The 144,179-nt window shown below is 50.1% G+C and overlaps 2 protein-coding genes across 3 annotated transcripts; one reads left to right on the top strand and one right to left on the bottom strand.

Moving 5' to 3' along the window:
* Positions 1–51,636: 51,636 nt before the first annotated feature.
* On the top strand, positions 51,637–90,194 carry txlnba (taxilin beta a). 2 transcript variants are annotated; one of them, XM_041182260.1, is made up of 10 exons: positions 51,637–51,657; positions 66,112–66,629; positions 68,343–68,434; positions 76,739–76,909; positions 81,161–81,355; positions 82,024–82,143; positions 82,891–82,965; positions 85,427–85,519; positions 87,216–87,311; positions 89,463–90,194. In XM_041182260.1, exons 2-10 carry the CDS (start codon positions 66,128–66,130, stop codon positions 90,084–90,086), a joined length of 1,968 nt encoding a protein of 655 aa, XP_041038194.1. In that variant the 5' UTR covers positions 51,637–51,657; positions 66,112–66,127; the 3' UTR covers positions 90,087–90,194. The 2 variants fall into 2 exon arrangements, with proteins under 2 accessions (XP_041038194.1, XP_041038184.1); XM_041182250.1 differs by lacking the exon at positions 51,637–51,657 and adding an exon at positions 51,971–52,031.
* Positions 90,195–99,361: 9,167 nt separating this feature from the next.
* On the bottom strand, positions 99,362–140,219 carry heca (hdc homolog, cell cycle regulator). Its single transcript, XM_041182694.1, has 4 exons — positions 139,502–140,219; positions 134,941–135,999; positions 101,825–101,979; positions 99,362–100,097 (listed from the first exon to the last, which is right to left on the bottom strand). The coding sequence occupies exons 1-4, from the start codon at positions 139,668–139,670 to the stop codon at positions 99,933–99,935; spliced, it is 1,548 nt and encodes a 515-aa protein (XP_041038628.1). The 5' UTR covers positions 139,671–140,219; the 3' UTR covers positions 99,362–99,932.
* Positions 140,220–144,179: the final 3,960 nt, after the last annotated feature.

Genomic DNA, 144,179 nt, shown 5'->3' with positions numbered 1-144,179 from the left:
ACACTCACTCCCACACCCACACCCACAACCACACTCACTCCCACGCTCACTGCCACACTCACACTCACTCCCACACCCACACTCACACCCACACTCACTCCCACACTCACACTCTCACCCACACTCACTCAGACACTCACTCCCCACACTCACACTTACTCCCACACCCACACTCATACTCACTCTCGCTCCCACACTCATTCCCACTCCCCACACTCAAACTCACCACACACTCACACTCACAAACCCACTCACCTCCACATCCTACACTCACACTCACCCCTTCACTCACTCCCAGTTACTACACCCACACTCACACTCACACTCACACACACACTCACTCCTACACTCAATCCCACACCCACACTCACGCCCACACTCACTCCCACACCAACACTCACTCCCACACTCACAATCACTCCCACTGTCACTTCCATTCCCCACACTCACACCCACACCCACACTCATTCACACACACACTCCCACACACACACTCACTCCCACACTGACACTCACTCCCACACCCACACTCACACCCACGCTCACTCGCACGCCCCACACTCACACTCACACCCACACTCGCACCTACGCTCACTCCCATGCCCCACAATCACACTCATACCCACACTCACTCACACACTAACTCCCCACACTCACACTCACTCCCACACTCATTCCCACTCCCCACACTCACACTCACTAGCACACACAGTCACACCCACACTCACTCCCACGTCCTACACCCACACTCACACACACTCACTTCCACTCTCACTTCCACAACCACACCCACACTCACTCCCACACTCACACCCACACTCACTCCCACACTCTCACCCACACCCACAAACACTCCCCGTACTCACTCCCACACCCACACCCACATTCACTCACACACTCACACTCATTCCCACACCCACACCCACATTCACATTCACACTCACACTCAAACACACACACACTCACTCTCACATCAACACCCACTCCCACACCCACACCCACAACCACACCCACTCCCACTCCCACTCCCCACATCCGCACTCAATCCCACACTCAGAACCACACTTACACCCACTCCCCACACCCACACTCACTCCCACACCGACACCCAAACTCACACCCACACTCACACCCACATCCAGACCCACACACACTCCCACTCCCACACCCACATTCACACCCACACTCACACCGACACACACAACCACACTGACACTCACTCCCAAACTCACACTCATTCCCACTCTCACTCCCACTCCCCACACTCATACCCACACCGGCACTCATTCCCACACCCACTCCCACAAACACACTCACTCCCACAAACACACCCACACCCACACTCATTCCCACGCCCCACATTCACACTCACACCCACACTCGCACTCACACTCACTCCCACAACCACACTCAAACCCACGCTCACTCCCATGCCCACACTCACACTCACACCAACACTCACTCACACACTCACTCCCCACACTCACACTCCCTCCCTCACCCACACTCATACCCACACTCACTGCCACACTCTCTCCCACACTCACACTCACTCCCACACTCATTCCCTCTCCCCACACTCACACTCACTAGCACACTCACACTCACACCCACACTCACTCCCACGTCCTATACCCACACTCACACTCACAATCACTTCCACACTCACTCCCACAATCACACCCACACTCACACCCGCACTCACACCCTCACTCACTCCCACACTCACACACACACCCACAATCTCTCCCCATACTCACTCACATACCCACACCCACATTCGCTCCTGCACCCACACGCACAACAACACTCACACCCACACTCACTCCTACACTCACTCCCACACCCGCACTCACTCCCACTCCAACACTCACTCCCACACTCACACTCACTCCCACACCCACACTCACACTCACACACACACCCATACTCACACACTCACTCCCACACTGACACTCACTCCCACAAACACAACCACAACCACACTCACTCCCACACTCACTCCCACACTCACACTCACTCCCACACCCACACTCACACCCACACTCACACCCACAATCACTCCCACATCCACATTCACACCCACACTCACTCCCACACCCACACTCGCACTCACACCCAGGACTCACTCACACACTCACTGCCCACACTCACTCCCTCCCTCACCCACACTCATACCCACACTCACTCCCACACTCATTCCCACTCCCCACACTCACACTCACTAGCACGCTCACACTCACTCCCACACTCACTCCCACACTCACTCCCACACTCACACTCACTACCACATTCATTCCCACTCCCCACACTCACACTCACTAGCACACTCACACTCAGACCCACACTCACTCCCACGTCATTCACTCACACTCACACCCACTCTCACTCCCACTTCCTACACCCACACCCACACTCACACCCACACTCACACCCACACTCACTCCCACACTCACACTCACTCCCACTTTCACTCTCCACACTCACACACACCCACACTCACACGCTCACTCCCACACTGACACTCGCTCCCACACCAACACTCACACACACACTCACTCCCACACTCACACTCGCACCCACACTCATGCATACACTCACTCCCACACTCACACTCACTCCCACACCCACACTCATGCCCACACTCACTCCCACACTCATTCCCACTCCCCACTCACACACTCACTCCCACACCCACACTCACTCCCACACCCACACTCCCTCCCACATCCTACACTCACACTCACACCCACACTCACTCCCATGTCCTACACCCTCACTCACACCCACACTCACTCTCACACTCACTCCCACGCTCACACTCACTTCCACACTCACTCCCACAAGTCCCACACTCACTCCCACATTCACACCCACACCCACAAACACTCCACATACTCACTCCCACACTCACACCCACACTCGCTCCTACACTCACTCCCACACCCACACTCACTCCAACAAACACACTCACACCCACACTCACTCCTACACTCACTCCCACACCCGCACTCACTCCCACACCAACACTCACTCCCACAACCACAACCACAACCACACTCACGCCCACACTCACTCCCACACTCACAATCACTCCCACAACCACACTCACTCCCACACTCACTCCCACTCTCACACTCTCACCCACACTCACTCAGACACTCACTCCCCACACTCACACTCACTCCCACACACACTCATACTCACTCTCACTCCCACACTCACACTCACTCCCACACTCATTCCCACTCCCTACACTCAAACTCACTACACACTCACACTCACACCCACACTCACCTCCACGTCCTACACTCACACTCACCCCCTCACTCACTCCCACTTACTGCACCCACACTCACACTCACACTCACACTCACACCCACACTCACTCCTACACTCACTCCCACACCCACACTCACACCCACACTCACTCCCACACCAAATCTCACTCCCACACTCACAATCACTCCCACTCTCACTTCCATTCCCCACACTCACACCCACACCCACACTCATTCACACACACACTCCCACACACACACTCACTCCCAAACTGACACTCACTCCCACACCCACACTCACACTCACACCCACACTCGCACATACGCTCACTCCCACGCCCCACACTCACACTCATACCCACACTCACTCACACACTAACTCCCCACACTCACACTCACTCCCACACTCATTCCCACTCCCCACACTCACACTCACTAGCACACACAGTCACACCCACACTCACTCCCATGTCCTACACCCACACTCACACACACTCACTTCCACTCTCACTCTCAAAACCACACCCACACTCACACCCACACTCACTCCCACACTCACACCCACACTCACTCCCACACTCTCACCCACACCCACAAACACTCCCCATACTCACTACCACACCCACACCCACACCCACTCCCACACCCACACTCGCTCCCACACCCACACTCACACCCACACTCACTCCCACACCAACACTCACTCCCACACTCACAATCACTCCCATTCTCACTCACACTCCACACACTCACACCCACACCCACACTCATTCACACACACACTCCCTCACTGACACTCACTCCCACACTGACACTCACTCCCACACCCACACTCACACCCACGCTCACTCCCACGCACCACACTCACACACACACCCACACTCACACCCACAATCACTCCCACATCCACACACACACCCACACTCACTCCCACGCCCACACTCACACTCACACCCAGGACTCACCCACACACTCACTGCCCACACTCACACTCCCACCCTCACCCACACTCATACCCACACTCACTCCCACACTCATTCCCACTCCCCACACTCACACTCACTAGCACACTCACACTCATACCCATACTCACTCCCACACTCACTCCCACACTCACACTCACTACCACACTCATTCCCACTCCCCACACTCACACTCACTAGCACACTCACACTCAGACCCACACTCACTCCCACGTCATTCACTCACACTCACACCCACACTCACTCCCACTTCCTACACCCACACTCACACTCACACCCACGCTCACATCCACACTCACACCCACACTGACACTCACTCCCAAACTCACACTCATTCCCACTCTCACTCCCACTCCCCACACACACACCCACACCCGCACTCATTCACACACAAACTTCCACACTGACACTCACTGCCACACCCACACTCACACCCACACACACACCCACACTCACGCCCGCACTCACACTCACTCCCACACTCACACTCACTCCCACTCTCACTCTCCACCCTCACACACACCCACACTCACACACTCACTCCCACTCTGACACTCGCTCCCACGCCCACACTCACACACACACTCACTCCCACACTCACACTCGCACCCACACTCATTCATACAATCACTCCCACACCCACACTCATGCCCACACTCACTCCCACACTCATTCCCACTCCCCACTCACACACTCACTCCCACACCCACACTCACTCCCACACACACACTCACTTCCACTCTCACTCCCACAACCACACCCACACTCACACCCACACTCACACCCACACTCACTCCCACACTCACACCCACACCCACAAACACTCCCCATACTCACTCCCACACCCACACCCACATGCACTCACACACCCACACTCATCCCCACACCCACACCCACATTCACGTTCACACTCACACTCACACACACACACAAACTCACTCTCACATCAACGCCCACTCCCACACCCACACCCACACCCACACCCACTCCCACTCCCACTCCCACTCCCCACATCCGCGCTCACTCCCACACTCAGAACCACACTCACACCCACTCCCAACCCCCACACACACTCCCACACCGACACCCAAACTCACACCCACACTCACACCCACATCCAGACCCACACACACTCCCACTCCCACACCCACATTCACACCCACACTCACACCGACACACACACCCACTCTGACACTCACTCCCAAACTCACACTCATTCCCACTCTCGCCCCCATTCCCAACACTCATACCCACACCCGCACTCATTCACACACGCACTCCCACACTCACACCCACACCCACACTCACTCCCACACTCACTCCCACAACCACACTCACTCCCACACCCACACTCACACCCACACTCACTCCCACACCCACTCCCACACTCACACTCACTCCCACACCCACACTCACACCCAAACTCACTCCCACACCAACACTCACTCCCACACTCACAATCACTCCCACACCCACACTCACGCTCACACACACACCCATACTCACACACTCACTCCCACACTGACACTCACTCCCACACCCACACCCACAACCACACTCACTCCCACACTCAATCCCACACTCACACTCACTCCCACACTCACACTCACACCGACACTCACTCCCACACTCACACTCTCACCCACACTCACTCAGACACTCACTCCCCACACTCACACTCACTCCCACACCCACACTCATACTCACTCTCACTCCCACACTCACACTCACTCCCACACACATTCCCACTCCCCACACTCAAACTCACTACACACTCACACTCACACCCACACTCACCTCCACGTCCCACACTCACACTCACCCCCTCACTCACTCCCACTTACTACACCCACACTCACACTCACACTCACACCCACACTCACTCCTACACTCACTCCCACACCCACACTCACACCCACACTCACTCCCACACCAACACTCACTCCCACACTCACAATCACTCCCACTCTCACTCCCACTCCCCACACTCATTCCCACACCCACACTCATTCACACACACACTCCCACACTCACACTCACTCCCAAACTGACAATCACTCCCACACCCACACTCACACCCACGCTCACTCCCACGCCCCACACTCACACTCACACCCACACTCGCACATACGCTCACTCCCATGCCCCACACTCACACTCATACCCACACTCACTCACACACTAACTCCCCACACTCACACTCACTCCCACACTCATTCCCACTCCCCACACTCACACTCACTAGCACACACAGTCACACCCACACTCACTCCCACGTCCTACACCCACACTCACACACACTCACTTCCACTCTCACTCCCACAACCACACCCACACTCACTCCCACACTCACACCCACACTCACTCCCACACTCACACCCACACCCACAAACACTCCCCATACTCACTCCCACACCCACACCCACATTCACTCACACACCCACACTCATTCCCACACCCACACCCACATTCACATTCACACTCACACTCAAACACACACACACTCACTCTCACATCAACACCCACTCCCACACCCACACTCACACCCATACCCACTCCCACTCCTACTCCCCACATCCGCACTCACTCCCACACTCAGAACCACACTCACACCCACTCCCCACACTCTACCCACACCCGCAGTCATTCCCGCACCCACTCCCACAAACACACTCACTCCCACTCCCACACCCACTCCCACACTCACACTCACTCCCACACCCTCATTCACACCCACACTCACTCCCACACCAACACTCACTCCCACACTCACAATCACTCCCACTCTCACTCCCACTCCACACACTCACACCCACACCCACACTCATTCACACACACACACCCACACTCACACCCACACCCACACTCACTCCCACACCCACTCCCACACTTACACTCACTCCCACACCCACACTCACACCCACACTCACTACCACACCCACTCCCACACTCACACTCACTCCCACACCCACATTCACACCCACACTCACTCCCACGCCAACACTCACTCCCACACTCACAATCACTCCCACTCTCACTCCTACTCCACACACTCACACCCACACCCACACTCATTCACACACACACTCCCACACTGACACTCACTCCCACACTGACACTCACTCCCACACCCACACTCACACCCATGCTCACTCCCACGCCCCACACTCACACTCACACCCACACTCACACCCATACTCACTCCCACATCCACACTCACACCCACGCTCACTCCCACACCCACACTCACACTCACACCCATGACTCACTCACACACTCACTCCCCACACTCACACTCCCTCCCTCACCCACACTCATACCCACACTCACTCCCACACTCATTCCCACTCCCCACACTCACACTCACTAGCACACTCACACTCATACCCACACTCACTCCCACACTCACACTCACTCCCACACTCATTCTCACTCCCCACACTCACACTCACTAGCACACTCACACTCAGACCCACACTCACTCCCACGTCATGCACTCACACTCACACCCACACTCTCTCCCACTTCCTACACCCACACTCACACACACATCCACACTCACACCCACACTTACACCCACACTGACATTCACTCCCAAACTCACACTCATTCCCACTCTCACTCCCACTCCCCACACACACACCCACACCCACACTCATTCACACACACACTCCCACACTGACACTCACTCCCACACCCACACTCACACCCACACTCACACCCACACTCACTCCCGCACTCACACTCACTCCCACTCTCACTCTCCACACTCACACACTCACTCCCACACTGACACTCACTCCCACACCCACACTCACACACACACTCACTCCCGCACTCACACTCACTCCCACACCCACACTCATGCCCACACTCATTCCCACACTCACTCCCACACTCACACTCACACTCACTCCCACACTCATTCCCACTCCCCACTCACACACTCACTCCCAACACCCACACTCACTCCCACACCCACACTCACTCCCATGTCCTACACCCTCACTCACACCCACACTCACTCCCACACTCACTCCCACTCCCACACCCACATTCACACCCACACTCACACTCACTGCCAAACTCACACTCATTCCCACTCTCACTCCCACTCCCGACACTCATACTCACACCCGCACTCATTCACACACACACTCCAACACTCACACCCACACCCACACTCACTCCCACACTCACACTCACTCCCACACCCAAACCCACACTCACTCCCACACTCACACTCACTCCCACACCCACACTCACACCCACACACACTCCCACACCAACACTCCCACACTCACAATCACACCCACTCTCACTCCCGCTCCCCACAGTCACACCCACACCCACACTCATTCACACGCACACTCCCACACTAACACTCACTCCCACACTCACTCCCACACCCACACGCACACCCACGCTCACTCCCACACCCACACTCACGCTCACACTCACACTCACTCGCACACTCACTCCCCACACTCACACTCCCTCCCTCACCCACACTCATACCCACACTCACTCCCACACTCTCTCCCACACTCACACTCACTCCCACACTCATTCCCACTCCCCACACTCACACTCACTAGCACACTCACACGCACACACACACTCACTCCCACGTCCTATACCCACACACAGACTCACACTCACTTCCACACTCACTCCCACAACCACACCCACTCTCACACCCACACTCACACCATCACTCACTCCCACACTCACACACACACCCACAATCTCTCCCCATACTCACTCACACACCCACACCCACACTCCCTCCTGCACCCACACTCACAACAACACTCACACCCACACTCACTCCTACCCTCACTCCCACACCCGCACTCACTCCCACACCAACACTCACTCCCACACTCACACTCACTCCCACACCCACACTCACACTCACACACACACCCATACTCACACACTCACTCCCACACTGACACTCACTCCCACACCCACACCCACAACAACACTCACTCCCACACCAACACTCCCACACTCACAATCACATCCACACTCACTCCCGCTCCCCACAGTCACACCCACACCCACACTCACACTCACACTCACTCCCAAACCCACACTCAAACCCACACTCACTCCCACACCCACACTCACACCCACGCTCACTCCCATGCCCACACTCATGCTCACACTCACACTCACTCGCACACTCATTCCCCACACTCCCTCCCTCACCCACACTCATACCCACACTCACTCCCACACTCACAGTCACTCCCACACTCATTCCCTCTCCCCACACTCACACTCACTAGCACACTCACACTCACACCCACACTCACTCCCTCACTCACTCCCACACTCACACACACACCCACAATCTCTCCCCATACTCACTCACACACCCACACCCACACTCGCTCCTGCACCCACACTCACAACAACACTCACACCCACACTCACTCCTACCCTCACTCCCACACCCGCACTCACTCCCACACCAACACTCACTCCCACACCCACACTCACACTCACACACACACCCATACTCACACACTCACTCCCACACTGACACTCACTCCCACACCCACACCCACAACCACACTCACTCCCACACTCACTCCCACACTCACACTCTCACCCACACTCACTCAGACACTCACTCCCCACACTCACACTTACTCCCACACCCACACTCATACTCACTCTCACTCCCACACTCATAATCACTCCCACACTCATTCCCACTCCCCACACTCAAACTCACTACAAACTCACACTCACACCCACACTCACCTCCACGTCCTACACTCACACTCACCCCCTCACTCACTCCCACTTACTACACCCACACTCACACTCACACTTACACCCACACTCACTCCTACAGTCACTCCCACACCCACACTCACACCCACACTCACTCCCACACCAACACTCACTCCCACACTCACAATCACTCCCACTCTCACTTCCATTCCCCACACTCACACCCACACCCACACTCATTCACACACACACTCCCACACTCACACTCACTCCCACACTGACACTCACTCCCACACCCACACTCACACCCACGCTCACTCCCACACCCCACACTCACACTCACACCCACACTCGCACCTACACTCACTCCCACACCCCACACTCACACTCTTACCCACAATCACTCACACACTAACTCCCCACACTCACACTCACTCCCACACTCATTTCCACTCCCCACACTCACACTCACTAGCACACACAGTCACACCCACACTCACTCCCACGTCCTAAACCCACACTCACACACACTCACTTCCACTCTCACTCCCACAACCACACCCACACTCACTCCCACACTCACACCCACACTCACTCCCACACTCTCACCCACACCCACAAACACTCCCCATACTCACTCCCACACCCACACCCACATTCACTCACACACCCACACTCATTCCCACACCCACACCCACATTCACATTCACACTCACACTCAAACACACACACACTCACTCTCACATCAACACCCACTCCCACACCCACACCCACACCCACTCCCACTCCCACTCCCCACATCCGCACACACTCCCACACTCAGAACCACACTCACACCCATTCCCCACACCCACACTCACTCCCACACCGACACTCACACTCACACCCACATCCAGACCCACACACACTCCCACTCCCACACCCACATTCACACCCACACTCACACCGACACACACACCCACACTGACACTCACTCCAAAACTCACACTCATTCCCACTCTCACTCCCACTCCCCACGCTCATACCCACACCTGCACTCATTCCCACACCCACTCCCACACTCACACTCACTCCCACACCCACACTCACACCCACACTCACTCTCACACCAACACTCACTCCCACACTCACAATCACACCCACTCTCACTCCCACTCCACAAACTCACAACCACACCCACACTCATTCACATACCCTCCCACACTGACACTCACTCCCACACTGACACTCACTCCTACTCTCACTCCCACTCCACACACTCACAACCACACCCACACTGATTCACATACCCTCCCACACTGACACTCACTCCCACACTGACATTCACTCCCACACCCACACTCACACCCACGCTCACTCCCACGCATCACACTCACACTCACACCCACACTCACACCCACACTCACTCCCACATCCACACTCACACCCACGCTCACTCCCACACTCACACTCACACCCAGGACTCACTCACACACTCACTCCCACACTGACACTCGCTCCCACACCCACACTCACACACACACTCACTCCCACACTCACACTCACTCCCACACCCACTCACACACTCACTCCCACACTCACTCCCACACTCACACACTCCCACACTCATTCCCACTCCCCACTCACACACTCACTCCCACACTCACACTCACTCCCACACCCACACTCACTCCCACGTCCTACACTCACACTCACACCCACACTCACTCCCATGTCCAACACCCTCACTCACACCCACACTCACTCCCACACTCACTCCCACGCTCACACTCACTTCCACAATCAGTCCCACAACAAGTCCCGCACTCACACTCACTCCCACACCCACACTCACACACACACTCACTCCCACACTCACACTCGCACCCACACTCACTCACACACTCACTCCCACACTCATACTCACTCCCACACCCACACTCATGCCCACACTCACTCACACACCCACTCCCCACAGTCAAACTCCCACCCTCACCCACACTCATACCCACTCCCCACACTCACACACTCTCACACTCACACTCATACCCACACTCACTCCCACACTCACTCCCACTTCCTACACCCACACTCACACTCACACCCACACTCATTCACACACACACTCCCACACTGACACTCACTCCCACACCCACACTCACACCCACACTCACACCCACACTCACTCCCACACTCACACTCACTCCCACTCTCACTCTCCACACTCACACACACCCACACTCACACACACACTCCCACACTGACACTCGCTCCCACACTCACACTCACACACACACTCACTCCCACACTCACACTCACTCCCACACCCACACTCATGCCCACACTCACTCCCACACTCATTCCCACTCCCCACTCACACACTCAATCCCACACCCACACTCAATCCCACACCCACACTCACTCCCACGTCCCACACTCACACTGACACCCACACTCACTCCCATGTCCTACACCCTCACTCACACCCACACTCACTCTCACACACTCCCACGCTCACACTCACTTCCACACTCACTCCCACAAGTCCCACACTCACTCCCACACTCACACCCACCCCCACAAGCACTCCACATACTCACTAGCACACTCACACCCACACTCACTCCTACACTCACTGCCACACCCACACTCACACCCACAACCACACTCACTCCCACACTCACTCCCACACTCACACTCTCACCCACGCTCACTCAGACACTCACTCCCCACTCTAACACTCACTCCCACACCCACACTCATACTCACTCTCACTCCCACACTCACACTCACTCCCACACTCATTCCCACTCCCCACACTCAAACTCACTACACACTCACACTCACACCCACACTCACCTCCATGTCCTACACTCACACTCACACTCACACACACTCCCACTTAATACACCCACACTCACACTCACACCCACACTCACTCCTACACTCACTCCCACACCCACAATCACACCCACACTCACTCCCACACCAACACTCACTCCCACACTCACAATCACTCCCACTCTCACTTCCATTCCCCACACTCACACCCACACCCACACTCGCACCCACGCTCACTCCCACGCCCCACACTCACACTCACACCCACACTCACTCACACACTCACTCCCCACACTCACACTCCCTCTCTCACCCACACTCATACCCACACTCACTCCCACACTCACTCCCACACACACTCACTCCCACACTCATTCCCACTCCCCACACTCACACTCACTAGCACACTCACACTCACACCCACACTCACTCCCACGTCCTACACCCACTCTCACACACACTCACTTCCACTCTCACTCCCACAACCACACCCACACTCACTCCCACACTCACACCCACACTCACTCCCACACTCACACCCACACCCACAAACACTCCCCATACTCACTCCCACACCCACACCCACATTCACTCACACACCCACACACTCACTCTCACATCAACACCCATTCCCACACCCACACCCACACCCACTCCCACTCCCACTCCCCACACCCGCACTCACTCCCACACTCAGAACCACACTCGAACCCACACCCCACACCCAAACACACTCCCACACTGACACCCAAACTCACACCCACACTCACACCTACATCCAGACCCACACACACTCCCACTCCCACACCCACATTCACACCCACACTCACACCAACATACACACCCACACTGACACTCACTCCCAAACTCACACTCATTCCCACTCTCGCTCCCATTCCCCACACTCATACCCACACCCGCACTCATTCACACGCACACTCACACACTCAAACCCACACCCACACTCACTCCCACACCCACTCCCACACTCACACTCACTCCCACACCCACACTCACACCCATACTCACTCCCACACCCACTCCCACACTCACACTCACTCCCACACCAACACTCACTCCCACACTCACAATCACTCCCACTCTCACTCACACTCCACACACTCACACCCACACCCACACTCATTCACACACACACTCCCACACTGACACTCACTCCCACACTCACACTCACTCCCACACCCACACTCATGCCCACACTCACTCCCACACTCATTCCCACTCCCCACTCACACACTCACTCCCACACCCACACTCAATCCCACACCCACACTTTCTCCCACATCCTACACTCACACTCACACCCACACTCACTCCCATGTCCTACACCCTCACTCACACCCACACTCACTCTCACACTCACTCCCACGCTCACACTCACTTCCACACTCACTCCCACAAGTCCCACACTCACTCCCACACTCACACCCACACCCACAAGCACTCCACATACTCACTAGCACACTCACACCCACACTCACTCCCACACTCACTCCCACACCCACACTCACACCCACAACCACACTCAGTCCCACACTCACTCCCACACTCACACTCACTCCCACACCCACACTCACACCCACACTCACTCCCACACTCACACTCTCACCCACGCTCACTCAGACACTCACTCCCCACTCTAACACTCACTCCCACACCCACACTCATACTCACTCTCACTCCCACACTCACACTCACTCCCACACTCATGCCCACTCCCCACACTCAAACTCACTACACACTCACACTCACACCCACACTCACCTCCACGTCCTACACTCACACTCACACTCACACACACTCCCACATAATACACCCACACTCACACTCACACCCACACTCACTCCTGCACTCACTCCCACACCCACAATCACACCCACACTCACTCCCACACCAACACTCACTCCCACACTCACAATCACTCCCACTCTCACTTCCATTCCCCACACTCACACCCACACCCACACCCATTCACACACACACTCCCATACTGACACTCACTTCCACACTGACACTCACTCCCACACCCACACTCACATCCACGCTCACTCCCACGCCCCACACTCACACCCACACCCACACTCGCACCCACGCTCACTCCCACGCCCCACACTCACACTCACACCCACACTCACTCACACACTCACTCCCCACACTCACACTCCCTCCCTCACCCACACGCATACCCACACTCACTCCCACACTCACTCCCACACACACTCACTCCCACACTCATTCCCACTCCCCACACTCACACTCACTAGCACACTCACACTCACACCCACACTACACCCACTCTCACACACACTCACTTCCACTCTCACTCCCACAACCACACCCACACTCACTCCCACACTCACACCCACACTCACTCCCACACTCACACCCACACACACAAACACTCCCCATACTCACTCCCACACCACACACACACTCACACACACACACACTCACTCTCACATCAACACCCACTCCCACACCCACACCCACTCCCACTCCCACTCCCCACACCCGCACTCACTCCCACACTCAGAACCACACTCGAACCCACACCCCACACCCACACACACTCCCACACTGACACCCAAACTCACACCCACACTCACACCCACATCCAGACCCACACACACTCCCACTCCCACACCCACATTCACACCCACACTCACACCGACACACACATCCACACTGACACTCACTCCCAAACTCACACTCATTCCCACTCTCGCTCCCATTCCCAACACTCATACCCACACCCGCACTCATTCACACGCACACTCACACACTCAAACCCACACCCACACTCACTCCCACACCCACTCCCACACTCACACTCACTCCCACACCCACACTCACACCCATACTCACTCCCACACCCACTCCCACACTCACACTCACTCCCACACCCACTCCCACACCCACACTCACACCCACACTCACTCCCACACCAACACTCACTCCCACACTCACAATCACTCCCACTCTCACTCCCACTCCACACACTCACAACCACACCCACACTCATTCACACACACAGTACCACACTGACACTCACTCCCACACTGACACTCACTCCCACGCTGACACTCACTCCCACACCCCACACTCACACCCACACTCACTCCCACATCCACACTCACACCCACACTCACTCCCACATCCACACTCACACCCACACTCACACCCACACTGACACTCACTCCCACACTGACACTCACTCCCACGCTGACACTCACTCCCACACCCCACACTCACACCCACACTCACACTCACACCCACACTCACACCCACACTCACTCCCACATCCACACTCACACCCACACTCACACCCACACTGACACTCACTCCCAAACTCACACTCATTCCCACTCTCACTCCCACTCCCCACACACACACCCACACCCACACTCATTCACACACACACTCCCACACTGACACTCACTCCCACACCCACACTCACACCCACACTCACTCCCACTTCCTACACCCACAATCACACTCACATCCACACTCACACCCACACTCACACCCACACTGACACTCACTCCCGCACTCACACTCACTCCCACTCTCACTCTCCACACTCACACACACACCCACACTCACACACTCACTCCCACACTGACACTCGCTCCCACACCCACACTCACACACACACTCACTCCCACACTCACACTCACTCCCACACCCACACTCATGCCCACACTCACTCCCACACTCACTCCCACACTCACACTCACTCCCACACTCATTCCCACTCCCCACTCACACACTCACTCCCACACCCACACTCACTCCCGCACCCACATTCACTCCCACGTCCTACACTCACACTCACACCCACACTCACTCCCATGTCCTACACCCTCACTCACACCCACACTCACTACCACACTCACCCCCACGCTCACACTCACTTCCACACTCAGTCCCACAACAAGTCCCACACTCACACTCACACCCAGGACTCACTCACACACTCACTCCCCACACTCACACTCCCACCCTCACCCACACTCATACCCACACTCACGCTCACACTCATTCCTACTCCCCACACTCACACCCACTCCCACACTCACACTCATACCCACACTCACTCCCACACTCACTCCCACACTCACACTCACTCCCACATTCATTCCAACTCCCCACACTCACACTCACTAGCACACTCACACTCAGACCCACACTCAATCCCACGTCATGCACTCACACTCACACCCACACTCACTCCCACTTCCTACACCCACACTCACACTCACACCCACGCTCACACCCACACTCACACCCACACTGACACTCACTCCCAAACTCACACTCATTCCCGCTCTCACTCCCACTCCCCACACACACACCCACACCCACACCCACACTCATTCACACAAACACTCCCACACTGACACACACTCCCACACCCACACTCACACCCACACTCACTCCCGCACTCACACTCACTCCCACTCTCACTCTGCACATTCACACACACCCACACTCACACACTCACTCCCACACTGACACTCGCTCCCACACTCACACTCACACACACACTCACTCCCACACTCACACTCACACCCACACTCACTCATACACTCACTCCCACACTCACACTCACTCCCACACCCACACTCATGCCCACACTCACTCCCACACTCATTCCCATTCCCCACTCACACACTCACTCCCACACCCACACTCACTCCCACACCCACACTCCCTCCCACGTCCTACACTCACACTCACACCCACACTCACTCCCATGTCCTACACCCTCGCTCACACCCACACTCACTCTCACACTCACTCCCACGCTCACACTCACTTCCACACTCACTCCCACAACAAGTCCCACACTCACTCCCACACTCACACCCACACCCACAAACACTCCACATACTCACTCCCACACTCACACCCACACTCACTCCTACACTCACTCCCACACCCACACTCACACCCACAACCACACTCACTCCCACACTCACTCCCACACTCACTCTCACTCCCACACCCACACTCACACCCACACTCACTCCCACACTCACAATCTCACCCACATTCACTCAGACACTCACTCCCCACACTCACACTCACTCCCACACCCACACTCATACTCACTCCCACTCCCACACCCACACTCACACCCACACTCATACCAACACTCACACTGACATCCGCAACAACACTCACTCCCATACCCACACCCACTCCCACACCAATACCCACACCAACTCCCACTCCCACAACCACTCCCCACACCCACACTCACACCCACACCCACACTTACTCCCACACTCACACCCACACCCACACCCACACCCACATCCACTCCCCACACACACAACCACTCCCACACTCACACCCACTCCCACACCCACACTCACACTCACACCCACACTCACAGTCACTCCCACACCCACACTCACTCCCACACCAACACCCACATCCACTCCCACTCCCACAACCACTCCCCACACCCACACCCACTCCCACACCCATGCCCAAACTCACACCCACACCCACAACCACACCCACACCCACACCCACTCCCACTCCCACCCCCACACTCACACCCACACTCACACCCAAACTCACACCAACACTGACACTCACTCCCACTCTCACACTTCCTCCCACTCTCACTTCCACTCCCACACTCACACTCACACCCACACTTACACAGTCACTCCCACACTGACACTCACTCCCACACCCACACTCACACCACACTCATTCCCACACTCAACACCACACTCACACTCACTCCCACACTCACTCCCACACCCACACCCACTCTCACACACACACCCACACTCACACTCGCTCCTACGCCCACACTCACTCCTGCACCCACACCCACACCCACTCCCAGTCCCACACCCACTCCCCACACCAACACTCATACCCACACCCACACTCAATTCCACTCCCACACTCACACTCACACCCACACTCACACTCGCTCCCACATCCACACTCACACCCACACCAACACCCACACCCACTCCCACTCCCAATACCACTCCCCACACCCACACTCACACCCACTCCCCACACCCACACCCACGCCCAAACTCACACCAACACTCACACCCACACTCACACCCACACTGACACTCACTCCCACTCTCACACTCACTCCCACTCTAACTCCCACTCCCACACTCACACTCACATCCACAATCACACACTCACTCCCACACCCACAAACACTCGCCATACTCACTCACACACCCACACTCGCTTCTGCACATACATTCACAACAACACTCACACCCACACTCATTCCTACACTCACTCCCACATCAACACTCACTCCCACACTCACAATCACTCCCACACTCACTGTCACGCTCACTCCCACACTCACACTCACTCCTGCAAGCAAACTCACTCCCACTCCCGCTCCCACACACACACCTACACACTACAACACCCAGACTCACACATCCACACCCACTTCCACACCAACAGCCACTCCCCACACTCACACCCACTCCACACACCCACACCTCACACCCAAACCCACACCCACACCCACACCGACTCCCAACACCCACACTCACATTCACTAGCACACTCACACTCACTTCCACACTCACTCCCACTCCCACACCCACATTCACACCCACACTCACACCGACACACACACCCACATTGACACTCACTCCCAAACTCACACTCATTCCCAATCTCACTCCCACTCCCGACACTCATACTCACACCCGCACTCATTCACACACACACTCCAACACTCACCCCCACACCCACACTCACTCCCACACTCACTCCCACACACACACTCACACCCACACTCACTCCCACACCAACACTCACTCCCACATTCACAATCACACCCACTCTCACTCCCACTCCCCACACTCACACCCACACCCACACTCATTCACACAAACACTCCCACACTGACACTCACTCCCACACCCACACTCACACCCACACTCACTCCCACACCCACACTCACTCCCACGCTCACTCCCACGCCCCACACTCACACTCACACCCAGACTCGCACTCACACTCACTCCCACAACCACACTCACACCCACGCTCACTCCCACGCCCACACTGACGCTCACACTCACGCTCACTCACACACTCACTCCCCACACTCACACTCCCTCCCTCACCCACACTCATACCCACACTCACTCCCACACGCTCTCCCACACTCACACTCACTCCCACACTCATTCCCACTCCCCACACTCACACTCACTAGCACACTCACACTCACACCCACACTCACTCCCACGTCCTATACCCACACTCACACTCACACTCACTTCCACACTCACTCCCACAACCACACCCACACTCACACCCACACTCACACCCTCACTCACTCCCACACTCACACACACACCCACAATCTCTCCCCATACTCACTCACACACCCACACCCACACTCGCTCCTGCACCCACACTCACAACAACACTCACACCCACACTCACTCCTACCCTCACTCCCACACCCACACTCACTCCCACACCAACACTCACTCCCACACTCACTCCCACACTCACACTCTCACCCACACTCACTCAGACACTCACTCCCGACACTCACACTCACTCCCACACCCACACTCATACTCACTCTCACTCCCACACTCACACTCACTCCCACACTCATTCCCACTCCCCACACTCAAACTCACTACACACTCACACTCACACACACCCATACTCACACACTCACTCCCACACTCACACTCACACCACACTCATTCCCACTCCCCACACTCAAACTCACTACACACTCACACTCACACCCACACTCACCTCCACGTCCTACACTCACACTCACCCCCACACTCACTCCCACTTACTACACCCACACTCACACTCACACCCACACTCACTCCTGCACTCACTCCCACACCCACACTCACACCCACACTCACTCCCACACCAACACTCACTCCCACACTCACAATCACTCCCACTCTCACTTCCATTCCCCACACTCACACCCACACCCACACTCATTCACACACACACTCCCACACTCACACTCACTCCCACACTGACACTCACTCCCACACCCACACTCACACCCACGCTCACTCCCACTCCTCACACTCACACTCACACCCACACTCACTCACACACTAACTCCCCACACTCACACTCCCTCCCTCACCCACACTCATACCCACACTCACTCCCACACTCACTCCCACACTCACGCTCACTCCCACACTCATTCCCACTCCCCACACTCACACTCACTAGCACACACAGTCACATCCACACTCACTCCCACGTCCTACACCCACACTCACACACACTCACTTCCACTCTCACTCCCACAGCCACACCCACACTCACTCCCACACTCACACCCACACCCAGAAACACTCCCGATACTCACTCCCACACCCACACCCACATTCATTAACACACCCACACTCATTCCAACACCCACACTCACACCCACTCCCACTCCCACACCCACACACACATTCACATTCACACTCACACTCACACACACACTCTCACTCTCACATCAACACCCACTCCCTCACCCACACCCACACCCACACTCACTCCCACTCCCACTCCCCACACCCGCACTCACTCCCACACTCAGAACCACACTCACAACCACTCAACACACCCGCACACACTCCCACACTGACACCCAAACTCACACCCACACTCACACCCACATCCAGACCCACACACACTCCCACTCCCACACCCTCATTCACACCCACACTCACACCGACACACACACCCACACTGACACTCACTCCCAAACTCACACTCATTCCCACTCTCACTCCCACTCCCCACACTCATACCCACACCCGCACTCATTCACACACAAACTTCCACACTCACACCCACACCCACACTCACTCCCACACCCACTCCCACACTCACACTCACTCCCACACCCACACTCTCAACCACACTCACTCCCACACCAACACTCACTCCCACACTCACACTCACTCCCACACCCACACTCTCACCCACACTCTCACCCACACTCACACCCACACCCACAATCACTCCCACACCCACTCCCACACTCACACTCACTTCCACACCCACACCCACACCCACACTCACTCCCACACTCACTCCCACACTCACACTCACTCCCACACCCACACTCTCACCCACACTCACTCCCACACCAACACTCACTCCCACACTCACAATCAATCCCACTCTCACTCCCACTCCCCACACTCACACCCACACCCACACTCATTCACACACACACTCCCACACTGACACTGACTCCCATACTGACACTCGCTCCCACACCCAAACACACTCCCACACTGACACCCAAACTCACGCCCACACTCACACCCTCATCCAGACCCACACACACTCCCACTCCCACACCCACATTCACACCCACACTCACACCGACAGACACACCCACACTGACACTCACTCCCAAACTCACACTCATTCCCACACTCATTCCCACTCCCCACACTCATACCCACACCCGCACTCATTCACACACACTCCCACACTCACACCCACACCCACACTCACTCCCACACCCACTCCCACACTCACACTCACTCCCACACCCACACCCACACCCACACTCACTCCCACACTCACTACCACACTCACACTCACTCCCACACCCACACTCACACCCACACTCACTCCCACACCAACACTCACTCCCACACTCACAATCACTCCCACTCTCACTCCCACTCCCACACTCACACTCACACCCACACTCATTCACACACACACTCCCACACTGACACTCACTCCCACACTGACACTCACTCCCATAGCAACACTCACACCCACGCTCACTCCCACGCCCCACACTCACACTCACACCCACACTCGCACCCACACTCACTCCCACATCCACACTCACACCCACACTCACTCCCACGCCAACACTCACACTCACACCCAGGACTCACTCACACACTCACTCCCCACACACACACTCCCTCCCTCACCCACACTCATACCCACACTCACTCCCACACTCACACTCACTCCCACACTCATTCCCACTCCCCACACTCACACTCACTAGCACACTCATACTCACACTCACACTCACTCAGACACTCATTCCCTACACTCACACTCACTCTCACACCCACACTCATACCCACACTCACTCCCACACTCACTCCCACACTCCCACTCACTCCCACACTCATTCCCACTCCCCACACTCACACTCACTAGCACACTCACACTCAGACCCACACTCACTCCCACGTCATGCACTCACACTCACACCCACAGTCACTCCCACTTCCTACACCCACACTCACACTCACACTCATTCCCACACTCACTCCCACACTCACTCCCACACTCACACTCTTTTCCACACTCAATCCCACAACCACAGCTACACTCACTCCCACACTCACTCCCAAAACCACACCCACACTCACTCCCACAACCACACCCACACTCACTTCCACTCTCACACCCTCACTCACTCCCACATTCACTCCCACACTCACTCCCACACACACACACTTCCACACTCACTCGAACACCCACACCCACATTCACTCCCACACCCACACTCATTCCCACACTCACACCCACACCCACTCCCACTCCCACACCCACACTCACATTCACACTCACACACACACACACTCGCTCCCACACCAACATTCACTCCCACACACGCACCCAAAGCCACTCCCACACCGACTCCCCACACCCACATTCAAACCCACACTCACACCGACACGCACACCCACACTGACACTCACTGCCAAACTCACCCTCATTCCCACTCTCACTCCCACTCCCCACACTCATACCCGCACCCACACTCATTCACACTCTCACTCCCACACTGACATTCACTCCCACACACACTCTCCCACACTGACATTCACTCCCACACCCACACTCAGACCCACACTCACTCCCACACTCACACTCATACCCACACTCACTCCCACACTCACTCCCACACCCACACTCACACCCACACTCACTCCCACACTCACTCCCACACCCACACTCACACCCACACTCACTCCCACATCCACACTCATACCCACACTCACTCCCACACTCACTCCCACACTCACACTCACTCCCACACTCATTCACATTCCCCACACTCACACTCACTAGCACACTCGCACTCGCTCCAACACTCACTCCCACATCCTACACTCACACACCCACCCACACCCGGACCCACACTCACCCCCACACTCACTCCCACACTCACTCCCACACTCACACTCACTTCCACACTTACTCCCACAACCACAACCACACTCACTCCCACACTCACACCCACAATCACTCCCACACTCACACCCACATCCACAAACACTCCCCATACTCACTCCCACACTCAAACACGCACTCGCTGCTGCACCTACACTCACAACAACACTCACACCCACACTCACTCCTACACTCACTCCCACACCCACACTCACACCCACACTCACTCCCACACCCACATTCACTCCCACACCAACACTCACTCCCACACTCACAACCACACCCACACTCACACCCACACTCACACTCATACCCACTCCCACTCCCAGATCCACACCCACGCCCCACACTCACACCAACTCCCCACACCCACACCACACACCCACACCCAAACCGACTCCACACACTCACACCTACTCCCCACACCCACACCACACACCCACACCCACAACCACTCCCACACTCACACCCACTCCCACTCCCACAACCACTCCCCACACTCACACCCACACCCACACTCACTCCCACTCCCAAAACCATTCCCCACACCCACACTCACTCCCACACCCGCACTGAAACTCACATCCACTCGCCACTCCCACACCCACGCCCAAACTCACTCCCACACTCACACCCACACTCACAGCCACACTCACACACACACTGACACTCACTCCCACTCTCACACTCACTCCCACTCTCACTCCCACTCCCACACTCACACTCACTCCCACACTGACACTCACTCCCACACCCACACACACCACACTCATTCCCACACTCCACGCCACAATCACACACATTCCCACACTCACTCCCACACCCACACTCACTCCCACACCCACACCCACACACACACACCCACACTCACACTCGCTCCTACACCCACACTCACTCCCACACCCACACCCACACCCACTCCCAAACCCACTCCCCACACCAACACTCATATCCACACCCACACTCACTCCCACACTCACACCCACACCCACAACCACTCCCACTCCCACACCCGCATTCATACCCACACTCACACCCACATTCACACCCACACTGACACTCACTCCCAAACTCACACTCATTCCCACTCTCACTCCCACTCCCCACACACACACCCACACCCACACCCACACTCATTCACATACACACTCCCACACTGACACCCACTCCCACACCCACCCTCACAACCACACTCACTCCCGCACTCACACTCACTCCCACTCTCACTCTCCACACTCACACACACACCCACACTCACACACTCACTCCCACACTGACACTCACTCCCACACCCACACTCACACCCACACTCACTCCCACACTCACACTCACACCCACACTCACTCACACACTCACTCCCACACTCACGCTCACTCCCACACCCACACTCATGCCCACACTCACTCCCACACTCACTCCCACACTCACACACTCCCACACTCATTCCCACTCCCCACTCACACAATCACTCCCACACCCACACTCACTCCCACACCCACACTCACTCCCACATCCTACACTCACACTCAAACCCACACTCACTCCCATGTCCTACACCCTCACTCACACCCACACTCACTCCCACTCCCACACCCACTCCCACACCCAGACCCAATCCCACACACACCCACACTCACACCCACACCCACACAAACACCCACACTCAAACCCACACTCACACTCACTCCCACACCCACACCCACAATCACACCCACACTCACACCCACACTCACACTCACAACCACACCCACACTCACACTCACTCTCACACCCACTCCCACTCCCTGACCCACACCCATGCCCCACACTCACACCTACTCCCCACACCCACACCTCACACCCACACCCACACCCACTCCCCACACTCACACCCGCTCCCCGCACTCACACCCACTCCCCACACTCACACCCTCACACACACCCACACCTCACACCCACACCCACACCCACTCCCCACACTCACACCCTCACACACACCCACACCCCACACCCATAACCACTCCCAAACTCACTTCCACTCCCACACCCACACCAACACTCACCCCCACACTCACACCCACACTCACACTCACATCCACGCTAACACTCGCTCCCACACCCACACTCACTCCCACACCAACACCCACACCCACTCCCACTCCCACAACCACTCCCCACACCCACACTCTCACCCACACCCACACTCACTCCCATATTCACGCCGACACTCACACCCACTCCCCACACCCACACCCAAACTCACTCCCACACTCACACCCACACCCACACCCACACCCACACTCACACCCACACTGACACTCACTCCCACTCCCCACACTCACACCACACACCCACACTCACACACTCACACCCACACTCACACACTCACTCCCACACTGACACTCACTCCCACACCCACACTCACACCACACTCACTCCCACACTCACTCCCACACTCACACTCATTCCCGCAAGCAAACTCACTCCCACACCCGCTCCCACACACACACCTACACACTACCACATCCAGACTCACACATCAACACCCACTCCTACACCAACACCCACTCCCCACACTCACACCCACTCCACACACCCTCACCTCACACGCAAACCCACACCCACACCCACTCCCACTCCCACACTCACACTCACTCCCACTCCCACACCCACACCCTATCCCAATCCCACACCCACACCCACACACACATCCACAGTCACTCCCATACTCACTCGCTCCTACACCCACACTCACTCCCACACCCACACCCACACTCACAGCAACACACACTCGATTCCACACCCACACTCACAATCACGCCCACACTCACATGCACACCCACACTTACTCCCACACCCACACTCACAATCGCTCCCACACCCACACTCACTCCCACACCAACACCCGCACCAACTCCCACTCCCACTCTCACTCCCCACGCCCACACCCAAACTCACACCCACACTCACACCCAAACCCACACCCACTCCCACTCCAACACTCACACCCACACTCACCCACACTGACACTCACTCCCACTCTCAGTCTCACTCCTACACTCAATCCCACTCCCCACACTCACGCTCACACCCACAATGACACTCACTCCCACACTCACACTCACACCCACACTCACTCCCACACTCACTCCCACACTCACACTCACATCCACATTCCCACCCACACTCACTCCCACACTCTCTCCCACACCCACACTCACACTTACTCCCACACTCACACCCACACTCATTCCCACTCCCCACTCACACACTCACTCCCACACCCACACTCACTCCCACACCCACACTCACTCCCACATCCTACACTCACACTCAAACCCACACCTACTCCCATGTCCTACACCCTCACTCACACCCACACTCACTCCCACACTCACTTCCACACTCACTCCCACAACAAGACCCACACTCACTCCCACACTCACACCCACACTCACAAACACTCCCTATACTCACTCCCACACTCACACCCACACTCACTCCTACACTCACTCCCACAACCACACTCACACCCACACACACTCCCACACCCACACTCACTCCCACCCCCACTCCCACACTCACACTCACACCCACACTCACACTGACTCCCTCACCCACACTCACAACCACACCCACACTCACAACCACACTTACACTCATACCCACTCCCACTCCTAGACCCACACCCCACACTCACACCCCACACTCACACCCACTCCCCACACCCACACTCACACCCACACCCACACAAACACCCACACTCAAACCCACACTCACACTCACTCCCACACCCACACCCACAATCACACCCACACTCACACCCACACCCACACCCCACACTCACACCCCACACTCACACCCACTCCCCACACCCACACTCACACCCACATCCCAAACCCACACCCACACCCACACCCCACACCCACACCCGCACTTACACCCACTCCTACACCCACACCCACAACTCACACCCGCACCCCACATCCACACCCACTCCCACTCCCACACACACACCCCACACCCACACCACAGACTCACACCCACACTCACACTCACACCAACTTCCCACACCCACACCCCACACTCACACCCCACACTCAGACCCACTCCCCACACCCACACTCACACCCACATCCCAAACCCACACCCACACCCACACCCACACCCCACACCCACACCCGCACTTACACCCACTCCTACACCCACACCCACAACTCACACCCACACCCCACATCCACACCCACTCCCACTCCCACACACACACCCCACACCCACACCACAGACTCACACCCACTCCCCTCACCCACACCCACAAGCACACTCGCTCCAACACCCTCACTCACACTTGCTCCCACACCCACACTCACTCCCACACCCACACCCACACCCACTCCCACTCCCACTCCCACACTCACACCCACACTCAGACACACACCCACACCCACACACACACCCACACTCACACCCACATTCACACCAACTCCCCACACTCACACCCACTCCCCACACTCACACCCACTCCCCACACCCATACCCTCACCCACACCCACTCCCCACACCCAGACTCTCACCCACACCCACTCCCCACACACACAACCACACTCACACCCACATTCACACCCACAGAGTTAAACAGAGTTGAACCCACACACACACTCACACCCAAACCCACACCCACACCCACGCTCACTCCCACACCCACACTCACACAGCCACACTCACTCCCACACCCACACTCACTCCCACTCCCACACCCACACTCACACCCAGATCCACACACACACTCACTCCCACACCCACACCCACACCCACACCCACACCCACACTCACTCCCACACCCACACGCACACCCACACTCCCTCCCACACCCACACCTACACTCACTTCCACACACCCACACCCAAACCCACACTCACTCCCACACCCACACTCAAACTTTCAGCCACATTCAATCCCACACCATCACCCACACCCACCCTCCCTTCCACAGCGACACCCACACTCACTGCCACACACTCACTCACACTCGCTCCCACACTCACACTCACAACGATATTCACTCCCACACTCAGTCCCACACCCACACCCACACTCGCTCGCACACCCACACCCACACTCACACCCACACCCACACTCACACCCACACCCACACTCACATTCACACCCACACTCACACCCACACCCACACTCACACCCACACCCACACTCACATTCACACCCACACTCACATTCACATCCACACTCACACCCACACCCACACTCACATTCACACCCACACACACACTCACACCCAAACCCACACCCACACCCACGCTCACTCCCACACCCACACTCACACCCACACCCACTCCCACTCCCACACCCACATTCACACCCACACTCACACGCACACCCACACTCACTCCCACACCCACACCCACACTCACTTCCACACACCCACACTCATACCCACACCCAAACCCACACTCACTCCCACACCCACACACACTCCCACACACACACCCACAAACACACCCACACCCATACCCACACCCACACTCAAACTCTCTGCCACATTCAATCCCACACCATCACCCACACCCACCCTCCCTCCCACAGCGACACCCACACTCACTGCCACACACTCACTCACTCACTCCCACACCCACACTCACTGCCACACCCTCACTCACTCCCAATCCCTTACCCACACTCACTCCCACACACACACCCACACTCACACCCACACCCACACCAGCACTCACACACACATCCACACTCACACCCACGCCCACATACACACTCACTCCCACACCCACACGCACACTCACAATGACATTCACTCCCACACTCAGTCCCACACCCACAGCCACACTCACTCCCACACCCACACACACACTCACACCCAAACCCACACCCACACCCACGCTCACTCCCACACCCACACTCACACCCACACCCACTCCCACTCCCACACCCACACTCACACCCACACTCACACGCACACCCACACTCACTCCCACACCACACCCACACTCACTTCCACACACCCACACTCATACCCACACCCAAACCCACACTCACTCCCACACCCACACACACTCCCACACACACACCCACAAACACACCCACACCCATACCCACACCCACACTCAAACTCTCTGCCACATTCAATCCCACACCATCACCCACACCCACCCTCCCTCCCACAGCGACACCCACACTCACTGCCACACACTCACTCACTCACTCCCACACCCACACTCACTGCCACACCCTCACTCACTCCCAATCCCTTACCCACACTCACTCCCACACACACACCCTCACCCACACCCACACCCACACCAGCACTCACACACACATCCACACTCACACCCACGCCCACATACACACTCACTCCCACACCCACACGCACACTCACAATGACATTCACTCCCACACTCAGTCCCACACCCACAGCCACACTCACTCCCACACCCACACACACACTCACACCCAAACCCACACCCACACCCACGCTCACTCCCACACCCACACTCACACCCACACCCACTCCCACTCCCACACCCACACTCACGCCCACACTCACACGCACACCCACACTCACTCCCACACCACACCCACACTCACTTCCACACACCCACACTCATACCCACACCCAAACCCACACTCACTCCCACACCCACACACACTCCCACACACACACCCACAAACACACCCACACCCATACCCACACCCACACTCAAACTCTCTGCCACATTCAATCCCACACCATCACCCACACCCACCCTCCCTCCCACAGCGACACCCACACTCACTGCCACACACTCACTCACTCACTCCCACACCCACACTCACTGCCACACCCTCACTCACTCCCAATCCCTTACCCACACTCACTCCCACACACACACCCTCACCCACACCCACACCCACACCAGCACTCACACACACATCCACACTCACACCCACGCCCACATACACACTCACTCCCACACCCACACGCACACTCACAATGACATTCACTCCCACACTCAGTCCCACACCCACAGCCACACTCACTCCCACACCCACACACACACTCACACCCAAACCCACACCCACACCCACGCTCACTCCCACACCCACACTCACACCCACACCCACTCCCACTCCCACACCCACACTCACGCCCACACTCACACGCACACCCACACTCACTCCCACACCACACCCACACTCACTTCCACACACCCACACTCATACCCACACCCAAACCCACACTCACTCCCACACCCACACACACTCCCACACACACACCCACAAACACACCCACACCCATACCCACACCCACACTCAAACTCTCTGCCACATTCAATCCCACACCATCACCCACACCCACCCTCCCTCCCACAGCGACACCCACACTCACTGCCACACACTCACTCACTCACTCCCACACCCACACTCACTGCCACACCCTCACTCACTCCCAATCCCTTACCCACACTCACTCCCACACACACACCCTCACCCACACCCACACCCACACCAGCACTCACACACACATCCACACTCACACCCACGCCCACATACACATTCACTCCCACACCCACACGCACACTCACAATGACATTCACTCCCACACTCAGTCCCACACCCACAGCCACACTCGCTCGCACACCCACACTCACACCCACAACCACACCAACACTCACACTCACACCCACACCCACACTCGCTCCCACACCCACATCCACACCAACACTCACACTCACAGCCACACTCACTCCCACACCCACACCCACACCCACACCCACACTCGCTCCCACACCCACATCCACACTCACACCCACACTCACACTCGCTCCCACACCCACATCCACACCAATACTCACACTCACAGCCACACTCGCTCCCACACCCACACCCACACTCACACCCACACTCACACTCACAGCCACACCCACACCCACACTCACACTCACACCCACACTCACACCCACACCCACACTCGCTCCCACACCCACACCCACACCCGCACCAACACTCACACCCATAGCCACACTCGCTCACGCACCCACACCCACACTCACACTCACAGCCACACCCACACCCACACTCACACTCACACCCACACTCACACCCACACCCACACTCGCTCCCACACCCACACCCACACCCACACCCACACTCACAACTACACCCACACCCACACTCACACTCACAGCCACACTCACACCTACACCCACACTCACTCCCACATCCAGACTCACAACCATATTCACACCCACACCCTCACTCACGTTCACACCCACACCAACACTCAGATCCACACTCACACCCTCACCCACACCCACACCCACACTCACTCCCACTCACATCCACACACACTCACTCCCACACCCAAATCACACTCACAACCACATTCACTCCAACACTCAGTCCCACACCCACACCGACACAAGCACCCACACTCACTCCCACACCCACACTCACACTCACTCCCTCACCCACACTCACACTCACACCCACACTCACTCCCACATGCACACCATCACCCACACAGACTACCACACACACACTCACGTTGACTCGCACACTCACACCCACATGCACTCCCACACTCACATTTGCACCCACACTCACACCCACACCCACACCCATACTCACTCCCATACTCACTCCCACACAAACAGCCACACTCAAACCCACCCACACCCACACCCACACTCACTCCCACATCCACACCCACACCCACACCAACACCCACACTCACTCCCACACCCACACTCACACCCACACTCACTGCCACTGACTACCACACACACACTCATGTTGACTCACACACTCGCACCCACATTCACTCCCAAACTCACACGGACACTCACTCCCACACCCACACTCACTCCCACACCCACACTCACACTCACTCCCACACACACTCACACTCATTCCCACAACCACACTCGCTCCCACACACACACACACTCCCTCACCCACACTCACACTCACTCCCACACCCACACCCACACTTACACTCACACCCACACTCACTCCCACAACCACACTCACTCCCACACCCACACTCACACCCACACTCACTCCCACACAGACTACCACACACACACCCATGTTGACTCCCACACTCACACCCACATTCACTTCCACACTCACACGCGCACCCACATTCACACCCACACGCACACTCACTCCCACACTCACTTTTGTACCCACACTCACTCCCACACCCAAACTCACACTCACACCCACACTCACACCCACACCCACACCCACACTCACTCCCACATCCACACCCACAATCACTCCCACACCCAAACTCACACTCACACCCACACTCACTCCCACACCCACACTCAATCCCACACCCACACTGACACACGCACCCACACTCACACCCACACTCACTCCCACACCCATACCCACACTCACTCCCACACACACACACTCACTCCCATACCCACACCCACACTCACACCCACACCCACACACACACTCACTCCCATACACACACCCTCACCCACACCCTCACAAACACACACACTCACTCCCACACCCATACCCACACTCACTCCAACACACACACTCACTCCCACAGCCACACCCACACTCCCTCCCTCACCCACACTCACACTCACTCCCACACCCACACTCACACTCACACCCACGCTCACTCCCACAACCACACTCACTCCCACACCCACACTCACACCCACACTCACTCCCACATGCACACCATCACCCACACTCACTCCCACACAGACTACCCCATACACACCCACGTTGACTCCCACACTCACACCCACATTCACTTCCACACTCACACTCGCGCCCACATTCACACCCACACCCACACCCATACTCACTCCCACACAAACAGCTACACTCAAACCCACTCACACCCACATCCACACTCCCTCCCACACACACACACTCACTCCCACACCCACACTCACACCCACACCCACACCCACACTCCCTCCCACACACACACACTCACTCCCACACCCACACTCACACCCACACCCACACCCACACTCACTCCCACACCCATACCCACATTCACTCCCACACCCACACTCAATCCCACACCCACATTCACTCCCACACCCACAACCACACCCACACCAACACTCACACTCATTCCCTACCCACACTCACACCCACATTCACTTCCACACTCACACTCGCGCCCACATTCACACCCACACGCACACTCACTCCCACACTCACATTCGCACCCACACTCACACCCACACCTACACCCACACTCCCTCCCACACACACACACTCACTCCCACACCCACACTCACACCCACACCCATACCCACACTCCCTCCGACACACACACTCACTCCCACACCCACACTCCCTCCCACACACACACTCACTCCCACACCCACACTCACACCCACACCCACACTCACTCCCACACCCATACCCACACTCACTCCCACACCCACACTCAATCCCATGCCCACATTCACTCCCACACCCACAACCACACCCACACCAACACTCACACTCACTCCCATACCCACACTCACACCCACACCCACACTCACACCCACACTCACTCCCACATGCACACCATCACCCACAATCACTCCCACTGACTACCACACACACACCCATGTTGACTTGCACACTCGCACCCACATTCACTTCCACACTCACACTGACACTCACTCCCACACCCACACTCCCTCCCACACCCACCCTCACACTCACTCCCATATCCTCACTGACACTCACAACCACACTCAATCCCACACCCACACTCACACTCGCACCCACATTCACACCCACACTCACACTCACTCCCACACCCACACTCACACCCACACCCGCACCCACACTCACTCCCATACCCACACCCACACTCACAGCCAAACTCACACCCACCCACACCCACACCCACACTCCCTCCCACACTGACACCCACACCCACATCCACATTCACACCCACACCCACACTCACTGCCACATCCAGACTCACACTCACATTCACAACCACATTCACTCCCACACTCAGTCCCACACCCACAGCCACACACACCCGCACCCACACTCGCACCCACACCCACCCTCACTCCCACACCCACATTCACTCCCACACCCTGTCCCACAAGAACCACTTACCTCAGAGTGGGGTTCACCTGCGAGCCTGAGGTTGGACAAGCCTGTTCTATATTATCTCATGCTAATCTTAAACCTATATTCAGGGTAAGAGAAGCATCAGTCATTAGGCTGTATTATCTTACAAAGCTCTCGGGTTTCTCACCCAGCCTGCCTTCTGGGGCCCTCGTGTTGTGTGGGGGTTCTGTGCTGTGGCACAGAACGTCTCATTGTAAAACCCACCTCTGCTTTTATCAGCTCATCTGGAACCCTAGCAGAGTTCCTCGTCATTGAGGACTGTCCCTCGATTCAAAGATGGCGTCTACTCAGGGATGCAATGACGCAGGAGTTGAAGCGAACAGGATCCTATGCTGTCAAAGTATTCTTAACCAGTCCAATTGACATCCATTAACCCACTTGACCCTTCCTATCGCTTTGCCTTTAGCTCTCCCTAAAGAACATCGACTTTTCTGAAACCACTCGCATGTCCGTACAGTCAGTGCCCTCATCTGTTCTGTGCATCTGGCTGTAGAAGTGGAGGGGACAATAATTTGGACAGCCCAGCGATACATGTTGGTGTTTCTCTGTCAGCGTCCTTTGTGACAGCACCACAGATCTGCTTGACCGTGTCCTCATTTCGTTTGCTTTAGATGCAGAAAGAGATTCCGCGCAGCCTCGATTCAGACGGATTCCCAATGACGTTGTGCTTTGCCTCGATATCCACAAGTTTCTGAGGAGAGGGAAGAAGGGAGCTTCTTCACGTTACCGACATAAAAAGGCGCAAAGTCCTCCAAAATGGCTGGCGGGTGCCCACATGTTCCAAGCTGTAAACGTGCTGCCCACCGTATTGGCATAGGCATGAAATTAGAAGGTGGCCCTTCAGCCCACCATGCCTGTGCTGGCTCTTTGGAGGAGATGTGGTGTTTATCCCACATCCCCTCTTTTTGTCCATAAACCTGGAAGTTCCTCATCTTCAAGTATTGGTACAACTTCCTTTGACAATTGTTTGTGGAATCAGCTTCCACCACCTTTTCAGGTGGAATGTTCCACATCCCCAGGGCTCCCTTGGTCAAAAGAGGAGTCCGGGGCCCACACCTGGAACAAGAGCTTTGTGTTTGCCAATCCGAGGGCCGAGGGCCTCCTTGAGGTGTCTTTGCCAAATTGTGTTGATTGACCCGACCAGCTGTGGTTGGGAAAGCCTGCAGCCCACATGTAGACTAACCAACAATCCGAACATGACCTCTAGAGATCACTACCAGAAGATTAAGTTTATCCAAAAAAAAAAAGATTATCCGAATGCATAAGTGAAAAGGACAGGTCAGGGGTCACGGCTCGCCTAAACCCCACCACCCCCCCAACCCCCCACCATTCCAATCCCTCTGAGTTGTCTCTTCCTTTCCCTGTCCCAGACACAGCTCTCCCCCTATCTCCCTCATCCCTTTCCTTTCTCCAGCTCCTCCATTTCCTGATCCTTCCTGGATGATGCCTAGTTCCTTCTCTCAGATGTTACTTCTCGATCACGTCCCCAGTTGCTTCCCTCAATCACCAACCCCCTCCCCCCACCCCAAAACACTTGTCCCCTCCCTTTCCTGATGGCAGCCAGAAACTGCCTCCCCCCTATCTCCTGGATGCCGCCTCATCTCCCTTCACCATCCTGGTATTCCCCCCCCCCCCCCGGTTCCTGATCACTTCACGTTGACCCATGATCCACATCCCACCTGTCCTCACCAGCGAGCTTCCTGGGGACACCCAGTCCACAATAAATAAGGCCCAATATTGGGTGCTCCTCAAGCCAACTGGAGCCAGTTTCTCAGGCTTGCACACAATAATGCAGCTAGTCCTGGAGCACAACTCTTCAGTACTACTGCTTGGGATGTTGTCAGGACCATAGTCCCCAGTGGACTCAGCAGCTTCTTTACTGAAACCACGTGGAGTGAATCTGCAGACTGGCATCTGTGGCGTTGGGGACCTCAAGTAAGCTGAGATAAGCTAACCATCTGGCATTTCAGGCTGCAGGTGGTTACAAATGCTTTAGCCTTGTCTTTTGCGCTCACACACTGGAGTCCAGTATCATTGAGGATGGGAATATTCAGATAGCCTTCTCCTCCAGTACATTGTTTGATTGTCCACCATTATTCATAATTGGATGTGGCAGGACTGCAGAGTTTTGATTTCATCCATTGGTTGTGGGATCACTTAGTTCTGTCTATAAAACTCTGCTCCCACTGCCTAGAATCCACATAGTCCTGTGTTGTAGCATCAGCAGGTTGGAACCTCATTTTTAGACCTGGCGTTGCTCTTGGCGTGCCCTACTGCTCTCCTCATCAAATCAGTGTCAGCCCCATGGTTTGATGGTAACGGTAGTGTCAGAGGTGTGCCGGGCCATGAGGCTACAGATTGTGGCTGAATACAATTCGGCTGCTGCTGATGGTCCACAGTCTTGAGCTACTGTGTCTATTCTGAATGGATCTCATTTAGCACAGTGGTAGTCCTCGGTGTGAAGGTGGGACTTGGCCTCCATATGGACTGCACAATGGTCACTCCTACCAATATTGTCATGAACAGCTGCACCGGCAGCACATAGATTGGTGAGGAGGAAATGAAACAGGCATTTCCCCCACTTTGGTTCCCTCCTCACTTGCCATAGGCCCAGTCCGATGGGTATGCCCTTCAGAACTCGTCCATCTAGGTTGGTAGTGATGCCACCTGTTATGATATGATGTGCATGTACCTTTAAAGGGGTATATCTTAAACTGCTGCCAATTACTGCCACCAACACAGGATGTGATGTATTAGTCCCACAACTCTGAACTCAGTTTACAACAACAGCTTGTATAAGTCAAACTTACTCATAACCAGTCTCCTAGTTAATATTGTATATGTATAGATATAGATTCAAGTATAGACCCTAGATTATTGTTTTACCAATACGTGTCCTGTGATTGGTATGTTTACATTGCAATGAAGAACATAACACTACCAAGTCACTCTTGGTGAACATTGAAGTCCCTGACCAACAGTACATTCTGTGTCCTTTCCCCCTCAGTGCTCCCTCCTTTCGAGTGATGTTCAACATGGAAGAGCGCAGATTCAGCAGCTAAGGGAGGACAGGATGTGACGATCAGCCAGAGACTAGTGCCTCCAAAACAGCCTCCCCTGCCTCCTGGTGCAAGCATATCCAAACCGTTTAGGTATATCTTGTGCAGCTAGGAGGGAACTGCCGGAGGAGACATTCAGCCTTGAGCTGGGGAGCCAGAATGGTTGCCCGGGGCTGCTGTAACGACAGAACTGGAGTGAAGCTGAGCTTGTGTGTGAGACAGAGTCAGACACGGAGCCACTCGCCGTGCGGGTCTGCCCTGCAAGGGCATGGAAGAGGTGGAGAGACACACGCCTGTGAGACCAACCAAATGAAGGGGCACCAAGTGAGACAAAGGCAGAGAAGATTCCGGATGTAAAAACTGCTGAATAAACACAGGTCGGAATTATGTAGAGTGGTCTCAGCAAGAATAGGATAGGAGGAGTCCACTGATTTGGACTAATTCTTAGCTCTGAATTTAACAGCTAAAGCCAAGACAAACCACTGCTGGAGCCAAGGCTGGTTATTTGGTTCCAGTATAATCAGTGGAAGATTCACTATTGTCTGCCTTGTAAACCTGTATTATTTTATTGTACTGGGTATCCTGGATTCTGGGCAGCAGTGAAGAAGGTACAAGGTACTTGACAGATGGCATTACTCACCGTCCCCACCCCCACCCCCCCACCTCTTCTATCTCCCGCCTCCCTACCCCACCCCACCCCCCCCACCCCCCCACCCCCCTCCCACCCCCTCCCCGACCTCCCCACCCCTGCCTGGGCCCCCAGTGAAATCGTACTAATGTGGTCACCTCAGAAATATAAGGTTCTCCCAGCGACACTGTCTCTTTAATAACAAAAGCTGTGCGCTTCTGCCCTCTCTTTTTATGCAACTGTCTCCAGTTTGCTGGACTCCTTGACATGTTGCCATGCATAAATTCTCCTGCAAACAGATCCAGGAATATGTAATAAATCCCAAAGGAGGCCCATTCTCTACTAAAGCGAGTAAATCAAGGACACAGGCGTCCTTTACTCATAAACTCTTCTTTGTTTTCTCTCTCGGCGTTGGTTGGGGGGGAGAGAGAGACTATGAGCAGGAGAAGGGTGAGCAGGCGCACACCCGCTATGTGAAGGTACAGAGTGTCCCATCTGGGCCCCTGCCCGGTATAAACAGGGGTTCGAGCCTGGTGGTTTTAAGGTCTTTCCCATGCCTGACAAATGAAGGGGCTCGCTGGGCTCAGTTGGCAACACCTCGCGTCCGAGTCAGAAAGTCGTGTGTTCAAGTCCCACGCTAGGACTGGAGAGTGCAGAGGTCTAGGCTTGACACTCCCAGTGGAGTGCTGAGGGAGAGCTGCACTGTCAGAGGCGCTGTCTTCCGGATGGCACATTAAACCAAGGCTCTGTCTGTCCCTCTTAAGGAAAGGTAAACGGTCCCATGACAGGAGGGCTCTACCCCAGTGACCTGTCCCCACTCCCCTGGCACAACAATTGGGGATGAACCCGCCTGCGCTTTTCCAGCTTGTCCTGGAGCCATTTAACGGGCCCCAGGCCGTCTACATCGAAGAGGAAGGCCGCCTCCGAGAGGTGCCGGCCAATCAAATGGCCTCCAGCTCTCTTGTCTCAGCGGCGCCACCCCAGGGATCGGTGGCCATCCCCGGGATTGCATGCAGCTCCGGACAGGAGACGCCAATGGAGTTTGGAACAAGACGAGTCTGGGGTCTCGCTGCGTCCAGGCTGGCATGCAGGCCCTGGGCGAGACGGGTTGGGGGGGTGGGGGGAGGGGGCTGCCAGAGTGGACAGGGCAGGAGGAGGAGGAAGAATTGCAATGGGGCATGAAAACCTTCCGGGGAAGGGTAGGGGGTGAAAGCCTCCGGGGTGTCCAAACAGGAGGCACACACCACCCCCCCACCCCCACCACGCCCCCACCCCCACCACCCCCCCCCACCCCCACCCACCCCCCCCACACCCCCACCACCCCCGCCCCAACCAACCCCCCACAGCCTGGCCACCATCTCACCAGCTTTTAATGGGCAGCCTGGACATTGGTTTTGGGGGGACAGTGGAGAGGGAAGGCATTAATTGGACTTCAATTAGCCCACAAAACGAATATCCCTCTTGAAAACTCCCCCAACTTTGGCTAAAATACCTAGCAGGGCTGGGTAAGCAACAAACTTGGCACCACTACCATGGAGCTCAACTTGAAGGGCCACCAACCCTCAACCCTCCCCCCAACCTATCATCCTGCCCCCTCAGGGAGTCCAAATTTCAGCCCACCATTGTCTGCGGTTAACAGAAAGCAGCCCAGTCAATCATCACCTGCATATTGCTGCTTCCTTGTCCCATGCTGACAGCGCAGCTCTCACTGCGTTAGGCTAACACATGCCAGGACACACTCACTGTTTACCACAGCCAATGAGGGAGAAGGGAGATGACTTTCAATTCTCCCTTTGTAAGAAGTATCCTCTCAGTAACACTCTCCTCATTATGCTGTTGCAACAATTATCCTATCCCTGCTATTGACTGATCCAAACATTGGATCGTAGAGGCAGCTCTCGCTGTACGCTCTTATGTTTCACCTCTTTGCTTTTGAAACCTGCCTACGCTTTAGCTCGTTGTTTGATGCAGTAGCCAGAACTCCAACCATCTCCCCTTGATGCTCAATGGCATTGCCATCGCTAAATCCCCCACTATCAACATCCTGGGGGTTACCATTGACCAGAAACTGAACTGGACTAGCCATATAAATACTGTGGCTACAAGAGCAGGTCAGAGAGTAGGAATCCTGCGATGAGTAACTCACCTCCTGACTCTACAATGTCTGTCCACCATCTACAAGGCACAAGTCAGGAGTGTGATGGAATACTCCCCAATTGCCAGGATGAGTGCAGCTCCCACAACACTCAAGAAGCTCAACATCATCCAGGACAAAGCAGCCCCGCTTGATTGGAACCTCCATCCCCCACATTCATTCCCTTCACTACCGATGCAGAGTGGCAGCAGTGTGTGCAAGATGCACTGCAGGAACTCACCAAGGCTCCATAGGCAGCACCTTCCAAACCCATGACCACTACCATCTAGAAAGAGAAGGGCAGCAGATAGATGGGAACACCACCACGTGGAAGTCCCCTTCCAAGTCATTCACCATCCTGACTTGGAAATGTATCGCCGTTCCTTCACTGTCACTGGGTCAACATCATGGAACTCCCTCCCTAACAGCACTGTGGGTGTACCTACACCACATGGACTGCAGCAGTTCAAGAAGGCAGCTCACCACCACCTTCTCAAGGGCAACTTGGGGGTGGGCAATAAATGCTGGCCCAGCCAGCGAGGCCTACATCCCATGAAAGAAAAAGTTTTTTTAAACTTGCTACTCTTTCCATTACTGGCAGCTCCCTCTGCCTTGTCTTAATATAAAAGGCCATAGCCTTGAAATCGGGTAGCGTAGTGCTCATATTTCAGGTGCTAGTCAGGCCTCCTAATTGTCCAAAAAGGGGGAGCAGGAAACACACCTTGTGTCCACCATTTTGGTGAAGGATAAGCCAGAGGCCTCCTTTGCCTGCTCCTGAATCAGGCATTGGGCCCTTTGCATTACTGACCTGCTCTATCTGCCTGTGATTGGGCTGAGTGCCCGATCTGAAAGGAACAATCAAACGGTTCCACCTAAATCTCCAGCTCCTGTTCCGTGGGGGGTTTTCTGATTGAGTAAGTGGAGTGAAGCATCAACCTTCAGACTCAGAGACAAAACACTAGGCCGAGCTAACACTTAACACATTAATTCAAAAACGTCACTATCTATTAATAGACTTTCTTCCCCCACAGTCTATGCTTCCACACAGTCCGCACAGGAGATTACATTGATTTGAATTTTTGGCATGCATGTACTGTTTCGCTCTCTACTCCTTAATCTTCAGCACATTCGGACATCCCCCCATCAATCCCATCAAGGAACCTTGTCCAACCTAACATGAGCAGTGCTGATGAAGGCTCACACAGCAAAACATTGACCTATCTTAAAACCTGTATAATTAGAGAACTGATGGCATACGTAGAGAGTAATTATTTCCACTGGTTGGAGAGTCCAGGACTTGGGTGACACTGTCTAAAAACTAGAGCCAAATCTTTCAGAAGTGGTGTTAAGAAACACTTCTACACACAAAGGGCAGTAGAGGTTTGGAACTCTCTTTGAAAACTGAGGTTGATTCTAGATCAACTGTTAATCATAAATGTGAGATTGATAGATTTTTGTTAACAAAGGTCTTAATGGATATGGGGCAAAGGTGGGTATATGGAGCTAGGCTGCAGATCAGCTATGATCTTAACGAATGGTGGAACAGACTTGAGGGGCAGAAGAGCCTTGTCCTGTTCCTATGTTCCTCCTGACTTACCTAGTGTGCATTTGTGCCGTCACTGCACTCGTTCCAAATCTCCGCCACTCTTGGCTTACTTTCCCTTTCCTTGTCGCTTTCAGCCTGTCACTCTCCTGGTAACAATAGCGACTGTTCTTCCAGCTGTGTGTGTCTGAGTAAGGGGTTAGACTGAGCTGACGCTGCTCATGGATAGACAAGGATGGAACAATCCTCCCTAACCCTGGATGAGAAGTGTTTGTTCACATTCTCAGAGGCCTCAAACCATGGACGAGTAAATCTCTGGAAAGTGCCGCGCTGTTGGTTATCTGAGTGAGGTAAAACCCATCATATTTCCAAGCGAATGAAACCTCGTGATTGACCAACAACAATAACCAGCATTTTTATAGCGCCTTTAAGGGAGTAGAATATCCCAAAGCGCTTCACAGGAACCTTGCCAAACTTGACACTGAGCACCGTAAGGAGACATTAGGATAGGTGGAGCAAAAGGGAGGTTTTCAGGCGCATCTTAAAGGAGGAGGAGGGAGGGAGAGTGACAAGGAGAGGTTTAGGAAGGAAATCCCAGGGGTGAATGGCGTGGAAAAAGAAAACAGGGGGTCAGAATTTGGGGGGGCGCCGGGATCTCGGAGGGTTGTAGGGCGATAGGAAAGGGGGCAAGGCCATGGGTGGATTGGAAAACAAGGGCGAGCCTTTTAAAACTGGGGCGTTGCTGGAAGCGGAGCCAATGTAGATCCAGGAGCACAGGGGTGACCGGTGACTTGGTGTGAATTCAGAAACAGGCAGCGAGTTTTGGATGAGCTGACATTTCTGAAGGCTGGAAGCTGGCCAGGGGGGTGTCGGAATAGCATCATCAGTCAGTTGGAGATTGGAACGAGATGATGTACGTTGAGAACTGAATTTGGTAAATCATGCAGTGGCCTAGCTGTGAGAGACAGAACTGGGGCAATACAGCACTTAGTCACTGCTGCTTTCAATCTTGATGGATTGTCAGCCGTGAGTTCTGCATAATAATAGTTTCTCAGCAGACCACCCTGGCATTACATTGCTGAGGTACTCCACACAGACTCACGGGTAGTTACCGAATTAGACCAGATTTATAACCGATGTGGTCACGTGTGGGAAACGTCTCTGTTCTTCTGTCCCAGCTCTGCATCCGATCCAGACAGGATGGCCCTGTGCATTTCACCAGGAGCCAAGGTCCGTACGCAGAAGAAATTCTAAACCTGTCCCACCTCCCGTTCTCCCCAAACGGATGTGAAAATCTCTTATGCGCGCAGGGCTTTTCATTGGAGTGATTGGTAAATATTAGAGCGACTTCTCTGATGGGCAGGCAACTGGGTCCCGAGACTGCTGGGCAGGAGGTTGCGGAATAGGGGATCCAGGACAGAGGACCTAGAACCGGGGACCAAGAACAGGGGGCAGAATAGGGGGGACCCCTAACTGTGAACCCAGAACCCGGTGACCTAGAACAGCGGGATCTAGGACAGGGAACCAGGGTTGGGTGGGGGTGGGGGGGGGTGGTGGGGGGTGTTCCCCTGTGCCCATTGGAGCCAGCCAGGCTCTGCCGATAGGCCCGGACTTACCTGAAGTCCAGCCCTCCATCACCTCCGCTTCACCCCTTGGATGGCTGTAGTCCCAGCGGTGGCCACCGCTGGAAACTGGCGCTGCTGGGGCTTATAGAGCTGACAGCCAATCAGGTTGGCGGGCACGAAATTTCGGCAACACTTTTGCCGTCTCTGTATATCGCCTGAAAGCTCGGTCGCGGTTTCAAGTCATTTCGGGTGCCGCGCAACTTCGATCCCTGTTTGCATGTGGTGGCAAAGTCAGCCTTTCACCTCGCCAAGTGAGGAATGGTAGACACCCGAGGAGGCCATTCAGCCCCTCGATGCTGTCCTGTCACTCCGTTAAATCATGCCCCGGTCTGCACCTGATTTTTTTTTTTTGCCAACCTTTGTTCCATATTTCTTGAAACTGTACCCAATAAAAAAAAAATCGATCCATTTCGAGGGCTCTAGTTGACCCCCAGATCCCCAGAGCTTCTCGAGGGAGAGAGTTGCAGATTTCCGCTCTCCTCTGTCTGAAGAATTGCTTCCTGACATCACCCCTGAACAGCCCGGCTCTCAAGTTATTCTATCCTCCTGATCTGGATTCCCCACCAGAGGAGCTAGCTCCTCGGTATCTACTTTTATCGCATCCTTTTTAACGTTTTAAACACCTCAATCAGATCACTCCTCCATCTTCAAAACTCTGGGGAAAGTCTACCTGCCCTTATCATTTAACCCTTTAGATGCTAGAGAGAGGCTGATGCCGGGTGTTGTTGTTTAGGCTGCCCTCATAGCCTGAATAGACAGACATTCAGCGCTTGGTCTAACTGGGCGAGTGCAATGTTGGCATTTATTTCGAGAGGACTAGAATATAAAAGCAGGGATGTGCTGCTGAGGCTTTATAAGGCTCTGGTCAGACCACATTTAGAATATTGTGAGCAATTTTGGGCCCCGTATCTCAGGAAGGATGTGCTGGCCCTGGAGAGGGTCCAGCGGAGGTTCACGAGAACGATCCCAGGAATGAAAGGCTTAACATATGAGGAACGTTTGAGGACTCTGGGTCTATACTCGATGGAGTTTAGAAGGATGAGGGGGGATCTGATTGAAACTTACAGAATACTGAAAGGCCTGGATAGAGTGGACATGGGGAAGATGTTTCCATTAGTAGGAGAGACTAGAACCCGAGGGCACAGCCTCAGAGTGAAGGGAAGACCTTTTCGAACAGAGATGAGGAGAAACTTCTTTAGCCAGAGAGTGGTGAACCTATGGAATTCATTGCCACAGAAGGCTGTGGAGGCCAGGTCATTGAGTGTATTTAAGACCGGGATAGATAGGTTCTTGATTGGTAAGGGGATCAAAGGTTACGGGGAGAAGGCCGGAGAATGGGGTTGAGAAACTTATCAGCCATGATTGAATGGTGGAGCAGACTCGATGGGCCGAATGGCCTAATTTCTGCTCCCATGTCTTATGGTCTTATGGTCTGTCTTAACTGTAGGAAAATCAATGGCTGAGCATTCCAATCTCATCCTTCGAAGTCTTTGCAGGTCTGTGCGATGTTTTTACTCCATAACTGAATCCACGAAGCACAATTCATTGAATAAATGCTCCAACAGGAAAAACAGAGGTGATTATTTTACCAGGCACTAGCTTCAGCCTGGACTCCCCATGCCAGTGAGTTAACCACAAAGGAGACAGTGTAAGACCTGGTCCTGTAGGTTCTCCAGTCCAATATCGGATCCATCCAGACTCACTCTGCTGTGACTAATTGATTATGATGTGCGGATCTGAGATACCCAATCAGAATCCACAAACCCCAGAGCCCTGTTGAGGAGTTAAAGGGCTGCAGCAGCCAGCCAGTTAAACCAGGGCGGGATCCATTCCTGATCTGCTGTCAACCAGAATGGAGGAACGTAAGGATAAGGGGAGGCCATTCAACCCCTCAAGCATGTTCTTCTGCTCAAAGAGACCAGATGGCTGACCTGCATCTTAACTCCATCTTCCCACCTCGGCCCCTTAAACTAAATTGAAAAGGAAGTTTATGATATATATATATAAAAAAATAAACACAGTGCTGGAAATACATAGTAGGTCAGGCAGAATCCGTGGAGAAAAACAAGAGTTAACATTTCAGGTCTTCCGTCAGAGCTGGTTGTCATCTCGTTCTCTGTTTCTCCCTCTCTCTCTCTCTACAGACGCTGCCTGTCACTGTGGGGTTTCTTTATTTCAGGTTTCCAGCACCTGCGGTATTTTGAATTTTGTGGACGCCTGTTTATCAGACCCTCGGTCGCTAAAATGTCGTCCTCTTAAAAAAAGCTGAGGATGCTGACGTGGAGTGACTGGGTGATCTGGTGGCAATGTCCCTGGGGCTGGTAACCCAGAGGGCCCGGGCTAATGCCCTGGGAGTATCGTGGGTTCAAACCCCACCCACGGTAGCTGGTGGGACTTCAGATTAATTAAAGCCGGCGTATATCATCTGGTCTAGTCATCAGCAACGGGGACCGTGATTGTTGTTAAAAACCCATCTGATTCGCTAAATGGCCCTTCAGGGGAAGAAAATTTGGCCAGCCTCACCCAGTCTATGAGTGACACCACAGCAATGCAGTTGACCCTTAACTGTCCTCGTAAGGCTCTCAGTTCCAGGGCACTTAGGGACGGGTAACAAAAGCCACTGACGCCCACATCCCACGATAGAATTTTTCTTTAGAAGCCCAACTCCCTTTTCACATTATTTATGGAATCAGCTCCCACCTTTTTTAAGTGAAGCATTCCAGATCTCAACAACTCTCCAAGTGAAAAATGTCTTTGCCTGGCTCTGGGTCTTTTCTCAATCAATTTTAAATCTACAGCCTCTGGTTATCGAGCCGCTTGCCAGAGGGAGGAGTTTTTTTTTTCCCTATCCGCACTAGGTTATGTTCTTTTTTTTAATGTGGTTTAAAATTCCTCTTTAAACTTGCTTCTTCTTGGCCGTGTTCATGATTTTTCTGGAACTCCAGACATTGGATGGAGAAGTTCTCCACTGGTGGACTCTTTTCCAATTGTGAGGTGCTTGTGCCACCTAGTGAGGAAATGTGGTACTGCACACATTACAGGCAAAACACAGAATCTATGTTTACACTGAGATCACCAATCTATTAACTATACTGTTTTATACTAGCCCTAACTCTAACACATGTGCAGGATGGGAACACGTGCAGCTGATATAAAGGTACATTTATATTTTGAATATACCCATCACTGCGCCAGCTCCTCCAACTCTTTGATGCTGACTGATATCAACAAAGAAAGACACCCTCTGGATTCTTACCTTCTCTTGATCTTTTCATTGAGAACTGTCAGCATGACATTAGTCGTCTTAATTTCTCTGCTCCTCTCACCCATTCTAACCTGTCTCTCTCTGAACTTGCCGCACTCCATTATCTCAGGTCCAACCCTGACATTGTCATCAAACCCACTGACAAGGGTGGTGCTGTTGTTGTCTGGCGCACTGACCTCTACCTCGCGGAGGCTGAGCATCAACTCGCAGACACTTCCTCCTACCTCTCCCTGGACCATGACCCCACCACTGAACATCAAACCATTATTTCCAGGACTGTTACTGACCTCATCTCCTCTGGGGATCTTCCTTCCACAGCTTCCAACCTCATAGCCTCCCAACCTCGGACGGCCCGCTTCTATCTCCTACCCAAAATCCAGAAACAGGACTGTCCCAGCAGACCGATTGTGTCAGCCTGTTCCTGCCCCACGGAACTCATTTCTTGCTATCTTGACTCCATTCTCTCTCCCCTTGTCCAGTCCCTTCCCACCTACATCCACGATTCCTCTGACACCCTACATCATATCAACAATTTCCAGTTCCCTGGCCCCAACCGCTTCCTCTTCACCATGGACGTCCAATCCCTCTACACCTCCATCCCCCACCAGGATAGTCTGAGGGCCCTTAGCTTCTTCCTCGAACAGAGGCCCAAACAATCCCTATCCACCACTACTCTCCTCCGTCTGGCTGAACTTGTTCGCACGCTGAACAATTTCTCCTTCAACTCCTCTCACTTCCTCCAAATAAAAGGTGTGGCTATGGGTACCCACATGGGCCCCAGCTATGCCTGTCTCTTTATGGGGTATGTGGAACATTCCTTGTTCCAGTCCTACTCCGGCCCCCTTCCACAACTCTTTCTCCGGTACATCGATGATTACTTCGGTGCTGCTTCATACTCTTGTCGGGACTTGGAAAAATTGATTAATTTTGTTTCCAATCTCCACCCCTCCATCATTTTCACGTGGTCCATCTCTGACACTTCCCTTCCCTTCCTTGACCTCTCTGTCTCAATCTCTGGTGATAGACTGTCCACCAATATCCATTACAAGCCTACCAACTCCCACAGCTACCTTGACTACAGCTCCTCACACCCCACTTCCTGTAAGGACTCCATCCCATTCTCTCAGTTCCTTCGCCTCCGTCGCATCTGTTCTGATGATGCTACCTTCAAAAACAGTTCCTCTGACACGTCCTTCTTCCTTAACCAAGGTTTTCCACCCACGGTCGTTGACAGGACCCTCAACCGTGTCTGGCCCATCTCCCGCGCATCCGCCCTCACGCCTTCTCCTCCCTCCCAGAAACATGATAGGGTCCCCCTTGTCCTCACTTATCACCCCACCAGCCTCCGCATTCAAAGGATCATCCTCCGCCATTTCCGCCGACTCCAGCATGATGCCACTACCAAACACATCTTCCCCTCACCTGCCTGGTGGCATTCCGTAGGGATCGTTCCCTCCGGGACACCCTGGTCCACTCCTCCATCACCCCCTACTCCTCAACCCCCTCCCTCGGCACCTTCCCATGCAACCGCAGAAGATGCAACACCTGCCCCTTCACTTCCTCTCTCCTCACCGTCCAAGGGCCCAAACACTCCTTTCAAGTGAAGCAGCATTTCATTTGCACTTCCCTCAATTTGGTCTACTGTATTCGTTGCTCCCAATGCGGTCTCCTCTACATTGGAGAGACCAAACGCAGACTGGGTGACTGCTTTGCAGAACACCTGCGGTCTGTCCGCAAGCATGACCCAGACCTCCCTGTCGCTTGCCATTTCAACACACCACCCTGCTCTCATGCCCACATGTCCGTCCTTGGCCTGCTGCAATGTTCTAGTGAAGCTCAACGCAAACTGGAGGAACAGCACCTCATCTTCCGACTAGGCACTTTACAGCCTTCCGGACTGAATACTGAGTTCAACAATTTTAGATCTTGATCTCTCTCCTCCATCCCCACCCCCTTTCCGATCCCCCCTTTCTTTCCCAATAATTTATACAGATTTTTCTTTTCCCACCTATTTCCATTATTTTTAAATGTATTTCCATCCATTGTTTTATCTCTACTTTTTAGCCTATTTTGATCCCTTCCCCCCACCCCACCCCCAGTAGGGCTATCTGTATCTTGCTCGTCCTGCTTTCTACCCTTAATGTCACCTATTAGCACATTCCTTAGATAATATCACCACCTTCAACACCTCTTTGTCCTTTTGTCTGTGACATCTTTTGGTTATCTCCACCTATCATGGGCCCTCTATCCAGCTCTACTTGTCCCACCCCCTCCCCCCGTCCTCCTTAAACCAGCTTATATTTCACCTCTTCTCTATTATTCCTTAGTTCTGTTGAAGAGTCATACGGACTCAAAACGTTAACTGTGTCCCTCTCCGCAGATGCTGCCAGACCTGCTGAGTTTTTCCAGGTATTTTTGTTTTTGTTTTTGTTTTGAATTTATATAGCACAGTTTACAACCTCAGGACATCCCAAAGCACTTTACAGCCAATGAAGTGTTCCTTTCAAAGCACAGTAACTGTTGGGATGTAGGAAATGCTGCAGCCAATGTGTGTGTTTGCGAATGGGTGTGTGTGCACGTGTGTATGTGTGTGTGCACGCGTGCATGTGTGTGTGTGCATGTGTGTGTGTGTGTGTGCACGTGTGTGTGTGTGTGTGTGTGCACGTGTGTGTACACGTGTGTATGCGTGTGTGTGCGCGTGTGTGTGTGCACGTGCATGTGTGTGTATGCACGTGCATGTGTGTGTGCACGTGTGTGTGTGCATGTGTGTGTGTGCGCGTGTGTATGTGTGTGTGCGCGTGCATGTGTGTGTGTGCACGTGTGTGTGTGTGCACGTGTGTATGTGTGTGTGTGCGCGTGTGTATGTGTGTGTGCGCGTGCATGTGTGTGTGTGCACGTGTGTGTGTGTGCACGTGTGTATGTGTGTGTGCGCACGTGCACATGTGTGTGTGCACATGTATGTGTGCACGTGTGTGTGTGTACGTGTGTGTGTGCACATGTGTATGTGTGTGTGTGCGTGTGCACGTGTGTGTGTACGTGTGTTTGTGCACGTGTATGTGTGTGTGTGCGTGTGCACATGTGTGTGTTCACGTGTGTGTGTGTGTATGCACGTGTGTGTGTGTACGTGTGTGTGTGCACGTGTGTATGTGTGTGTGTGTGCGTGCACGTGTGTGTGTGCATATTACTGAAAACCTTATAGGGTCAACAGGTGATGATGAAATCCTAGAACTCCCTCCCTAACAGCACTGTGGATGTACCTACACCACATGGACTGCAGCGGCTCAAGAAGGCACCACCTTCCCCAGGGATGGACAACAAATGGTGGCCTTGCCAAAAATGCCCGCATTACGTGAAAGAATAAATTTTTAAAATGGCAAGTTCATTTCTGATAGAGAGAGAAGGTTTTTTTTAATTCATTCATGGGTGTCGCTGGCTGGGCCAGCATTTATTGCCCATCCCTAATAGCCCTTGAGAATGTTGGGATTGAGCTGTCTCCTTGAACTGCTGCGGTCCCTGTGGTTTCAGTTACAGAAATTAAAACTGAACTGCACTAACAGGTAGATATAATTGACAGGATCCAAAATCAAGGACAATGAGATTTAAGTCCACTCATCCGGGTTAAGTTACCAGGTGGGTTTACCCTGGAGTAGAGGATCACAGATGAACAGATAATGTCCAAGCAAGTGTAGGTTCATCATCGTGATGTACCAGGAAGTTAACAACATCACCCAAAGTGAAAGGCAGGACAACCAGTTCAACTGGATCAGTGCATAAGAATGAGGTCCTGTAAGTTCTGAAAAATTGCTAACTGCAAACATATAGGAACATGGGAACAGAAGGAGGCCATTCAGCCCCTCGAGGCTGTTCTGCTGTTCAGTGAGACCACTGCTAATCTGCGCCATAACTCCATCTACCTGTCCTTGACCCCTTTTAACACCTCAGACTAACAAAAATCTATCAATATCAGTTTTAAATTGAACAATTGATCAAGGTTTTAATTTATCCGATGAACGCTTATCCAATGCTGTTAACTTGCCAGCCAAATAAGGAATCCAATTCTAAATGAATCTCACCAATTAACAACAAGCCCAAACGCTGAGAGAGAGGAGAAGGTTACGCTGACAGGGCGGAATGAAGCAGGGGTAGGATCAGGTTCAAAGGGCCGACATGAACCAGCTGGGCTGAGTGGTCTGTTGAATTTTATGGTCTATTTCTGTGTTGTGAATTCTACGTAATGACAATCGACGGCCAGTTAGTGCAGAATTGCTGTGACACGACTGAACTGCATCCATAACCTCAGGTTGATTTAGTTTAACGCTACCTTGGTACCAGGTTAACATTCAAAAATAAAATTTGTGTGGGGGGTGGGGGGGTTACTTGAGTTATCCCAGGGGGTCTCAGAAAGTCTGCTAAGACTCGTCTAACTCCACAGGCCCTTCCCACTCGCTCACTGTTGACCTGGCTTATTTTTAGCTGGGAGCTGCTCTGCTCAACTAACCCTCAGCTGTTCTGTCACTCCAGAAAGTGAGCTTGTTTCACTACAGTGCACGGCCCAGGCAGAGGTGAGTTTGCATCTAAGTTCTTGATCTTCTGTGTGTGTGTGTGTGTGTTTGGGGGGTGGCGGGGGGGAGAAAGGCGTATTGCAAAATCATCACTTTTTTAAGGCAAAGTTCGTGTCATCTCTGAAATTGAGGGATTTCTGAGTGAGGAGGGGAGTGGGGTTTGTGTGACGATCGAGTGGTGCATTCTCCGTCTGTCTGGCTCGTGCTCAACAAGTACAATGGGAGAAATTTAAGCCTCGTTTAAATATATTCCTTCATCACAAATGTGTGAAATCGTTCACTGTTTGGCTTTTTTGGAGGAGAGGGGTAGAGGCTTATCAAAGTAAACTGTGGGAATCAGCGAGAACTGAGTCCAGCAATGTCACTTAGGACATTCATCCGACAGACTTCACCTCAAAGTTAGTCCTCGTTCCAAAGTCACCAGACAAATGATTGACCAGGTATTACAGGATCCAATTTAAACTTTCCGGTGAGAGATGGTGCAGTCTATCCCAAACACAACAAAAGCTTTCATTTTTAGTTTTATCGCCTGATTAGTGGGGAATTATTTTAAACTGAAACGTACTGATAATGACTGGGAGAGTCTCGTCATGTGGACTAAATTAAGAAGCTGAGAGATTTCCCTGTGCAACTGGGGCAGCTGTCAGCTGCCAACATATCTGAACAGTTGACTTAGTTCACACAAGCCTTATTGATCAGTAACAGAGATCTGGGTCTGCCTGAGTGGGGGCAGCATAGATCCATTCATGAAGATCCCTCTCTGCTTTCAAATCCCTCCGCAGCCCTGACTCCTCCTGAACCCTAACCTCCTCCAACCCGCCAAGATTGCTGCACTTCTGTCTTCCCGCGTATCCCCGCATTTAATTGCTCTGCCATTGGTGGCCATTGCTCTGAGCTCTGGAATTCCCTCCCCAAACCTCCCCCACCTCTCTACCTCTCTTTCCTATTTTGAGACGCTCCTTAAAACCTACGTCTTTGACCAAGCCTTTGGTTGCCTGTCCTTATTTATCCTTTTACGGCTTGGTGATAAATTCTGTCTGACAACACTCCTGTGACGTGATTGAGACATTTTACATTAAAGGTGTTATATAAATGCAAGTTGCCGCTGAGATTCCTTTTTAGCAGTATTCTAAGCCTGATGTCGCTACTATTTTAACCTAGGCCAGACTGCAGTCCGTGCTAGTGAACTCTTAATACTATTTTAATACAGGTATTAACTAGTTTCTCTTAGTTGGGTTAGCAGCCGCAATAAAATGTTGGACAGAGGGTGGTGTAAACCTAATGTCCCCAGCAGTGCTCTCAACTTTTCTGATGGTAGCCTTGGGCCTGTGGATCTTCTCTTGCCCATGGTTGAAGAGGTTTGTGGGCTTAATTCCCAATTCCTGAGGCACTCATTTTTGCTGTTGTTACCTCCAGGTTCATCTCTTTCAACATACTCCCAGCTGGCCCCCCATCTCCCACCTTATGTAAACTCCTACTCTTCCTAATCTCTGCTGCCCATGTTCCTAACTCGCACCAGGTTACCTTCACCCATCACCCCTTATGCATGCCAACATATCAGACACTCAATTTTGAAGTTCTATTCAAAATGTCGACTCTTATATGTGATTCTGTAATTCGACAGCACTTGCTGAACAATCCTGAGTGCGCTAATAGCTACACTAACAACTAATTTAAGATAATAAGTCAATAATAAGATAATAAGTCAAGCTCATAATGTGCCTCATTTATACTTGCTAGAAGCAACATACATTTATACACAGCAACCCGTTCTCTGCAAACAAAAGGAATATGTTCAACCCTTGCGCTTTTTTTGAATTTCAAAGCAGCTTAGCGAGTTGAGAGTTCTTTATTGCTTTCTCCATGGCGATGTCTTGGCTAATCAGAGTCAACTTGCCAATCAATCAGCCCCCTCTTCTCCTGTAGTATAAATTATTATGATTTTTTGAAATTTGGCTTTCTTGCATTTGTCCTGAAGAATGTAAGGTGCAAAGCTTCAGCAACATGTCTCTCTTTTCAGCAAGAATTCTATTCTTCTTCCCTCCCTCCTTGGCCTCATCCATATCAACATTTGTGATCTCCTCCAATCCTCTTCTGAGGCCTCTGCTTTCATCTAATTCTTGCACATTACCCCCACACCACCCACCCCCCCCAACACCCACCCCATTCCCTTCACCCTGCCATTGGCTACCATAAGGCAGTAGCATGGTGGTATTGTCACTGGACTGGTAACCCAGTGTAATCCTCTGGGGAACTGGGTTCGAATCCCACCAAAGCAGGTGGTGAAATTTGAATTCAATGAAACTCTGGAGTTAAAGGTCTGTTGCCGATTGTTGTAAAAACCCATCTGGTTTATTGATGCCTTAAAGAGGAGGAAATCTGCCATCCTTACCTGGTCTGGCCTACATATGACTCCAGACCCATAGCAATGAGGTTGACTCTTAACTGCCCTCTGAGCAAGGGCAATTAGGGATGGGCAATAAATGCTGGCCTAGCATTTAATAATGTGAACAAATAAATAATAAAAAGAAATTCCCTCTTCAAATCCCTCTTTCCTCCCTTAAGATGCTCTTTGACCAAATGTTTGAGCACCTGACTTAATACCTCAATGTCAAATTATGAAACTTTGGATGGCCTTAAAGGCGCTACATAAATGCAAGCTGTTGTTGATCAAATAATCTGGGCTGACTCTTCAGTGCGGTGCTACCTTCTCAATAGGTTAAACTGAGTCTCAAAGGTGGATGTAAGAGATCCCACAGCATTTATTCAAAACAGAACAGGGATACTGTCTGATGGCCTGGCTAATATTTATCCCTCAACCCAACCTCACCAATGAGTCATTTATCTCTTTGTTGTGGGTGGCACTTTGCCTTGTGATAATTGGCAGGTTAGCTGCTTGCGTGATGTTGATTGAAGAATAAATATTGACCAGGAACCCGGGACAGCTCCCTTGCTTTGCTCCAAAATAGTGCCATGGGATCTTGTACATCCACCCAAGAGGGAAGATGAGGCCTTGGCTTAATGTCTTATCTGAAAGTTAGCACCACACCCCCTCAGTGCTGCCCTGGAGTGTCAGCCTTGATGTTTTGTGCTTAAGGACTTGAACCCAGAGCTTTTTTAACTCAGGGGTGAGAGCGCTACCATGGTTGACATACGAGAGGGGGAAGAATTAGGGAGCGTGGAGTAGAGGTGCCCAGCCCTCCAGGAATGTCCGGGATTCTCCTGGAATTGGCACCAATCTCCCAGTGGGCAAAGCGCTCACTTCATTCATACTCCTGAGGCACAGCACCGCCCAATCAAATTCAAGTCGTAAAGTTGGCGGGGGGGGGAAAAAGCCGTGAGGACCCCAATTGGCTGGGACTTTTGGCCGGCTGCGATGGGATTGGTGGGGTTTGAATTTCACCGAAGGATGAAGTCCTGCTTTGACCTTCAGTCCCCCGGGACACACTTGACACCACCTTGCATTGCCAAGGTAAGAAATAGTCTTAAATTGAAAAGGAAACATTAGCCCGTCAAAAAGGAACTGATTTCACCTCTTAACCGGGCACTAAAATGTTTAAGTCTGGAAGTGGACTACGAGACTGATTGACTTCAGTCTCTGCTAGACACATGTAGAGGGAAGTCTGCCACGTTTCTGAACTTCTTTAATAGGGATCGCTCGGGGCCGTGTGTAACCAGGGAGTGAACTTGGCCGAATGCAGCAGCAAGTCACCATTAGAGGGAGAGAGACAGTGAGTAGAAGGCAGCTTGTTCCTGTCATCTACGTAAGCAGAGACACGGAAGGAACGAGCGGAGAAGTAACCCTTGGCAGACCTGCGTCTGCCCTTATCGCCACCAAACACATCAGGACCGTGATGGTTTCCAGCAGGGGTCTTGACCGGCAGGGGCTGCATAGCTGGAGTCCCACACAGGGGTGGAACCCCTAGGACAGGACCATCACCTCCGCTGCCTGCCGGCCCTGTCTTAGCAGCACCGGCTGAGGAGAGGGGAGAAAGCCTGGATCCACCGGGTGTCAACGGCACCAGCTCATCGATTAAACATGATAGGGCAAAATCTCGTGCCCGCAATGACCTGCTCAGTTCTTTCCATCTTTTTTTCCGAAATTCTTGCTTTAAAATGATCCCAGTTTCACTCAGGAATCCTCTACTTCCACCAACGTCCCCCGGAGACGACCATTGTTTGTAACAGCAATGGAGATCTTGGTGGGCCATAGGGCTGGAGAAGGTTTCAGAAAGAGGAAAGGGGATGAGGCAGGTGGACCCCTATTAGCTAAGACAGGCCGAGATGTCCCTAGAGACACAACAGGTGCCAGAGGCTGGTCCCTATTGTTACGTTGAGGCCCAAGGCCCAACTCCAGTTGAGGCTTAGGGCCTATGGCTCCTGGCATTCACTTGGAATGCGCCACCTATTTTGGAACTGGAATCGTCTCGCATTAAACATGTTGCTGTGTAGATTTTACAAGCGGGTCGTCGATATTGGTGAAATTGAGGTGACTGCTCTCGGCCTAAGCACAACCCTCAACCTGCCTAGAAATAGCCCAAAAGGAACATAAATGTGGAGGATAAAAAGGGGGAGAAAAGAAAAAAGTTAGGTTTATTTAAGTCGCGTTCTATGTCAAATACATCAGTGGAATTTGTGAGGCAGGTTTATTCTGCTTTTTTGTTATTCTTCTGGTCCCCTGACTCTCTGGTAGTCATGGAGACAGTGACAGACAGCAACCTTTGTGATTGAATTGTTTGACCTTAAAAGATAGAAAGGAACTTGCATTTATAAAACCCCAGTCACATCTCTCAGGGAAGTCCCAAAAGCACTTCATACAGATTCATAGAATCACACAGCACAGAAGGAGGCCATTTGGTCCATCGTGAGTCTGTTGGCCCTTGGAAAGATTTATCCAATTAGTCTCACCTCATCCCCCATTCTTTTTCCGTGGTCTTTCATGTATTTATATAATTCTCTCTTGCAAGTTAGTATTGAATCTGCTTCTGTATATTCCAGATCACAACAATTTCTTGTGTACAATGGTGCTCCCTCCTGTCGTCTCTGGTTCTTTGCCCAATGGGCTTAAATCTGTCCCCATAGTTACTGCCCCTTCTGCCGCTGGAATCAGTATCTTCTTATTTTCTCTATCAAAACCGTCCAAGATTTTGAGTACTTCTTTCAAATCTTGCCTCGACCTCCCCTGTTCTAAAGAGAACAGTCCCATCTTCTCCAGTCCCCACATAACTGAAGTCCCTCATTCCTGGTGCCATTCTAGTCAATCTCCGCTGCACCTTCTCGAGACCCTTGACATCCTTTCCAAAGTGTGGAGCCCAGAGTGACTACAATGCTTCAGCTGAGGTGTCACAGTTCAACGCCATCTTTGATCCACATCCACACCCACAGGCTGCTTTGTCCTGGATGGTGTCAAGCTTCTTGAGTGCTGTGGGAGCTGCACTCATCCAGTATTCCATCACATTCCTGACTTGTGCCTTGTAGATGGTGGACAGGCTTTGGGGAGTCAGGAGGTGAGTTACTCATCACAGGATTCCTAGCCTCTGACCTGCTTTTGTAGCCACAGTGTTTATATGGCTAGTCCAGTTGAGTTTCTGGTCAATAGTAACCCCCAGGATGTCAAAGTGGGGTATTCAGCAATGGTAATGCCATTGAATCCCAGGGAGATATGGTTAGACTCTTGTTGGAGATGGTAATTATCTGGTGCTTGTGTGGCATGAATGTTATTTGTTACTTGTCAGTCCAAGCCTGGATATTGTCCAGGTCTTGCTGCATTTGGACATGGACTGCTTCAGTATCTGAGGAGTCACGAATGGTGCTGAATATTGTACAATCATCAGCGAACATCCCCACTTCTGACCTTATGATGGAAGGAAGGTTATTGTTGAAGCAGCTGAAGATGGTTGGGCCGAGGACACTACCCTGAGGAACTCCTGCAGTGATGTCCTGGAGCTGAGTTGAGTGACCTCCAACAATCACAACCATCTTCCTTTGTGTTAAGTATGACTTCAACCAACGGAGAGTTTCCTCCCAATTCCCATTGACTCCAATTTTACTGGGGCTCCTTGTTGCCACATTTGGTCAATGGTGACTGATGGAAAGGGTAACCACTCTTGCGTGACCCCTGGATTTTAGCTCTTGTGTCCAAAATTTTCACCAATGCTGCAGCGAGGCTTGAAGCAGAGCCCAAAGTAGGTATCGCTGAGCAAGTTATGCTTAACATCATTGATTCTACTAATCAGTTTTATATCCCACAGGTCCTTGATTTCCAGTCTTGATGTGTTTCTCAAGAGTATTGCTACCTTTGAATATAGATTTTAAGTGGGATGTTTTACAATGTTTACTCTATCAATGCAAACATTGTGGCTGCCCATGAGTGATGCCATTAAACTGCTGAGCAATTGTTTTTTTTGTGAGTAACATAAAGGATTGAAGAGCAGGCACTGAGATTCTGAGGTGCACATCCTTGAAGAGGGGGCAAACACCATCCCTCACCCTGCCCACTCTTTGAGGCTGAATCAGACCATGCGCAACTTTAGTGTCACATTGGATCCTGAGCTGACCTCCTGACCCCATATCCGATCCGTCATACGATTGCCTACTTCCACATTTGTAACATCGCTTGCCTCGTCTGCTGCTGAAACCATAAGAACACAAGAAGTAGGAGCAGTGGTAGACCTGCTCTGCCGTTCAATACAACCATGGCTGATCTCGTCCATCTTCATCCAGTCCAAATCTGGCTGTTCCATTGCTCTCCGGGCTGGTCTCCTATCTTCCACAACTTCCATAATTCAATAACCTTCCTTCCATCATAAGATCAGGATTGGGGCTGTTCGCAGATGATTACACAATGTTCAGCACCACTCACGACTCCTCAGATACTGGAGGGGTCCGTGTCTGGGCTGATAAGTGACAAATAACTTCCCCTCTCCTTCCATAAATTTGGGCTTATCCAAAGGTCTGCAGCGTGTATTCTAACTCACACCAAGTCCCATTCACGCATCACCCCTGAACTCGCTGAGTTAATGGCTCTCAGTTAAGCAACACATCAATATTAAAATTCCTGCCCCCCCCCCCCAACTTGTTTTCAAATCCCTCCTTGCCCCTCACAAGAATTAGGAGCAGGAGTAGGCCATTCAGCCCCTCGAGCCTGCTCTGCCATTCAATAAGACCATGACTGATCTGACTGTGGTTTTAACTCCACTTTCCTACCTGTCCATCATAACCTTTAAGTCCCTTGTTGATCAAAAATCTACCTAACGCAACCTTGAGTATATTCAATGGCCCAGCTTCCACTGCTCTCTGGGGAAGAGAATTTCACAGACTTACAGCCCTCTGACAGAAAAGAATCCTCCTTATCTCAGACTTAAATGGGGGACCCCTACTTTATAAACTGTGTCCCCTAGTTCTAGACTCTCTCCCTATCTCAGTGACCACCTCCAGCTCCACAAGCCTCTGAGATCTTTGCGCTCTTTAAACATTGGCATCTTGCACATTCTTGATTAAATCGCTCTGCCATTAGCAGCCTTACCTTCAACTGACTGGGCTCGAAATGCTGGAACCTCCTCCCTAAACTTCTCCGCCTCTTTCTCCTCTTTTAAGATGCTCCTTAACACCACCCTCTTTGATTAAGATTTGGGGAACCCGCCCTAAGATCTTCTTATGTGGTTGGGTGTCAAATTCCCGTAGATAATGCTGCTGTAAAACGCCTTGGGACATTTTACAATGCTAAAGTTGCTATGTGAGTACAAGTTGTTGTGTCAGATTCGCTTCTTGTCGCTGTTTCATTTTGAGTGGGTTAACTCCTCTGTCGAATTAGCAGAAAGTGGAACCTGGCATGTATCACGTGTATGGACGCCCGGACTCTTGGGGACAATTTCAAGGCCATGGTTTGACCCCGCTGATGGGAATGTTGACTGAGCTGTAGTGTTTGGTTGTGAGTGGAGAAGATCACTTTGTATTTCCAGCTGGATCTGTGTGCTAAATATTCCTCCTGAAAGTGCTGGACAACATGGCTGTATTTAGCAGTGCTGTAAATAACCCCAGGCCTCTGAGCAGCAGCTGCACACTGGTCAACTCATCCGCCCATGAAGCAAGGAGCTATAATTAACCAGAGTGTGTTGTTATGCAGAATCTGACTTAAAGGGAAATCCCTACGTTACTCACTGCACATACACACATACACACCCACATAGACACACACATACACACCCACATACACACCCACATACACACCCACATAGACACACACATAGACACCCACATAGACACACACATACACACCCACATACACACCCACATAGACACCCACATAGACACACACATAGACACACACATATACACCCACATACACACCCACATAGACACCCACATACACACCCACATAGACACACACATAGACACCCACATAGACACACACATACACACCCACATAGACACACACATACACACCCACATACACACCCACATAGACACCCACATAGACACACACATAGACACCCACATACACACACATATACACACCTACATACACACCCACATAGACACCCACATACACACACATATACACACACACATACACACCCACATACACACCCACATAGACACCCACATACACACACACATATACACACACACATACACACCCACATACACACCCACATACACACACACATACACACCCACATAGACACCCACATACACACACACATACACACCCACATACACACCCACAACACACACCCACATACACACACATATACACACCCACATACACACCCACATACACACACACATACACACACATATACGCACACACATACACACACACACTCACATTCACACGCACTCTCTCACACACCCACATACACACCCACATACACACACACATACACACCCACATAGACACCCACATACACACACACATACACACACACACACTCACGTTCACACGCACTCTCTCACACACCCACATACACACCCACATACACACACACACATTCACACGCACTCTCTCACACACACATACACACACACTTGCACACTCACACACACACACTTGTATACACACTTGTACACACACACACACACACACTCACATACACACACTCACACACTCTCACACACTCACACACACACACACACTCACACACACACACACACTCACACACACACACACACACACACACACACACACACCTCTGCCTTCAGCTCCAAGCATCCATTTACTTCATAGTCCTTGCTATTTGTGGGATCTTTCTGCACACAAATTGACTTGCCACATTCCCTACATTATTACAGTGACTACACTTCGTTGAATGTGAAGCGCTTTGAGAGATCCTGAGGATGTGCAAGGTGCCAAATGAATGCAAGTTCTTGATTCTTTAAGATGGACCAGCTGTTGCTGCCATCAGAAAATACCTATTCCTGCCCCACCTGCTTATTGCTGTTCCTCCCCTGACTGAGGGATCGAGGATCACAGGTCGGGGATCACAGATTGGGGATCACAGATTGGGGATCACAGGTCGGGGATCACAGATTGGGGATCACAGATTGGGGATCACAGGTCGGGGATCACAGGTCGGGGATCACAGATTGGGGATCACAGGTCGGGGATCACAGGTCGGGGATCACAGGTCGGGGATCACAGGTTGGGGATCACAGATTGGGGATCACAGATTGGGGATCACAGGTCGGGGATCACAGGTCGGGGATCACAGATTGGGGATCACAGGTCGGGGATCACAGATTGGGGATCACAGATTGGGGATCACAGGTCAGGAATCACAATCATGTGAACGGTGATGCTGCTACTGAATAACTGCCAGGGTCCTACACTCAACAACAACAACTTACATTTATACAGCACCTTTCATAGAATCTAACCCCAAGGTATTAGAAAAAAATCAAATGCAGAACCAAAGGGGAAAAAAAACCCTGCATTTATATAGCACCCTTCGCAACCTCAGGAGGTCCCAAGGTGCTTCACAGGCAGTTAGGTACTTCTTAAAGTGCAGCAAAAGTGGCAGCCAATTTACGCACAGCAAGATCCCACAAACGGCAATGTGATCACGACCAGACAGCCCGTTCGGCGGTACGAAAGCGATATACTGCGGTTGCTGGAAATCTGAAATAAAGACAGAAGATTGCTGGAAGGACTCAGCAGCTCAGGCAGCATCTGTGAAGAGAGAAACGGAGTTAACGGGCGGACCTTTCCGGGTCCTGGGCGACGGACTGGCGAGGCGGGTGGGGTTTCCAGGCAGACATCGGGGGGGGCCAGGTTGAGGCGCACCCCCCCCCCCCCCACCACTCGAACTACCACCCCCCCACCCCAAAACCCCCCACCTACTCCGATGCAATCCCGCCACCAGGGTATGTGTTGGGAATGGGCGCAGATCCACTGCCCTCCAATAGGGAGGCCAGCCACCACTTTAAATAATTAAGTCCCCTATTAGGGGTGATTTGTTGGGGCCGCTGGCATTATGCCAGTGGGGGCCAAGTTGGCCATTAACAGGTCCAGGCAGCGGACGATCGATGGGGGAGTCCCACCCGATTGTTTGTCCCTCTTCCGCGGCTACGTTCGCTGCCAGATGTCCCTGGAGAGGGAGCACGCGGTGTCTGCTGACACTCTCGAGGCCTTCCGTGCTCGGTGGGAACCACGGGGACTGGGGTGTTTTGTTGACCCCTTTAAGCACATTTTGATTTAAAGTTTGTAAGGTTCCTTTAAACTTTGTCCTTGGTTTTACAGCTGACCTGAATTAGGGGCTGTGCCTGATTTATCCCAATTTTGTTGATTTGGTTTTCATTTGAAAGATTATTATGCCAGTGGGTGAGAGGCCCCCCCCCGTCTTGGAGGTGGTCTCCCTGCAGCCGTCCCAGAGTCAATCAGAGCCAGCAGCTCCATCTCCAACGAGGGGGTGGCGGCCATCAAAGTAAGTCAGGCCGTGCAACCCCAATGATCCATCCCACAGGGTCCATTCCCCCTTCGCCGCCTAGAATATCAAATTAAAATTTCCCCTTCGAGAACATCCGTTTTGAGGCGCCCTCACAGTCTCCAACCCGCCTTGGCAGCGCCTACCCACTTCTCCCAGTGGGCTTGACATAGCCCCAGAGCTGCTAAGCCCCTGATTGGCCCGGCAGCATGGACATCCCAACAGCGAGCCCGGAGGTGGCCAATCAGGAGGCCACCTCCGATAAAATTGCTGACCCTGACTGGTTGCCGGTAAGCTCAAGCTCAGGACCCCATTCGATCCCAGCATCATAGGCCCGAAGTCATGGGCGAATCCAGCCTGACGTTTTAATTTGATGGTCTTGTTTCGGAACTGGAAGAAAGTAAGAGATTGAATTTGCAAATGAAGGATGGGATCTAAGTTTATTACTTGGTTCAAGGGACAAGATTGGAGGGAGCTACAGATTCTGAAATGAGCAGGAAAAATGCTTAATGTTTCTATGGCACTATTCAAGACCTCAAAGCCATCCCAAAGACAATGACGTCTTTTTGAATTGTAGTCACCGTGAATATGCAGGAAATAGTGGGTCACACAATGGAAAAAAAACACTCTTTAAGTGACAATCTCTCTTTGCTTTTACGGATCCTGAGATTGACACTCTAGATGCAGGTAAATGGAATTCAAAGTGAGAAATCCAGATTGAGAGTTTAGAGCATATTCGAGTAGCTTTGAGAAGTATGACATCTGAACAAATTAAATAGCCCACTTGGAAGAGTTCCGTCTCTCGTTGAAAAGAGAAACGTGCACTCTTACAACGAGCAGCAAGTGGAGGAAGAGCATTCTCCAATGGTCCCACTCCCATTTTCTCTTTCATGGTTGGCCAAGATATCTCCAACGTTGGTAGCTCCTTATTGAGTTTTCCTCCGAAATTCTGTCATGATCCGACATGCTTGAGTACAAGATGGTGCTGCATTCAGATGGTGCTGCGTATGAATGCAGGGACCTGTGCTCTGCAAACAAAAGGAATATGTTCAAGTCTTGCACCTTATTTGAATTACCTAGGAGCCTATAGTTTCCTGTTGCCTTTGCCATAGCAACACCTCAGCCAATCAGAATCAACCTGCCAACCAATCAGCACTCTTTTCTCTTGTAGTATAAATTGTTGTGACTGTTTGAAATTTGGCATTCTTGCATTTGTCCTGATGAGCGCAAGACCAAAAACTTCAGCAACGTGGCTCTCTTTACTGCAAGATTCAAGTTCTGCACCACCGGGTGACGGATCCATAGCTCAGCTGGAGAGATACTCAGTGAGGCCGTGGAATGAATAGTCTCAATCTTAGAGACAACAAAGTCCAAGGGCTTCTCGTGCATGTTGGGCAGGATTTTCCAGCCCCACCCCACCACCGGATTGTCCAGTCCCCCCCGAAAGCTTCTGGCTGGGCCGCTGAATCTCCATCGACGGGTCCCATCACGCCGGCGCTGGAAATTCCCGGCTGTGGTTGAGGGTGGAGAGGGTAGGGGAGAGGGTAGGGGAGAGGGTAGGGGAGAGGGGTTGATGAAGGCAGTCAGTTGTGGAAACTTGAAGCCAGGGGTTATCTGTGCCTTCCGGGATGATGGTGGGGTAGTGGATTATTCTGGCAGAGGAACGCTAGGCCCAATTGTGCTTGATGTAGTCTGGACAGTTCTGGCTAAACCAGCTTTGCTCCAGATCTGCACCCCCTTTGACTTGAGAGGATTGGTTAGGGGGGGGAGCGGGTACTGTGGAAATGGTCCAAGTGACAGCGAACAAAGATTTTAACGGGGGCAAAGGCATCAAAAGCGGAGGTGAGGGAGTGACTGAGCGGGCTGGCTGTTACAGAGGTATCGTGGTGAAATGAGAGGATGCTGTTGAAAGCAACTCGGGCGGCCGAAGAGCATTTCCAGGAAAATATGGACAAGGAAATGGGATTGAATGGGGGGGGGATTCGGGGGTGGGTGGTGGTATGAATGGTGAGGGATAGAAGAAAGCTGCCAGCAGAGGCCTGGTCCATGATTGAGACAACGATAATTGAGGCCACTCATGACAGCAAGGTCAAGAGGTGGCCCTGAACATGAGGAGAGTTCATATGGACGGAAGAGTTAAGGGAGGACACGAGGGCAGAAGAGACAGGGCAAAGTGAGTTGAAATGGAGGCTGAGTTCACTGACAATCAGTGGCAAGGTAGACAAGATGGCTGGAAACTTGGGTGGGAGAGTTTATATGCAGGGAAAGCTCATTTGCAGAGATTCAAGAAGGCAAGGGCTGAGAATATGTCACTGAGAAACCTGGAATGAGGCTCCAGTGGGTGGAAGAGAATTTTAAAGGAAGATCTTAAAGGAGAAGCTCCAAGAGGGGAACCAATGAGGGCACCCAAAGTCAGTTAGGGGTCCCACGTTGACTCATAGGTAGAGTGGAGACAGATTGAAGCATAGATGAACTAATGCCTAAATTCAGTGTTGAGGGCAAGAGAGTCCAGCAGCAATGTGAGGGGTAGAGTAAAAGAGTTAGAGGTTCCCCATGGAGAGTCAAGGTAGTTTAGAGAATCATCCGTGAGGTGCAGCTTAGGCTGATCCAGGGATCCAGTGGAGTTGAGCAGTGACCATGATGATTAGTAAATGCCCATCAACAGATCCAATAGAGCAGGGGAGGGATGAATGGAGCCAACCACGGCACAAAGAAAGCAGGAAGTGAGAGACCAAAAGTTATTCAGCAGCAAAGGGACAGAATCCAGAGCAGGAACTGATCAGGGTCTCATCATTGGTCCAAAGTCACTTGTTCCACTCAAACATGCTACACCCACAACATGATAACGTTGCAGAGGAGAGAAACACTCAGTAAGGAGCTACCAACTTTGGAGATACCTTGGTCAAGAATGAAAGAGAAAATGGGAGGCCAATCATTGGAGAATGCTCTTCATCTACTTGCTGCTGAGTTTAAGAGTGCGATTTATGAAGACCTGGGGAGGATCCCTTTTTAGACGAGGACTATCGCCTGCCATTGGGAAGAGATGAAAACCAAATGTCAAATAGATCCCATTAAAGCTTTGACATTATGTGGGTCACGATTTCCAGCGTAAGCTGCCTGATGATATGATATTCCTATCGTTGTTTCTCGTATAGGCCTTACTAATCAACAATGGAATGCCAGGGTACCATCAATGATAACACTCAAGTCCCTCCTGATGGAACTGGGACGCAGCAACCTGTCCAATCACCAACATCGACGCCCGGCGCCGATCAATCAGAGCCGGCTGGGATCGCCCCGGCATTGCCACAGCCACCAGAGGAGAGCCCAAAAGCTGTCAGCATGCCTGACCAGGCACCGGTGAAGACGGCCTCTCCCAACGCAAAGGAGGCGGCTCCTGTTCAGAGTGACTCGGCCGTCCCTGACATCGCAGAGGAACTGGACAGGCAGCTGGAGGACATCCTCAAAAGCTACGGCTCTGGGGAAAGCCCAGCGAGCGAGGAGGCTGAGGGCGAAGCCGAGAGAGGGGAGGTCGTCACTGTCGGAGATGGGGAATCTGAAGACTGCAATGGGGAGGCTGAGATAGAGCAATCGGAGCCCGCGGTGCCTGATGAAGCAAACAAGGAGACGGGTAAGGAACAGAAACTGGAGAAGAAGAAACTGAAAGGGCTGGGTGAGTACAAATTCACTTTTCACACTTGTAGAAGTTGGCAAATGTATCCAATTCCACTTTGAACCCTCGACTGAATCTGTCTCCAACAAACGCTCGGGCAGTGCATTCCAGATCCTAACCGCTCGCCGCATTAAAAAGTTTTTCCTCATGTGACTGTTGACCCTTTTTGCCAATCACCTTAACTCAGTGTCCCCTGGTCCTTGACCCTTCTCCCTATTCACTGTGTGCAGACACCTTGTGATTTTTGACCTCCAGCAAATCTCCTCTTAATCTTCTCTCAGGAAAACAGCTCCAGTTTCTCCGAGGCAGTGGTGTAGCGGTAATGCCACTAGTTTGGGAATCCAGAGACCCAGGTTCATGCTCTGGGAACATGTGTTCAAATTCCACCATGCCAGCTGATTTAGTTAATAAGTCTGGAGTCTAAAGCCAGTCTCAGTCATGGTGACCATGAAATGATCATCAATCGTTGTAAAAACCCATCTGGTTCACTAAGGCCACTTTAGGGAAGGAGATCTGCTGTCCTTACCTGGTCTGGAACTACAAGTGACTCCGGGCCCACAGCAATGTTCTTAACTTCCCTCTAACATGACCCAGCAAGCTGCCCAGTTCAAGGGCAATTAGGCTTGGCAACAAATACAATGGCCACATCCCATGAAAGAATAACCTGACTCAGATGCACATTATCATCGCCCTAGGGTAAATGGAGCTGAGCTGCAGATCAGCTGTGATCTAACTGAATGGTGCAACATGATCAAGGGGTTCCATGCTCTCCTCCTGTTCACATGCTCCTTTGACTGTGCCTTCAGTGATTCCTCCCCTAAAGTCTCTCCTGCTCAATGCTCCGAGCTCCTGTTGCATGTACCTTGGAGCCTTTCATCTCATGAAAGTCGCCTATGCAAATATTGTTGACCATTGTTAAACTACCTCAAACAAATGACATAGCAATGTTTCTTGAAATGATTTAGGGTCAAGTGTTCGTTAAAGGCCTTTTCCTGTAAGATTTCTGGGTCAAAATCCTGCAACTCCCTCCCTAACAGCACTGTGGGTGTACCTACACCATATGGACTGAGGCGGTTCAAGAAGGCAGCTCACCACTACCTTCTCAAGGGCAACTAGGGGTGGGCAATAAATGCTGGGCCACATCCCGGAAAATGAAATTTTAAAAAAATAACATCTATTCCTTTAGGAGATTTTTAAAGTTTAATTTGAAATTTCACAGCCGAAACATTCACCAGCTGTAATGCCGTCAACTCTGGTTCAATGGGCAACACTCACCCCTGAGCCAAAGCATCGGTGAGTTCAATTCCCGCCCCTGAGGTTTGAGTCCAAAGTCCAGGTCGAGGCTCCAGTGCAGTAAATTTACGACAGGGAAGAAGCTTTTGCTGCACAAATGATGTCCAGGCAAATCCTCCAATCTATCCTTGAAACGGAACAATGAACAGGGTAACGGAGAAACAGCGGTGGGAGACAATGCCTAGTCGGATGGTTCTTCCCAAGAGCTGGACTGGGCTTGGCCACCTCCTGTGCTGCAGCCAATCTATTTCCGATTCTGTGACGTCGGCGATTTATTTTTTTTTAAATAGGCCTGTCTGGTCATTTTGCCTGTCCATTTTCTCGATGCCAGCCCGCGGAACACGACGCCCGTTAGATGTGTCGTTGCTGTCGCCTTACTGTGGGTTGATATTCCAGTTGTCTCTTTGTCTTCAAACGCAGGGAAGGAAGTTGCCGTCTTGATGCAGAACCTGAGTAAAACCAGCTCAGCCGAGGAGAGGCAGGATGCTCTGGTCGGCAAGTATGCCGAGCTGGTGAGTAAACGGAATTTTGTCTTCATGTTCCTCGCTTCTCCTCGTTGCAAAAACGGCTCAAAACAGAATCAGGAAACGCTCCCCAGTTGCCAATCCTTAACCAGCAACTCCAGCTGGCCAGCGTCTGTGGGCTATTTGACCATGAGGTACTTCAGGGGCAACCCAGGTCCCTTTCTCACCTGACGCCCCACATTCACGGTGGTGGTGGTGTGGCGTGGTGAAGTGATAATGTCACTGGCCTAGTAATCCAGTGGCTCAAGCTAATACCTTGGGGACATGGGGTCAAATCCCACCATGGCAGCTGGTGGAATTTAAAATTCAAAAGTCTTGAACTTAAAGCTAGTCTCAGTAATGGCAACCTTAAAACTGTCATCGATTGTCATAAAAACCCATCTGGTTCACTAATGCCCTTACCTGGTCGGGCCTACATGTGACTCCAGACCCACAGCAATGTGGTTGACCATTAACTGTTCCCAAGGGTTTGGCAACAAGTTTTGGCCTTGTTGACGATGTCCACATCCCATGAATGAATTTAACAACCAGCGAGAACAGCTGGATAGAGAGCACAGAACGGGGAGTTGTGTTCCTTATGTTCCCTCCTAGACCCAAAAGCTGAGGTCAATTGTAGCACCTCCCACCACAATTGTAGCCCTGATTAACCCAGTGACTGAAGCTTTCAACTCCTCCCTCTGCGAGGCTTGGTGCACAGTGCTGTGCCAAAGATTTTTAAATAATCACAACAACGTTTGCATTTACATAGCATTTGAAAACAAAGAGAGAAAGTGGGTGAAGTGACAGTTGGCGACCATATCGGGAATAGTGGTCACAATTCAGTTAGATTTAGCATTACCATGGAAAAGGACAGAGACAAGGCAGGAGCAAAAGTCTGGAACTGGGGGAAGGCAAATTTTGCAGAAATGAGAAGGGACTTGGCTGAGGCGGACTGGACAGCACTGCTGGAGGATAAAACAGTGGAAAACCATTGGGAAGCACTAAAAAGCGAGATCCTAATTGTACAAAGTAGACACGTCCCCTATAAAAATAAGAGTGGCTCTGCCAAATCTAGACCCCCCCTGGTTGTCTAGAGAAATACAGGGGAAGATCAAACAGAAAAAGAAAGCATACGATCGGCCCAAAGAATTAAGCACTGCAGATAGCCTAGATGAATATAGGAAGTGCGGGGACGAAGTAAAAAAGGAAATAAGGAAATCAAAGAGAGGGCATGAAAAAAGATTAGCAAGTAAAGTTAAAGATAACCCAAAGATGTTTTACCAATACATTAATGCTAAAAGGTTAGTTAAGGAAGAAGTGGGACTATCAGAGATGAAGATGGAAACTTGTGTGTAGATGCAGAGGCTGTGAGAAGGGTTTTGAATGAATATTTTGTCTCCGTGTTTACAAAGGAAAGGGAGGGTGTAGATATAGTAGTCCAGGAGGAACACTGCGAGATATTGGATGGGATAGTCATAAAGAGAGAGGAAGTACTCGAGGGGTTGAAATCCTTGAAAGTTGATAAGTCACCAGGGCCAGATGGATTGTTTCCGAGGCTGCTGGAGGAAGTCAGGGAGGAGATAGCAGATACTGAGGATGATTTTCCAATCTTCACTAGATACAGGGGAGGTACTGGAGGACTGGAGAAATTCAAACATAGTTCCATTGTTTAAAAAGGGATCAAAGGAAATGCCAAACAATTACAGGCCAGTTAGTCTTACATCGGTGGTGAGCAAATTAGTAGAATCAATCCTGAGAGATAGGATTAACTGTCATGTGAAAAGGCATGGACTAGTCAGGGATGGTCAGCATGGATTTGTTAAAGGAAGGTCTTGCCTCACAAATTTGATTAAATTATTTGAGGAAGTGACGAGGGTTGATGAAGGTAGTGCAGTGGATGTTGTGTATGTGGATTTTAGCAAGGCATTTGACAAGGTCCCACATGGCAGATTGGTCAGGAAAGTAAAAGCCCATGGGATTCAGGGTAATGTGGCAAACTGGATAAAAGGTTGGCTTTGTAACAGGAAACAAAGGATAATGGTCAATAGATGCCCTTGCGAATGGAAAGTTATCTCAAGTGATGTTCCACAGGGCTCGGTGTTGGGACCCTTGCTGTTTGTGTTGTATATTAACGATTTGGATGTGAATGTGGGGGGCACAATTAGGAAATTTGCAGATGACACAAAGATTGTCCGAGTAGTGGATAGTGTAGAGGATAGCCATAATCTCCAAAACAATATAGATGGGTTGGTGGAGTGGGCGGTAAAGTGGCAGATGGATTTTAACATAGAGAAGTGTGAGGTCATACATTTAGGGAGGTCAAACAGTTACAGCGATTACACAATAAATGGGAATATACTAAGAGGGGTAGATGAAGTGAGAGACCTTGGCTTACAAGCACACAGGTCCCTGAAGGCAGCAGTTCAAGTAGACAAGGTTGTAAAGAAGGCATATGGAATGCTCTTCTTCATTGGCAGAGGTATAGAATATAAAAGTAAGGATATAATGTTGGAATTTATAAAACACTGGTGAGGCCACAACTGGAGTATTGTGTGCAGTGCTGGTCCCCACATTACAGGAAGGATGTAATAGTTCTGGAGAGAGTGCAGAGGAGGTTTACAAGAATGTTGCCAGGGTTAGAAAAGTGTAGCTATGAGGAGAGATTGGATAGGTTGGGGTTATTTTCCTTAGAACAAAGAAGGCTGAGAGGTGACTTGATTGAGGTGTACAAAATTATGAGGGGAATAGATAGAGTGGACCGGATAAAATTGTTTCCCTTGGTGGAGAATTCTAGAACCAGGGGACATAGATTCAAAATAAGTGGCAGAAGGCATAGGGGGGACATGAGGAAGAACTTTTTTACGCAGAGGGTAATGGGTGTCTGGAATTCGCTGCCCAAGTTGGTGATAGAGGCAGAAACTCTAAACTCTTTTAAAAAGTACCTGGATCTGCACCTAAAGTGCTGTAAGCTGCAGGGCTATGGGCCGGGTGCAGGATGGTGGGATTAGAAAGGGCACCTGGGTGTCCTGGGGCTGGCATGGACAAGATGGGCCAAATGGCCTCGTTCTGTGCTGTAACTTTTCTATGGTTCTATGGTTCTAAAATGTCCACAAGCTGCTCCACAGGAGCATCATCAAATTTCCACTGGAATTTAGAAGCGTGAGGGGTGACTTGATTGAAGTGTCCAAGATCCTGAATGGTAGACAAGATGGATGTGAAAATGTTTCCTCTTGTGGGTGAGTCCAGAACTAGGGGGGCATTGCATTAAAATTAGGGGTCGCCCATTTTGGACAAAAAGGAGGGGAATTTTTTTCCCTCTGAGGGTTGTGAGACTCTGGAACTCTCTGCCTTAGAAGGCGGTGGAGACGGGGTCAGTGAATATTTTTAAGCCGGAGGTAGATAGATTCTTGTTAGGCAAGGGAATCGAAGGCTATCGAGTGTAGATGTGAAGGCGGAAATCGAAACTCAAACAGATCAGCCATAATCTTATTGAATAGCGGAGCAGGCTCGAGGGCCTGAATGGCCTACATCTGCTCCTATTTTGTATGTATGTATGTTCATATGACAGCAAGCCACATCAGGAGATATTAGTGCAGATGATGCACCTTAAAGAGGTAGATTCTAAGGTACGCCTTAAAGGTGAAGAATAAGGTAAGTTGGCGAGGTTTAGGGAGGGGAACTTTGAACTTGGGGCTGGGGCAGCTAATGCAAGGCCACTATTGGAGGAACAGTTACAATTGAGGATGCTGAAGAAGTCCAAACTGAGAAGCAGAGATAGCTGAGAGTTGTAGGGCTGGAGAAGGGTCGCAGAGATAGGAAGGGGCGAGGCCATGGAGGGATTTGAAACAAAGATGGGACTGGAGGCCCACATAGGTCCGTGAGCGTAGGGGTGATGGGTGAACAGGATTTGGTGTGAGTTGGGATACGCCAGGCAGCAGAGAATTTGGCTCAGCTCATGCTTATGGTCAGCAGCACGTGTGTAGAAAGCAAGGAAGCAAATGGCACCAGCAGCCATCTTAGCACCCGATTCATTGGGCCCCATTTTCAGCTTCAGGCCTAAGTCAAGTCAACATGATCTGGGATGAGTGCAAACACCACGCAAAAGGTCCAGTGCTGATAGCACCCAACCCTGTACCGCAAAGCTGTTTCCATAGACCATTAAAATCTCATGAACAGGTACAGAAAATAATCAAACGGGCTATTGGAAAGCTGGGCCTTTCTACCTGGAGGGTAGGCCTCAGGCTTTGGCTCTACTAAGCCCTGATTAGACAGCGCCTGGAGTTACTGTGAGAGGTTCTGGGCCCCCACTTTAGCAGGGATATATAGGCCCTGGAGGGAGTGCAGCGTAGATCTAACAATATGATACCTGGACTCCAAGGGTTAAATTATGAGGGGATATTGCACAAACAAGGCTTGTATTCCCTGGCATTTAGGAAGTTAAGCGGCAATTTGATCGAAGTTTTCAAGACATTAAGGGAATCAGATAGGTTGGATAGAGAGAAACTATTTATGCTGGCTGTGGAGTCTAGGGATAAGGGGCATTGTTTAAAAATTAGACCTGTCAGGAGTGAGATTAGGAAACGCTTCTTGGTGGAAGCTTGAAACTCTCCTCTGCAAATGGCGAATGACGCTGGATCAAATTGCTCATTTTAAAATGAGATTGAGAGATTTTTGTTCTCCTAAAGTATTTTGGGATATGGGGGCCCGGGCAGGTACGTGGGATTAGGCCGCAGATCAGCCATGATCTCACTGTGTGACAGAACAGGCTCGAGGGGCTGAGTGTCCTCCTCCTGATCCTATGCTCCCAGCAACGGGAGGGGAAAGCTAGTGTGGATATCTCCAATATCCGCACGCTCTGTGACACATGGAACCACCCACCCCAATCGTGTCTTCAAGGGGGTACCCGGGGTTCAGGCTGGCACTCTCCCCGCATGTGCCAGCTGGGTGCTGGCTGTTGTAGGCGTTGTTTGGGGCGAGGCTTGGACAGAATACAGGAGCAAACTCCTGCTCTTTTCTTCCTGGTTCCCTATACACCCAGCAAGAGGTGGGGGCCTCAAGTTTAACGTCTCGTCCGAGAAAAGGCACCCCCGGCAGTGCAGCGCTCCCTCAGTGCTGCACTGGAGTGTCAGCTCGGGCTACGCGCTGGGACGTGTCTTTGAACCCAGAACCTTTGTGCCCCAGATGCGGGAGTGCTTCAGGCTGAGCCAGAGCTGACACACAAGTGAGTCAAGAATAACTGGAAACATGAATTATTCAGAACAACAGTTACAAAGGCCAAATAAACACTTGCTGGTAAAGCTTAGAGTCATTTAAACAACCTTCAACCTGAAGGCCCAGTCCCTTGCGACCAGTTATCTGGCTGCGCTGTGAGGCTGGTGGCTAAGGTTTCCACAGGCCATGAATCAGGGAGGAGGGCGTCGTCGGGCTGGAGCTTTCCACTCCCCTTTCTTTCAGTATTAAAATGCCACCCTCCTTCCTCTTTCCGCTGGGGCCATCAAAAACACCCACCCCCCCTCAGGCCCGGCTGGGAATTTGTGGTGCCGAATTCAAGGGGGAACCGCTTTCCACCTCCTTTCACCACCTGGTCAGTCCCACCCGAACCCCAAAAAAAAAAAATTAGGCACCAAGGGGGGGCTGTGTCCGACATATAAAATCCGTGCTAGCAGGAGCGAAATGGCAGCTTCCAAATGGCTCACTTCCGATGATCAGCCAGGACCCTAAGGAATGGGAGAGCAGGCCCGAGGGGCTGAATGGCCAACTCCAGTTCTTCTTCTTACCGTGAGGGGCTCAATGAATGACCCCCCAGTTTTTTTTTTAATGTTCCTAAAAGGAGCTGAATGGTCAACTCCTGTTCTAAAATGGGCTTATGGGAGCACAGGGCCAGGGTAACCATGGTGACTTTGCCTGGCTGGTCACCCAGAGGCCTGGCCTAGTGCTCCATGGGCATGAGTTCAAACCCCGCCACAACGGCTGAGAGGGCTGAAGTCCCATTCGTTAGCAAATCTGGAATTAAAATTCTCACCTTGATGATCAGGGCAGTGAATCTGCCCTCATTACCCAGTCTGACCTACACGTGACTCCAGACCCACAGCAATGATGTTGACCCTTAGCAGCAGACTCGGTTGTATCGAACCACAACAGAAAAGTCGTGGCGCACTCCCCACAACCTTCTCCGGGGCAGTTGGAGATGGCCAATAAATGGGGTCTTCGTCAGCAACACTCACGTCCCAGGAACAAATAAGTAAGAAGAAAAGGCAAAACAAAAACAGAATTACCTGGAAAAACTCAGCAGGTCTGGCAGCATCGGCGGAGAAGAAAAGAGTTGACGTTTCGGGTCCTCATGACCCTTCGACAGAAGTTCTGTCGAAGGGTCGTGAGGACTCGAAACGTCAACTCTTTTCTTCTCTGCCGATGCTGCCAGACCTGCTGAGTTTTTCCAGGTATTTCTGTTTTTCTTTTGGATTTCCAGCATCCGCAGTTTTTTGGTTTTAAGAAGAAAAGGCAGTTTTTTTAATGCTTCCACGAGGAGCTAAATAGCCTACTCCAGTTCCTTAAGTCCCTGTGCACCCCTCCTCTTTGCAAAAAACTTGATTCCATTTGAGAGACGGCTGCTTATTTGCCTTATAAGCGAGTTGGGTTCTGATGCCTGGTTTGTGATGTTGAGGAGATTTAACCACAGAATCGCTTCGTCACCCCAATAGACCTCGGAACTGAATATCCAGTTTAAAACAAATCCATGCAGTGTATCAAAAACAAACTTTACCTCTTAGACTGGAGTGTCTGTGGCTTTTTTGTTATAAAATAAGTTGCTTGCGCAGTGAACAGCACCAAGGGTTTCCTAACAGTATTGGATCAATGTCCATCAAGGCTGCAGGATCACTGGAGGGGGTTGGCCGGGGTGACTGCTAAAGCTCGCCGGTGCCACCATCAGGGATGTGGCAGGACTGCAGCTTGTTGGCCATCAAAAACTCAATGGTGGAAACTTGCAATTCCACGAGGTTCATCGATAGAGAGTATTCTCGGAAGGCAGTGTACGGGGAAAAACATAAAAGTGAACGCGGAGAGGGAAGAATTTAGGGTAAGGGAGCTGCAAGAGAAGGGATGAGACGTTACCCCGAGCTCCGTCTGGTCTCTCAGGCGGGCCTGAGAGACCCCACTGTACTACTCCGGAGAAGAGCAGGGGAGTTCTCCCTGTTGCCTTGGCAACTATTAATTCCTCAATCAATATCATTAAAGGTCATCAGGTTTATCACTTTGCTGTTTGTGGGAGCTTGCTGTGCGTAAATTGGCCGCTGCGCTTCTTAGATTCCCCACTGTGACCACACTTCAAAGTTAAGCCATTGGCTGCGAGGCACTCTGGTATGTCCTGGGTGACTATGAAAGGTGCCACATGTCAGTGCAAATTCTTTCTTTCTATGGAATGTTCTAAATGGTTTTAAAGCTTGAAAATTTAGCAAACGATTCACTTTTATAACGATGTCTTTTTGGATATGACCCATTGCACTTTTAGTTTGTTTATGGATTGTAGGCCATGTTTAAACAATTGACGACCGGTGGATCCCATGTGATTAGCAATCTGCCGCAGGGGGAAGGGATCATCGGTGTTTCCCTGGCACTTCCTGATGATCCCAGCATTCCCTATTGCTCTCTGGAATTTTCCCAGCATTTCCTGGTGATCCCTTAGCAATTGCTGGCATTTCCCGGGTGCTCCCCACCAATCGCCAGCATTCCCCAGGATTCCCCGGTGATCTCTGGCATTTCCTGGTCATCCCCAGCATTCCCCGGAGTTCCACAGTGTTCTCCAGTGTTCCCTGGCGTTCCATGGTGACCTCTAGCATTCCCCAGCATTTCCCAATAACCCCCAGCACTCCCTGGCATTTCTCTGCATTCCCTCACCTCCTCGGGTGATATTCAGCCTTTGCCAGCGATCCCAGGTGATCCACAGTGAGCGCCAGCATTCCCCAGCCTTCCCTGCTTATTCCCCATGATCACCATCTTTCCCCATCAATCGCTGGCATTTCCTGGTCATCCCCAACATCCCCTGGAGTTCCACAAAGTTCTCTGGTGATCCTCAATGTTGCCTGGAGCGTCACAAGGACCCCGGCATTCCCCGGTGATCCCCAGCATTTTATGGAGATCCTCAGTGTTTCCCAATCATCCCCAACATTCCCTAGCATTTCCCAGTGATGCCCAATGTTCCCCGGTGATCCCTGGTATTCTCCAGTCATCCCTGGCATTCCCCAGTGTTTTTCGGCGTACCCCTGTGATCCCCCCAGCATTCCCAGGTATTCATTGATGGTTCTCTGGGTGCAGTTGGAAGAGTATCGCGGAGAGCAGAAACAGAGGAAGATGCTGCAGAAGAAAATGGCCCAGCTCGGCAAAGAGAAGGACCAGCTGCAGAGTGAGCACAGCAGGGCTGTCCTAGCTCGCAGCAAGCTCGAGAGCTTGTGCCGGGAACTCCAGAGACACAACAAGACACTCAAGGTTAGTGGCACTGGGGGAGAGGTTCCAGGATGAAAGGGGCCATGCACAGAGAGGAATTGTAAACAAATTAAATGGGGACTTTGCAAAACACACTCACACACACACACACACAAAAACACACACACACACACACACAAACACACAAAAACACACACACACAAACACACAAAAACACACACACACACACAAACACACACACACACACACAAAAATACACACACAAACACACATACACAAAAACACACACACACACAAAAACACACACACACAAACACAAAAACACACACAAACACACACAAACACAAAAACACACACAAACACACACACACACACAAAAACACACACACACACAAAAACACACAAACACACACACACAAAAATACACACACACACACAAAAACACACACACACAAACACAAAAACACACACAAACACACACACACACACACACAAACACACACACACAAACACATACACACACACACAAACACACACACACTCACACAAACACGCACACACACAAACACACACACACACAAACACACACACACACACAAACACACACACACAAACACACACACACACAAACACACACACACAAACATACACAAACACACACACACACACACACACACACAGGCGTAAATCTCATCACAGCAGTTGAGAAAGTGGTCCACACAAATGAAGTGATGGATCATTCAGGTGGGAGAGTGCATCATACAGGTGGGAGAGTAGATTGTACAGGTGGGAGAGTGGATCATACAGGTGGGAGAGTAGATTGTACAGGTGGGAAAGTGGATCATACAGGTGGGAGAGTGGATCGTACAGATGAGAGAGTGGATCATAAGAACATAAGGAATCGGAACAGGAGTAGACCATTCAGCCCCTCAAACTTGTTCCACCATTCAATAAGATCATGGCTCACGATCTTGTGTTTTGATTTCCACTTTCCATTCTAACCCTGATAACCTTTGATTCCTGTGCCTAACAAGAATCCATCTACCTCTGCCTTAAAAATATTCAAAGACCTCCACCACCTTCTGAGGCAGAGAATTCCAAAGTCAAACAACCCTCTGGGGGAAAAAACTTCTCCTCATCTCTGCCCTAAAAGGGTGATCCCTAATTTTAAAACAGTGCCCTCTAGTTCTGGACTCACCCACAATAAGAAACATCCTTTCAACATGCACCTTGTCAAGACCATTCAGGATCTTGTATACATCAATCAAATTACCCTTCTAAACTCCAGTCTGTCCAACCTTTCCTCATAAGACAACCCACTCATTCCAGGTATCAATCTAGTAAACCTCCTCTGAACCGTCTCCAACACATTTACATCCTTCCTTAAATAAGGAAATCAAAACTGCACACAGTGTTCGAGATATGGTCTCACCAATGCCCTGTATAACTGAAGTATAACATCCTCACTTTTATATTCAATCCCTCTCGTAATAAAGGACAGCATTCCATTTAGCCTGCTTAATTACTTGCTGTACCTCCTTACTAACTTTTGTGACTCATGTACTAGATCCCTTTGCATCTCAGAATTATGCAGCCATTCTCCATTTAAGTAACACTCTGCTTTTTTATTCTTCCTGCCAAAATGAACAATTCACATTTTCCCACCTTAAACTCCATTTCCCAGATCTTTGCCCACTTACTCAACCTATCTATATCCATCTACAACCTCCTCATGTCCTCTTCACAACATACTTTCCTACCTATGTTTGTGTCATCTGCAAATTTAGCCACCATGTCTTCACTCTCCTCATCTAAGTCATTGAGGTAAATCGTAAAAAGTTGAGACCCCAGTACAGACCCCTGTGAAATTCCACTCATCACATCCTGCCAATCAGAAAAAGACCCATTTATGCATACTCTCTGCTTTCTGCCAGCCAGCCAATCTTTTATCCATGCTAATATGTTACCCCCTACACCATGAGCTTTTATTTTCTGTAATAACATTTGATGTGGCACCTTATCAAGTGCCTTCTAGAAATCCAAGTACAGTACATCTATAGGTTCCCCTTTATCCACAGTGCATGTTACTCCTTCAAAATACTCCAATAAATTGGTTAAACATGATTATCCTTTTACAAAACCATGCTGACTCTTCCATATTGCCTTGAGCTCTTCTAAGTGCCCAGCTATAACCTCCTTAATGATCGATTCTAATAACTTCCCCACAACAGGCATCAAGCTAATTGGTCTATAGTTTCCTATTTTTTGTCTCCCTCCCTTCTTGAGTATAGGGGTTATATTTGCTACTTTCCAATCTGATGGAACCTTTCCAGAATCTAGCGAATTTTGGAAAATTAACACCTGCTCCATCTCTACCTCATTAGCCACTTCTTTTAAGACCCTAGGAAGTAGTCCTTTGGGACCCAGAGACTTGCCAGCCTGCAGCTCCATCAATTTGCACAGTACCGTTTCCCTAGTGATTTCAATTTCACCAAGATCCTTTCTCTCGTTCACCTCCTGATTTGCAGCTATTACTGGAATTTTTTTGTATCCTCTATAGTGAACAGAGAAGCAAAATATTTGCCCATTTCTTCTGCCATTTCCTTATTATCTACAGTTAACTCCCCACTATCACTCTCTGGAGGACCAACACTCACTTTACTTACTCTTTTCCTTTTTAAATACCTGTGGAAACTCTTGCTATCTGTTTTTACATTTCTAGCCAACTTCCTCTCATACTCTAATTTCTTTCTCCTGATTAACCTTTTAGTCACTCTCTGCCATTCTTTATATTCTGTCTAATCATCTGTCCTGCCACTCATCTCTGCGGAGTGGTATGTTTTCTCTTTAAGTTTGATGCTTTCCTTAACATCTCTAGTTAACCACAGATGGTGGGTCCTCCCCTCAGAATTTTTGTTTCGTACAGCTGAGAGGATGGATCATACAGGTGAGGGAGTGGATCATACAGGTGAGGGAGTGGATCGTACAGGTGAGGGAGTGGATCATACAGGTGAGGGAGTAGATCATACAGGTGGGAGTATGGATCATACAGATGAGGGAGTGGATCGTACAGGTGAGGGAGTGGATCATACAGGTGAGGGAGTGGATCGTACAGGTGAGGGAGTGGATCATACAGGTGGGAGTATGGATCATACAAGTGAGGAAGTGGATCATACAGATGAGGGAGTGGATCATACAGGTGAGGGAGTGGATCGTACAGGTGAGGGAGTGGATCATACAGGTGAGGGAGTAGATCATACAGGTGGGAGTATGGATCATACAGATGAGGGAGTGGATCGTACAGGTGAGGGAGTGGATCATACAGGTGAGGAAGTGGATCGTACAGGTGAGGGAGTGGATCGTACAGGTGAGAGTATGGATCATACAGGTGAGGGAGTGGATCGTACAGGTGGGAGTATGGATCATACAGGTGAGGGAGTGGATCACACAGGTGAGGGAGTGGATCATACAGGTGAGGGAGTGGATCGTACAGGTGAGGGAGTGGATCATACAGGTGAGGGAGTGGATCATACAAGTGAGAGAATGGATCATACAAGTGAGGGAGTGGATCATACAAGTGAGGGAGTGGATCATACAGGTGAGAGAATGGATCATACAGGTGAGGGTGTGGATCATACAGGTGGGAGAGTGGATCATACAGGTGAGAGAATGGATCATACAGGTGAGGGCGTGGATCATACAGGTGGGAGAGTGGATCATACAGGTGAGAGAATGGATCATACAGGTGAGGGCGTGGATCATACAGGTGGGAGAGTGGATCATACAGGTGAGGGCATGGATCATACAGGTGGGAGAGTGGATCATACAAGTGAGGGAGTGGATCATACAGGTGAGGGCATGGATCATACAGGTGAGGGTGTGGATCGTACAGGTGAGAGAATGGATCATACAGGTGAGAGAATGGATCATACAAGTGAGGGAGTGGATCATACAGGTGAGGGAGTGGATCGTACAGGTGAGAGGGTCAATTATACAGGTGGATGAGTGGCTCATACAGGTGAGAGAACAGATTGTACAGGTGGGACAGTGGATCATACAGGTGAGAGAATGGATCATACAGGTGGGTGAGTGGATCGTACAGGTGAGAGGGTCGATCACGCAGGTGAGAGTGTGGATCCTACAGGTGAGAGGGTGTATCGTACAGGTGAGAGGGTGGATCCTACAGGTGAGAGGGTGCATCGTACACGGAGTGGGAAAATTGTGGACGCGCCTTCCTTTTTGTCGCTCCTTGCCTTTGGAGTCGATGTGACCTGTCTCTCGTTCCGGGAGCAGGAGGAGAGTCTGCAGCGAGCGAGGGTGGAGGAGGAGAAACGCAAAGAGGTGACCAAACATTTCCAGGACACCCTGCTGGACATCCAGTCTCAGATAGACCAGCACAGTCAGCGGAACATCAAACTGTGTGAGGAAAACACTGAGCTCGCCAACAAACTGAAAAGCATCATCGAGCAGTACGATACACGGGAGGAGGTAAGACACACTGATGGGAGGGCACAAGAACAGCACAGCCAGCAACCAGCTACCAGCACTGGCTGGATATATCCCTGGAGTTGCAAACCAGGACAAAACAAATAAAAAGGTTTAAAGAAAATGACTAAAAACATTGTTTTAAATTCTCCCATGATTTTTCTCCTGGGCATTGCTGACTGCAGTGTCCAGGGGGTTAATCTTTAATTCCTGGAGTCTGAAGGGCAATCCTGAAGTGACAGCGGAGATCAGGAATACCTGTGGAATTTCTCCCACACTGCACAAATGCATGGGGATTTACATTTTTTATACCCATTCGTGACAAGGCCTTGTACTTTATTGTCCATCCCTAATCGCCCTCAGAGAAGGTTTACTATGACTGATGCCCTGACTCTGTGACAGTCAAAGGAATTTCAGAGGAAGGTGCCCGACATTCACACACTGGTAACGCCCGGCAGGATTTCACTGGCAAATCTTGCCAGCTGCCAGCCACATCCCCACCGCCAGGAGTGCCAGTTAAGTCTGATCAAAGACTCAGGGGATGGCGGGAACCCAGGGTTGGCTTTGTCAGGCTTGTAAAACAGCTCCCGAGCTGGTCACAGCCTATCCGGGGGGGAGCAGGTATTCACCATTTTGTGTGTGTGTGAGTGTGTGTCTAATCCTCTCTGCAGCACTTTGAGAAGGTCTTCAAACACAAGGACCTGCAGCAACAGCTGATGGATGCGAAGCTCGCACAAGCACAGGAGCTGATGAAAGAAGCAGTGGAACGTCACCAGCGAGAGAAGGAATATGTAAGTATTGGCCAACGATTGGCTCACATAGTGTACCTATTGGTCCATCCTGTGGTGTGGGTAACTGTTAAGACAGCCATGGGCTCGTAAGAGACATGGAATCAGGAGCAGAACATTCAGCCTTTCCCGTCCCCTTTCTATGAATTGCTGACTTGAGCTGTCTCCCTGGAGCCAGCATTGCAGCCCCGCTTTCAGTTTGCATCTGTAACCCAGTCCACCAGGATATTGGGCAGTTCCACTGAAGGGGTGACCCACGTGCTTCATTGAAACAAACATCCTCGTCAATGCCCTCTCACAATCTGCGACGGGGTGAAACGGAGGTGGGCGCAAGGAGAGGAGGCAAAAGGAGCGTAATATAAAAGCAACGTGCTGCAGACGCTGGAAATCTGAAACAAAAACAGAAAATGCTGGAAAAAACTCAGCAGGTCCAGCAGCGTCTGCGGAGCGAGGAACAGAGTTAACGTTTCGAGTCTGTGGACTCGAAACGTTAACTCTGTTTCTCTCTCCGCAGACGCTGCTGGACCTGCTGAGTTTTTTCCAGCGTTTTCTGTCTTTGTGGCGTAAGAAGCGTGTCTGGTCATTACACTTCAGCCATCGTGAGGTCTGAGTGGGGCAGGCTTGATGCAGATTAAATATGGATTCTTGAGGAGTGCAAAAACACTTAATTGAAATGCAGTCTTATCTTTTGAGGCTTGTACCAAAACGTTTGCAATCGCTCTATCTTTCTCCCCCTCTCTCTTCGAACAGCTACTGAATCAAGCGTCTGAGTGGAAGCTGCAAACCAACATCATGAAGGAACAAGAAACCCTGCTCAAAGCCCAGGTGAATGGTGCACGGCTGCTGAATGAGGTTTAGGCTCCTTATATTTGCATGCTAGAGGCAATCTTACCACTGGGAAACCATACTAATGCACACAGCATTAACAGACACTGGGATCCTTTAATCAGCTTAGTATTATTACTGTTGTTTTGCAGGGAGACACATTAGATTATTTGCATGCAGCAGAAACCACCACCGCCACCCCCCCCGCCCCCCACCACCACAAAAAGCAATGAGGTGAATGGTACAGAAATCTGCTTGAATGATGTTGGCTGAGAGATAACAATCAGCCAGGACAGCAGGGAGAACGCTTCAGCAAATAATGCCATGGGATCTCACTCAAACAGGCAGAAAGGGGTCTCCATTTAAACACTGCGTCTGAAAAATGGTGCCTTCAACAATGTAGCACTCCCTCAGTACTGCACTGGGAGTTGTCAGCCAGAATCCTGGGCTTAAGTGCCCGGAGTGGGACTGCAACCCATAACTTTCAAACATTGAGGCAAGCTCACTACCACTGAGGCACACTGCAACTCTCTCCATAGGGTACACTTTTCTTTATTTTGTCTTGTCACTATTGTTGGTCATTCTTTTGTGTCACCTTTTACCATTGTGAGTTATCCCATTCAATTTTGCTATGTCAACCGTCACAATGTAGTTACAGGCTATTTCCACTGTGTGGCTCAATGGAGCAGGTTTTTAAAATCCATGTCACAATTCTATTAACATGTCTTTTACAAGAAAATCCACTGATTGTGATCAACATATCAGAGAGTTTACCGCAACACTTTACTACATATTCTGGACATATGAAATATATAAATATTTTTTAAAAATAAAACTTGCATTTCTATAGCGTTTTTCACAACCTCAAGCTGAACCAAATTATTTTACAGGCAATTCTGTACGTTTTTGAAGTGTAGTAACTGCTGCAATGCTGTAAATACAGTAGCAAGGCCCCTCAACAACCAATAATCTGTTTTAGTGATGTTCAGGAGGGATAATTATCGGCCAGAACATGGGGAAGAGTTTTTCTGCAAAGTAGAACGGTGGGATCTTTAATTGGAAGGCAGACGTTGTTTAACATCTCATCTGAAAGACACCGTCTCAAACAGATCAGTATTCCCTCAGTGCTGCACTGGGAGTAGCGGCCTGGTGTGCAGATGTGTTTGTCACTAACATCTGACAGGATTCAGCCTGAAACGTAGAAAGCCCCAAACTGTTATCTAACTTATCAAGCTTTCATCAGCCTGCATGGCTTAGCCAATTTATTCAGTCTCTCAGGGAAAGGGCCCAAACCTTCCTGAGCGATTCAGTCTCTCTAACACGTGGGGAAATGGTGGTGGAGTGGTACTGTCGCTTAACTAGCAGTCCAGGCTAATGCTCTGGGGACATGGGTTTGAATCCCACCATGGCAGCTGGTAGTACTTATTCAATTAGTAAAAGTGTAAGACAAAGCTAAGTCTCAGTAATGGTGACCCTGACAACGATCGATTGTTGTAAAAACCCATCTGGTTCACTAATGCCCTTCAGGGAAGGAAATCCGCTGTCCTTGCCTGGTCTGGCCTACGTGTGACCCCAGACCCACAATGTGGTTGACTCTTAACTGGCTTCTGGAATGGCCGAGCAAGCCACGGAGTTTAAGGGAGCTGGCCTTGAAAAAAATGTTTTTTAAACTTCCCCCTAGCCTCTATGTTCATCAAATATAATGAACGTGATCACGTTCGTTCTGTTGAAAGACGAAATGAAAGGATTAAACTTTGACAGGGAACCAGGGGACACAATTGAGAAATGTCAAGCAGGATTCGAGAATATAGGCTCAGTCATCACAGCAAAGAAGGAGACCATTTGGCCCATCGAGTCCATGCCAGCTCTCCGAATGGGAATCCAGCCTGTCCTTGGAGCACTATTTCCTCCCAGTGCCCATCTAATTTCCTTTTGAAATCGTTCATCATCTCCTCTTCATCATACCCTCGTGGGCAGCGAGTTCCAGCTCATTGCCAAGCGCTGTGTTAAAAAAGTTTGGCCTCACAGGTCAGTGAAAGGGTTTTGCCCCCAGACGTCATAGAACAGACTCCCAGCGACCCTCGTTTCCAGCACAGCCTATAAAATTCAGAGCTGGATCAATCGCTCATGGCTTTAGGAGGTCAAGTTCTGGGTCAAACGCGTTGCTTGTTGGAAAGGTGAATGTGTAGTTATATGAGATCAGCTGGAGAGCTCTCCAATTCTTCTTCTTATAAGGCCACAGGGTCTTCTACGTAAACCTGAACAAAGCCTCAGTTTGATGTCTTGTCCACTGACAACGCAGCACTCCCTCGGTGCTGATTTCAAGGGTCAGCCTAGAGTATGGGGAGTGGTGGGGGACTTGACTCAGGAGTGAGGGTGTGCTTTAAACCTTGAACCACTAGGTGCTTTCAGTAGGAGCTCCCTCTCCAGGGTTGATGTGTGTCTGCTGATCTCTCTCCAGCTCAAACTGTACTCTGAGAAGTTCGAGGAATTCCAGGGGACGCTGACAAAAAGCAACGAAATGTTCAACAGCTTCAAGCAGGACATGGAAAAGGTCAGACACTGGAAACCAGTCAAGCGATTTGCAGGGCGATGACAGGTCACTCAGTTATTGTGAGAGTGAAGGGGGGGGGTGGGTGCCGCGGTGTGTGCATGTAGACTTTGGAGTAACATCACGTGCCTTGATGTGGGAGGGGAGGGGGATCATTTTGTGAGGCTTCTGGGTGCGGGGTCTCTCTGGCAGCAAACGCGGGCCTGGACACAGAGTGCCAGACTGGTGCAGCCTTGCGTCCACCACCTCGCTCACTTGCCAGTGGCTGCACCCAAATTCTTCCTGGAGCCCCGTCGGACAGGTTATACCCTTGGGATAATTGTGAACGTTGCTCGTACAGAGGAAGAAGTAAGTTGCATTTCTACGGCACATTTCACAATCTCAGGACCGAGACCAATGAAGTATTTTTTTTTTTGAAGTGTAGTCACTGTTGCAACGTGGGATTCACAGTGGCCAGGCTGTGCTCAGCAAGATCCCACATACAGCGATGTGATAATGAGCAGATGATCTATGTTAGTGATGTTGATTGCGGGGGGGGGGGGGGGGGGGGGGACATTGGACGGGACACAGGGGGAGAACCCCTCAGCTTTTTCTTTGAAATAGGGCCGTGGGATCTTTTACATCACCTGAGAAGGCAGATGGGGCTTCAGTTTAATGTCTCATCAAAATAACCCCCTCAGTAGCGCGCTGGGAGCATCAGCCTAGATTATTAGTTCAAATACCTGGAGTGGAACTGAAACCCATAACCTAGTAACTCTGAGATGATGAGCTACCCACTGAACCATGGCTAACCATCTTTAATTGCCACCCCAATTTGACCACGGTGGTAAATTTATTCTCCAGCATCATCATCCGATTCTGTTGGAGGTTTGGGGTGGTGCAGTTTATATTGACTTTTGCTTAATGGCTTAGAATATGTATCATCACCCCCGACACTCGAAGCAGGAATGCTGTTGTCCACTGTGGTGATGTGTTGAAGTACCGGATAAAATGAAGGAGGAGAAAGTAGTCGGGTAGAACTCTTCTTATTCCAGAATGAATAGACATGAAAGAAGGATTGAAGCAGACTGGCCGCAGTGTTATTTGGACCCATTTCCAAAGAGAGAATGTATTAAAAAAAAAGACAGATTTATAACTATATAGTACTTTTCACGCCCTCCTGACTTGGCAAAGCATTTTGCACACAATGAGGGGGTTTCTGAAGACCAGTCATTGCTGTAACGTAGTAGTCGAGGGATATGGGAACCTGTTGAATTGGTAGGTCTGATCTATTGAAAGGGAGTGCATTTGCTCAACCAAATGGCCAATTGATTCTTCTGAAAGGTTAGAACTTGCATCTATACAACACGCTTCACAGCTTCAGTAAATCCTAAAGTGATTCACAATCGATGAATTCTTTCTGCAAGGTATCAGCCATGGAAAATGACCGGTTAGTCAATATTGGAGTTGGTTGAAGGATAAAATCAGCGATGGCAACTGACCTGTTCTCTAAGTAGCGCCACGGGATCATTTACACCCACCTAAAGAGGCTTGGATTAACATGTAGTAAAGTGTCAGCCTAGCTTATGTGCTCAGACCACAGAAGCGGGAACTTTAAACCCACAGTCTATCTGGTCCAGGGGAGTGAGACTGCTGTCAGTGAGTTGGGCTGACACTTGCTTCTCGGGCTGTAACACCCCTATGCTATTGCCCCTTTTAGATGACAAAGAGGATGAAGAAACTGGAGAAGGAGACTATAATGTGGAAGACGAAGTGGGAATCCTGCAACAAAGCTCTCCTGGACATGACTGATGAGGTGAGGATTTATCCAGCCATTGAAGGCTGGCACCTATTTCTCAGAAGTCACAGCTTCCAGCTTGGAAAGCTTTGGCCTCATTGATGAAGCAGCCAATTCCATTGTTTCCAAGGCAACTGGCACCACATTGCCATCATCTCCCCTTCAGCTGATGGGGTGGGTGCAGGGTGAGGGCGGATTTCCATGCCAGGGTTACAGTGTGAAAGGCTTGGAGATGGCCGGAACTGTTCCAGAACCCGGCAACCCCCATCCTGCAAACTTCCAGGGCTGGAATTTTCTCTTGAATATACTAGCACAGGCGTGTCCGCCCTATGGACCTTGAGGCACACGTAGCCCACAATCCCAGAGATCCCAGGCCGGAGGCAGGGGGAGGGGTGCGGGGCATGGTACTGAATACTGAGATGTGTAGGGGAAGTGAGGGGACCTTGGAGTTGATGTCCACACATCCCTGAAGGTAGCAGGACCAGGCAATGAGGTGGTTAAGAAGGCATATGGAATCCTTTTTTTTATTAGCCAAGACATAGAATATAAGAGCAGGGAAGTTATGTTCTGAAGAAGAGTGATATGGGCTTGAAACGTTAACTCTGTTTCTCTCTCCACAGGCGCTGTCAGACCTGCTGAGCTTTTCCAGCATTTTCTGTTTTTATTTCAGCTTTCCAGTCATTTGCTTTTATTTTTGAGGTTATGCTGGAGCTGTATAAATCGTTAGTTAGGCCACAACTTGAGTTCTGTGTGCAGTCCGGTCACCTCATTACAGAAAGGCTGTAATCGCACTAGAGAGGGTACAGGGGAGATTTACGAGGGTGTTGCCAGGACTGGACAAGCACAGCTATGAGGAAAGATTGGAGAGGCTGGGGTTGTTCTCCTTGGAACAGAGGAGGCACTGACTCGATTACTTGATTTTTTAAGCGATGTTGGTTGAGGGATGTTCACCAAGACACTGAGGACGACTCAAACAAAAACAGAAAATGCTGGAAAAACTCAGCAGCTCTGGCAGCATCTGTGGAGAGAGGAAGAGAGTTAGCGTTTCGAGTCCCTAAGACTCTTCTTCAGAGCTGAAGAGAGGTAGAAATGTGACGGGTTTTATACTGTTGAAGAGAGGGGAGTGGAGCAGTTGGAGCAAAATAGAAAGCCAGGGACAGGTGGGAGCTCAGGAGACATTTGACAAAGACGTCATGGACACAAGACAAAGGGAAGGGTAATGATAGTGTTAAAGACTAAGGTGAGTGCTAATAGCGGCATAAAGGTCAGATAGCAAAATGTGTTAGTAACAGGACAAGGGTCAGCATCTTCTGACAGCAAAGCAAAAGAATAAGTCACAGACTGGCCCTGTAGATGACACTATAGGGTGGGTGAGGATGACTCTCCCCCTGCTCTTCAAGATAGTGCCATGGGATTTGTGTCCACCTGAGACCTAGGTTTAATGTCTCATCTGTAAGACAGCACCTCCAATAGTGCAGCACTCCCTCAGTACTGCACTGGAACGTCGGCCTCAATTATATACTCAAGTCTCTGGAGTGGGACTTGAACCCACCAGCTTGTGACTCAGAGGTGAGAGTGCCACCCACTGAGCCGCAGCTGACAGCAGACCTCCAGGGCGGCTGCTGGTGACGAGTGGGAGGATATGATGTCTAACAAGGCAGTACATTCAAAGCAAAGTCTAAATGTGTACTTGAATAGGAAGCTGATGAAACTGAAAAGCTGATGAAGGAAATTATTAACTTATCTTTGAAGCTGAGGTGTGGCCAGGTTATGTATGCAGTGATTGATAGCTCTGAGCAGTAGGTGTCACAGAGCTGATGGTAAAACTGAGGTCTGTTGCCTCCATACTTAGCTCAAACTGGGCTCGAACCGGGCAACTGCAGTAACAAGGCCGCCCTCCATTGGTGGGAATGCTTCTTTTTATTAAGCTTATTAAGAGATCGGGAATGCAAGGCCTGAAAAGGTGGTGGAAGCTGATTCAATATAACTTTCAAAAGGAAATTGGAGAAATACTTGAAAGGTAACAACTTGCAGAGCTCTGGGAAAAAGAAAGGGTTTTGGACTAGCAGGATTATTCTTTCAAAGAGATAGCACAGGCACAAGGGGCTGAATGGCCTCCTCCTGTGCTGTATGATTCTATAATTCTTACCATGATGTCCTTTGTTACAGAGAGAAGTACGATCCAAGGAATATGATTGCTTTCAGCTGAAGATCCAGAGGTTGGAAAACCTTTGTAGAGCACTTCAGGAGGAAAGGACTGAGCTGTATAAGAGGATAATGAATGTGCGCATCAAGGCAGATGAACCAGAGTCCCAGGCAGGTGAAAGAGAGGGTGTTGAAGAAGAGCAGGAGCAGGGGGAAGGTGCAGAGACATCAGTGGGTTCCACTTTGGGAGAGAGCCGTCTGCAGGACCTGGCCATGGCGTTCAAAGTGGTACATTGCGGAGAAGAAGCCGCTCACAAGGATGGCACAAGGGATGATGATGTTTCTCCAGAGTCCGAGCCAGAAAGCACACTGTCCATCGCGGAGACTCTAAGGTCCCTATTACAAGATAACCAGACAGGCGCAGCCGCAGAACCACCCACTCCAGTTCCTGCTCCTGTTCCTGCTCCAGCTCCAGCTCCTGTTCCGGTACCGGATACCACTCCTCCTCCAGCTACAACTCCACCTACAATTCCAGCTTGTGTTCCAGATACTGCTCAGGAAACAGGAGGTTCCACAAAGGAACCGGGCCTTGGCCAGGGGGAAGTTACAGACAGGATAGAAGAAACGGACATGGATGCAGTTGACTGACTGACAGTGTCTAACTAACTACACTTCTCAATCAGTTTTTAAAACTCACCACTAAAGGATTGATTTGTTTTCCAATATTGGGTGCAATGAAATGAAAATATATCCTTATTCCTGGTTAGTTTTCTTTTCATAGAGCAATAGAGTCAGACTAACCCGTATGAAAAAAAACTTTATTATTTCCAGTGCATTCTAGACATGAACACAAACATTTAGATAGAATACATCTCAGTGATGAGGAAGGAAGACCTTGCACATCTGTGATACACTCAGAACAGAATAATATACTCCGAACTCACTGTGACACACTCAGACTCTCAGACACACGCAGACCCTCAGACACATACAGACTCACTGCAATACACAGACTCAGAGATAGACTCACTGCGATACACTCTGACTCACTGAGATACACTCAGGCCTCACTGTAACACAGAACTCTGTGATACACTCAGACTGACTGTGACACACTCAGACCTGTTATACACTCGGAACTCACTGTGACACACTCAGCACTCACTGTGATACTCACTGTGATACACTCATAAGTCATAGTTGTGAAAGTTCTTCACCCTGAGTGGAAGAAAGCTAGTTTTCTAATTTTCCCCTTCCATTCTGGATGCCAAGATCAATAGCCCAAAGCCATCATTGTAGCTTGCAAGAGGAAGGGGAAAATGGGTTGATGCAGAGCCTGTGTGTAACTGTCCCACTCTAGTCTCAGCCATGAACAGCTTACACCCCACTTCAGACCAGGTCACACACATATCCATGCTTTTCACTGCAGGACAGAGACAGTCCCATGAAGAAGGGAACTATACCCCGCCAATATATTTATCACTTTGTCAATTAGACTGATGGTCAGCGCCTGTAACGTTGATTGATTTTTCCCTTTCAGATGCTGATCACCCATTTCTAGCATTTCTTGTATTTACATTCTACATCTCTCTTTATTTCCCTCTCTCTCTCTTTCTCCTGCTGTTGGGCAGTCAAATGTAGGAATGTTCTCATTTGCTGTAAAAGAAATAACAATCCCAGAAGCAGCTAAGCTATAGTCAGAAAAGCAAAACGCTGCAAAAATCTGAAGTTAAAATGAATGAAATTAAGAGATTTAACTTGATTATGAACTTTTAAATCCCTAACTTTTCTGCTTCTGATAAAAGGCCACCAACCTGCGATGTTAACAGGTTCTAACGATTTTAACTTTGTGTAAGTGGATGGGTTTTGAATGAGTTAAAATTGCACCCGTTAACTGTCTCTGTCCGCAAAGTATTTCCATCATTTTGCCGTTTCTATTTAAGAAATAGTCACTGCCAATGAATGTGAAGGTTCTTTGGCGATTCTTCCTGTCTATACATTAACAAAGGAACAGCTCGTTTATCAATCCCCGGATCCTGTTCTGCCATTGTGTTACTCATGAAGCCCTATATCTTTACTCTAATCCCCTATGCTTTCTCCATGTAGTTTAATACCTTTACTATATGAGATGGACCACAGCATAATGGTAATTTCACTGGACTTGTGATGTAGTGGCCCAGATTAATGCTCTGGAGACATGTGTTCAAATCCTACCACAGCAACTAGGACAAATTCAATTAACTCAATAAACCTAGCCTTAAAAGACAAGCTTAATTAATAGTAATTGATTGTCAAAAAACTTGTCTGGTTCACTAGCCCAAAAGGAAATCTGCCATCTTTACCTGGCCTACATGTGACTCCAGTAATATGTTTGACTCTTAAATGGCCTAGCAAGCCACTCAGGTGTACCAGACCACTAGAGGAAGAAAGCACTGTGGGTGTACCTGCACCACATGGACTGCAGAGGTTCAGGAAGGCAGCTCACCAGCACCTTCTCAAGGGTGACTTGGCATGGTTCATGTCACAATAAGGGGTAAACAAAGAAGCTTCTATCTCCCTTGCTGAAGCATCTCAATTGATTCTGCTTGTTAGTACAGAACTTGAATCTTGCTGAAAAGAGAGACGTGTGGCTGAAGTTTATCGTCTTGTACTCATCAGGACAAATTGCAAGAATACCAAATTTTCACCTAGCGCGTTCCATGTCCTCAAAATGCTTTGTACGAAGTATTTTTTTTCCCCCCCCTAAATTCAAGATCAGTTTGATTTCTGGCTTGATTCATTCTTTTACCTCCTCCGTCAAAGAACACTGAGAACTTCCCACCGTCCTTGAGCCATTAGGCAGGGTTCTCCTGCGCGCCTGCAGATTGGCCGGGAACGAGGGTGGCGCAGCGATATTCCCAGGGACGGCCTCCAATTGGCCACCTCCGAGCCGGTAAGGGTCTCTCAACGTCAGTCGCCCAATGCTGCGGGGTCCAATCAGGGTAAGAACAGCTTCAGCAGCCTGACCCAGGGGATTTGGGTGCTGCTGATGCAGGTGGGTGACATCAAAATGGAGTCACCCTTGAAAGGGGCTTAAAATTAAATATAACGCTCGGGTGGGGGGGGGATGTTTAGCGGATTGAACCTCCGTCCGATGGCCTCTAGGAGGGAGGCCACCTCCACTGAGCTGGCAGCTTCCACATGCATCGGTCGGGGTGGGGTGGCACAGAACTTGCCGTCACCAAAATGCCAGCTACACAGTAAAATCAGGGTCTTATTTATTTCAATTAGCTGCCCTTGTCTATGATACGGGCAGCTGATCTGCTTTTCTGCTTGACCCTAGAGAAGCTCCTGAAAGTGGTAACGCATCGGAGATCCATCCCCCATGTGACCTCCCCGCTATTTCCCCAACACCACCTCCAAGCCCAGCACCCCAGGGCCAGGAAAATTCAGCCCAATGGTTTAATCCTTGGGTAGAATACCGTATTGACCCACGAAATTACCATTGCCACGTATAATTTAAACCAGATGCACACTTTCCCCTTGGGAACATAGTCCTCGGCCCAACCATCTTCAGCTGCTCCATCAATGACCTTCCTTCCATCATAAGGTCAGAAGTGGGGATGTTCGCTGATGATTACACAATGTTCGGCACCATTTGTGACTCCTCAGATACTGAAGCAGTCCATGTCCAAATGCAGCAAGACCTGGACAATATCCAGGCTTGGGCTGACAAGTGGCAAGTAACACTCGCGGCACACAAGTGCCAGGCAGTGACCATCTCTGACAAGATAGAATCCAACCATCACCGCTTAACGTTCAATGGCATTACCATCACTGAATCCCCCACTATCAACATCCTAGGGGTTATCATTGACCAGAAATTGGACCAGCCATATAAATACTGTGAATACAAGAACAGGTCAGAGCCTAGGAATCCTATGGCAAGTTACTCACCTTCTGACTCCCCAAAGCTTGTCCACCATCTAAAAGGCACAAGTCAGGAGTGTGATGGAATACTCTCCACTTGCCTGGATGAGTGCAGCTCCCACAACACTCAAGAAGCTCGACCCCATCCAGGACAAAGCAGCCCACTTGATTGGCAACAAATCCACAAATATTCACTCCTTCCACTACTGATACACAGTGGTAGCAGTGTATACCATCTACAAGATGCACTGCAGGAATTCACCAGGGCTCCTTCAAAAGCACCTTCCAAACCCACTACCATTACCACCTAGAAGGACAAGGGCAGCAGACACATGAGAACACCACCACCTGGAAGTTCCCCTCCAAGTCACTCACCATCCTGCCTTGGAAATATAGCGCCGTTCCTTCACTGTCGCTGGGTCAAAATCCTGGAACTCCCTCCCTAACAGCACTGTGGGAGTACCTACACCACATGGGCTGCAGCGGCTCAAGAAGGCAGCTCACCACCACTTTCTCAAGGGCAACTTGGGGTGGGCAATAAATGCTGGCCCAGCCAGCAAAGCCCACATCCCCTGAATGAAATACAAAAAGCTTCTGCCACGACTACACTTCAAAACATTGGCTGTGAAGCACTTTGCAAGTCCTGAGGTCCAGCAAGGCGCTATATCAATACAAGTTCCTTCATTCAAGATAGGAAACACTGATGACAAATCCTCTTCCAACACATTGACATGACGTCTACAAGAAGAGTTTTATTAAGCCCACGTCCCTCATATTGCTTAGCATATGCGACAAAGTCACACAAAACAAATAAAATAAACCCTCGTTCATGATTGTTCGTTATTTTTAAATGTTATCACGGGGCATTAGGTTCACATAAGCCAGCCCTAGGATCTGCAATTCTATTCCGAGGCACTGACGGAGATCCCAGTTGACTGTTCCAGGTGGTATTTTACACATCCTTTGCTCCAAAATCTCCATCTGATAAACTTGCCTCACCAGCCACAAGGGTGCAGTGAAAACAAGCATCCGATGTTTCAGTGGTGAAAATTGCACCTTCCCTTATTCCTCTAATGGAAGGAAGGACTAGCATCTAACACAGGTCTTTTCACAACCTCGGGACATGCTAAAGCACCTTACAGCCAATGAGGTACTTTTGAAGCCTAGACAGCATTGTAACGTAGGGAACATTACACTAGGACACCAAAGAACGGTGGGAACATGAAAGTGCTGGAGATGCTCAGATGGTCCCTTTTACAGTGGAAAGATGAAATAAACACAGAAAATGCTACAAATACTCAGCAGGTCTGGCAGCATCTGCGGAGAGAGGAACAGGGTTAAAGGTCGATGACACTGTCAACATTTTATCAGACCCTTCTGATAGAGCATCATTGACCTTCAACGTTAACTCTGTTTCTCTCTTCACAGGTGCTGCCAGGCCTCCTCAGCATTTACAGCACTTTTGTTTTTATTTCAGATTTTTGCAGAATCCTGCATTTGTTCGTACAAACTGCTATGTGACAATGACCACATTTTCTGTTTTGTCTGTGATGTTGGCCGAGGGGGTAAATATCAGCCAAAGGACACCAGGGAGAACTCCCCTGCCCTTCTTCCAAATAGAATCATGGGATCCTTTACCACTTGACAGGATTAGGTGGGAGCTCGGCTTAATGGCTCATCTGAAAGATGACACCACAGGCCATTGCAGCACTCCCACAGTACTGCACAGGGAATTTCAGCCTGGATTTTGTGGTCAAGCCTCTGGAGTCAGGCTGGAACCCACAACCTCCTGATAATGAAAGCAGTGGTGAACACAGTAATACTGAATATTGCCTGACTACATGTTGTGTATTGTGCTAAGGCCAACACATGCTCAACCGGCAGCCACTGTTGAAATATTTACACCTCCCCAGCAGAGAGGGCCATAGAGAGGCAGCTGTAATATACTACACCACACAAAAGACAGCTGAAGGAAGGCAAAAGGCGATGGACGAGTCACGTAGATTGAGCAGGGCTGCTGGAAGTGGACTTACTTCTGTTCTTGGGAGAACGGAGGAGACGTTCTAGGAAAAGCCTTGTGGTCTGGAGTTCTCTCAGAGAGACGCACATCACCCAGCCACAGATAAGCTCGCCGCAGTTCTCTGTAGTGGCGTTGGGCACCACATTGACGGACATTGTCTTGCCGCAGTTACCGCTGAACATGGGACTTCCAAAATGTGACATACCCCCCACCTCAAAAATATCCCCCACTCAGGGCCAGAAGACAGTCGCATCCTACCCCCATGAATACCAGGCTATTCAGGGTAACCATGTCAATGACAGTAGATGAGGGCTTAAAAGGCTCAGCTAACATTCCTTCATCATTTTAACAAGAGCATTAACCAACTAAAATAAGGGTCAGCCCAATGTGGTATAAAGGAGAACAGCATCCAGAGTTATTCTGCTGTTCAGTTATGTCTGCTCTAATCTGAAATCAGATTTATAATCAAAGTACACACGGACACTCATTAAAACGGTTTTCTTCATTATAATTTATTGAAGGTAAAAATGTGCTCTTAACCAATGGCTTCCACAAACCAAACAATAAACTTTGCACACCACCAGATCACTACTCCAAACCCTCAGAGACACCAGTTACTTTTCACAAGTGCAATTATAAAGCAGTTCATGAGGCATGAAGTGCACACCAGGCACACCTCCACCACCAGTCATGTTCTTCCAGCTTTAAATTATTACAAATGCGTGTGTGTGTAAAGCAATGTCCTACCTCTTCCTGCACACACATACACACACACACACACACACACACACACACACACACACAAAAACACATAGCCACAAACACATGCACTCTCGAAAACACACACGTGCTCAAAAACATACATGCACGCACACACATGTACAAACACACAAGCAAAAACACACACGCACAAAAATGCACACACCATACAGACACGCGCACGTTCACACACTCTAACACACCAGCACGCACAAACACACTCACACAAAGTCACAATCAGGTGCACAAACCTTTCTTGATGCAAAAATAACACTACTTTTCAAATAAACAGTTTAAGTTCCGTAGAGTCTGAGCTGGAATGAGCAACATGAGATCGTTCAACCATCGTTAATTAAAGGGGAAATGATACGCCACTTAGTGGAGGCGGGCAGAGGGGGTCACTTTCAAAGCAAGGTGCAGTCTCCCACTGATATACCCCAGGGAATATCTCTACCCTGCCCAGAAAACCTACCAGCTGCACAACGCTATAACCCCACATCCCCACCCCCTTATGGAGGACTGGCAATTTGGCTAGGCGGGTACCCCAATTTAGAACTGGCTGGTACAGCCAGTGGGTGGCTGCACCCAACCCCAACCTCTCCAGGGACTGGCAACTATTTCATCCCACGATGCCCACGTGAATAGGTGACCACAGCCATTTCCCTGTTGACCACCGGTTTTTGGATCGCCCAGTTCATCCAGGGTCCCAACCAGAGTGGGTTCGAACTGCTGCTTTCGGGGGCTCCCCATCACACTAACGCTGGTTCAGCCCTTGGAAACAGCATCTGTCAGCCCAAGTGTAGTCCTATATGTCCTTTATCAATACACAGTGAGCTGGCTGGTTTGTATAGCAACAGGGAGTGAAATCGAATGAGGGATAGGCAGAGACAGGGGTCTTTTGAGCCTGCCTGTGGAAGGTCCCATGGGGTTCTAGAGTCTCCAATTGACAGTGTAGGGCAGATCCAGTCCCCTGTCCAGATCATACCCAGCTGTATCTGGTCCAGGGTCCTCTGCCTTTTAATAGACTCTTCCTGCACAGAACTATAGATTAAAAAGTTCCTATGCTCCTATAATGGCAGTGATCACAGAATCTTACAGCCCGAGGCCATTTGGCCCATCATGCCTGTGCTGGCTCTTTGATAGTCTCACTGCCTTTGTTCCTTTTCCCATGGCCCTACAATCATTTCCTATTCTAGTATTTATCCAAATCTCTTACAAACGTCACTATTAAATCTCCTTCCCCGACCTTCTCAGGCAGTGCATTTCAGATCCACAAGTTGAGAAAAGGAAATTCTCATCTCCTTTCCGACTCTTTTGCCAATCGTCTTCAATCTGTCCCCTCTGGTGACCGATCCTTCTCCCGGCAGAGACAGCTTTTCCCCATCTACTCTATCAAAATCTGCCATAATTTTCAACACCTCTATTAATTAAATCGCCCCCTAATCGCCTGCGCTCTAATGAGAACAACCCCAGCTTCTCCCATAGCCCAAGTCCGTCACTCCTGCTGCCATTCCTGTGAATCTCCTCTGTGCCCTCTCCAAAGTAACACTGGCATAGTGCCCTACACTGACCGATTTTCTAGCAGTCCTTACAAAGCAGTAAAACGACCTCAGGGGCCATAACTCATCATGAGTAACTAGATTCATCCTCCAGTACGCGCCTAACCGAAGTTTCCGAAACTGGCTTCAAGGGGTGGGGGGGGGGGTGGGGTTTAATGCTGTGACACGGCAAACTGCACATTGGACCCAGAAGCAGGGTCTTTAGGTAGTGTCGCAGGGCCTCACGGAACACTGGGTTCATGAGATTGGATCTCAACGGACATTGGGATCACGAGGTTGGACTTCACCAGATCAACTGGGCATGGGGGTGGGGGGGGAGACAGTGGAAAAGTAGTAGTGTCACTGGGCTAGCAAACGGGTTCAAATCCCGCCACGGCAGCTGGAATTTAAATTCAATTAATAAAACCTGGAATATAAAGCTAGTCTCAGTAACGGTGACTTTGAGACTATCATCGATTGTCACAAAAACCCGCCTGGTTCATTATAACCCTTAGGGAAGGAAATCAGCTGTCCTTACCTGGTCTGGCCTACACGTGACTCCAGACCCACCAGCAAGGTGGCTGGCTCTTAAATGCCCTCTGAAATGGCCTAGCAAGCCACTCAGTTCAAGGGTGGTTAGGGATGGGCGATAAATGCTGGCCCTGCCACAAACACCCACATCCTATGAAAGAATAACATAAAACATCAGGTCTAAGAAAAGAGACTGAAGCTTACAGTATTGATGAACATCATTAACCAAGGGCATGGTACTTATAGAGAAGCAATGAGAGAAGATCACAGGCTGTACCAATAACATTTCAATAGTGTTCTAGTTACTGACCCTGGTTCCTCAGTAAGTTCCTCAGGACGTCAGCCATGGCCGTGATTGCAATGTGGCTCAGGCGTCGGAAGGTGGTGGGTCCAAGACCCACTCCAGGACTTGAGCACAAAATCTAGGCCAACACTCCAGTGCAGTATGGAGGCGATACTGTCAGGCATATCGTCTTTCGGTTAAACGAAAGCTGCATCTGCCCTCTGGCTATCAAAGAGCCATGGCACTATTTTAAAGAAGTGCGAGGGAATTGTGAAGTGCTTTGTGATGCCCTGCGATCCTGAAAGGCGCTATATAAACGCAAGTCTTACTTTTTGCCTGCAGCAAGTACATTCAAGTGAACAGAGGGGCCATACAAACTAGCTACGATCCCCGGCCTGTGCCAAGTCAGCTGACCTCAAACTGGCCTCAACACCGCTGCTTAAGGGGTTTGGGGCATGGGGTTCGGGGGGAGGTGGGGGGGGGCACATGCTGCCAATCACTATCCTGCCGAAAAGCGCAGGTGCATGTGGAGGCCCACCAACAATCAGACAACAATCAGATCCAGTTCAGCTCTGACCCACAACCCCCCTTCCCCTTCCACCCACACCCCCCCACCCCACCCCCCACCACCCTCTCCCCCAACCCCCTCTCTCCTCCTCGTGCAGTCAAGCTACCAGCCATCACTCTCACTGAACAACAGAAGAGGAGGCAACGGGCAAGCTGGGGGGGGAGGTGGAGGGAGGTGGGGGGAGGTGGTTGGGGGTGGGGGGGGTGGTGAAGGAATGAAGTCCATGCAGGAAAGCAACAGAATCACTAAGCTTTCTCTCAGGAGGATAGGGTGGTGGAGGGGGCTGGGCAGGCTTAATTTAGCGGATTGCCACTTCCAATCGAGGACAAACTGAGGTGAACGTGGCCCCCCCCCAACGCCCCCCAACTGATAAAAGTCAGAAGCCAGGTACCTCTTACTTGCCCCACGGCCCCTCCCTCCAATACTCGCCCCGTGACTCCAGCTTCTCTTGAACCTAACCCAACCCAACCCAACGTGAACCGTGCCAAGTCTTCACGTCTCAATGCAGACAGAAAAATAGTACAGGCCAAAGGGAAGGTCTCCGGCCTGGTGTACAGATACATTCAACCGTCAAACCCCAAATAATAATTAAAAACAAAACCTTTCCCATTCTTTGGAGCGTAAAAGGGTGGAAACAGGACATGCTTTTCACCATTTTGCACGGATAATATCAGAAACCAGCTGCTTGTATGCAAATCTTTTTTTTTTGCTTAGAACAAGGGACTTGCCCTCTTAGTCTAACCCTTCACCCTTCCCTACAATGCCCACCCACCCCCATCCCTGTCACTGGCTAACACTGCATAAAGACTTACACACAAGCAACCCAAACAAAGTACTACATCCTACATATTAATTACTCTAGAAAAAAATAAAGAGAAAGCATTTGTCAATAAGCTTCCAACACTTTGAATGAAGAAAAGGGTTTTACAAAATGGTAGTCTAGATTGCCACAGTGTGGACATTGCTGGACGTTGCTGTACTCGGAGAAATACTGCATCCCCACTCGCACATCGATAACTGGCTTCCCACAGTGTTTGCAGTTCAGCCTGGCCTGAAAGAGAGCAAGAACATTTGTTTAAGAGAAGGGGGGAAAAATACAGCGTATAGTTTTAACATCACAGCCAGGGAACAGCATCCCCAACGGGGCAGCACTCCCTCAGTACTGCACTGGTGTGTGTGTCAGCCTCGATTGTGTGCTCAGGCCTCTGGTGGGGACCTGAAGCCACAACCTTCAGCCCCAGGTACGAAAGCACTGAGCTAAGAATGAACAACAGAGGACGAATGGAATGATTGAGTGAGTGAGAAGAATGGGGTTGAGAGGCATTGTTGTTTTTTTTTTGGTTACTACTTTGAACTTTTCAAGACGTTTTAAACAAGCTTAAAAGGGTGGCCAGACAATCAATGATTTCAAAAGGAAATCGGAAGGGCACTTGAGGGAAATAATCTTGCTGGGGCCACGGGGATAGAGCGGGGGAATGGGGCTGACTGGGTTGCTCTACGGAGAGCCAGCATGTACTGGATGGGACGAATGGCCTCCTTCCGTGCCATAATGACTCGATATGCAACACCTGGTGTTACAATCATGGAATCTGCCATCCTTACCTGGTCTGGCCTACGTGTGACCCACAGTATTGCGTGTGGCTCTTAGCTGTCCTCTGAAATATTCAGTTCAAGGGCAATTAGGGATGGGTAACAAATGCTGGCCTTTCCAGTGACACCCACATCCCATGAAAGAAAAATGCATCGATTGACTGTTGTTGTAAAATGCATGTATTAGGTTATGGGGTGGGGTGGGGGGGTTGGTGTGGAAACAGGGCTGAGTTCAGCTGTGACAGCCCCTATGGTTAATCAGTTGGCCGACAGTCCTTGACCAGGCCAAATGTAAAGGATGCACCCATTAAGAGACGGACCCCAGCCCAGTAAAGCACTGCCTCCCAGCGTGAGAAATCGCCTTTGAGAACAGAGGATTGAGAGAACTACGAGCCTGAACTTCCTGGGAGTGACAATCAGTATCGGGTTGCCACTCCGTGCCCGCTTGCTTACCCCAATTCTTTTCCGGCTCTTAGCTGTCCTCTGAAATATTCTTTTCAACTCAGGCCGGGCACCGACCACTTTATTTTTTTTTAAAGCGGCACCACCTGCCGTAAACCAGGTAAGTTTTAAGGGATCATCGAAACGTAAAGATCCTTGACAGGCTGGAGAGAAGGTAAGTGTCTAAGGTAAGTGGATAGAATTGGGGTTGGTGGCAACAGGGGATCCAGCGGCGGAGGGTGGGGGAGGATGGGGGTGTGAAATCGGAGATCTCAGAGGTTGGGGGTGGGTCTTGGGGGTCGGCCGGAGTCAAGGCAGGCTGTGGGGTGGGTGGGGGTGGTGAGATTTGGGCCTGCGCGGGGGTGGGGGGGGGTGGTGGAGTCCCACGGAGGGGGTCGGTCTGGGTCTGTACAATAGTACGACTAGCGAATCCCATGAATGAATTAAAAAAAAGTTACCCAGAAGTTAGGAGTGGTTCCCAGAGCAGGGCATTTGTCCAGGGTAAGTGTGCACCTTCTGGGCAATTGCTGTGCAAGCATTACCTGGGAACTTCCAGAGGGGAATCCCCTTTGAGGTAATCCCCCCTCCAAATCCAATGCTGGGGAGCTCGGAAGTTATGGCCCAATGATTTTTTTTTTTTTAAAACACACAGACACCACAAAAATGCTGGGAACCCTCTTTAAAAAGGACTGTCCAACAGCCACCGCTTAGAAAGAGACAGGCCAATGTCAGATGTGCTAGACCCACCTGACAGCACGGAGACGCAGCCAGGATGTCATACGTGTACATGGTTCCCAGCTGATGCCAGCTCCCATCCCATCGCGACTTGCACTTGATGCAAATGATCTTATGTACCCCTTCTAGGCAGTCCACGCAAATGGCATATAGGTGCATGAGCCTTCCTGCAATCAAACCATGGGCAGAGTTTGGATCAGGTTCCACTGTTGCTGATACAATTCACAGTAGAGACATTGTCATTTGCCACAACTAGAAAACCTAGCTCTTATATAAGATACGCCTTGTTAATTATCAGCGATGTTATTTACGGTCGCTACACCAGTCACTTACATACAAACTGGCGAGAGTCTGACAAGCATTCAGAAACTCACTCCACCGTGCCAACTAGTAGGCAAAACCTGCAACTACCGTGCAGGATTTCCACTCTAAATGTTTACATTGCAAGTTAAATAATGACATAAGAGTGCGGCCAAAAATCACAGCACCACGAAGAATGCATGTGGATAAGCTTTTTAAAACCAAAGTTTTTAACTCTCATTAGATTACGAGGATAAGGTGAGCCATGGTTCAATGGGTAGCATTCTCACCTCAGAGAGGGGGCTGTGCGTTCGCGGCCCACTCAAGATTTCAGACCACATTCTAGGCTGACACTTCAGTTGGACATATTTCACTATTCCTCCATTGTTGCTGGGTCAAAATCCTGGAACGAATCTCTCCTCGCCACACTGGTGGGTGTACCCTCACCACGCAGGCTGCAGTGGTTGAAAAAGACGGCTCACCACTGCCTCCTCATGGGCAATTAGGGATGGGCAATAAATGCTGGCCCAGCGAGCAACATTCATTTTCTGTGAACAACCTAAAAAGTTCTCCCTGGTGTCCAGAACAATATTTATCTCCCCCCACCCTCCCCCCCACCCCACCCGCCAATCAACATCACAAAGACAGATTATCTGGTCATTATCACATTGCTGTTTGTAGGATCTTGCTGTGTGCAAACTGGCTGCCACATTTCCGACGTTACAACAGTGACCACGTTTAAAATAAAAACACTTCATTGGCTATAAAATGCTTTGGAGTGTCTTGAGGTTGTTAAAGGTGCCATATAAATGCAAGTCCTTCTTTCTAAATCTGTATTTCTGTCTGCCTGAGGTAAGGAGTGAACATCTGACCAGGATCCCCCCCACACCCCCTACACATCAGGGTGGCCCCAGCTCCCAATCTTCACAAGGCTCCCGGCCTCTGTTGTGTGGACGAAATTGCCGCTTTTTAAGATTTCGATTTAGACAAATTCCATTTCGGTTTTTCCAAGTTTCCACAGGAAGCTCCTCCGGGTGTGGTGAAGCAGACTGCGAATGGAAGGAGTATGACGTTAAGAGTTCCCAAGCCTTTCCCTGTTATGCTCCTAAGGCTCAGGAGGTGGGGATTTCCGGGTCGGGGCTGTTTTCAGACAGAGCAGCAGGAAGGAGGCGACAGGAGCAACGCACGGTTCTGATTGAGAGGATCGGGGCTGATCACTGTCCAGCAGCCCTTGTGGGAAAGGCCCATAATTTGGCTAACAGGATCAGGTTTCAGGTGTGACGCTATTCACACTGGAATTTCTCCGCACCCTTTATGAGCCCCTCCCTCTATTGGCTTTGCTCTCCCCTTTCATCCTCCTACCGCCCCCTCCCCCCAACACTCCAGCCACCCAGGACACACGTAGCCGACATCGGAGACCCACAGTATCGAACTGCTTTGGTCATTAGAATCCAGTGAGGGGGTAGAGGTTGAAAGTGGGGTGGGGGGGGGAGGGGCTGCAAAATATTCATATGGCCTCCCCCAACCCCCCACCCCCAAACGCCATACCCAGCAGCAGTTGAACTGGCAGGTGCCGAGCTTCCATTATGTGAGGCGGGAGCAGCTTAGGTCCTGCGGCACCACGGTGAATTTGTGGCACTTACAGGTAGCTTGCCGGCCACTGAGGGAAAGCAAATTGCACAGCATTAAAACCTAGTGAAGTAGGGAGAGATGGTGTCGCCGTGGTAACATCACTGGACTTGGGGTATTCCAAGGGCCCGGGCTAATGCTCTGGGGACATGGGTTCAAATCCCATCACAGCAGCTGGTGGAATTTGAATTCAATTCATAAAAAGCTGGACTATAAAGCTAGTCTCAGTAATGGTGACCGTGAAGCTACCATCGATTGTCGTAAAAACCTGTCTACAACCGTGGCATTTGCCTGGCAACGTGGATAATTGCCCGGGTTTGTCCTGTACACAAAAAACAGAACAAATCCAACCCAGCCAATTACCGCCTCATCAGTCCACTCTCGATCATCAGTAAAGTGATGGAAGGGGTCATTAGCAGTGTTACAAGCAGCACTTGCTTAGCAACATCCAGGTCCACTCAGCTCCTGACCTCATTACAGTCTTGGTTCAAACATAGACAAAAGAGCTGAATTCCTGAGGTGAGGTGAGAGTGACTGCCCTTGACATCAAGGCAGCATTTGACTGAGTGTGGCATCAAGGAGCCCTAGCAAAACTGGAGTCAATGGGAATCAGGGGGAAAACTCACCACTGGTTGGAGTCATACCTAGCACAAAGGAAGACAGTTGTGGTTGTTGGAGGTCAATCATCTCAGTTCTAGGACATCACTGCATGAGTTCCTCAGGGATGTGTCCTTGGTCCAACCATCTTCAGCTGCTTCAATGACCTTCCTATGTTCGCTGATGATTGCACAATGTTCAGCACCATTCGTGACTCCTCAGGTACTGAAGTGGTCCGTGTCCAAATGCAGCAAGACTTGGACAACATCCAGGCTTGGGCTGACAAGTGGCAAGTAACATTCAAGCCATACAAGTGCTTGGCAATGACCATCTCCAATGGCCCCTTGACATTACCATCGCAGAACCACCACTATCAACATCCTGGGGGTTACCATTGAGCAGAAACTGAACTGGACTAGCCATTTTAATTCTGTGGTTACAAGAGCAGGTCGGAGACTAGGAATCCTGCAGCGAGTAACTCACCTCCTGACTCCCCAAGCCTGTCCACCATCTACAAGGCACAGGTCAGGAGTGAGATGCCTGGATGAGTGCAGCTCCCACAACACTCAAGAAGCTCAACACCATCCAGGACAAAGCAGTCTTCTTGATCGGCACCTCACCCACAAACATTCACTCCCTCCACACCGATGTACAGTAGCAGCAGTGTGTACCATCTACAAGATGCACTGCAGGAATTCATCAAGGCTCCTTCGACAGCACCTTCCAAACCCACAACCACTACCAACTAGAAAGATAAGGGCAGCAGATACATGGGAACACCACCAACTGGAAGTTCCCCTCCAAGTCACTCACCATCCTGACTTGGAAATATATCGCCGTTCCTTCACTGTTGCTGGGTCAAGTTTTTGGAACTCCCTCCCTAATCTGCAGCAGTGTACGAAGACAGCTCACCGCCACCTTCTCAAGGGCAAGTAGGGCTGGGCAATAAATACTGACCCAGCCAGTGACACCCTCAGCCCATGAACGAATTTTAAAAATGTCCTTTAGGGAAGAAAATCTGCCAACCTTACCTGGTCTGGCCTACATGTGACTCCAAACCCACAGCAACGTGGTTGACTCTTAACTACCCTCTGAAATGGCCTAGGAAGGCACACAGTCCAAGGGCAATTAGGGGTGGGCATTAAATGCTAGCCTCACCAGCGGCGCTCACATCCCATGAAAGATAAAGGGAAAAAATACATTTATCTATGTGAGGGTGTATAAAGAGCGATAACGAGTCAGTAGCAATAGTGTTATACGAGTCAGCAGTCGGCCTTACATCCCCCATCCTTTATTTCCACTGGAATTCCGTCCCCAGCTAACCTTCCTCACTTTCCTCCTTCAAGGCACTTCTTAAACCCAAGCTTTCCTTCACCTGACCTAACAGTTCCTTAGATAAAAACAAAAAAACTGTGGATGCTGGAAATCCAAAACAAAAACAGAATTACCTGGAAAAACTCAGCAGGTCTGGCAGCATCGGCAGAGAAGAAAAGAGTTGACGTTTCGAGTCCTCATGACCCTTCGACAGAACTTGAGTTCGAGTCCAAGAAAGAGTTGAAATATAAGCTGGTTTAAGGTGTGTGTGTGGGGGGCGGAGAGATAGAGAGAGAGAGAGAGGTGGAGGGGGGGGTGTGGTTGTAGGGACAAACAAGCAGTGATAGAAGCAGATCATCAAAAGATGTCAACGACAATAGTACAATAGAACACATAGGTGTTAAAGTTAAAGTTGGTGATATTATCTAAACGAATGTGCTAATTAAGAATGGATGGTAGGGCACTCAAGGTATAGCTCTAGTGGGGTTTTTTTTTTTATTTTTTTATAATGGAAATAGGTGGGAAAAGGAAAATCTTTATAATTTATTGGAAAAAAAAGGAAGGGGGAAACAGAAAGGGGGTGGGGATGGGGGAGGGAGCTCACGACCTAAAGTTGTTGAATTCAATATTCAGTCCGGAAGGCTGTAAAGTCCCTAGTCAGAAGAGGAGGTGTTGTTCCTCCAGTTTGCGTTGGGCTTCACTGGAACAATGCAGCAAGCCAAGGACAGACATGTGGGCAAAAGAGTAGGGTGGAGGGTTAAAATGGCAAGCGACAGGGAGGTTTGGGTCATTCTTGCGGACAGACCGCAGGTGTTCTGCAAAGCAGTCGCCCAGTTTACATTTGGTCTCTCCAATGTAGAGGAGACCACATTGGGAGCAACGAATGCAGTAGACTAAGTTGGGGGAAATGCAAGTGAAATGCTGCTTCACTTGAAAGGAGTGTTTGGGTCCTTGGACGGTGAGGAGAGAGGAAGTGAAGGGGCAGGTGTTGCATCTTTTGCGTGGGCATGGGGTGGTGCCATAGGAGGGGGTTGAGGAGTAGGGGGTGATGGAGGAGTGGACCAGGGTGTCCCGGAGGGAGCGATCCCTACGGAATGCCAATAAGGGGGGTGAAGGGAAGATGTGTTTGGTGGTGGCATCATGCTGGAGTTGGCGGAAATGGCGGAGGATGATCCTTTGAATGCGGAGGCTGGTGGGGTGATAAGTGAGGACAAGGGGGACCCTATCATGTTTCTGGGAGGGAGGAGAAGGCGTGACGGGCGGATGCGCGGGAGATGGGCTGGACACGGTTGAGGGCCCTGTCAACGACCGTGGGTGGAAAACCTCGGTTAAGGAAGAAGGAGGACGTGTCAGAGGAACTGTTTTTGAATGTAGCATCATCGGAACAGATGCGACGGAGGCGAAAGAACTGAGAGAATGGGATGGAGTCCTTACAGGAAGTGGGGTGTGAGGAGCTGTAGTCGAGATAGCTGTGGGAGTCGGTGGGTTTGTAGTGGATATTGGTGGACAGTCTATCACCAGAGATTGAGACAGAGAGGTCAAGGAAGGGAAGGGAAGTGTCAGAGATGGACCACGTGAAAATGATGGAGGGGTGGAGATTGGAAGCAAAATTAATAAATTTTTCCAAGTCCCGACGAGAGCATGAAGCGGCACCGAAGTAATCATCGATGTACTGGAGAAAGAGTTGTGGAAGGGGGCCGGAGTAGGACTGCAACAAGGAATGTTCCACATACCCCATAAAGAGACAGGCATAGCTGGGGCCCATGCGGGTACCCATAGCCACACCTTTTATTTGGAGGAAGTGAGAGGAGTTGAAGGAGAAATTGTTCAGCGTGAGAACAAGTTCAGCCAGACGGAGGAGAGTAGTGGTGGATGGGGATTGTTCGGGCCTCTGTTCCCTACATCCGTGATTCCTCTGACACCTTACGTCACATCAACAATTTCCAGTTCCCTGGCCCCAACCGCTTCCTCTTCACCATGGACGTCCAATCCCTCTACACCTCCATCCCCCACCAGGATGGTCTGAGGGCCCTTAGCTTCTTCTTCGAACAGAGGCCCGAACAATCCCCATCCACCACTACTCTCCTCTGTCTGGCTGAACTTGTTCTCACGCTGAACAATTTCTCCTTCAACTCCTCTCACTTCCTCCAAATAAAAGGTGTGGCTATGGGTACCCGCATGGGCCCCAGCTATGCCTGTCTCTTTATGGGGTATGTGGAACATTCCTTGTTGCAGTCCTACTCCGGCCCCCTTCCACAACTCTTTCTCCGGTACATCGATGATTACTTCAGTGCCGCTTCATGCTCTCATCGGGACTTGGAAAAATTTATTAATTTTGCTTCCAATCTCCACCCCTCCATCATTTTCACGTGGTCCATCTCTGACACTTCCCTTCCCTTCCTTGACCTCTCTGTCTCAATCTCTGGTGATAGACTGTCCACCAATATCCATTACAAACCCACCGACTCCCACAGCTATCTCGACTACAGCTCCTCACACCCCGCTTCCTGTAAGGACTCCATCCCATTCTCTCAGTTCTTTCGCCTCCGTCGCATCTGTTCCGATGATGCTACATTCAAAAACAGTTCCTCTGACATGTCCTCCTTCTTCCTTAACCAAGGTTTTCCACCCACGGTCGTTGACAGGGCCCTCAACCGTGTCCGGCCCATCTCCCGCGCATCCGCCCTCACGCCTTCTCCTCCCTCCCAGAAACATGATAGCGTCCCCCTTGTCCTCACTTATCACCCCACCAGCCTCCGCATTCAAAGGATCATCCTCCGCCATTTCCGCCAACTCCAGCATGATGCCACCACCAAACACATCTTCCCTTCACCCCCCTTATTGGCATTCCGTAGGGATCGCTCCCTCCGGGACACCCTGGTCCACTCCTCCATCACCCCCTACTCCTCAACCCCCTCCTATGGCACCACCCCATGCCCACGCAAAAGATGCAACACCTGCCCCTTCACTTCCTCTCTCCTCACCGTCCAAGGACCCAAACACTCCTTTCAAGTGAAGCAGCATTTCACTTGCATTTCCCCCAACTTAGTCTACTGCATTCGTTGCTCCCAATGTGGTCTCCTCTACATTGGAGAGACCAAACGTAAACTGGGTGACCGCTTTGCAGAACACCTGCGGTCTGTCCGCAAGAATGACCCAAACCTCCCTGTCGCTTGCCATTTTAACACTCCACCCTGCTCTCTTGCCCACGTCTGTCCTTGGCTTGCTGCATTGTTCCAGTGAAGCCCAACGCAAACTGGAGGAACAACACCTCATCTTCCGACTAGGGACTTTACAGCCTTCCGGACTGAATATTGAATTCAACAACTTTAGGTCGTGAGCTCCCTCCCCCATCCCCACCCCCTTTCTGTTTCCCCCTTCCTTTTTTTTCCAATAAATTATAAAGATTTTCCTTTTCCCACCTATTTCCATTATAAAAAAATAAAAAAAAACCCCACTAGAGCTATACCTTGAGTGCCCTATCATCCATTCTTAATTAGCACATTCGTTTAGATAATATCACCAACTTTAACTTTAACACCAATGTGTTCTATTGTACTATTGTCGTTGACATCTTTTGATGATCTGCTTCTATCACTGCTTGTTTGTCCCTACAACCACACCACCCCCCCCTCCCTCCACCTCTCTCTCTCTCTCTCCGCCCCCCACACACACACCTTAAACCAGCTTATATTTCAACTCTTTCTTGGACTCGAACTCAAGTTCTGTCGAAGGGTCATGAGGACTCGAAACGTCAACTCTTTTCTTCTCCGCCGATGCTGCCAGACCTGCTGAGTTTTTCCAGGTAATTCTGTTTTTGTAACAGTTCCTTATGTGGCTCCGTGTCATACTTTGTTTCAAAATGCTCCTGTGATAGTTTCGTTGTGTTAAAGGGAGCCATATAACCATAAGTTGTTGTTGTTGACTTCAATCCAAATCGCAAGGGGAGAGGGAAGTGCAGTGGACAGTCGCTTACTTATCCCCTGTACAGTCTCGCCCAATTAGCTTGGTCTTCGCACAACAAACTGACAGCGATGTAGCAAACAAACTCTAGTCTCCCAGGCCTGAAACTTAAGCACAGACTGAGGGTTCACGACTCACTGCACTCTTACCACCCTGTAGCTAGTCTCCTGGGCAAAGAGTGGGATCGCAGTCAGTTTAAAAAATACTAATTAAAACACTACAAGTCGCAAGAGGTGCATACCCGCATCATTTACCCCTGCTCAAAGCCTTTCCAACAAGCTGAACAGATTGCAAATACATGAAGTCACATAAAATATAGCGCTGACTGTGTGGAAGAGTGTTCAAATTTCTGATAGGGCCATATATACCACTGTATATGCTCAAAGACTAAGACCGGTAGCTACTGAATCAAGCCATAGACAGCTACACCACCTGGCTGCAATTGATTTCAAACTTGCATTAGTAAGGGCGACCGACAATTGGATGACTGAAAACCGTTAAGGGTTGGTGCACGGAGACTGAAGTCTATTGTAAAGGCACAAGGTTGTCCCTTCCATGGGCTCTGCAGGGCTTGAGGAGAGTCAGGGAGATGCCAGTTTGGGTCAGGAAGGTACAGGCCCGGATTTGAGATCGTACTAAGCTGGTGGCATCGAGGCTTCAGAAGCACAGGTCGGGGTCGATCGACTGCAATAGAAGCACAGGGACAGGAGGAGGCCATTCTGCTCCTCCAATCAATTAGGTGTCATTCCTGGCTCCCTCCCGTCCGATACAGCAAGTTGGGAGTTTAAATTCCGCTCCAGAGCCGTGAGCAGGCTGACACTCGACTGCAGTATTGAGGGAATGCCGAACCGAGGGTAAACCAAGTGAGTGTGAAACATCCCACGGCACTATTTCAAAGAAGATCAGGGGAGTTATCCCCAGTGACCTGGCCAAAATTTATCCTTCAATCAACCCCACTAAAACAGATTGTCTGGTCACTATCAGTGCTGCTTGTGGGATCTTGCTGAGCACAAATTGGTTGCACATTAAGACAGTGACTACACTTCAAGAAGGGACTTAAGAGAAGTGTCTAACGAGGTAGCTGATGCACTGGTTTTAATTTTCCAAAACTCCCTGGACCCAGGGAAGGGCCCATTAGATTGGAAGATAGCAAATGTAACTCCATTATTCAAAAAGGGAGGGAGACAGAAAGCGGGACACCTCAGGCCAGTTAGCTTAACATCTGTCATGGGGAAAATGTTAGAAGCTACTATTAAAGAAGTTATAGCAGGGCACTTGGATAAGCCCAAAATCATTAGGCAGAGTCAACATGGTTTTGTGAAAGGGAAATAGTGTTTAACCAACTTACTGGAGTTCTTTGAGGAAGTAACATGTGCCATGGATAAAGGGGAACCGGTGGATGTGCTGTACTTAGACTTCCAGAAGGCATTTAATAAAGTGCCACATCAAGGGTTATTGCGGAAAATAAAAGCTCATGGTATAGGGGGTAACATATTGGCATGGATAGAAGATTGGCTGGCTAACAGGAAGCAGAGAGGGCATAAATGGGCCTTTTTCGGGTTGACACGATGTAACAAGCGACGTGCCACAGGGATCAGTGCTGGGGCCTCAACTGTTCACAATTTATATAATGACTTGGATGAAGGGATTGAAGGGATGGTTGCCAAATTTGCTGACTACACAAAGATAGGTAGGAAAGTAAGTTGTGAAGAGAACATAAGGAGGGTACAAACAGATACAGGTAGGTTAAGTGAATGGGCAAAGGTCTGGTAAATGGAGTTTGAAGTGGGGAAATGTGAAATTGTCCATTTTGGCAGGAAGAATAAAAGGGAAGCATATTATCTAAATGGTGAGAGATTGCAGAGTCTGAGGTGCAGAGGGATCTGGGTGTCCTAGTGCATGAATCACAAAAGGCTAGTATGTAGGTACAGCAAGTAATTAGGAAAGCTAATAGAATGTTATAATTTATTGCAAGGGGAATTGAATACTAAAGTAGGGAGGTTATGCTTCAGTTGTACAGGGCATTGGTGAGACCACATTTGGAGTGCTGTGTACAGTATTGGTCACCTTATTTAAGGAAGGATGTAAATGCATTGGAAGCAGTTCAGAGAAGGTTCAAAAGACTAATACCTGGAATGGGTGGGTTGTCTTATGAGGAAAGGTTGGATAGACTAGGTTTGTATCCCCTGGAGTTCAGAAGAATAGGGGACCACTTGCTGGAAACATACAAGATCCTGAGGGGACTTGACAGGGTGGATGTGGAGAGGGTGTTTCTTCTTGTGGGAGAACCTAGAACTAGGGGGTCACTGTTTAAAAATAAGGGGTCACCCATTTAAAACAAGAGATGAGGTGACTTTTTTCCCTCTCAGTTGGTTATGAGTATTTGGAACGCTTTTCCCGAAAAGGTGATGGAGTCTTTGAATATTTTTAAGGTAGAGGTGAATAGATTCTTGGTAAGCAAGGGGGTGATGGGTTATTGAGGGTAGGTGGGATGCAGATTTCCGGTTACTATCAGACCAGCCACGATCTTATTAAATGGCAGAGCAGGCTCAAGGGACTGAATGGCCTACTCCTGCTCCTTGTTTGTATGATTGTGAGAAGTTCCCCCTAATGTTCCCCCTAAACCTTTCCCCTTTCACCCTAAAGCCATGTCCTCTCCTGTTTATCTCTCCTAATCTAATTGGAAAGAGCCTACTCGCATTTACTCTGTCTATACCCCTCAGAATTTTGTAAATTTCTATCAAATCTCCCCTCATTCTTCAACGCTCCAAGGAATAAAGTCCTAACCTGTTTAATCTTTCCCAGTAACTCAACTACTGAAGACCCAGCAACATCCCAGTAAATCTTCTCTGCACTCTTTCAATCTTGCTGATATCCTTCCTGTAGTTAGGCGACCAGAACTGCACACAATACTCCAAAGTTGGCCTCACCAATGTCTTACACAACTTCACCATAACATCCCAACTCCTATACTCAATACTTTGATTTATGAAGGCCAGTATGCCAAAAGCTTTCTTTACAACCCTGTCTACCTGTGACGCCTCTTTCAGGGAATTATGTATCTGAACTCCCAGATCCCTTTGTTCCTCCACACTCCTCAGTGCCCTACCATTTACCGTGTATGTCCTACCTTGGTTTGTCTTTCCAAAATGCAACACCTCACACTTTTCCGCATTAAATTCCATCTGCCATTTTCTGGCCCATTTTTCCAGTTGGTCCAGATCCCTCTGCAAGCTTTGAAAGCCTTCCTCGCTGTCCACAACGCCTCCAATCTTAGTGTCATCCAATTTAACACATTATCATCCAGATCATTGATATAGACAACAAACAACAATGGTCCCAGCACAGATCCCTGAGGCACACCACTAGTCACAGACCTCCAGTCTGAGAAGCAATCATCCACTACCACTCTCTGTCTTCTCCCACACAGCCAATTTTGAATCCAGTTTACAACCTCTCCATGGATACCAAGTGTCTGAGCCTTCTGAACTAACCTCCCATGTGGGACCTTATCAAAGGCCTTACCAAAGTCCATGTAGACAACATCCACAGCCTTTCCTTCATCTACTTTCTTGGTAAACTCCTTGAAAAACTCTACAAGGTTCGTTAAACACAACCTACCACGCACAAAGCCATGCTGACTATCCTTAATCAGCCCTTGGCTGTCCAAATAATTGTATATCTGATCTCTCAGAACACCTTACAATAACTTACCTACTATGGACCTCAGGCTCACTGGCCTGTAATGACCTGGTTTACTTTTGGAGCCTTTTTTTAAACAACGGAACAACATGAGCTACCCTCCAATCCTCCTCATTCCTGGATTCTTTGCCACAATTTGCAGCTTGCCAGGATTGGCTGGAGGTGTTGCCAGTGAAGAACCTGGTGAATACCAACAAGTTCCCATCAGGTTTCAACAGGCAGTACCACACTCCCTAGCTGAGGAGGAAGTGCCATGGACAAGAGTTACTGCAGATTAGGAGGAAGACAATGGTATAATGGTAGTGTCACCATGCCAGTAATCCAGATGCCCAGGCGATTGTTCTGCGGACGTGTGTTCAAATCCCAACACGGCAGCTGGTGGAATTTCAATTCAATTAATAAATTTGGAATTGGAAGCTAGTCTCAGTCATGGTGACTATGAGACCATTGTTTATTGTCGTAAAAACCCATCTGGTGTAGGGAAGGGGGAAGGGAATCTGCCATCCTTACCTGGTCTGGCCTACATGTGACTCCAGGCCCACAGTAATCTGGTTGACTCTCAACTGCCCTCTGAAATGGTCTAGCAAGCAATATGGGATGCACAACAAACGCCGGCCTTGTCAACGATGCCCACATCCCATGAGAGAATAATTTTCTAAAAATTGTGCTGTAAAGGCATATTAGCAAAGACATCTACTGTCAAGAGTCAAGAGTCCCTCTACAATAATCCCCCCGCCCAACCACCAGTGGTTACCAGAAGTATGGTAAAGACTGACATGGTTTTCCTGCATAACAACAGTGACTACATTTCTAAAGTGTTCACTGATTGTCAATCCCTTTGTGGTCATGAAAAGCGCTATATAAACACAAGTCTTCCTCTTTTCTCTTTGCTTACAGTGCCCCTCACCCACTCTGCAGCTCTGGCCAAGCAAAATAGCAAAACCTCTTCACTGCCTGCTGGTACAAAAGTGAGGACGAAGAGGAAAGTGAGAGAGCGCACTCGAGAGAGAGAGAAAAACAGACAAGAACAAGGGAAAAGATAGAAACGTGCGTGCAGGATGTGTAGAACTCTCTCAAACTGGCCCAAGTGTATAGGTATCATCTCTATCACAAATCCCTGTGCGGTTAGACTGCTAAAGGGCTTCTCTCAGTCACTGCCTTATAAAACACTGGGACGGTCCCCTCTTTATTCAGAGCACTGCTTAACACACAGCTGGTAGAAGCAGAGAAGAGCTCACATAACCACTACGCTGTGCAGTCAGACATCCATCATGTTGTGCCCTAATTCCTACACAAGTTCCTCAGCAGAAGGGAGGGGCAGGCCAAAAGGCTAAACCTGCTTACTCATTTCGGAAAAGAGAGAGGCTGACACGGGGTCCCTTCCTCGTTCTACACCAGGGACAGAAAGAGGAGGAATTTGTTTGAAAGGCAGCAGTTTATCCAAAGATTCAAATCAGTTTGCAGTCGTGGGTCACTCACTCCACATTCGCTCGACCCAACGCCCACTCAAAGATCCATTACCATTGTCCCATCGCCCTCTGGATCCTCTGGGGTGACTGAAACATGTAAATCACAATAAAACCCAAATAGGTGACAAAAAAGTGAGCAATGAACTAATTTCTCTCTTCCCTGCAGTCGTGAGGGGGTGCTGCACTGTCAGAGGTGTCGTCTTTCAGACCAGACAATAAAGCTGTTCCCACTGTAAGGGGGAATTAACTGGATTTTGTACAGGGCTGAACACATCATTCAGCCAGGCCTAAAGCATTTCACTTCTGCTGAAGGACATGGTTGTTTTCACAGAAGTAAACGTGGCAGGCTTTTGTTAACTCTTACTCGGGTTTCGGGCATCGCTGTCATTTATTGCCGATCCCTAGCTGCCCCTGCGGCTTTCTTGGATGCTTCAGAGGGTGGTTAAGCGTCAATCACGTTAGTGTGGGGATGGAGTCAAGTGCAGGTCAACAACTTCGCAATGCAGCAAGACAAATGAGGCCTAAAATAGGCCCGACAAGTTTCAGTCATCGGAACAGCCTCCCCTGCAAAAATTGCCAAGGCACAAAAAACCACCTTATCTCAACATGAGAGTTTCCACAAGAGTCAAGCTCAGCTCTTAGTTTCTGACCCACAAGCAAGAGGGTGGCAGCAGAATTTTACCAAGGGTTGGGTGTATATTACAGTCGGTCTAGTTTTAAGAGCTCAATTAGATGTGCAAGTTAAATTTAACACTGGGCGAGACAGCACTGGGAACCTTCATCAGTGCTGAACTGGGAGCAATTAACTGACATGCTGTCCTTAATTCAAAGTCTTGCTTGAGGGTTAATTGGAAACCTACCGCTCCACCAAAGTGTAAAGACAGGATAAAAACCATACAACTGGGTGTCTGCCTCTTGTCTCAAGGGACGACGGGTGAGTTATATTTAAACACCAGCCCAATGTCAAAGCAAGTGGCACTTTGTCGACATCAAACAGCGTCTGGTGCTCGACATAATTATGATGCGAAATGTGCTGCCTCAAAGGGTGGTGGGTTCAATACCAACTTTCACAAGGAACTTGCATAAATACTTGAAAAATAAAAAATCTGAAGGGCTCCAGGGAAATTTCAGGGTGTTGGGGAGGTGGGAAATGTTCACATTAATTGGATTAGCTCTTTCAAAGAGCCAGGATAGGCACAATGGGGAAAATGGCCTCCTTCTGTGCCGTGTAGTTCTATAACGGGCTGGTGCAGTAATCACTTTCAGCCAAGTGTTGGCTCAGATAAGAAAAACGGATGGAAGCTGCCACAAAAGGGTCATTATTTCACCTCCCAGGGGTCAACACAATCCACACAAAAAGTTGAAGATCTCTCTCTGTCTATTCATTCACACATCAGATCAGCCACAATCTTATTGAATGGCGGAGCTGGCTCAAGGGACCAAATAACCTACTCTTGCTCCTAAGTTGTACGTTCGCATTCTATGTTCAATCCAAAAGCCCAATAAAAAAAGGTTAACCCCATGAATAGGGGCACAGAATACAAAAGCAAGGGGGTTATGGTATAAAACACTGGTTCGGCCACAACTGGGCTATTGCGTCTAATTCTGGGCTCCATACCTTTGGAAGGATGTAACATGAGAGAGGGTGCTGAAAAGGTTTACGAGAATGGTTCCAGGGATGAGGGACTTCAGTTACGTGGAGAGGTTGGGAAGCTGGGGCTGTTCTCCTTTGTTGCTTCTTTTTCCAATCACCTTAGATCTGTGCCCTCAGGTTATTGACTCCACAGGCTTGGAAAACCGTTTTTCTTCATCTGTCCCATCTAAACCCTTCATGATTTTGAACATCTCTGCTGAATCACCTCTTATCCTTCTCCAGTCTCCTCCTTATCCATGGAGTCATTGTAACAAATCTCTTCTGTACCCTCTCCAAAGGCTTCACATCCTCTCCAATGTGTGGTGCTCAGAATTGGACTCTACTCCAGGTGAGGCTGAGCTATTATTTTTAATAAAGCTTTAGCGTAACTCTCTGACTTTTACACATTATGCCTCTACTCCAAAAGCTCAGGGTCTTGCTCACTTCGTAACTAAACAGAGCACATCAATCGACAGAGAGCAGGGGAACCTGGTGCTGGAGGGCAGAGAGTCCAACGTGATGTAGCACCGGCTTCCCAGTAACAAGCACAAGACTAGAGGGAGATTGAGAAACCTTGGGGGGGTGTTGGGGGAGTGAAGGGAACCTTCTCAGTCTCTCTAACCTGGTCCCAGGACCAACGCAGAGCAGCTCTGGCAAGCAACTACAACTGGTAAAGTGACCACACCTACAAGGCTAAGTGAATGTCAAGTGTTTGTGGGGGCTGGGCGGTGCATAGAGAAGGAACAAATGAAGCCACATGGCAATATCCCATTTACATTCTAAACTAAAAGCAAAAGACGTCAGATGCTTGAGATCTGAAATAAAAAAAAGTGTTGGAGAAACTCAGCAGGTCTGACAGCATCTGTGGAGAGAGAAGCAGAAAATAATGGAGAGAGAAACATAGAAAATAGGAGCAGGTGCAGCCCCTCGAGCCTTCTTCACCATTCAATATGATCATGGCTGATCCTCTATCTCAGTGCCGTACTCCCGCTCTCTCCCCATACCCCTTTAGAGTCTAGAAATCTATTCTCTTCTTAAATACATTATGACTTGGCCCCCACAGCCTTCTGTGGTAGAGAATTCCATAGGTCCACCACCCTCTGAGTGAAAATGTTTCTCCTCATCTCAGGCCTAAATGGCCTACTCCGTATCCTGAGACGGTGACCGTTTTGTTCTAGAACCGCACCCCCTCCCCCCAGCCAGAGGAAACACCATCCTGTCTGTCCATGCCCGTCAGAATTTTATACGTTTTAATGAGATCCTCTTTCATGCTTCTAAACTCCAGTGAATACATGCCTAGTTGACCCAATTTCTCCTTGCACGACAATCCTGCCATCCCAGGAATCAGTCTAGTGAACATTCGCTGTATTCCCTCTATGGCAAATATATCCTTTCTAATGTAAGGAGGCCAAAACAGCACACAATATACCAGGTGTGGTCTCACCAAGGCCCTGTACAGCTGCAGTAAGACATCCTTGATCCTGTACTCAAAGCCTCTCACAATGAAGGCCAACATACCATTTGGCTTCTTGACTGCTTGCTGCACCTGCAAGCTTGCTTTCAGTGATTGGCGAACAGGGACATCTTTCTACATCAACATTTCCCCAATCTAGCACCATTTAAATAATACTCTGCCGTTCTGTTTTTCCTACTGAAATGATAACTTCACACTTGTCCATGTTATATTGCATCTGCCATGTATTTGCCCACTCACTCAACCTGTCTAAATCGCCTTGAAGCCTCTTAATCCTTCCTCACTGCTCACAATCCCACCAAGTTTCATGTTGTTAGCAAACTTGGAAGTATTACATTTGGTTCCCTCATCCAAATCATTGATATATATTGTGAATAGCTGGGGCCCAAGCATTGATCCCTGCGGTAGCCCCGTTAGTCACTGCCTGCCACTCCGAAAAAGACCCATTTATTCCTACTCTCTGTTTCCCGTCTGCTAACCAATTCTCAGAGTTAAAGTTTTGAGTCCAATACGACTCTTCTTCAGAATGGCTTCAGCGATTGTGAAGAGTTTTAGAACATCAGGATAACCCAACAGTCACTATGCAAACTTACATCTCAACCATCTGACAACATCTCACCCTTCCCCTGTGTAGGCGCAGGGTACATGAAAAGATACAGCTATCATCTCAGCGGTGGTGGAGAAGCAGAGGTGGAGTGGTCAGTAGCAGGCAAACAGCACCAGTAGCCCACAATAAAATAAAGACGGGGGCCACAAATTCAAGGAAGGTCACCACCATACAACTGGCTCCTCTGGTCCGAAGTTGGACAGTTGAAGGTGTGGCTGCAGGGAGTGGGAAAGCAACATACAATTTGATTGGAGCAGTGAGTGAGTGTGGGAGACAGAATCTGTGAGGAGCTGCTTCTTCAGTCACAGATTCTGTCCCCCATGCTGCAGCTCCAGGTCCTCTAATCCCCCAGCTTCACTCCGTCCCAGAGGCAGGAGCTGTGATTGGAGGAGTGGCAGGGGTGGGAAGGAGGGAAGCTGTGATTGGAGGAGCTGGAGAAATTATCCCAAACGACAAGCATTCGACTGGAATCTTCAACTGGATGTTCTGGGAATGGGATGAGGTCTAGGAGGAAAAACAGAAAAGAACAAGGGTGGAGGTAGCTGGAAACCCAGAAACAAGGCCGCCTGTTCTGAGAACAGCCGGTGGAGAGAAGGTCCATCATATTTTAATTCCATGCGGTGGTGGTGGTGGTGAGTGGGGCCTGAGCAGGAAACGAGAAATGATCAACCATGCAGATGCATCTGGTCTTTTACTAACTTACTTAAACTGCTTAAGACATTCTGATTCCAGTTTCATTGTACCAAATAGTTAGAAGTTGAGGTGAATCTGATCTTAGTTTATTTATTGTAAATTGGGAATTGTATTAAGATCACAAACAGAGAGAGACTCTTTTAAATGTTTTCTCTGTTCCGGTTTTGAACCACTATTGCACAGGACACGTTACCAAATAAAGGCGATACTTTGCTATTTTTTTAAATTCAGCATTGATACATGGCTAGCATACTGTTTTGATCTGATTAATGTTTGGCTTGAGATTGAATGAGCTGCCTATATATTATAGACTTTTTCCCATTCGGTATTTGTGTTCGTCTATCGAAAGAAGGAACCCTCGAAATATATTCAACACAATTACAGAATACTGCCGAAGAAAGGGACATGCTGAAGCTTTTCGTCTTGCACTCATCAGGACACTTGCAAGAACACCAATCTAAGGGGAAAACAACAATTTATACTGCATGTGAAGAGAGTGCTGATTGGTTGGCCAGTGGACTCATTATGTTGATATTCTTGCGGAGTGTCCTGGTAAGTGCAAGACGAAAATCAAGAAGTAGCCCTCGAGAAAGAAAATATTTTGACCCCTGATGCCGGAAGGAGTCGAGAGAGAGAACAGATCATTCAGTCCTTCAAAATCCATGCCTCCAGCCCATTGGCCTTCCACCTTGCTATCCAATTTTATTTGAATAAAGCCAATGTTTACATCTTGCTTGGTAGATTAGTTCGAACATCTGTTAATCTCTGAGTGGAAAAGTTGTGTTGACCCTTTTTTCACAATTTGCTGCAACGATTCTAAGGATGAGGCTTTTTCTGATTTTTTTCTTTGGCGATTTCCATTGTGTCTTGCTGTGCAAGTGCTTTCCAAGCTCACCCTCCCCTCTGGTGTGACCTGTAGCTCAGAACTATCCAGTTACTCACACTCACACAGGCATTTCCACACAGCTCTGCTTATGCTTCCTTTCCAAGTAAATACCCAAGTTTCCTATTGACCCAGCTTCCACCGCCCTTTCAGGCAGTGCATTCCCAGTCATTTTATAAGCTTAAGACACAGGAGAATTCTCACCAACGTGGGACATCTATTCTGAGGGGGCTGCTGTACTCCAGGCACATGGTTCGAGCCTGGTTCGTGCGAAGCAGGATGTGGAGACAGTGTCATGGTGATGTGTTATACTGTGGAAGTCCGGGTTGCTGTGGCAACATGCATGTTGTAGTCTGGAACCATGGATAGTAATGGTAGAGGCTCCAGCCTTCTTTCCGTCAAATGGCTGATCGGGAATATCTCCCTCCCTAAACGACTGCCAAAGGCACGTTGGAAGGACTTGCAGATCGATAACCAACCTGTTTGGCCGCATTGTGAACGCACCTTCCTTGGCCATCAGGTCCTGGGGTGGGATTCAAACCCAGAGCCACCCACTGCACGATATATCCCAATGGAGGCAGCAGACCTCAGTTGTCCCATCAGCTCTGTGACACTTGCTGCTCAGGGCTATTGATTACTGTACATATAACCTGGCCGCACCAGGTGACACTTTAATCATTTCCGGTGCCGGCTTTTCAGTTTCATCAGCTTTCTATTCAAATACACGTTTAGACTTTGCCGCACTGCCTTGTTAAATATCATATCCTCCCACTCACCATGAGCAGCTGCACTGGAGATCAGGTGTCAGCTGCGGCTCAGTGGGTGGCACTCTCACCTCCCAGTCACAGGCTGGTGTGTTTAAGTCCCACTCCAGAGACTTGAGTGCACAATCGAGACTGACACTCCAGTGCAGTACTGAGGGAGTGCTGCACTACTGAAGATACCGCTTTTCGAATGGGACATTATACCGAGGCCCCCTATGCCCTCTTTGGTGGACGTAAGATCATCCCATAGCAGTATTTTGAAGCAGCTCTCCCTGGTGTCCAGAGGAACACTAATCCCCCAATCAACATCACAGAAACAGGTGATCTGATCATTATCTAAGCATTGCTGTTTGTGGGAGCTTGCTGTGCGCAAATTGGTTGCCATGTTGCCTACAATCCAACATGGACAACACTTCAAAAAGTACCTTGTTGTCTGTAAAACAGTTTGGAACATCCTGAAGTCACAAAAAGCACTAATTAAATGCAATTATCTTTTCTTTACCTGTCTTAAAAGCAATAGCCCATGAAGTGCCTCTATGATCAGCTGTCTTTCTATCACTAGCTGGGACACAGAGTACCCCCACCACCACCACCAGAGGCAAGCCACTCCAGTGGGCAAAGTTCGTACACAGGGTTAGGCACAACCACCTAAAGACGCTGGGGCCAAGTGTAACGTAGCAGTTGGACCATCACGGCTGTCATCAGCCCGATAAGCTGTCGGGGAGGGCATCAACCAGGGCTTCTGCCCCCCATGTCTATCTCTGCGGCAACGCGCACACAATGGGACCTCCGGTATGCAAAGCTGCCAATGGTCAAATAACCCGGGGGCCACCCAGCACCCAGGCATGGCACTGAAGGCACATATTTTTTGAATTTAGTTCAGATCGAATGGTGATTAAGGAATTGTGATTCAAAAGAGTCAGCTGGGTGGGGGGGTAACAGAGGAAAGCAAAACACCAGGGAATCTCTTAAAAGAGCTGGTGGGAGGGAAGAAGAGGGGAGAAGGGGTAGAGAGAGAGCAAGAGATGAAAGACAGACAGACAGACAACAGGATAACAAGACTTGAGAACCGAGGTCTAGTTCCATTAATCAGGTGAGCAGGAAAGCGATTGGTTAGCTTTATAGTTTTTACCTGAAATAGGGCAGTAGTTTCACAAAAGTCAGAGGATATAAGTGCTGTATTAAATTTATACCTTAACTCGTTAAAGTTTAAAAAATGGGCAGTGAGAGGGAGCAGGCGGCAAGAGATCCCAGGGAACATATCAATCTTTACAGGCATCTCCATGAGTGTGTCAATATTTAAGGCATTCCTAGAAAGGTATTCATGTTCACTATAGAAGAGATTCTAAATACACTGTCAGTTTTGTGCACAAAATTGCCAATGTAAGACCTGAATCTAGTCCTGATTTGACTCTACAACAGAACAGTGATTTACCATAACAAACCCCCCCACCCTCAGAACCTTATGGCAGCGGCTTGAAGAAAACTCTGGAGCAAGTGGACAATCCTGCTTGCACTTGCCAAATGTAGGAAATCTATTTCCGACACTTCCCTTTCCTTCCTTGACTTCTCAGTCTCCATTTCTGGGGATGGACTGCCTACCAATATTCATTACAAGCCCACCAACCCCAACAGCTATCTCAACTACACCTCCTCACACTCCACTTCCTGTCAGGATTCCATCCCATTCTCCCAGTTTCTCCAGCTCTGTTGCATCTGTTCTGATGATGCTACCTTCCAAAACGGCACTTTTGACATGTCCTCCCTCTTTGGTACTTCTTTCAATATAATCTACCACATTCGCTGCTCACAATGAGGTGGTCTGTACATTGGGGAGACCAAACACAGACCGGGTGCCCGCTTTGCGGAACACCTTCGCTCAGTCCGCAAACATGACCCCGACCTTCCTGTCGCTTGCCATCTCAATTCACCATCTTGCACACATCTCTGTCCTCGTCCTGCTATAATGTTGCAGTGAAGCCCAATACAAACTGGAAGAACAGCACCTCATCTTCCGATTAGGCACTTTACATGTTGTTTCACATCCCACCACCCCCCCCAACAAATGTCAGTCTGTATCTTGTTCTCATGTTTATGCTTTCAAAAAGCACTATCCTTTATTCTGCAATTAGCACATTCTGCTATTGTGCTTTCAGACAGTGCTGATCTTTATTCTGCTATTAATGCCTTCACTGGACCAATGCTTTGTGTCTTTGATACTATCATTACCATTCCCTTTGCCTTGTGTTCCATGACATCTTTGTCATTTAGTCTTCCCCGCTCTCTAATCTATCCCCGACCTTCTCTTTTGCTCCTCCTGTCCCTCCACATCTTTCTCAACAGCATAAAACCCATCGCATTGCTACCCCTCTTCAGTTCTGAAGAAGAGTCATATTGGACTCAAAGCGGGAACTCTGATTCTCTCTCCGCAGGTGCTGCCAGGTCTGTTGAGGTTATCCAGCAAAAACAAAAACACCTGGAAAAACTCAGCAGGTCTGACAGCATCTGCGGAGAGGAATACAGTTAACATTTCGAGTCCGTATGACTCTTCATCAGAACTAAGAGATATAGAAATGAGGTGAAATATAAGCTGGTTGAAGGCGGGTGGGACAGGTAGAGCTGGATAGAGGACCAGTGATAGGTGGAGGCAAAGAAGAGATTGCCAAAGATGTCATAGACAAAAGGACAAAGAGGTGTTGACGGTGGTGATATTATATAAGGAATCTGCTAATGATGACATTAAGAGTAGAAAGCAGGACAAGCAAGGTACAGATAAGACCATAAAACATAGGAGTAGAAATTAAGCCATTCTGCCCATCGAGTCTGCTCCGCCATTCAATCAGGGCTGATAAGTTTCTCAACCCCATTCTCCCGCCTTCTCCCCATAACCTTTGATCTCCTTACCAATCAGGAACCTATCTATCTTGGTCTTAAATACACTCAATGACCTGGCCTCCACAGCCTTCTGTGGCAATGAATTCCATAGATTCACCACTCTCTGGCTAAAGAAGTTTCTCCTCACCTCTGTTCTAAAAAGTCTTCCCTTTACTCTGAGGCTGTGCCCTTGGGTCCTAGTCTCTCCTACTAATGGAAACATCTTCCCCACGTCCACTCTATCCAGGCCTTTCAGTATTCTGTAAGTTTCAGTCAGATCCCCCCTCATCCTGCTAAACTCCATCGAGTATAGACCCAGAGTCCTCAAACGTTCCTCATAAGTTAAGCCTTTCATTCCTGGGATCATTCTCGTGAACCTCCTCTGGACCCTCTCCAAGGCCAGCACATCCTTCTTGAGATACGGGGCCCAAAATTGCTCACAATATTCTAAAAGTGGTCTGACCAGAGCCTTACAAAGCCTCAGCAGCACATCCCTGCTTTTATATTCTAGTCCTCTCAAAATAAATGCCAACATTGCATTTGCCTTCCTAACTACCGACTCAACCTGCAAGTTAACCTTAAGAGAATCCTGGACTAGGACTCCCAAGTCCCTTTGCACTCCAGATTTCTGCATTCTCTCCCCATTTAGAAAATAGTCTATGCCTCTATTCTTCCTACCAAAGTGCATGACCTCACACTTCCCCACATTGTATACCATCTGCCACTTCTTTGCCCACTCTCCTAACCTGTCCAAATCCTTCTGCAGCCTCCTCAATACTACCTGTCCCTCCACCTCTCTTTGTATCATCTGCAAACTTAGCCAGGATGCCCTCAGTTCCTTCATCTTGATCATTAATGTATAAAGTGAAAAGTTGTGGTCCCAACACTGACCCCTGCGGTACTCCACTAGTCACCAGCCACCATCCTGAGAAGGACCCCCTTATCCCCACTCTCTGCCTCCTGCCAGACAGCCAATCTTCTATCCATGCTAGTACCTTGCCTCTAACACCATGGGCTCTTATCTTACTGAGCAGCCTCCTGTGCGGCACCTTGTCAAAGGCCTTCTGGAAGTCCAAGTAGATAACATCCATTGGCTCTCCTTTGTCTAACCTACTCGTTACCTCCTCAAAGAATTCTAACAGATTTGTCAGGCATGACTTCCCCTTGATGAAACCATGCTGACTTTGCCTGATTTTACCATGCACTTCCAAGTATTCTGAAATCTCATCCTTAATAATGGACTCTAAAATCTTACCAACCACCGAGGTCAGGCTAATCGGCCTGTAATTTCCTGTATTTTGCCTCACTCCCTTCTTAAACAGGGAGGTTACATGAGCGATTTTCCAGTCCTCTGGGACCCTCCCTGACTCCAGTGATTCCTGAAAGATCACCACTAACGTCTCCACTATCTCCTTCAGGACTCTGGGGTGTAATCCATCTGGCCCAGGTGATTTATCCACCCTCAGACCTTTCAGTTTTCCTAGCACCTTCTCCTTGGTAATGGCCACCATACTCACCACTGCCCCCCGACTCTCTTGAACTTTGGGGATGTTACTCGTGTTGTCCACCGTGAAGACTGACGCAAAGTACCTATTCAGTTCCTCCGCCATTTCTTTGTTCCCCATTACTACTTCTCCAGCATCATTTTCCAGCGGCCCAATGTCCACTTTTGCCTCTCTCTTACCCTTTATATATCTAAAAAAAACTCTTGCAATCTTCTTTTATATTACTGGCTAGTTTACCCAGTTTAATCTTCTCCCTCCTTATTTTGTTTTTAGTTGTCCTCTGTTGGTCTTTGTAGGCTTCCCAATCACCTGGTTTCCCACTGCTCTTTGCCACATTGTATGCTTTCTCTTTAGCTTTTATGCTGTCCCGGACTTCCCTTGTCAGCCATGGTTGCCTCATCCTCCCTTTAGTATGCTTCTACTTCCTAGGGATGAATTTTTGCTACGTCTCCCAAATTACTCCCAGAAACTCCTGCCATTGCTGTTCCACTGTCTTTCCTGCTAGGCTCATCTCTCAGTCAATTCTGGCCAGCTCCTCCCTCATGCCTTTGTAGTTGCCTTTATTCAACTGTAATATCGTTACATCTGATTCCAGCTTTTTCCTCTCAAATTGCAGGGTAAATTCTATCATATTATGGTCACTTCCTCCTAAGGGTTCCTTCACCTTAAGCTCCCTTATAAAATCTGCCTCATTACACATCACTAAATCTAGAATTGCCTGTTCCCTAGTGGGCTCCACCACAAGCTGCTCCAAAAAGCCATCTCGTAGACATTCCACAAATTCGTGAGCTCCCTCCCCCATCCCCACCCCCTTTCTGTTTCCCCCTTCCTTTTTTTTTCCAATAAATCATAAAGATTTTCCTTTTCCCACCTATTTCCATTATAAAAAAAACCCCACTAGAGCTATACCTTGAGTGCCCTACCATCCATTCTTAATTAGCACATTCGTTTAGATAATATCACCAACTTTAACTTTAACACCTATGTGTTCTATTGTACTATTGTCGTTGACATCTTTTGATGATCTGCTTCTATCACTGCTTGTTTGTCCCTACAACCACACCGCCCCCCCCCCCACCCCCCCCCCCCCCCTCCACCTCTCTCTCTCTCTCTCTATCTCTCCGCCCCCCACACACACACCTTAAACCAGCTTATATTTCAGCTCTTTCCTGGACTCGAACTCAAGTTCTGTCGAAGGGTCATGAGGACTCGAAACATCAACTCTTTTCTTCTCCGCCGATGCTGCCAGACCTGCTGAGTTTTTCCAGGTAATTCTGTTTTTGCCACAAATTCCTTTTCTTGGGATCCACTACCAACCTGATTTTCCCAGTCTACATGCATATTGAAATCCCCCATGATCACTGTAACCTTGCCTTTCTTACACGCCTTTTCTATCTCCTGGTGTATCTTGTGCCCCACATCCTGACTACTGTTCAGAGGCCTGTACATAACTCCGATTATGGTTTTTTTTTACCTTTGTGGTTCCTCAACTCTACCCACATGGATTCTACATCATCTGACCCTACATCATTTCTTGCTATCGATTTAATTTCATTTCTTACTAACAAAGCAATCCCACCCCCTCTGCCAAGCTGCCTATCTTTTCGATAGGATGTATATCCTTGGATATTTAGCTCCCAGTCCTGATCCCCTTGCAGCCATGTCTCCGTGATACCCACCACATCATACCTGCCAATTTCAATCTGCGCCACCAGCTCAGTTCCCTTATTTCGTATACTGCGTGCATTCAGATACAACACCTTCAGTCCTGTATTTCCCATCCCCTTTCTCATTGTTGTCCCTTTACCTGATGTGCTTGAAGTTAGATTCCGAGCCCTTTCCAAACACTCTGTCCTATTTTGTGTTCTGGAAACTTTAATAACCTCTCCTGGGCTCTCCTTTCTTTTCAGTTTTTTCATAATTTTCCATAAGTTGAATCCACCCCCCCCTCCCGCCACCTCCCCACCCCCCCCCCCCACCCCACCCCCCACACACACTAACCTGCTGCTTTGTTTCCCATTAGTCATACTTCTTGGAGTTTTACCCTTCCTTACCCCACCCCACCGCCCCCCCCAACTTTCTACATTAAAGTCCTGTTGACCACCCTATTTACCCTTTTCACTAGAACATTGGTCCCAGATCGGTTCAGGTGGAGACCATCCCAACGGTACAGATCCCTCCTGTTCCAATACTGATGCTAGTGCCCCACGAAATGGAACCCCTCTTTCCTGCACCACTCCTTTAGCCACGTGTTTACTTCTTTTATTCTCGCGTCCCTATTCCAATTTGCACAATGCTCAGGTAGTAATCCGGAGATAGCTCTACTGGGGGTGGGGTGGGAGGAAGGGATTGAAATAGGCTAAAAGATAGAGATAAAACAATGGATGGAAAAACATTTAAAAATAATGGAAATAGGTGGGAAAAAAATATATATATAAATTATTGGAAAAAAAAGAGGGTGATCAGAAAGGGGGTGGGGATGGAGGAAAGAGTTCACGATCTAAAATTGTTGAATTCAATATTCAGTCCGGAAGGCTGTAAAGTGCCTAGTCGGAAGATGAGATGCTGTTCCTCCAGTTTGCGTTGGGCTTCACTGGAACATTGCAGCAGGCCAAGGACAGACATGTGGGCATGAGAGCAGGGTGGAGTGTTAAAATGGCAAGCGACAGGGAGATCTGGGTCATGCTTGCGGACAGACCGAAGGTGTTCCGCAAAGCAGTCACCCAGTCTGCATTTGGTCTCTCCAATGTAGAGGAAACCGCATTGGGAGCAACAAATGCAGTAGACTAAATTGAGGGAAGTGCAAGTGAAATGCTGCTTCACTTGAAAGTAGTGTTTGGGTCCTTGGATGGGGAGAGGGGAAGTAAAGGGGCAGGTGTTGCATCTTCTGCGGTTGCATGGGAAGGTGCCGTGGGAGGGGGTTGAGGTGTAGGGGGTGATGTAAGAGTGGACCAGGGTGTCCCGGAGGGAACGATCCCTGCGTAATGCCGCCGGGGGGGGGGGGGGGGGGGGGGGTGAAGGGAAGATGTGTTTGGTGGTGGCATCATGCTGGAGTTGGCGGAAATGGCGGAGGATGATCCTTTGAATGCGGAGGCTGGTGGGGTGGTAAGTGAGGACAAGGGGGACCCTATCATGGTTCTGGGAGGGAGAAGGTGGTGTGAGGGCAGATGCTCAGGAGATGGGCCGGACACGATTGAGGGCCCTGTCAACCAGCGTGGGTGGAAAACCTTGGTTAAGGAAGAAGGAAGACATTGCAGAGGAACTGTTTTGGAAGGTGACATCATCAGAACAGATGCGACGGAGGCGAAGGAACTGAGAGAATGGGATGGAGTCCTTACAGGAAGTGGGATGTGAGGAGCTGTCATCGAGGTAGCTGTGGGAGTCGGTGGGCTTGTAATGAATATTGGTGGACAGTCTATCACCAGAAACTGAGACAGAGATGTCAAGGAAGGGAAGGGAAGTGTCAGAGATGGACCACGTGAAAATGATGGAGGGGTGGAGATTGGAAGCAAAATTAATAAATTTTTCCAGGCCCAGATGAGAGCATGAAGCAGCACCGAAGCAGTCATCGATGTACCAGAGAAAGAGTTGTGAGAGGGGGCCTGAGTAGGACTGGAACAAGGAATGTTCCACCTACCCCACAAAAAGACAGGCATAACTGGGGCCCAGGTGGGTACCCATAGCCACACCTTTTATTTGGAGGAAGTGAGACGAGTTTAAGGAGAAATTGTTCAGTGAGAGAACCAGTTCAGCTAGACAGAGGAGAGTATTGGTGGATGGGGATTGTTCAGGCCGCTGTTCGAGGAAGAAGTAGAGAGCAATCAGACCATCCTGATGGGGGATGGAGGTGTAGAGGGATTGAATGTCCATGGTGAAGAGGAGGCGATTGGGGCCAGGGAACTGGAAATTGTTGATATGGTGTAGGGTGTCAGAGGAATCGTGGATGTAGGTGGGAAGACACTGGACAAGGGAAGAGAGAATGGAGTCAAGATAGCAAAAAATGAGTTCCATGGGGCAGGAACAGGCTGACACGATCGGTCTGCCGGTACACTCCTGGTTGTGGATTTTGGGTAGGAGGTAGAAGCTGGCCGTCCGAGGTTGGAAGACTATGAGGTTAGAAGCTGTGGAGGGAAGATCTCCAGAGGAGATGAGGTCAGTGACAGTCCTAGAAACAATGGCTTGATGTTCAGTGGTGGGGTCATGGTCCAGGGGGAGGTAGGAGGAAGCGTCTGCGAGTTGACGCTCAGCCTCTGCAAGGTAGAGGTCAGTGCGCCAGACAACAACAGCACCACCCTCGTCAGCAGGTTTGATGACAATGTCAGGGTTGGACCTGAGAGAACGGAGTGCGGCAAGTTCAGGGAGAGACAGATTAGAGTGGGTGAGAGGAGCAGAGAAATTGAGACAACTGATGTCACACTGACAGTTCTCAATGAAAAGATCAAGAGAAGGTAAGAATGCAAAGGGAGGGGTCCAGGTGGAGGGAGAATATTGGAGGTGGGTAAAAGGATTTTCCAGCACTTTGCTTTAATTTCAGACCTCCGGAATTCACAGTATTTTCCTTTTCTTACAGGAGATCTAGCAGCTGGCAACAAAACTATCCAGCAGCCAGGCCTTGTAACTTGGGCTTAACAGCTGTAGGTCTCAGCCTATACCAATCAATCTCAGTTGAAGCTAGGCCCCAGTTGAACTGATTCTCAAATGCAATAGCCTGCAAGCAGCTCAACATTGCCCACCCAGAACAAGCGTGCAGGGCAAGTGCATCAAACACCTGGGGTGCATTCATTTGAACGGGCAACATCACAGATGGAAGCAGTTCAGAGAAGGTTTTTATCTTATTATTCATTGGATACGGGCGTTGCTGGCTAGGCCCAGCATTTATTGCCCACCCCTAATTGCTCGTTCAGAGGGCATCATGTGGGCCAGACCAGGTAAGGATGGCAGATTTCCTTCCCTAAAGGGCATTAGTGAACCAGATGGGTTTTTACAACAATCGGCAAAGGCTTCATGGTCATCATTAGACTTTTAATTCCAGATTTTTATTGAATTCAAATTCCACCATGGTGGGATTTGAACCTTGGTCCCCAGAGCATTACCCTGGGTCTCTGGGTCCAGCGACAACACCACTACACCATTACTAGACTAATACCAGGAAGGGGCAGGCTGCCTAATGAGGAAAGGTTGGACGGGTTAGGCTTGAATCAACTGGAGTTTAGAAGAGTGAGAGGCAACTTGATTGAAACATATAAGATCCTGAGGGGACTTGACAGGGTGAATGTGGAAAGGATGTTTCCTCTTGTGGGAGAATCTAGAACTAGGGGTCACTGCTTAAAAATAAGGGTTTGCTCATTTAAAACAGAGATGAGGAGAAATTTTCTCTCTTGGATGGCTGTGAGTCTTTGGAACTTTCTTCCTCAAAAGGCAGTGGAAGCAGAGTCATTGAACATATTTACGGCACAGAGAGATTGATTCTTGATAAGTGAAGGGGTAAAAGGTTATCTGGGGTAGGCGGGAATGTGGAGTTAAGATTATAATCAGATCAGCCATGACCTTATTGAATGATGGAGCAGGCTCGAGGGGCCAAGTGGCCTACTCTACAGCAGCACTAGAGAGAGAGCAGAGGAGATTTACCAGGATGTTGCCTGGGCTGGAGAGTTTTAGTTGAGGAGAGATTGGATAGACTCGGATTATTTCCCCTGGAGCAGAGGAGATTGAGGGGGGTACATGATTGAGGTGTATAAAGTTATGAGGGGCATAGTTAAGGTAGACAGGAAGGAAGTTTTCCCCTTGGTGGAGAGATCAATAACCGGGGGCATAGATTTAAGGTAAGGAGCAGGAGGTTTAGAGGGGATGTGAGGAAGAATTTTTCACCCAGAGGGTGGTGGGAATCTGGAACTCACTGCCTGAAAGGGTGGTAGAGGCAGAAACCCTCATAACATTTAAGAAGTATTTGGATGTGCACTTGCGATGCCATGGCATACAAGGCCATGGGCCTAGTGCCTGGAACAGGGTACTTGTTTGACCAGGGCAGACTCAGTGGGCCAAAGGGCCTTTTTCTGTGCTGTAGACCCCTATGGCTATACTCCTGCTCCTAATTTGTATGTTCGTAGGCATGTATGTTCGTAGGCATGTATGTTCGTATGCATAAAGAAATACAAAGAAAACACAAAGTGCTGTAGAACTCACGCAGAAGTATAAAAAGGGCGATTAGTTACTAACAAAAAGATCACAGCCGTGGCTCATTTATTTATTTTTATTCATTCATGGGATGTGGGCGTTGCTGGCTGGGCCAGCATTTATTGCCCCTCCCTAACTGCCCTTGAGAAGGTGGTGGCGAGCTGCCTTCTTCAAGCGCTGCAGACCAGGTGTAGGTACTGCTGAAACTCTTAACCGTGTCTTTGTTACTCTCGACTCGACCACTCCAATGCATCCCTGGCTGGTCTCCCATCACCAACCCTCCATAAGCTTAAAGTCATCCAAAACTCTTCCCTCTGCCCCAAGGCCTATTCACCTGTCCTCCACGCACTCACTGAACCACATCGCAGGGCCCAGAGCCAAAGTTTCGACTTTAAAATGCTTATCCTTGTTTTCAAATCCGTCTATGGCTTCATCCCTCCAGATCTCCGCAAACACTTCCAGTCCTACAACACCCCACCCCCACACCCCCCCAACCCCGAGGTGTCTGCTCTCCTCCAGTTCTAGCTGTTCGCACATCCCCAATTTTCATCACTACACCACTGGCCACAGTGCCTTCAGGTGCCTGGGTTCTAATCTCTGGAATTCACTTCCTAAACCCTTCTGCCTCTCTCCCTTTAAGACACCCTTTAAAACCCACCTCTTTTGACCGAGTTTTTGGGCATCTGTACTCAGACCTGAGTTGTGTCTCAGTGTCAAAATTTGCATCATCCATGCTCCTGTGAATATCCTTGGGGGTAATTTACGACACAAAAGCCGCTTTACGCATGCAAGTTGCGTAAAGTAACTCGGAGTAACGAGACTCGGAGTTTGCTGATGAACACCCTTCACAAGTGCAGCCCGGACAGTACAATGGATTTTACACTGGTGGAAACAATTCTACCCGTTAGCTTGAAAGATCATATTTAATTCCTACCGAGCCTCTATGTCCATCAGTCACTTTGTGCTCACTCCCGACTGGCAATACGCAAATTATAGATCAGGACTTCCGCCCGATACGTGCTATGTATTACTCAATGAATGGAAAAATCAGGGCAAGGCAGGGCAAAAATTGTCTTGGAGGATCAAGCCGCAAGCGTTCTGAGACATGCTTCGTATGACAAGTCAAAGTACCAACTCTTCTCATGCTGCTGCCAGCTATGAAGGGCACCTAGTCATCACGTCACAACTTACAGCAGGAGTTGTTCAGTCATGTGGTTTGAATTCATTCTCAAAAAGTGTTCATTGCTGGCAAGGCTGGCAGTTATTGCCCATCCCTCACTGCCCAGATAAAGTGGTGGTGGAGCACCTTTCTATTGGTTTGATAGAGCTGGATAGCTCGGTCAGCCACCGCTGGTGGCAGTTAATAAGAAACAGGAGCAGGAGCAGGACTTTCTGCCCCTTCACCCTCTGCCATCCAATAGATCATAGCTGATCTTCTACCTGGGTTACATCTTCCCACACTTACACCCATATCTCTTAGTGTCCAAAAAGCTATTAAGCCTGTCTTGAATATACTCAAAGACTGAGCTCTCTGCAGCTCTCTGGGATAGCGAATTTCAAGGATTCACAACCCTTTGACGTGAAGAAATTTCTCCCCATCTCAGTCCCAAATGGTCGGCTCCTTACTCTGTGACCTAAAAGACAACGTTGTGGGGCTGGAGTTACACGTAAGCCAGACCGGGTTAGAGCAGCAGCTAAGGGACACGAGAGACTGAGCCAGTTGAGGTGTTTCTAATGATCCAACTTCTTCATGGTCATTTTGAGAGACCAGTTTTTTTATTTCCAGACATTTGAAAGAGTGAATTCAAGGCTCATTATGGTGGGATTTGAACTTCTTGCCCTGCTAGATTATTAGTCCCATGACATAACCACCACACTATCATACTCAGTCACATTAACTTGGGTTCAGAGTCATCCCTAGAGTACGGTGAATTGGGGTGACCACCCCAGGCCCCGCGCTGTGTGTGTGTGTGTGTGTGTGTGTGTGGTGGGGCGGGGGGGGCGTCCTGTACTCCAACATCATGGTGTCAGGTGTAATACTATTCCAAACTAGTTAATGTCTTTAAAGTGGGCCTAAGGTGCACAGCATCCAGCCTGTGGGGTAAGTCACTCACTCGTTTGCTGTGTTTGTTTTCAGCCCCGGGAAATTGAAGCCCTCCGCTTTTTATTTTATTTTATCTTTTTTCCAGTACACTTTTGCAACAAACATTTGCTTCACGTTGGAAGGTGGACACTTATTTTTTTTTTAAAAGTCGAATTATTCATTGCATCGTGTCTGTATATTTTTTTTTTAAAAGTTGAACGGCAGTGAATGTCCTCACTCCGGCGTTTAGGCTGGAATTTTCCAGCCCCTCCCCTCTCTGCAGCGGGGCTGGTGAGCCATGGAAATCTCCGTTCACATCAGCGGGATGGGAAGATCCCGCTGATGTGAGGGGCTGGAAAATTCCAGCCTTTAAGAGAGTTTTCTCCAGTTGTGGTGTGGGGTGCGTTTGTAAAAATGTTATAACGGAATCCCATAGAGATCATGGATTGCTCCTTAACCAAAAGGAGAGCAAGGAATTATGTTCAGCCTCGGAAGCAAGGTGTAGTTTTAGGTGTGACATGGTTATCACAGTCAATTATGCAGTACACACTTGGAGCCGAGTGCTCAGTAGCTGGGATGCTGGGTCTTCTTTTCACACACACACACACACACACACACACACACGCTCTCACACACACACACACTCTCACGCACACACTCTCACACACACACACACTCACTCACTCAGGGACCCAGCCCTCAGAGGAAACTTGTCTAAAAATGTTACGGGTGGTCCACACATTGGGATTTGTCCCTGGCCCCGTGGCTCCCTAAGGGCAGCCCCCTCCTTGGGTTTGTTTAGCATCAGTTTCTGCGACAATGAGGAAGATTCGGTGGTGTAAGTTATAGGGATAAAGTAATAGGGAGAGAAGCAAAGAGGACCTCCAATGCACAGGCGAATTAAATTAATTCACGGACCTCTCTCAGTGCTTAAAAATCTCATTCCCCGGTCATCCTGTGCTCGCTGACCTACACTGGCTCCCAGCCCAGCAACACCTTGACTTAAATTTACATCCTTACTTTCACAGCCCTTCATGGTCTCAACCCTCCCCAACGCGCCCCCCCACCCCGCCCCCCACCAAAATCTCGGTGACCTCCACCAGCCCCACTGAAGATATCTGCGCTCCTCCAACTGTGGCCTCTTGAGCCACTCCCGAGTTTAAGCATTCCATCAACGGCAGCCGTGCCTTCGGCTGCCTGGGCCCTAAGCTCTGGAATTCCCTCCCTAACCCTCTCCCACCTTCTTCGAAACACTTCTTAAAACCTCCCCCTTTGACCTGGCTTGGGTTCGCTTGTCCCAACATCTCCTTACGTGCCTCAGTGCCAAATGCAACGCTCCGGGGAAGCGCCTCGGGATGTCTTATTACACACTGAAAGGCGCCACCTAAGTACGAGCTGCCACCGAGTTCAGCCTTCCTTTGTTCCACCGAGGAGTGTTACCGTGAGCAGGACGTGGGATCTTACCTTGGAGGTGACAGGGGACATCGTATTCAATCTCATCGTGTCTGGAAGGGCTGAGAAAGAGAGTCCCGTCCACCAGGGGGAAGAGTTCAAAGACCGGGAGGATTCTGTGGCACAGCGCACAGTTCACCACATTCCTCTGGCTGGCACTCAGCGCTGCCAGGATAAACTTCCGCAGCTCCTCTCCCTGACCCACCTGGGCGTCATCCTCCATCCGCACGTGGTAGGTGTTCATCTTGTGCTTGGGCACGCGGGTCAGCAGCTCGGACAGGTCCAGCCGGCGGAGGAACCGCACCGGCGAGTCCAGCGGCCCCAGGCGGGAGGCTGGGGGGCCCAGTTCGGGCTGGCCAAGCCGCGCGCCGCTGGGCAGCAGCTTCCGGCAGGTCTCCGCGTGCAGCGCTGTCTTGAGGAACTCGCCCAGGTGCCGGGCGCCGCGGGGCGGCCCGCCGGCTGAGAAGGCGAGGTAGGGGTGCGCCGAGGGCGGCGGGGACGGTTCGGGGGGGGAGCCGCAGGGCGACCTGAAGTGGTCCCTGTGCCCGGGGCCCTGGCCCCCGTTGCCGGTCCCTTTCTCCTGGGAGTTTTGCCGGTCCACGGAATGCCGGCGCTGGGCGTCGTGAGACCTGGGCACCCGGTTGAGCTTGCACTTCTTGCCATCCTCGGGGGAGGGCTCGCCGCTCTTGGCGCCGCCCCGCTCGCAGCCGCCGGCAGCGGGGGCGCCCGCCTTCTTCTTCTTGTCGTCCTGCCGCCGGCGAGCCTGGTACCAGTCCACGTCCTTCTTCAGGTGGCCCTGGCCACAACGGCAGGAGCAGAAGCGGAAGGCCAGGTCGTAGCCCTTCTTGGTCCACATGTTCTGGCGGCACTGCTTCTCGTTCCAGCTGCGGGCCCGGCCGATGCAGTTGAACTGGACCAGGATGCTGCTCTCCCACTCGTAGAAGCACTGCAGGTGCATCCAGTTGCCGAACGGGCAGTGCTCATTGTTGCACACCACGCGTTGGTAGTCGTCCTTGTCCAGCTCAACTGGCCGTCCAAAGCTGCACACCAGCGGCGAGGCGCAGGGAGCTTCTGTGGAACGCAACAGGCAAGAACTTGTTACTGGAACAGCAGCAGAAAGGGGCATTTACTGGCACCTAATTACAGACAGTCACAAGGATCACATTTTGGGGTTCAATGGGCTAATGAACATCACACTTGCATTTATATAGCACCTTTCACAACCCCAGGACAGAAGAGGTTCCAGGGACGAGGGGTTCCAGTTATGTGAACAGAGCCGGGGGAAGCTGGGGTTGTTAGAGTAGGGGAGATTTAACAGGGGCGTTTAACACCACGATCGTGTTTGGTAAAGCAAATAAAGAGAAACTGTTTCCAATGTCCAAAGGGTCAATAACTAGGACACAGGTTTAAGGCGATTGGTGACACGAGGAAGAATTTTTTTTTAAATTGCAACGAGGGTTAGGATTTCGCAACGCGCTGTTTGATGGGCTGCAGGGCGCAGATTCAACAGTAACTTTGAAAAGGGAATTGAATAAATAGATGAAGGAGAAACAATTTGCAAGGACTGGGGAATCAACCCAGATTATGTGCTCTTGTTGCTGGACTGGGGCTTGACCCCACGGCCCTCTGTTAGTGCACTGTGACTCCGACAAATTGACATACCGCGCATAGGCTTCGCAATCCCAGAAGGTACCAGAAGGGGGTGGTGGTGGTGGTGGTGGGGGTGGGGGGTAGGAGAACTACACTGTGGACAATGTAAATGCAGCATCTTATTATCAGTAGTCACCATCAAGTCACCAAACTGTGTTGCACTGTTTCATTCGGACAGTTGCCTGACAGCAACACGCGCAACAAGGAGCAGAAGACCGAGGGGATGTCCCCCCCGTTGGGGGCGAGGTGGTCAGACGAGCACCGGCTTCAGCCTGGGGTTTACCAGCGCTGACCTCAGCAGCCCATCCATGGCCACCACACCTCGGCCACCTTCCAGCTCCTGCCAATGTTGCCAACCCCACCTGCTCAAACTCAAGACACCCACCACTCACCTACCAAATACCACGAGGACACGGTTCGAGTCTCGTGCCAGCGACGGCACTGTGGGTCAAAACACGAGCAAAGCAAACGCACGTCCCCACAGATACAGAGCGTCGCAGCAATTTCAGAATTCCGGCAGCTTTCCGCGTCTACTTCAGCAATGGCGGCTTTTTCCTTCATTACAACAGTCTAGAATTCATGGATTCGCGGAACAAGGCCATTCGGCCCATTGTTCCTGCATCGACCGACAAAGAGCCACCCAGCCCAATCCCACTTCCCAGCTCCTGGTCCGTAGCCCTGTAGGTTCCGACACTTCAACTGCACATCCAAGTACTTATTAAATGTGATGAGGGCTTCTGCCTCCACCAGCCTTCCAGAGCCCCACTTGCCTCTGGGTGAACAGATTTCCCCTCAAGCTCCCTCTAAACCTCCTTCTCCTTACCTTGAATCTACGCTCCCTGGTTATGGACCCTCAGCCAAGGGGAATAGGGTCTTCCAATCTACCCAACCAGATCCCTCGACCTCTGATACACTTCAGTTAGGTCCCTCCTCAGCTCCAGAGAAACAATCCTAGCCTATCCAACTTTCCTTCCTCAACCTTGCTCCCCTCCTTTAAGACACTGCTTAAAGCCTACCTCTGTGAACAAGCTTCAGGTCACAGGTCCTGTGAAGCGTCGAGACATTTCACTGAGTTCGAGGCACTATTTAAGGAGATAAGCACTAAGATCCCTCGAGGCTGCTGCACTATGCGTTAAGGTCCTGGCCGACAGCCTTAACTCCACTTTCCTGCCTGTTTCCCATAACTTTTGACTCCCTTGTCAATCAAAAATCTGTCCAACTCAGCCATTGCTCTCTGGGGAAGAGGGCTCCACAGACTAACGACCCACAAGGAAAAAATTTCTCATCTCCATCTTAAATGGGAGACCCCTTATTGTGAGACGATGCCCCCTAGTTCTAGGTTCCCCCAAGAAAGGGGACATCCCTGTCAGGCCTCTTCACAATTTTATACCTTTCATACGCTGTGTTGTGACTACACAATAAAAAAAAAATATTATTCAACGGCTTTAAGCACTTGAGGACATTCTAATGAAGGGATGAGGTGAAGGGCTTGTCTTATGAGAAAAGGTTGAACAGTTTGGGCCTATCCCCATTAGAGTTCAGAAGAATGGGAGGTGACCTTACTTGAAACATAGAAGATCAGGAGGGGACTTGGCAGGGTGGATACCAGGAAGCTGTTTCCTCTCGTTGGGGAAAACTAGAAATAGGGGGGGACAGCTTTTATCGGCCCCTTTATGTCAGAGACAAGGAGAAATATTTTTCTCTCAGAGGGTCATGAGTCCGTGAAATTTTCCTTCCTCAGAGAGCAGTGGAGGCTGGGTCACTGCATACATTCAAGGCTGAGTTAGACAGGTGTTTGACTAACAAGGGGGTGAAGGGTTATTGGGGGGGGGGAGGAGTATGGGCAGACAGAAAAGTGAGTTGAGACCACAACCAGATCAGCCAATGAACGGTGGAGCAGGCTCGATGGGGCCGCACTTGCTCCAAGGTCCCACGTTCCTATGCTATTGAACTATAAGCTCTTTCTGCCATCTGAAACGACACCTTGTACAGTAACAGCTATTCTACCACCCCGGGCTAAAGGCCGCTTTCTCAGAAGGTTTCTGTTGAGCTAGTATCAGCGGGGATATGTCAACAGAGCAGGAGAAGTGCGAAACCCCACAGATTGCTGATTCCAGCCGGGGAATCCAGGCATTTTGGGAGCAGGGCGGCCGTGGGATTGCTACAAACAAACAAAAAAAGAAAGAGAAAGGTTTCAGCTTCCCCCAGGCTCACAAGAAACACAATGCACTTGAGGCTCCTGCTCCTGAACAGTAGTCAGTGAATCTGTTAATAAAAAAAAAGTGTGGCTCTCACACCAGGGCGCCAGCTCCCATTGTGGGACAGCTGGACCGATGATCAATGCCATGGCCATTCGGGTTAAGCCCAGAGGGAACCCGGGGAGGGTAAGGCAAGGAAAAAAAAAATGGCTAAAAAAAATTGGTTAAAGGGGAAATTAGCACGGGTTAATGACACATTCTACCCATTGCATTCATTCATTGATTGATTGGTGTATTTTAATCACGAAAGAGAAGGAAGTGGACAGAAGCACGTGACATCCTCTTGCAGGATGGTGTTTTCAGTTTAAATAGTCAGCACTTGTCAGCAGCCCCCCAACCCCCTCTCCCCCTCCCCCCCCCACCCCCTCTCCCCCTCCCCCCCCCAACCCCGAACCTCACTGGCATCTAAAGGAGGAGAAACCGAACTGACCTTTTTGCACAAGTAAAAATCCCCACACTTCTGTTTGCCTATTTTGCAAAAAAAAAACAAAAACTACTTGAAAAATAAGCTTTCTGCTCCGCTGCAAAATATAAAAAAGCCCGACCGGTTTTGCAACCCTGACTTAGACGCGCTTCTGAAATATATGCAATGGGTAGAGGGTGTGTGCGCGCGCGTGTGTTTTTGGGTAAGTCAACTGCATGGGTTCTGACTCTAACCCTCTCACCGTGATCGTTGCCTGTTTCCGACTGGCCCGATGCAGCGCCTCCGGCCCCAGCTCCTGCTGCCCCGGCCCCCGCTGTAAATGCGGCAGCCCCGGCCGCAGCGTCCTGCTCGTCTCCGCTGCTGTTGGTGCGCTTGTTTTTCCTGCCCTTGACGTTCTTCTGGTTCGGCATGATCCGGGGCTGCTGGCGCTTCGGGCTCGGCTCATTCGCCCCGCTCGGGCTGGCGAAAGCTTGTCTGGCTACCTTCTTCCCCTTGTTTGTCTCTATCTGCCTCTATTAATATATATATATAAATATATATAAATGTGTGTGTGTGTGTGTGTGTGTGTGTGTGTTCGCCTGTCTGTCACAGCGATTCTCCCCCTCCCCCTCCCCGCACGGTGCAGGGCAGCGCCTACGCGCTGTGCACGGGGAAGGCGTGTCCAGCGGCATCTCCCATCTCCACTTCGAAGAATGCAACACGCTCCCGGGTCAACGTTCCAAACCCCAATGTATCCCTCGTCGTTCGCTCCCGGGTCAACGTTCCAAACCCCAATGTATCCCTCGTCGTTCTTTCCCGGGTCAACGTTCCAAACCCCAATGTATCCCTCGTCGTTCTTTCCCGGGTCAACGTTCCAAACCCCAATGTATCCCTCGTCGTTCGCTCCCGGGTCAACGTTCCAAACCCCAATGTATCCCTCGTCGTTCGCTCCCAGGTCAACGTTGCGAACCCGGCGTATCCTCGTCGTTCTTTCCCGGGTCAACGTTGCGAACCCGGCGTATCCTCGTCGTTCGCTCCCGGGTCAACGTTGCGAACCCGGCGTATCCTCGTCGTTCGCTCCCGGGTCAACGTTGCGAACCCGGCGTATCCTCGTCGTTCGCTCCCGGGTCAACGTTGCGAACCCGGCGTATCCTCGTCGTTCGCTCCCGGGTCAACGTTGCGAACCCGGCGTATCCTCGTCGTTCGCTCCCGGGTCAACGTTGCAAACCCGGCGTATCCTCGTCGTTCGCTCCCGGGTCAACGTTGCAAACCCGGCGTATCCTGGTCGTTCGCTCCTGGAACGCAACAACGTCACGTTAGCGCTTGTCTTTTCCTCCCCCTCCCTGAAATCAATCCCATTTTTCTCCCCAATCGTTTGAGCCGTGTCAGCGCATCCCGTGCAATGATTGATTCTCTGCACCCACCCCCCCGTCAGTCAAAGTGGATGTCACCACAGGGGCACCGCACCACCCCCCGCCCATGAAATTGGCCGGAAGGTAAACACGGGAGTCGCAGGATGTTGCAGAGGGAGAAGATCTGTTATGGTGGTTGCTTTTTAAATTTTGACCGTGTAAGGAGGCAAGTGGAATTTTATTGACTCTGCTGTAACTTTCAAGTCCAAATGTTTTGCAATGTACTTTTATAGGCTTTATGGGTAAAGCATATTTTTGGGGGGAAAAAATGTTCCCCCAGGACGATGGGGGGTGGGTTGGGGAGGTCGCTGTCTGAGGCCTTTCAGCTATCATGCATTGAGGGGTCTAGATACCGTGTCTTGGCTCTCTGCTCAAGGGTATTGCAAGTGTATTGAGGCACCTCCGAGTGGAACATGCTGTATGGAGACAAGTTAAATTTTACTGTACACTGTAAGCTTCGATTTGAAATATTTTGCCCTCTGGCTGTATGTCTGACGTGGAATGTACATTGTTAATATCAAGAGTGTTTGCAATTGTATTGAGGCACCTCAGAGTGGAATGTACTGCATGGAGACGAGTTGAATTTTATTGCACTTTTTATGAATAAAGTATTTTTTTGGGGGGGGAGGAAATATTTACAATGTACAGTTGTGTTTTAATGCAAAAATAATTTGGTTGCTGAGGGGTTTAGCTCAGCAAGACATTTTTTTTACCCCAACAATGTACTTTATTCATAAAATTTATGAAAGTACACTACAGGACCATTGAAAGTTGATGTTACATAAGGTGAAAATTAAATCAGGTTCTTCCAATAATGTATGTTACTCGCTACATTTACAATTACAGTTAATATTTACCATACGCATTCGATGTCAAACTTGCAGCCTGAGGGATTTTTCACTGTTTCCTGCCCCTGGGTGGACTGTGGATGAAGGGCCTTAGACAATGGCCTTTCCTCACTGAGCCTTTGCTGCATCTAGTGTGTCCTTTAGTATGTGGAATTGTAGGGTGTTGGGTACAGTTCGGTAGGTCTGAAAAACTCTTTGTAGTCATATGTAGGCCAACTGTAAGTCTTTATTGACTCTTAAAACTATTTCCAAAAAATCAGTAAAGGGTACACGCTAGGAGCTGTCCCCATGCTTGCTGGTACACCCGGCTCTGTCCAACACTCCACTGCCCCTGGGTGTGGGTCATGTAATCTCTGGCATCACTGTGGGTGGTACTGTACTCAGTCCCACATTAACCCTGTAGGTGCCAGGCCCTTTATATTACAAGTACATAGTCTAGGAACTTGGAATGTGCCAGTCTACAACACTGCTGAGCTAAATCCCTCAGGCTGCATGTGCACCAAGAGAATATTTGACATGAAATGCAATTGTACGTTGTAAATATAAGCTGTAATGCAATTGTAGTGAGGCACCTCACCTCATGTACTGTCTTGAAAGAAACTGCAGTATTGCACTTTACGTAACAGTTCAACGTTGACAACACAGTGTACTTTTACAAATTTTATGAAAAAAGTATATTTTGGGGGGGGGGGTGGGAAAAGTGTGTCTTTCTGAGCTGCAGAATTAAACAAAATTGGGTCACAAACTTGCAACCTCTGTTTCTCTCCACAGATGCTGCCAGATTCATGGTATTTCCAGCATTTTAGAGCCATAGAAAAGCTAGGGTGCAGAAAGAGGCTATTCAAACCATCGTGTCTACGCCGGCTGAAAAAGAAAAAAATAAAAACTAGCCACACGTTCTAATCCCACCTTCCAGCACCTAGTCCATAGCCTCGCAGGTTACAGCACTTCAGGTGCTGATCCTTTTCAATGAATTGAGGGTTTCTGCCTCCACCAGCAGTTTAGGCAGTGAATCCAGACACCCACCACCCTCTGGGTGAAGAAGTTTTTTTCTTTATGTCCCCTCTAATCCTTCTACCAATCACCTTAAATCTATGCCCCCTGGTAATTAACCTCTCCGCTAGGGGAATCAGGACATCCCTGTCTACTCTATCTAGGCCCCTCATAATTTTGTACAAGTTGCCCCTCAGCCTTCTCTGTTCTAAGGAAACAGCCCTAGCCTATGCAATCTTTCCTCATAGCTGCAATTTTCCAGCCCCCGGCAACATTCTTGTAAATCTCTTCTGCACTGTCTCCAGAACACTCACGTCCTTCCTGTAATGTGTTGACCAGAACTGTACACAAAATTCCAGCTGTGGCCCAACCAGCATTTTATACAGTTCCAGCATTGCATTCCTGCTTTTTTATTCAATGCCTCGCCCAATAAAAGAAAGCATTCCATATACTTTCTTTACCACCTTATCCACCTGTCCTGCCACCTTCAGAGACTTGTGGACATGCACTTCAAGGTCCCTTACTTCCCCTACCTTTCCCAATATCTTCCTGTTTATCGTGCATTCCCTTGCTTTGTTTGGCTTCCCCAAATGCGTTACCTCACACTTTCTTCCGGATTGAAATCCATTTGCTACTTCTCCGCCCACTCAACCAAACCATTGATATCATTCTGGAGACAACAGCTATCCTCTTCACTATCAACTAAAGGACCAATTTTTGTATCCTTTTCAAAGTTCCCAATCATGCCTCCCACATTTAAGTCTAAATCATTAACACCTACAACAAACAGCAAGAGCCCACTTGAGCACTGTGGAATGCCACTGGAAACCGCTTTCCATTCGCAAAAACATCCATCCACCATTACCCTTTGTTTCTTGTCACTGAGCCAATTTTGGATCCAACTCACCACATTCCCCTGTATCCCATGGGCTTTTACTTTTCTGCTTTTATTTCAGATCTGCATGTCCTGAGCATTTTGCTTTTGTAAAATTGGAACTCCTATGGATCACAGTGTCTTAAAACATTGCTAGCTCAGAAAGATTTCAGGCTGGTGAGGAAACTGAATTTTCCAGGGCTGGCGGAGGATACAAATTATGAAGAAGGGCATTACAACCCTGTGGGGAAACCATAACCCAATTTACTGAATGAGCCACAAATTAAGAAATTATCAGCAAGATTCCACTTTTTGTATCTTTTGCTTTAACACTAATTGGAACCAATGCACATTAAACATGAATTAACAGGCAAATGATATTTCAAACAAAAAGGTAAATTTCACTTTAAGTAGAACACACAACAGTCTTGCAACCATTCCCCTTCTGCATGTGTAGCATTACATAGCTACACAGTTCCACAACATGCTATTCTTTATTCCCGCAGCATAAGTCAGGAGTCCTAGCCGACAACTGTTTTTACCTTCAAGTTTTGTGGCTATGATTATCAACAGCAAGACACATTTCTATGTACATTCTCTCCCCCTCTGGTCACAACATTCTTGACAATGTAGCTTGCCGGCATTCCTTTCCAACCAATAACACCTTACTTAACAGTTTGGCCACCTATGGGAAAGCAAACCTTTAATGCCTCCGAGATATTCTTACAGTTTTCCATGTTTTAGACCTTTTCAGCCAGCTTGCACACTTGCCTCCAAGAGCTCCTGTCTCCTTTTCTGCCCAACAGAGAAACT

The sequence above is a fragment of the Carcharodon carcharias genome, chromosome 2, assembly GCF_017639515.1.
Source record: "Carcharodon carcharias isolate sCarCar2 chromosome 2, sCarCar2.pri, whole genome shotgun sequence".
Classification (NCBI taxonomy): domain Eukaryota; kingdom Metazoa; phylum Chordata; class Chondrichthyes; order Lamniformes; family Lamnidae; genus Carcharodon; species Carcharodon carcharias.
The sequence above is the reverse complement of the archived record's forward strand: the minus strand, read 5'-3'. Positions and strand labels throughout refer to the sequence as shown.

Excerpts from the sequence above, each read along its gene's own strand:
- txlnba (XM_041182260.1), top strand. The coding sequence starts at position 66,128 with ATGGAATGCCAGGGTACCATCAATGATAACACTCAAGTCCCTCCTGAT. Across the intron at positions 68,435-76,738 it reads TCGGCAAGTATGCCGAGCTG|TTGGAAGAGTATCGCGGAGA; the intron begins GTGAGTAAACGG and ends CTCTGGGTGCAG. Across the intron at positions 87,312-89,462 it reads TCCTGGACATGACTGATGAG|AGAGAAGTACGATCCAAGGA; the intron begins GTGAGGATTTAT and ends CCTTTGTTACAG.
- heca (XM_041182694.1), bottom strand. The coding sequence starts at position 139,670 with ATGCCGAACCAGAAGAACGTCAAGGGCAGGAAAAACAAGCGCACCAAC. Across the intron at positions 136,000-139,501 it reads GGAAACAGGCAACGATCACG|AAGCTCCCTGCGCCTCGCCG; the intron begins GTGAGAGGGTTA and ends TGCGTTCCACAG. Across the intron at positions 101,980-134,940 it reads TGTCCCCTGTCACCTCCAAG|GAAGGCTCATGCACCTATAT; the intron begins GTAAGATCCCAC and ends GTTTGATTGCAG.